We start from the raw sequence: 144,179 nt of genomic DNA on the forward strand, positions 1-144,179 counted from the left end.
AATGGTGCCAGACTAATTTGAAACTTAAGGTCATTACGGACCAAAATAGGACTAGTCAGATAGGCAGGGGGGAGAGGAGAGAGCGGATTTAAAAGGGAGGAGTTGTTAGAAGGAGAGACAAGTTGAGACAGATGAAGAGGGAGCTAGGGTGTGCTGGGGAAAATGATGAAGGGTCAGTAATATGTGAAGTTAGTGGCTCGAGGCACATCTTGATTTCAGATCAGCAGAGTAGCAGTGCTTTACAAAGTGGCGCAGGACATACTCTGTTTAAGAGACGTCACAGGAACTATCTGCTGAGAACCCTACACTGCTTCAGAAAGCAGGGATAGTAGACATGGCAACACTACTTTATGCAAGAAAGAAATGAGTTATATTACTATGGCACAAAACCTGCAAGAAATAAAACGTACTACATGTTGCTTGCACATTTGATTTGATTTAGAAAAACATGGAAAAGCTTGTAAATGGCACACGAAGTGAGTGAATAAAGCCCGCCACTATGACGACAGGGCCAGTCACACATGAATACAGGGAAATAAGAAGATCATGGGCAGGAGGCACAGATGTGGGAACTGTGGGGATACACTGAGAACTACTGGGCTCATAGAAGATTACAAACTAGACCAGCAGTGAGAGTCACAACGTTTCGCACATTCAGAATGAAAAATTGGCTACCACCAGTCTTCCTACTGAAGTGGAATACTATTTGAGCGGATGTCGATGTGTGAGGAACTCAGAATGAAATTATCCAATGGCATATGTTTTCTGAACCATTAAATCCATACTGTAGTGGGTGGAGGAAAAATGCAAATGGCACAACAGTAGACCAATAGGGATGTCTGAAAGCCCCTATGTTTAACTATTCTACATATATGATTTTTAGTAAACGCAAGAGGTCCTGGTGAATGCCAGCCTAAAATGATAAAACAGGAAAAGGTTGTGAGCATGTGGGCCACAAAATCTCTGAAGATGTATGATGGCACCTGCCCTTCAGTTGCACTAGAGTCACACTAAGGAAATTGCAGAACAGAATGCCTCCGTCCACAGCTACTTAATATATCAGAAAAATGATCGTTTTCTGGGTGATTCCCACTACAAAAATATGCACATTTGTGAAAAAGGCCATCTGCCACATGCCCACAGGTATTTGTCTTAATACCCTGATAAGCAATGTACAGCATGGACTTCTTAAATAGACAGTGTCAACAGTGAAATATTGGTATTGACATTGTAGATAGACTCCCTATACACAAGTAAAACGCTTGGGGGCATATTTCCAAGAAAGTGGCGGAGCATGGGCGTTAGCCTCCATGGCTTAACGCCGTGCTCTGCCACTTCTGAAATGCAAGGCTGCACCGTATTTACAAGAATACAATGCATATTTGCTTTTCCCACTGCGCTGGAGCTAATTTAGCTGCCTAGCGCCAATGCAGGCACATATGCACCATAGTGCAAGGGTGCCGGTGTTGTGAGGAATGATTGTTTATGTGCAGGACGGTGTCCCTTCCTGCACATGACCAATCTGAAATAGTGTTTTGAAACGTCTATGTGTGCTGCCTAATGCAGTTCCCTGCAAACAAGAGATCTGTAAGACGTTGGCCTGGTATATGCTGTCCACTAATTAAAGTGGGCACTTTGCACCAGTCCAAACGACCCTTACTGTGATAAGGTCAAAGATAACCTTTATAAAAGCTATCCTAGTGATAGCTATGGAGAGCAGCCTTCACGCTAAGTCTTGAAGGAATGTAAAGCAGCTTGTTTTACCAGATCAGAACCTCCTGAGTAATCAAATGAAAAGAGAACCACACAAGTGTTATATAAAATATATGTATTTAGTGCTAAACACTATCTACTAATCTCTATACGAGATTAGAGCACAAAACACACAATACCTGATCAATAGAACGACATTAAATAACACAATACACAGCGGGCTCCAGGGGGAGACCAAACCATATACTAAATAAATGGTATAACAATAACGACTTCACTAGACATAATGTCTAGACTCGTGTCTGTGGCTGGCAGCATCCATTTTGTGATGCCCAGGTCCAGAAAGCTGGTACCGGGTAAATCCAGTATTTATAAAGCACACAGCTACCCATAGGCATCCCGGAGCTGGAGGCCGTCGGGAAGATTAAGCGAGCTATTGCCCAGAGTCACATGGTGCTGGGCTGACCGGCCACCTGTGCCGGGGCTCGAACAGTGTCCGGCGTCAGTCACCCTGGCCGGTGCACCACTCCTCTTTCCTGTGTACCGGTGTACCTGTGTTTCACATAAGTCCCTCTAGCAGGGTGGAATCATACCTCCCCCACCAGTTACTGGCAGGGAGGTATGATTCAAAGGTGTATGACACCAAACACAATGTGTTTCTAAGCAGCCATTTTAAAGTTAGCATTTACCACAAGGTTATAATGCACTTAAATATATATGGTTGACTGCATCACAGGCAGCCCTGGAAAATAGGTTCCGAAGGCTGCGGAGGGGCCCTACTCATGCAGGGGCACGCTCTCACATAAAACCCAGCACCCTGCCTTCAGGATTGTTAAGGCCTGCCATAGGGGTGACTGATAGGTTTATATGTGTAGTGATTTAGAATAGATATGGGGAACCTATTTCTAAGTAAGGGGTGCATGCACCACCTTACACAGGCTGCAGTAGCAGACCTGTGGAGTAATTTAGAATGGCCTCTCAGGGCCAAACAAGGGGCCCCCTGAGGGTACTGATAAAGGGAAGACAAGCAGGGGTCAAGGAGAAACTAAAGAACACAGAAAAAGGCTGCCCCCTATATAATATATAACGGCTCAATAGGAGTCCATAGTTCAAAAAATGCACAGAAGAGCTCACTGACAGCAGAGACAAAAGCGCATGGTTAGAAAAGTATAAACATATTTATGTTTATACTTTTCTAAACATGCGCTTTTGACTCTGCTGTCAGTGAGCTCTTCTGTGCATTTTTTGAACTATGGACTCTTATTGAGCCGTTATATATTATATAGGGGGCAGCCTTTTTCTGTGTTCTTTAGTCTCTCAGGGGTGACACAATACATGCTTCAGCCCCTGGGAGGCACTCTGGGATACCTAAGTCCTGGGTACATGGTGTACCATAAACTAGGGACTGATAAGGGTTCCCCAGAACCCAATCTGGAGTGTACCAAAAGTACATGCAATCAATTTAGAGGAAAAAGCAGATAGACTGGGGTCCTGAATTGCAGGATCCCAGTGAGTCTAAATCAAAAACAGTGATACATCAGCAAAATGTGGGGGTAACCATAAGAAGCAGATCCTACTCTCCTACAAGATCTAAACATAAAAGACTGAGAGACTGTGGCTTGAATTGTAAGGATACTCATTCTGTAAGAGATGTAATGTTAATAGCATTTATTCATTCTGGTCAAAATCATACAAACACACTTATGAGTTGCCTGATAGAGTGGTCATTTAGTGAAGTTGCACTTCTCACTACCTATGACGTATGACGTATTATTCTCACTAAATTCTACAAATATTTGTGGGGCATGATAGAAACCAGAAATAAGACATTAAAGGTGATGGAGCATTTAACTAGAACCTGTAAACTGTATCAATAAACCCTGAACTCAGTCATGTTGGTGTGTATAATATTACGTTTCGGTGTGACAGTAAAGTACTCCGCTTTCCAGTAGGACAGGCCCTGAACTTGAATACTCCCCCTCACTACCCTGAACGTCAAGTGCAGAAGAGATGTAAATGGCCTAGTTTGTTGAGTATCAGCAGAATGGACTCCAGGGGCAGCTTCTCCACTCAGGCGGAGGAGTGTTGCCCAACACGAAAAATTTAAATATAATAATGGTATTATCATTTCATTTTTCACTATTCTCTGGCACTGTAAAGGTGTGAGCGGGATGGGGCTGTGCTGGCTGCAGAGCAGGAAGAGGAGTCGTTTGCACACTCTAAAGTGGACATGACTGCTTGGCCGGCTGGTCCATGCCCAGGCTCCCTTCCCCATCTCAGTGCCGAACCACGGTGCTCAAACCAATCACAATGCTGCTGTAAGGAAGCATTGCGATTGGCAAGGGGATCCTGGGTGCTTCCTCTTCCTGCGTGACTCATGGATGAAGTGGACAGAGGAGAACCGGAGACCAGGAAGGTAAGTGCGTTTTTCTTTTTCTTTATTATTTCCCACCTTTTCTTTTTTTTTTAACAAACTACCCCCACCCCTGTACACCACTACTCCCTGGTAGCAGCCGCTACTGACCACCACATATCTCATCCTGAGGCGACCCCTGTACCATTTTGAGATACACACATTTTCCATTGACAACTCTCAGAGCCCTTGCATTTTCCTCCTTTTCTAAACTGCTTCCAGCGCAGTCACTGTCCTCATTTGGTTTGTCTCTAGCACAAAACAAGGGTGAGTGTGCTTTCTCCTATTCAGAGACTTAATGCCCTTTAATATATATAGTCTTTTAATTTTTTCTGCAATGCAGTACACTTATAGTAATGACCTTTTCAGACTTACATGATTACCCTAACGGTTTCCCGTCTACCAAGTATAGCATCATGTCTGATATGACTCCAACATAAATTGAGTAATTGGGATTTTTCCATGACTTTTTTCCCTTTTTTGTGGCACAAACTAATCACTTTACTGCTTCAACCTTAATCCTAAAATGTACTGTTTCTTAAGTACTCTAAGATAAGAATTGCATGGGAATCATTCTATGGAATATTGTGAGATCAGTGCTGGAATGTGTGTGTTGGCTGATTTGTCAGTTAAGCTGGTTCTCTTGCGCTTAGAGGCTCATCTTGGGCAGCTCTTCTCACAACCAACTTAAACTGGAAATCTACTAAAAGCTTAGGGCCAGATGTAGGTAGCCCAACACCGGTCGGTAACGGTCGAATTTACCAAATTTCGGCTGTTACCGACCGGTATTGGGCATTCAGGATGTAGGGGCCCCAAAAAAATCCGAATCGGTAAATTTAACGAATCGGTAAAGTTTCCAAATCGGAAACCTTACCGAATAGGAAAATATACCGAATCGGTAAATTTACCGAATCGGTAAAGGTTACGAATCGGTAAATTTACCGAATCTGAAAAATTACCGATTCGGTATATTTTCCGATTCGGAAAGTTTACCGCTTCGGTATATTTACCGAATCGGTAAATAAGAAATGGTAACATTGAATTTTGAGATGTAGGTAGCCATTTAAATACCGAATTTCCATGAAATTCGGTATTTCAGAGTCGGTATTTACCATGGATTGAAATCAGGTGGTAACCTGGTGCAGGCTATAAAAAAGGCCTCAAAATGCAACAATTTCACCAGAATGGCGGCATTCTATGTCATGGCGAGGCAGCTACGGCTACAGGCAGAAGGAGAGAGGGTCTGGAGGAGGGAGGAGCAGGTGTACAGGCAGAGGATCACTCTATTCCAGCTAACTGAGCCAGAGATTCTACAAAGGTACAGATTGGCTCCCCAAACTACCCTGGACCTTTTTCAGGGACCTCGACCCACTGTAGGACCATCCAACCCCAAGGGCGCACGCCATCCCACCCCATGTGCAGGTGCTGTGCACCCTACACCTGTTTGCATCTGGGAGTTACCAGAGTGTTGTTGCTGCGGTAGGTGGGGTGTCCCAGAGCTGTCTGTCCCGTTTCTTCAAACAATTCCTTGATGCCATGTTGCAGAGAATGCATCACTACATCAGCTTCCCTGCAACGCATGCTGACTGCTCAGGACAAAGACAGACTTTTATCAGATGGCGCATTTCCCAAACATCATTGGCTGTATTGATGATACCCACATACCAATATGCCCACCTGCTGCCACAGAGTACATATATCGGAACAGGAAGTCCACCCACACCATAAATGTACAGGTGATCTCTGATTCCAAGTACATGATCACTGACATAGAAGCCAAATTTCCCGGGAGTACCCACGACTCCTACATCTTCCAAAACAGTGGGATCTACGCACGCCTGACAGCGGGGGAATTCGGCGAAGGATACTTGCTAGGTAACACACTGTGTGAAACTCCCTAGATACGTATTGCAGATGGATGTGTGTTTGTGCATGTGAGTAATGTTTTTTCTTCTTACAATTAGGGGACAGTGCATATGCCCTCTGGTCCTTCATCCTCACACCCTACCTCAACCCTGCAACACAAAGCCAGAGGCGATACAACAGGGCACACAAAACAACCCGAAGCATTGTGGAGCGCACCTTTGGTATGTGGAAGAGCAGGTTTCGCTGCCTCCATAAGAGTGGAGGGGCTCGCCAGTACACACCAATCACCTGCTGCAAGATAATTGCAGCCTGTGCAATGCTGCACAACGTTGCGGTCAAGAAGGGCACCGAAGTGGACATCTCTGATTTCGAGGACCATGATGACGAGCAAGCACTGCCTGAACCACACACATCTGGAGTTGCAACACCAACTGATGGCAGACACAGACGGGAAGAGGTCACACGCAACTTCTTTTAAGTAAGTAAAGAGACACAGACAGGTGGAGTATGCACCCAATGTATTTTAATTGTGTCATGTAATAGGTTTTTAAAGCACAAATGTGGAACAACAAGTAGTTAACTTCAATGATGTCAGTCCTGGTTCACTTCACCATGAACTGTAATAGTCATTTACGGCCTCGCTTCCCAGTGCCACTTGTCTGGTGCTCACTCTGCTTACTCTCTTGCTGGCCTGTGGCCTCAGTGTGGCGCCTGATGCTCCTCCTTGTCACTGGGACATGGGAGCTTGCCATGCTGCTTCTGTTTGTGCTCTCCTCACTCACTGGCACATCCAGAGCAGCTGTCTGTGCAGTTTGGGCATTTAACAGCACCTCAGGAGCACTGGTCATCCTTCCCATGCCCCTAGTGACCTCATTGGTGTTTTGGGACATAGCCTCCTGCATGTTACTGCTCCTCCTGCATAGCAGGGATGTGGCTGTGGCCAGGCGGTTGATAGCTTTATTTTGGCCATCAGCGCGCTGCCTTTCCTTGAGCATTGCCGCTGATTCAGTGTCCAGTTTAGTGCATAGCAGCTGTACCGATTGGCTCATTTCGCGCATCCCTGCTGCCATCTCTTTGTTCACTTCTACAAGCTCCCTGATGCCCTTTCCTATGTCTCCTTTGTTACTGTTCAGGGACCTCATTTGGCGTTGGCATGCCTGGATGGCTCTTCCCTACATCCTCTGGATTCTCACCATGCTCCCCTCCAGGCCACGGAACACACTTGGACCCTCCACAGGTGCATCTGCGGGCCTTTCTAGGACTCTGCGGCGTCTTGCACCACTATGGCCCACTCCTGCACTGGAGTGCATTGTGCCAGAGCTGACATCCACAGGCAAATTGTGCCTTTCTTCACCCTCCGTGTCAGCTGCTGCTGACTCCATTTCTAGAAGTGGGGCCACAACATGCCTCCTGCTTGGTTGTGATGCAGGTGTTGTGTCATGCGGTGATGCTGGCATTTCTGGTGATGACAGCAACAGAGGGGATTGAGATCTGTGAGGGGACGCCTGCAACTCTGGAGCCATTTCTGAGTCTTGTGCTGGAGGCTGGCTACTTGGTGCACCTGTGTCCTGTTGTACGTCTTGGGTAGATGGACCTGGCTCCTGACTCTCCTCCCTCTCTGGTGGTGTGCCTTCAGTCTCCTGCGAACGCCTGCGAGATGTTTCACCTGTGGACATATGAGCGTACATTAGCTAAGCGCTACTGTCTCACAGTCACTACAATTAAATATTTCTCACTTTAGCTTTATTCTCTCTGCAATTATTTCCCTAACATGGTGGTTGCTGTGCTGTATGACATGTTCTTACATTTCCTGACTACATGTACCATGATGCATTGCTCCTGTATAGTGCTAGCAGTACTGGACTGGGGTTCACTGGGCCACAAAGGCTACAGGTAAGGATGATGGTATGGGGGGGAATGCTGTCCATGTCTCTTACCTTTTTTTCTCCCAGCTCTGGCTGAGCTGTCTACTTCTCCCAGTTCGCAGACGCTGTCTGGTTCAATGGTTGAGGCCACCATCTCCTCCAGGTCAGTAAGGGGGGGTGCTGGGTTCTTGCCTCCGCCAGTTTTTGTTGCCTGCTTGTGGTGTTTAGCCAATTTATTCTTGGTTTAGCTCCTGAGGTCGTAGAATCGCTTTTTAAGGTCCTCTGTGTCTCTGGTAGTCACCCCCACTGCATTAACTTTGTCCAGTATGTCCAGCCAGATTTTCCTTTTGGCAGATTCTGCCACAGTGAGGGACTGCCTGCCAAACAGTTTTGGGTGCACCTTCACCACCTCCCCAACAAGGACCTGCAGCTCCATGCTGCTGAATTTGAGTTTCCTTTTCCTCTCTGCCTGCTCTTTTTCTTTGCTGCTTGCCATTTTGCAGTTTTAAAAGTGCTCAAACCCCTTTCTGCTGCTCAGGGCCTCAGCTCGGCTCCAACTGCCTTTCCAGATGCTTCTAATTAGTTGCAGCTGCCTCTGTAGCCACTTCCTGGTAGGGAGGGGGAGGGTGGTAGCACCTGATTGGCTGCCTACGTAAGTTTCACTTTTGTTTGCTTTCCAATTCTGATTTTACCGAATCGGTATTTACCGAATCGGTATTTACCGATTCGGTATTCCCCATTCATTACCGATTCGGTAATTACCGATTCGGTAAAATCTGATTGTCCGATTCCGAATTTTACCGAATCAGTATTTTTTACCGATTTTTTATCTACATACCATTTTCCGATTCTAAAATACCGATTCGGTAAAATTCGGTATTTTAGAATCGGTAAAATCGGATTATCTACATCTGGCCCTTAGTGTCTAATTAAAGGATGATTGTCACACAGTCTTCTTTGTTAAAGCTCATAGGGCAAATGCACACCACTTCATCTGGTTGGGCACTGTGTTTTTACCACTGAGGAGTATCTTGACATAATAGATAAACGCGGTCAGTTGTTGCTCGAAAAGGTGGTGTTCTCTGCAAAAACACTCTTGCACCTGCTGTAGAGTTATGAGCAGTAGGACCCTCGCGGTTCTGAGAGAACTCCAAACAAGAATTATGTAAGATGCTGGGAGGTGTAAAGCTGTGGTTATTAAAATCATAACGTAATGCATACCGTAAGAGTGTTGTGTGAGCATATGCCGAAGAATAAAGACATCTGTTACAGAGTTTTGTGTGTGGCATGTTTCATTTACTTGCTCCCGGGCTGGGAAGGACACAACACCTGCTGAGAGTTTTTAATAAAGTACTCTTCATTTGAGCTCTGCCAGTCCAGGATTCTGCATTGCACCCTTTGCTGAGTGTTGAGATTCTGCCTCCTCTTTATAACCTACATTGAAAATGAAGGGTGATTTTTTGGTAGAGACCAAGAGCTTACTGTCTTTAGAGAGTCTATGGGGCATATTCATAAGAACATGTGCTAAACATCACCAGAAAATCCTAATGCACCTTTACACATCGCAGCCCATCGCGGGAAAATAACGAAACCGCGGCTAATGTCCGCGATACAACTACCTCAACCAACTACCTTTTTGAGAGAGCATAAGAAAGAGCTTCGTCGGGCGGAAAGACTTTGGAGGAAGACAAAAGAAGGAACGGATCGAGACCTCTACAAAAGCAAATTAAACGCCTATAAGAAACTGATTTTGACAGTCAAAGCAGAATACTTTGACACTCGTATAAAGCAGGCCCAAAACGTTCAGAAGGAAACGTTCACTATCTTGAGAGAACTAACAAAAACACCGGTAAAAGCTGATACAAAGATTGATTGTAATATCTTTCAGCAGTATTTCTTAGAGAAAGTGCAAACGATTCTCTCAGAGATTAAAAATAATACAACAAGTGGTTTTATTCCACTGCAGAATACTGAATTCCCTCAAGATTGCATCATTTCAAGCTTTTCTGAAATTAATTCTACAAAGCTGGAGCAATTGATGAACAATATTAAATCAGGTTCACCAGCAGACCCTTGTCCCCCCAGGGTTTTACGGGCGGCGAGGACCATCCTGGAAAATCATATTGTTTCCTTTCTTAACTTGTCTTTGTCTGAGGGATATCTTCCTCCTAGTCTGAAGGAGGCTCGGGTAAGACCGCTGCTAAAGAAACCCGGAGCGGACTCAGCCATCTTGAAAAATTATCGACCAATTTCCCAACTACCTTTTATATCTAAAATTTTAGAACAACATGTGCTGCAAGAGCTTTCTTCTTTTTTAGAATCTCACAATCTCCTTCATGGCCGTCAGGCGGGCTTTCGTGCACACCACAGCACCGAGTTAGTGATGCTCTCGGTGCTTGATGAACTTAGAGGCATGGCTGACAGTAGGAAATCGAGTGCCCTGATACTTTTAGATCTGTCAGCGGCATTTGATACTGTCAGCCATGACCTGCTCCTGGAAAGAGTGGCCAGAGCAGGAATAAAGGGTACCGCCTATAAATGGCTAGAATCTTTTCTAACATGGAGGCAACAGAGGATTCAACAGGGAAATGATCTTTCTGATGTGGGGAAGGTGGAGTGTGGAGTCCCGCAGGGCTCAGCATTATCGCCACTACTCTTCAATCTCTACCTACAACCCCTGATTGAGTCTTTAATGCACATGGGTTGTCGAGTGTTTAATTACGCCGACGACACTCAATTGCTTTTTAGCATTGAGAACTCCACTACAGCCCAGGCACATGTGCTAGAAGTCCTCAGATATACAGTCAGTTGGATGACCATCAACCTTCTGAAAATTAATCCGGAAAAGACGGAAGTTTTGGTGGTTCCCACTGGTATGTCACCCTGGGGTGATCTTTATTGGCCGCAAGAACTCGGTCCTACTCCACTACCAGCAGCAAATGTAAAAAGCTTGGGCATAAAAATTGACCGTGACCTATCCATGTCTGCCCAGGTCTCTATGGTAGTTGGTAAATGCATTGGCTTAATCAGGCAACTGTGTAAACTAGCCCCTCTTCTATCCCAATCGATGCTCCGCACGGTAGTTTCAGCCACAATTATTTCACGACTAGACTATGGCAATGCCCTTTATTTAGGCTTGCCAAACGGTCTGCTCAAGAGATTGCAGGCTGTCATGAACGATGCGGCTCGGTTAATTTTCAATCTCCCCAGAAGAGCTCATGTATCCCCTTTACTGCTTAGGCTCCACTGGCTGCCTGTGAAACAGAGGGTGGAGTTTAAGAGCTTGTGTGTAGCACATAAGGCAATATATGGACAAGCACCGGTCTATATAAAAGACCGCTTGATGCCTTATATCCCTAAACGATCACTTAGATCCTCGAACGCTCAGCTGATGGTTTGCCCTCGGTTCAATCTGGCAACAAAGGGTGGAAGATCTTTTTCCACACTAATACCACAGTTATGGAACAAATTGCCGGATACACTTCGCAAAGAGACCAATCTCCTACATTTCAGAAAGGAATTGAAAACAAATCTATTTAGAGAAGCCTTAGGTCCCTTTTAACTTCCTGATCCTTTTACCTCTTTCTAGCTGGGAATTGTTGTGTCTTTTTGGTCTGAAAGCGTCTTGAGACCTGTAGGTGAGTTGGCGCTATACAAACTAAAGTAACAATAACAATAACAATAACAACCGAGATAAAAACACAAACCTCAACGCAAATAAACATGTGATGGGCCAAATCACGATGAGGAAATCAGCGATAAGCAGCGCCAGGCCTGCAATACACACTGGCAGGTGGGGAAAAACACTATAAAAGTAGAAAAAACACACAAACACAAACAGACCAACACCCAAGCACCATGGAGGCAGATGGAGCTGGCGCAGAGGACGAGCGCAACCCCACAAGCACCCCGTATGACCAGTCTGGGAACCTCGAAGGGCAAGGACAAGAAGAAGAAGAAGATGAAGTTCAGTCCACAGGAAAACAGGATCGTGATCACGGAGGTGATGGAACACCATCAACAACTGTTCATCACCTCCAACGTGTCATTGGCCACCAAAAATGGGATATGGCGGGTCATGGTGGACAAGGTGAATGCCGTCGGGGAGCACAGGAGGTCAATGGACAAAGTCAAAAGGCGATTGATTGACATCAAGCGAAATACCAAGGAGAAACTCGTAGCCAACCAGAAGGCAGCAATGCAGACTGGAGGTGGGAACCCAGTGCCACAGCTCGCGCTGGATGACATGGAGGAGCTGGTGTCGACAGTCGACCGGAGTCGGGGAACGGACACTGCTCGACAGGACACAACACAACCACAACAGGGCGACTGGCCACCAGGTAATGGGGGTACGGCTGGAGAGGCCCACAATGGCACACATGCAGAATCAAGCAGAGCACAGTGCACACCCACAATGACTCTGGGACACAGCCCTGATCTACACTACATTGCCATGCGTGTAAACATGTTCCTTGCGGCCACATACATATGGACACATTGTAATACACCATCCCCCCATCACATTGCAGGGGCACTGTCAACACCCCCTGCACAGCAGTCCTAGCCACTTTTCACTGATGACGAGGAGGACATCCCCAGCATTGAGAACAAAGCCCTCCAAAACATCATGGACATGATCCGCAACTCATCTCCAGGATCAGGGCAGCCCAGCTGCATCAAGGAGAGCCCGCCCACTACCCAAACCACGCAGCAGGAGGCACCCACAGCCCTCGCAGTCTCCCAAGATCCCCATGAACAAACCATGGACTTCCAACGCCGTGCGATGGAGTTCCAGAGGGAGACGGCTGAGCAGATGCAGGTGGGGTTCGACCTCATGGCTACCAAACTGGACACCATCCATGGGTGCCTAGGTCCCATGAGGGACCAGATCCAGTCCCTAACGCACACCCACGGCCCACTGCATGGTCTCCAATGAGCCCTGACTGACATTGCTGGGGTCATGATGCAGAAAGAAGAACGGTAAACAACCTTTACAACGAAACTTTTACAACGCACTACCATTACAACGCGGTCATTACAACGCAAACCATTACAACGCATTGCGCTGGGGGGCGCTCTAGGATAGGGAATAGGTTAATTTACTATCCAATAACCTTCCCTAGTGTCCCCGGGGACTGGAGTTGGAATAGTAAATTAAACTATTCACTATCCAACACCCAAAAGCACTATGCGTTGTAATGGATTGCGATGTAAAAACCGCGTTGTAAAGGCAGGCATTGTAATAGCCTGCGTTGTAACGTCATACATCCAAGAAGAACATCTGTCCACTGAGACTGGCTCCAGCAATTCTAGGCGGGAGCTGGCACACATTAGGAGGCTCATGGAGGACATGGTGCGAATGGAGGCGGAAAGGAAGCCAGCCACCGCTGCACATCAGTGAGAACTTGCTGTTATCTACCATGCCCTGCAGATCCTCATCATGGCATTGCTGCCACAAGGCATGGCGTTGATGAATGCTGCTGCCCCCACACCGTCCAAATCTCCGCCTTCTAGTGAGTCAGTGCCTCACAGTGCGGCAGGTGTATCCTCACCCGCACCTGATGTGTTACTGCTACACAGTGCGGCCGACATTCCTCCTCGGACCCCTGGTGTGTCAGTGGCACACAGTGCCGCAGCCGGTACTGCAACACCCACAGGTGGGTCAGAGCACACATCCGAGGACAAGGACGTGGCTGGGATTGTTGTCAGAAGGAGGCACTGGCATTAATTTCCGCCATCTGGCCTGTTTCTGCTTGGTGCCCCACATGGCCCCATGACCTTCCACTGGCCCTGATACACTCCGTTGCACTCACCTTGGACCACGACATAAACGGCCATATCCTGTTTGATGACCAATGACACGACAACCAGACTGCGGACTGTACCCTTCCTCTTCCGCAGTGCTTGGCATCCCCAGATGGACCCTGGCTGGCCCTCCACAGGTCCATATTGTGTAGTGTGCTTGGCATGGCCCTGCACCTCTCCTGCTGCAAAACGCCACTGGATGTGCAATAAACATCCAGTAACGGACTGCTGTGTCATGTCTTTCATCATCCATGTATGTATGTGTGGATGAATGTAGGGACAGTGATTCCCTTTACGTCAATGATGCCCATCTAGTGGCATATCCTCTAGTGTGATGCTCAAACTGAGCAAGGCTGAGGTGATTTAAACTTGAGCACTAGAGGCTACAATACACGTGGTACTGTGCAGAGGTTTTTAGTAGCTGTAAGCATGTGCAAGTTACAGTCTGGTCCTTTGACCAGAGAAGCATTGGGAACTAAATGCAGCCCTGGTAAATTCTTCAGAAGAGACCCCATACTGTATGTTGCAGGCAAGCACAGAGAGTAAGCCTGACTACTGCAAGGTGTCCTTGGGTTGTTCTCTCACTGAGAAAATTGGGAACAAACTTAAAACAATTATGTGTTTTGCAACATGTTTCATTATCGAATGAAGTCCAATTAATAAATGGGCGGATGAAGTTTGAAGACGTGGTTGTGTATCTCAATGAACAAATGAAAAGCGGGATGTGTGAAGAGCTGGTGGATGAATTAATAAAAAAATGGATGGCAATTAATAAACATATGTAACTGCTCTATCTGGATCAAATGGAATCTATTCTCTGACCAAGGGTGGGTGCTCGGGTATTAGTTTTGGCTTATGCATTAAAATATCGCCCTCCCTCAACACTACCACCACTAATCCTTGTGAAACATGCATAGCCCCTATTATTTATCGAAAACTCTTTCTGTGCTCTTTTACTCCCTTTTCACATTCCGGATAGTCCATATGTTAGAACAAGTTTACCCAGTTAGTCCACAAGCACAAAATACCATACTGTCAGCAGATTTGCATTAGGCATGATGGAGCAGAGATTTCGCCTTTGCATTTCTTCATTTGTAGGGGTGCATCATAATCATGCATAGAACACACCTGCATGTAATCTTGCTTTGTGTAAAAGTGAGTGTTAGAATTTTGAACTGTGTTAAAATAACTACGTGACATATTTTAGTTACTGACAAGTAGAAGGAGGAACTAATTAGGACATGAATGTAACTAGTAGAAAACGTTAGCACGAAGAAACTGTGTTATGAAATTTTGACACTACTCATGTAATGGATTTAATAATAGGGTGTTTTATAATTAGCAAATGTGCTAGTAGAAATGTAATGTAGTTATGAAACTCGTAATGCTCAAATGATGTACTGTTATATTAATTGAAGCTGTAGGCCTGCAATGTAATCCCTCACAAATTCTCGCTTTAGGATTAATATTCTGAAATTCATGTGCACTGTGGAATCTGTTCTTTCTCACGTTTTCCATTGTAGTCGGAGAAGCATTCTTTTAGGCAAAGTAATGTCTTTGTTTTAGCAGCTAAGCAAGAAAAGAAGAAGTTACAATTACATGGTTTTGAGGAACTAAAGGAAAGAGTTGGCTTTGCATGGGAGAAAGCATGCGACTCAATGATGAATTGTTGCATAGGATGTGCATTGAGTACACCATGGAAACGTGCACTCATGACTGTACCCATTGTAAGGTATCTGTGAGAAGTGCCCCCTGGGATTTATACCTGTGGATAATTGGCTGTTGGAATTAGGGATAATGCCCACAACTTTCTTGCCTTTGGAGAGGGAGCATCTCGGAGCAAGCTCTTTCTTTCGTGATAGTGGCTTTATGCTGCTTGACCCATCTCAACTGTGGAGAGACTTCTTAGGAAGAATCCACAACTGACGCCTTTCCTCCTTATTCGAAATGCTTACTAACTAAGGTAAGGATGTCATCTTAGTAATAGAGCAGGGACAGATTTAAAGGTTCTTTGTCTACCAAACCTCAATGTAGGGAAATTTGAACTTTTGCTTCTCGATCTCCTGTATCTTACTTCTTGAGCTTATAGTTTTGCTTGTGCTGCACCTTCTTAATTGGATGCATAGATTTGGCTTCATGCTGTTCTTTTGTATTTCTTGTTGAGGTGTGTCTATGTTCAGTTATTTTTGGCTTTGTAATAAATTCAACTAACCTTTCTTATTTGTTCTTTGGTTATTATGTATCAAGTAGAGTAATTCCTAAATTTATTGTGCATTAATGATTTTTCTCCCCTTCACACTTTCGCTCTGCTAAGAAGAACCATTGGTGTGTGTCTCTAGAAAAGTTCCAGAACGAATGGGCCTGGCCCTTTCAGGCACATACCTGTAAGATAACACTGCATCATTAGCTTACCTTCCTAAACAGGACTTTTCCATTTCTCCTTGTGTAACTTTCTCATCTCCTGCACCTGTACAATGCTGCAGGCTTCTGAAGGAAAACGCCTTAACTAATTAAGTGGTCATGTGATGGAAACAAATGTCTCAGGACTTACTAAACCTCCCCAATAAGATGCCTGCATGGCACTGTAGCAAATAGAATAATTAAGAAGAACCCTGGCCCCTTACCCCTATTTGCTGCAGCTAACAAGTCTACCTGGTAGGTGGGGGACATGTTTGCAATTTGTAGCACCTTCCTAAGTTAGGCTGCTTCATGCACAGCAACTAGAGCATGGTTCAAGCCGATTGCCTGCTCTGGCTAAGCTCATGGTCCTCTTTGAAACTAAAGCCAATAAGAAGCAGAGCCATCATGAAGCCTCGTTTCCAAAGGCTTCCACCCACCCGGCCCTACAGCAGATGTGCTGCCCACGTTGTGATCTTTTTACTTTTACATCACTATGACACTCTGAGTCAGCTGCCCCTGTCCATGAAGGTAATAAAAACAGCCTGCATGGTATGAGCGCTGCATCAGGTTGTCAACAGCTGAACGCTGCACTTCACTTGTGTAGATGCGAAGACATGCATCTCTGTTGCACTGGCCAAAACATTTGGTTTGCTAGACGCATTTGCAGTCACTGGGGTTTTGAGTCTGTATTAAGATTGTTGCCATATGTTTAAGTTGAGGGGGAGTAGGATATCAACATTAAAATAGCATACTCGGATCCCCTTAACTTTGCATTCTTTTTCAGCAAGACTTGTTGCTTCAATCTGATTTAATATTTAATATGTGGATGTATTTAACACAAGCACTGATTTGATGTCTCAACAAATTAAACCAAAAACATTAACATTGGTCTACCTTCAAACTTTACGATCCCAGTGATATTACAAAAACTTTAGGGACTATCTAACCTAATAGTCACTTCAAAGACCCTCTCCCCTCAAATTGCCTACCTCTCATCTACCATATCATCTCCCCTCTCTAGACCAAAATCATCAATGCTTCGCTCTCGCAAGGTCACATCCTGGATTGCCCAAAAATTGGTTGTCACGTCTATCCTAAAAAAAATGACAGAAAACCCCTCCAACCCTATTAACTTCTGACCAATAACCAACATTCTCATGCTAGCCAAGGTTTCTGAAAAATGTGTTCATTAACAATTAAACCAACACATCACAGATTTCAAGTTAATGGACGACTGCCGATCGGGTTTCAGACCCGGGCATAGCACAGAAACAGCAATTCTTCATATAATCGACGACGCCCTACTCGCTATCGACGTAATGAAACCTGTCTACTAGTCTTGCTTGAACCTTCGGCTGCTTACGACACTGTTAATCAAGACAACATTCTAAAAAGACTGGAATAAAAGATGGGAATATCTAATGAGTAACTTCCTCAAGTTAAACTCCCAAATAACAGAATTTCTTCTAATTTCCCCTCCAACAAACTCTTCGGTGATAAAGGAGTGGACCAAGATGATCACTGCTCTAAATTGTACGCCGATTCTTGTGGACTCCACCAAATCCCTTGGAATCACACTGGGTAGTATGCAAACACACATCAACCTGTTGGCTAAAAATGCCCGCTTTCTCCTCAGCTATATCAGAAAAATGACACCATTCATTGAGTACACTGACCTCAAAACTGCAGTTCAGGGTTTAGTCATCTTGATGTTGGAGTTCGCATGTACTACCCTAACGGGGCTTGCAAAATCTCAACAGCCCCTTTAAAAGCCTGTCTAGATGCAGCAGCAAGACTCCTCACAGGATCTAGAAAATGTGACCATATCTCGCCACACTTGAAGGCGCTCTACTGGCTACCCTACAAAGCTAGAATTCACCTAATGATGGCCTGCATCACTCATAAAGCGTTACACCACAAAACCTATCCCAAAAACTTACTATATCTGGAGGAAACAGACACTTTAGGTGCTCCAACAATCTACTCCTAAATCCTTCATGCTTCAGCAGAAAAAAACTTTTGACAGAGCATTCTCCAAAGCTGCACCAAGAATATAGAACTCTCTCCCTCCGAGCATCAGAAAAGTCTCCTCAGCGCAATTATTCAAAAGGGAAGCTAAATCCTTCCTGATGAGCAAATTCCTCCCTTAACTTCTTAACAATACCCACCCTCCTGGGCCCTATCAATTGCAACCGATAACTCTCTGACTTACCCCTCTCCGACTCCGACGGAAGCTCTACTCTTGTTATCACTCCTCCCTGCATTGAATCAATCAACTACTATAAACTTGTATCTATACTGCCCATAATGACACCCTCGCTTATATGATTTGTTGGTACTTGAACTTGTTCCTACTGCACCAAACAAATCCTCTCTACTATCGTTTTGTTCTCTGCTGAACCTCATATTTGCCACATATCTATACCTCGGACTCTAATAAAATGTTTCTGTACTTGTTTTGCTCTGTATTGTAAAGCGCTCTGATACCCTACTCAGGGTCTTGTTCGCAATATACAAAACACTAAAAATAAATAAATAAATAAAATGGGAGTGAGGAAGAGAGAACCATGTAATGGCTGAATTACAAAGCGTGAACCCAGGAAACTTTGCATCAATCCCTGCTTCTACCAGATCAAATTGAGTGATCATAAGCAATTCATTGTTTTCTTTTTTCACAGTGCCTCCTTTTCTTTCATCATCACATGAGAACACCTTAAAATACATCAGTCCCGGATGTGCGCAGTACAAACCCTTCTCTTGTACAACGGGAAAAACGATGATGTTACCCTATTTATGATATCACCCTAGGACGTGCATGGAGGGCACACGGCACAACAGTGAGTGAAAGGGGAAGAAGGTGTCTAAATTCATGTTTAGAAATATAAGCCATCACCTCTAATATTTAGTGCTCAATGCCGTTGTATAATATAATCTGCTAAAATGAAATTCCTCACATTGTATAGAAATGCCTCATTTTGCATTTTGAAAAGTCTATATCAAAATATGTACAGGACGTGTGTTGCACAGTTTAAATTCTTAGGAGCAGATTTACAAGAAAGTGATTCAGTGCGGAACACAAGCCATTTGGCAGCACCGCACTGAGTCACTTTCAAAGCACAGGGATGCAATATATTTACAACAATTCATTCATAACCGTATATTGGAAGAGAACAACAGCCTACTTTACTTCAAGAGATAAAAAGAAAACATAACTGTGTACCTATACTCTAAACGTGTGCCCGGGACTCTGTTTCAGCTTTGCTGTATTAACACCAGGGGCCTCATTTATGAGAAATGGCGCATCGCTGCGTGAAAGCAGCGATGCGTCACTTCTCAGTGCGCACTCCTTGCGACATGATTGATGCGTCATATTTACAGTATGACGCATCATGTCGCAAGGAGTTACAGATACGTCAGTATTTCTGACGTATCTGTAAGCGCAAAAGTCACGCATTAATGGGGTGTGTCACAAAAGTGACGCAACTCCAGCAATGTGGTCCTTTCACATGGGGAAAGCCCCATGTGAAAGGGCTTGCGTCAGTCTTACGCCTGCTGCACCCTGAAGCACACTTAAAAGCTGAAACGAGGTAAGCATAGTTCCATTCTCATTACAAAAATTCCCAGCCTGCTCAAGCCCAGGCTGGGTAGAGAAATCACTCCACTCTCTGACAGGACATACCTCCTGTGAGACCTGTCAGCCTTTTGGGTGGTCCCTCCTAATTTTTATCCCCTTTCTGCCTTCTCATTTTTTTTTTGTTTTGTTCACTTCAATATATTTTTTTTTATGGTGTTGGCTTTAAAACTCTGGGCGCACCATCAATACTAATTAATGGTGAGGCGCAGGTGCTCCTCTAAAAGGGAGGATTGGTGCTCTGTCCTAAAATGGTGGCCTGTCAGAAATTACCTCAGAGCCTTGGGCCATAGGGTGACATGAGAGGTTCTGGAATCTTCTGGTCCACTCTAGTCACTTAGGCCCAGGCTATATATAGGGGGAGTGCGGGGCGGCCATTTTAGAAGAAGAGAATGGTCATCTAGGAGCTGGCTGGAGTTCGGGCTGCGGAGTGTGTAGGCTGGTGCACTGCAGGGTTTGACCGCCTCTTGGGGCTGCTGCCCTTCACAGTTGAAGCTACCACATCCTGCTGATCTGATCCTGCCGGTAACCAGTTCCTGGACCTGCTGTTCCTCCGTGACCTCACAGGAGTGGGGGTTCCAGATTGACCCCGGGGTTCTCTTAGGTCAGATTCTGAGGGAGACAGGAGTTCCCTAGAAGGTGGTGAGTGCTGATGCCCACAGCTGGAGGAGAAGCCTGAGTGAAGTAACCTCCACCCCCCCTGAGAGTCTGGAGCGTTAGTCTGACGGGACTGCCCTCACGTAATCTCCGTGAGCCCAGGGCCCTCCTAGCTGAAGGGGCGTATTGACTGATATCGTCGTCAACTGTGATTTTCCTTTTGGTGCTGCTAGACGCTCGTTAATTCATTTCTCTTGTGTGTGAGGCTGTAAGAGATGGGTGCTGGCCTCCGCTCCTGAAGTGAAGCGTTACTGGTTGAAGCTGGTCAGCGTGGCGGCCCAGGTTGGGGTAGCGAAGCCGATCCGCGTTGTGAGGAAACTGACTGAAGTACGGGAGAGACGCTGGGCGGGGTCGCCTAGCAACCGAGGCCTCAGCCCCGCGCGTCCCTCTCCCGCGTCCGTGCCCCGCCTCCGGCTTCTGCCGAGCAACGCTGTAAGCCCGTCCCCGCCATTGAGAGCCTCTGGGGGATTCCGATCAAGGCGAGGTTGTGGTGGTGGCATTCCCTCCCCCCCTTTTTTCTCTCCTCTTTGTGCAGGCGGTGGTCACCTTTTCACCAGCAACCAACCTCAGGTGAGAAGGGGTGGGAACATACCCGCTGGGACCGAGTTGAGGAGAGAAGTGAAGCGGTCTCAGTTTGCATTCTTCTAGAAGGTCTATCGAGGTGGCGTTAGACTTCACGAACAGAAGCATAGAAAGCTTCCGACACTCTGGGAGGGCATTGGACGGGTAGAGCCAGCTAACTAGGGGTGGATAATAATAATTACGATCTGTCCATTCTCGTGGTGATTCTTCAAGGGCCAGAACCTGTGATTAAACCTGTCCAATTACTGCTGGTTTCTGGATTTTTAATCCTTTTCTGTATTGCTTCGTGTGTGTGTGTTTTTTTCCTCTGGCTCTTTCCCTGATTCACTCCCCCTTCCTATTTCTCTCTTTTTTGCCATTCTTAAGGTGAACCAGAGTCGCCATTTTTAATATAGAGAAGTGCAGTGGAGGGGCTACAACCCAATATATGTGTTTAGTCGCTACTCCCGACAAAAACTCGAGAATTGAAACATTCTAATCGGTACGTTCATGAACAGTTCCATTGGAGGTTTTTAATTGTCACACATTTGGATAGTTTCACTTGGGTCACTTGGTCTATGGAGATTTGTTTGGTAGCACTATTGAGATATTGGTTTCTACACAATGGTGGTGTGTAGGATAAGTGCACCTTGGGACACGTGTGTTGGAGCCTTACTTGCCGTTACTTCAGGATACAATGTATGTTGTGGTTTCGAACAAACAGGGTTACGCATGAGGTATATATGGGTCCTGCATGAATTACCTCATTTAGAGAATACCATATTTATTTATTTATTTATTCAATTTATATAGCGCATTTTCACCGATTGGTCTCTAAGCGCTTGTACTTGGAAAGACTGAACATTACAGAGAGCAGGCAACCAAATTATATCATACCCCACGCATCTCGGAAGAGTACCGTTTTTAACATTCGCCTAAAAGGCAGTAGATTCGGTTCCTTCCGTAGGCAGAGTGGTAGTTTGTTCCAAGCTGCCGGTAGGGTAGTCGAAAAAGCACGTCCACCTAAGGTAGACATGCGGTAGCGAGGGCTGAGTCTGAGTGTCTGAGTCTGAGTGTCTGAGTCTGAGTGTCCTCAGACGAGCGCAGAGTCCTTCTAGGAATGTACTGCACCAGCCTAGCTTTAATGTAACTAGGAGCATTGCCATAGACTGCCTTATGCGCGATGCACAGACCTTTGAATAAAATCCTCTGCCTAATGGGGAGCCAATGTAATTGGCATAGGAGAGGAGAGGCATGTGTACTTCTGGGTTTTCCAAAAATCAGTCTAGCTGCATCGTTCATCACTATTTTCAGTCTTGAGAGTTGTTGCTGAGGAAGCCCAACATAGAGGGCATTCCCGTAGTCCAAACATCCTAACATCATTGCGGACACCACAGTCCTTAAAGTAGAAAAGGATAGCAGTTGAGAAATTTTACGCAGTTGCCTAAGGAGGCCAACGCATGTGCCCACCACAGACGACACTTGATTCTTCATAGATAGATTACCATCAGTATGGATGCCAAAGCTTTTCACCACCCTAGCTGGTGCTGGAGTCCTACCCAGCTCCTTAGGCCAGAAGCGATCGTTCCACGGGTTGCCCGAGATGGTAATGGGCAACACTTCGGTCTTCTCTGGATTGATCTTCAAGGAGTTGGGGGATATCCAGTTACTCGTGAACTTTAAGATGTTATGTAGCCTGGCTTGGGCTCCAGATGAATCCTCAATTTGTATGATAATCTGTGTGTTGTCAGCATAGTTGTAAATCTGACACTCCATCTGATTAAGAGCAGAAATCAGTGGCTGTAAGTATATATTAAAAAGGAGCGGTGAAAGGGCAGACCCCTGCGGAACTCCACAGGTTATGGCTGCTGATGTGGATACCAGGTCTGACAACTGGACCCTCTGCGATCTTCACTGCAGGAATGAAGTTAGCCAGCCTAGAGTGGTCCCCCCGATGCCCAGATCTCTCAGACATTTCAACAGAAAATTATGACACACCGTGTCAAACGAGGCGGAGAGATCTAAGAGCACCAGGGCCCCGGGGATCTTCTTGTCAGCTCTACATCTTAATTCATCCAAAATGGATACCATCACCAGCCCCGTACTATGATGTTTTCGAAAACCAGCCTGATTTTGCTCTAACAGGTCGTTGGTCTCCAGATGTTTCGAAAGATGCGTCAGAACATGCTGCTCAATCACTTTAGCTAGAAAGGGTAATTGGGAGATGGGCCTATAGTTCTTTACATTTTTAACATCGGCCCCTGGCTTCTTAAGATGCGGGATCAACCGGGCCTCTTTGAAGGAAGTTGGAACCTATCCCATCTCCAAAGACCTATTTAAGAGGGTAAGAACATCCTCTTCAAACCCCGACATAGCGAGCTTAAAAACACTAGGAGGCCAAGGGTCCACCTAAGAGCCTGAATTCACTCTCTCCACCAAACTAGCAAACATCTCATTAGTAATCAAGGGTAATGTGTTTAGGGAGTGGTCTACCTCAGGGGTGTCTGGCATAATATGTAATGGACAGTCTAAAATTGGAGTCCGAGATATTTCACCCTGAAGATCTTCAATTTTACTTATAAAGAAATCCTGGAAGTTCTGACAGTCTTCCTGAGAAACTTCGGTTTCGGCTCTTTGATATTTCTCAGTTCCTTAAGTACTTTGAAGATTTATTTCTGCGGGACCCGAGCTGTCGCAATTCTGGTCTCAAAGAACTCTGCTTTGCGAGCCAGAATAGCCTTTTTATAAAGTGCAAGCTCCTACACATATAGGTTCTGGGCATTAGTGTTATAATCCATCCTCCAGGCTCTCTCCACCTTCCGGAGAGCCTGTTTCTTAGTTCTCAGGGTATCATCAAACCAGGGTGCCCCCATCCCTCTATCCTCCCATTTCACCTTTTTCGCCGGAGCAACAGCATCAATGGCTTTCTTCAGTTTATCAAATAGCTTTTGACTGCCAGCCTCGATGTTCTCATTAGCTATATTTAAAGTGGTGGAATTTAATAAATGGTTAACCAGCTCTTCCTTATTTATGTTAACCCATCTCCTTACCGTTTTCCACGCCGCTCTCTGTCTGTTTCCACCCCTGTGGATCTTCCTCTGGCCCGTAATTAAATAGTGGTCAGACCAAGCACACGGTGCGGTGATAACATGGCCTGGGATAGAATCTGTAGTCCATACCAAATCTAAGGTATGGCCTTTATCGTGGGTAGGGCCGGTCACTAGTTGGATCATACCTAAGGCCATTAAAGCCTCTTCTAGGTGAAATGCTTGCCCTTCCTTTGGGGAGAGCTCCCAATGGAAGTTAAAATCTCCCATTACCATCAGGTTCTCATAACGGGATCTGAGGTCATGAACGACCTCCACAAAGAGATCCAGAAAAGTTGGTTTAGCCCAGGGAGGACGGTACAGCAATAAGATGACCCAACAAGTAGTACCCATCTCAAATTTCACTCCCAGAACCTCTGCTCCACCAAAAATTTCCGCGCATACTCTTTCTGTCCTCCAGCGACTATTATAAAAAAACGCAACCCCCCCTCCTCTCTTAGTGCCCGTGCATATGGATATGTAGATTATAAATAGTACTTTCTTGATGTTGTAGGTGCAGCACACTTGTTGTGTTAATGCTAAAGCCCTAGTCCTGATGAGGCCCAGAAATGAAGGGGCTGGAACGCGTCGACAACCTTTGGAACGGACACCCTTTGAATTTAGATTCGGTGATAAATAATAATCAGCAGTACGAAGTAGAAGGATAAAATGACTGATCTCTTTAATACTGCATTAATAAGGTGTACCTGTATTTTTGATAAATGCTCTTTAGATAATATGATATAGAGCATCCATACAAATAAGAGGGGCTATTGTGAAACAATATGTGAATGCTTAACTTTTCATTTCTATTTGCTTTGTAGATGTTTCTGTAAATTGTTTGTGTGATATGTAAATAGTGCAATTTTATATGTATAGCACAAAAAAAGAGTAAGTATGTGAAGTAAATGAATATACAAACAAAATTGGGGGGGAATAAATAAAATAGAATTCAAAAAGAGAAATACATATCCGATGGATATAATTGATTTGTTGAGGTAATGGGCGGTAATTGACAAAATAAATTGTAAAGATTTAATTCAGAAGAAGTTCTCAGGTTGGATGGGTAATTCATAAACCTGTCCTGAATAATCATTGAAATTAATTGGTCCCATAGCGTCACTTTTTGTGTTGATGTGGTTTCTGGATAATGATCGCTGTTGACCATCTATTGTCCTGCCTAAGTGTGGTGCTAGCATTTGCCATTTGGTCTGCGCTCTTCAGCCCTTGTTTGGAACTGCAAATACTGAGGGTTTTCTCCCGGAGTGAACTTGTCTGAACTACCATCCCAGAATTGTACAAGAAGAGGCTCTACTAAAATAACTTCAACCTCTGTTATTGTGGGTTATTATATCGAGTAAGAGGTTGATACGTTGTGCCATTTCCCAGAACATGCACGTATGCTAGTGAATAATTGGCCAGAGAGACTTGAGGGTAAACATATGTAATTTACAACCTTGGGGCTATTCGTGTAATTATTTATGTATGAAATGGGGGATGCAAATAATCATCTAATGTTTAACCAAGACTATTAGTCTCTCGATTGGTAATGGTGTTTTACATGCGGTACATTGACCTGTTTAATGAATATTGCTTGGTAATGCTTTGAACCAGATGAAACAGAATTGACTTTTCCTTACTTAAAGATTATGCTGGGAAATTGCTTTGCTAGAGAAACCTGATTAATGTAATGTGCCGATAACTTCAAATATAAGGATCACAAGAAGATAAAGATGTGTTACTTTTCTAAAGATGGTGTAGTGTTATTTTTGAGTGGATGTACTCTGGGGTGCTGAGAGAGTGTGACGCAAGTACAGCACAAAAGCCTTGGAGTTAGGCCTTCCCACTTGTGCCAAGCTACCCTAGGTGGACCGGTGTTCCCGGGTCCAACACCTCCCAACACCCCCTTTTTGCAGTCAAAGTCACTTGCCCCTCCCCAACTGATCCGTCTTAGATTTTTGGAGCCAAATGCCCAAACAGTCCCCTTTCCAGAGCACTATAGTATCCAAACCACCCCCTCCCACTTCAACCTCATAAGTTCAGACACCCGAATGGCACCAAAAAACATCCATATCATGCAAGTCAAAACAGTGCAATTTAAAAATGGGCAACACAACAATCAGGCAGAACTCAAAGCAGGTCACGGATCAGCCCGAAAGTGATCGCCTGTCTCAACTGCCTACCATTTCCAGACTTCTCTGTGACCCAAACTTTCAGAACTTTACCCAGAATGTCCGTCTTCACAGGATCAAATCCCCAAACCAGCTGCCCATAAAAGTACAAACAAACCAGTTTTCCAGCTATGGTGGCAGGCGACAAACCTCTGTCAATTAGACCCAACAGACAACCCATCACCCTCCTTTCCTGCTCTGCCCGGTCTGTGGGTGACCACCTCTTGGAAGGGCCCTCAAAGGATACAAATTCACTCCAGGCCAGACAATAGCTTCATCTTGTTGCCACAGCTAAAGAGTTCTTTGCTAGCCCAATGCTCTCAAGCCCCCCACTCTCAGATATCCGCCGGGATTAACGTCTTGCATGTCTCCGCTCCAGGTGCCAAACTGTACAAATGCTGCTGCTGTGAATGAGACAAGGAAGCATCAATAGAATTCTTGACCCCAGGGACAAGCTTTGCCTTGAACATTATATTCAGTTGCATGCACAACATCATGAATCTGTGCAACAAATGTAACATCCTCAAATCCCTTGCCATCTGCTGGTTAACCCGCTCCACCACGGTCATATTGTCCAAATTGTTCACAAGCTCTTTGCCCCAGACGGACAAGGCCACAAAGAGAGGAAAAACTCCAAGAAGGCAATGCTCCACCCTTGTGCCAACCGGGTCTCTAGCCAGTCCTCCGCAGATCGGCAGCCATCCCAGAAGAGACCAAAACCATGAGCCCCATACGCATTGGAGAAAATTTGAACCTGCCATAAAGTTATTTCATCAAGAAAGTGCATGGATATCCTGTTGAAGCCCTGCAAGAAACACTTCCAAACCTGCAAGTCAGCCCGCACTCCCCTGGGAAATCCGTATTCTGTGATGAGCCAGGATTGCCCTGCCATAGCAAGGGCTAACTGTCTGCAAAAAGTCCGGCCTCCCCATACCACCCAACAAGCAAAGTTCCATTCAGGAAAACCAACAATTTCTGCACCATCCAGAGCTCCAATCTCTTCAAACACAACACCTTGTTGATGAAAGCCTAAATCCCCTGTACCTTTGCCCTAGGTAGCCTAGTTACCATGTGCAACATGTCCAACTCAATCCCCCGGAATGTCAGAACTGTTGCAGACCATCAGTCTTCTCAGGCACCAAAGGGACCCCGAACCCCATCCCCATGACCTCAAAATGCCTCAAAAGTCCCAAAATGCACAATTTGCGTGGTTGGTTTACATTTGATTAACAATTAAATAAATTCTCATTAGTATTGCCAATAGTTAATGAGACAGAAGCAGCAGCTCTGGAATTTCTTCCATGCCATCAGGAAAGTTGCGGCATCACTAGACTAAAACACGATTTGCACCATTTAAAGAAACAAGTTCATGGCAGTGCCACAGCTGTTGTGGATTGTATTTAATATCAGCACCTATGCCCTCATCCATCATTGTGTGAAAGAGCTCATGAAATGTAAACTTCAGTGGTGGCCGCCACAAACAAAGGGTGGCACAATGGGTGGAGGGAACGTGGAAGGGAGAGCAGTGGGAGCGCTGTGGTGGGGGTTAGTAATATTTTCTTTTTAATGGAACTTACCTTAAGCTGCTGGCCGCCTCCCACATTGCACCTCCACCATACACTGGGACAGACTCCCTGTTCAATCTTCGAGCTGCTCTCATTTTATGAGAGCAGCATGGGGATTGGCCTGAGGGGGCTGAAAAGATGCTCTGCTCAGGATAGGGAGTCTGTGCAGTTCCACCAGCCCGGCTGTACAATACAATCAGGTCGGAGAAACCTAAGCGCGCATGTTTGTTTGGCCAGCCTGACATATGCCCCGTTAAAAGTGCATATAGCACTCCTCATCATCCCTCTCATACTCCGTACACCCCTTCTTGCACATGCTGGCTCAGAACTGGCAAATGAAAAATAAAACAATGACAGAACATTGTTTTATTTTTCACCTGCTGGCTCATAGCCAGTGGGACGCCCTTCCTTCACCATTGCTGAGCACCCGCCCCTGGCAAACTTGTCTTCAAACAACTCCTGTTTTATTGTGGTTATTGCTATCTTATATTTTATATGTATTGTATTGCTCCCACTTGATACAGAGCATGACACAAACATCCAATGCTGAACAGATATGCCTGTGACCGGGATATCACATAATTCTCAATAGTACTAACCACTTAGGACCTGATAACAACTTTTGCTGGTGCGGGTGACATGCCACTGCCGCGCCCACACCGCCAACATTTTTTTCTGCCTACCCATCAGATTACAACTTAAAAGTGGTATGGCAGGCAGGCGGCATGGCTGTACCCGCTGCGGTGCCTCTTTCAAAGACGGCGGTGCCTTTGAAGAAGGCACCGCAATGGGAATACCACACAAGGTTCCTCCACGGCATAGATTGTAATGTCTATGGTGTGCAGGAACTGATGTGCATGCACACAGGGGGGTACATGTTGTGCCCCGCTGTGTGCATCCAGATGGTGTGAGGCACCAGGGGGACCTGAAAGGCCCCCTTAGTTTCCTCTCCACCATGGTTTTCATGGAGGTGGAACCACCATGAAAACTGTGGCAGAGAGGATACTTGCAATATGCTTGGTGGGACCACGGTGGTCCCGCCAAGCATATTGCGGCCTCAGGACTGCTAGGGCACGACCAGGGAATGCAGTTCCCTGGTGGTGGCATGGTCCCATGGCCGTCGAACCACTCAAGTCATAACGGGGTGGTGGGATCTCTGGTGTGGCAGTGGCTGGACTGCCACCACTGTGCCACCACGAGTCTAGTGGTCCGAGGACCGCCAGACTCATAATCAGGCCCTAAGAAGCATGAAATAAAAACTTCTATCAGAACACATTAGACAGAGAACCTTTCATTTAATTAACACAGTCTGGTAATGCCAAATGGTATCATGTGGCTAAAAACAGCATTTCCTCTCACAAACAAAACAGAAAAAAGAACACAGTAGACAGACCACGTCCCTTACATACAACACAACGCAACACAACACAACACAAATATTCTATCTAGTTAGCTTTCACTCTGCTCACATTACCACTTTCCACCATGAGACACCACATCCATCAGACCACAAACATAACTTCAAACATTCTTCTGACACAGCCCAGCTATGAAATATAGTTGGCAGCAATTGATCCCAACAGCACTCATTACCATTAAATACTAGACACATCTCCATCCATTGAGTGGTGCACATGTCTACTGACCTAGAAGATGCCTGAACAATCGGTAACCATTCAGCCTAAGCGCCTCATTATGAGTTTGGCAGTGCAGGAGCGGGACCACCCCACTCCCGCACTGCCAAATCAATGTACAAACCGCTTTGTGACCTGTAGTAATTGCTTTGTGGAGTTACAACTCAACCAATTGCTTGCTTTTGTTTTTCATTTGTCTATGTCAGTGTCCTTCAAAAATCCTTGTTTGCCAGTGGTCAGTCCTGCCTCTTTGTCCCTCCTTTTTCTCTTCCGTTCCTCCCATGCAGCAGGGACTAAGTACAGTCTCATCACACTACAGTTCTACATCTGTTCTTTGGGGGACTACTTTTTTATGGGTTTCCTGCTCTGTTTCTGTTTGCCTGTGTGTAGTTTCAGCACCAAAGCTGATTACATTTGAATACAGTTTTCCTCCTCTTAATTCCACAGTTGTATTGGGGGTTCATCTTGTGCCATGCCTCCCGTTTCATTGTTTAAATTGTTCAGGATTGTAGCAATTTTTGATGTAGATCATCATTTGGCCTATTTTTAGTAGGGTGTTAGTTTGTTTTTGGCCTTTGTTCTAAAGAGGGTTGGGCTTGTTTATTATAACCTGTCACAGTCAGCAATGCACAGGAGCATTAATTCTTTTTCCTGGCGTGTACTATGGCTCCCAGTGTCATACACGTTCAGTTATCTTTTTTGCAACTTGCATACACGATATGACAAGCTTCGGCAAGGAACGACATGAGATGAGTATAGTGCACTGCCCAGTAGCCGGGCACTGGGAGAGTGTGGCCTTTGTAGCATTGAGCTTCTGGTGTGGTCCAGGTTAGAGGCTCTGTTTGTAAATTTCTAATTGAAAGCGGAACGCAGTACAGAAGCCGGAGTGTGGGGCAAAAAACGGTAAGAAGAAAAGAGGTATGTGGCAAGCGTATGTGTTATGAATATTAACATATCCCTCTTTAGAAGCGAATTGTTAGTAAACTGCAGTTTTTGTGGTAAGGCTAACCTCCTCCTGGATAAAATGTTTTCCTACAACTAAGGCCGAGAAGCATTTGCATTGCAGGATAAATACTTTCTAACTGCTTTTAAGCAGGGGTGCTCCAAAATGGGCAACAGGGTCACATTGTATAACAGGCCTCTAGCATAGAGGAGGAAGGAGGAGCCCGTCGGTCCGGCCTCACTTGATGACGCGACACTCTTCCATGATATCCACCCTGATGAAGCATTTCCAAGTAAGTCCAGAGGCATAATATTGATATAGCCTAGATAAGCATTACTCTTTCTTGTTTATCATTTTCTGATCTCTTATACCTGAGGCTACATGTCCCAGAATTCAATAGGAGATGAGGTTTTAAATTGATTAGCCAGGCCTTTGCCTTCGGTCACCTGGTGTAATAGGAGAGGGCAATTAGCGGGACTGAATTAGGTGGTCAGGCTGTTTGTTACTTGATGCAAACGCTTCCTTGGCAGGTGACTATGATGTGGTGAAGCCAATCATCTGGCTTTTAAGTAAGTTTATCAAATTCCAAATGAAATTCATATGTGCTTTTTGTGCATGCTTCTAAAAAGCTGTGGGAGGCAACTCCTGTTTACATTAAATACGATTTTGATAAGGGAATTTAGAACCAGCCATCTGGAATTTAAAGCAGGGTACTTTTAGATGCAGGTGACTAGCTAACGAGTTGTAGTTTCTGTGATTTATCAAACAGTGTCCTTCTTGGGGTAGTTAGTATGGCCATCCCGCTATTCTCCTTTTTAATTCAGAGAATAGACACGTGTATGCTATTGATTTCAGCTGGCTCCTTCTCAACCGTGGACTAAACCATCAGTGTTCTGCCCACAAGAAGCAACGTGGTAACTGTAATTCGACCCAGAATGGCTTTGAGCTAGTGTTGTCCATACTTTTTGATTACAGTTCGATGCTGTACGGTGGCCCATTTTCAGCCTTGGCGTTTACTGGATAAAAGCCAGTATGGATTGAACGAATTGTACATGGGGTGGGTCCAACTGGCAGGCACACAGTATTGTAAGATTAGCGCATCATGACTTTCTTGCCATCGTAAATGTATAAAAATTGCCTAAAAGTTTTTTAAGTTAAAAAAAGAAATACGTTTATTGAGGGACTTTCAGGTAGCAGTACAAATGACAATATAGAAATAAAAAGTGATTAAATGCATAAATCAGTTTAGCATTACATAAATAGAAAATGAAAGAGACATGTAATTTGATTGGCGCAGATAACAGGTTACAGTTCATATAGAGGACTTAGTACGGAATAAGAAATGGTCAAATGATATAGTAATAACATGAGGAAAGTCATGGAGGTTTAGAGACTTCTTGTTGCACAGGAGTCTGGGAAAGGGAGCAACTAGCACTAGCATTAATGAACAATCTAATGGCTATCCATAAAATTGAACATTTCGTCGCAATATGAATAGGATATACAAAGGTTGTATCCAACCTATGGTTATAACAGACAGCATACCACCATGCTTGACAATTTGGTAAAATCCTTCCAGTTCTTTTTTATCTGTTGAAAAGCAATTGCTAACAGTAAGTCTATAATCTGAATGAATGAATGAATGAATGAATGTGAGATTTTTAAAGAGCGGACTTAGCCCAAGGGCATCAAGGCGCTAGCACCGATAGCATACAGGACAAAAGAACCGATCCTACTCAAACCCGACTTTCAGGGAACAACCATGTCTTCAGGGCTTTACGAAAGATAGAGTGTATTTGTTGCCCCGACATCGAGTCCGGGAGGGGATTCCAAACATTCGTGGCTGCAAATGAAAAGACCCTTCTGCCCCATCTCATCTTTTTGACCCTAGGAACAACAAGGAGATTCTTTTTTGCTGACCTCAGATTTCTAGAGGGTACATAGTGTTGAAAAATGGTCTTTATGCCAGAAGTGCCCAGGCCATAGTATGCATTGTGAGTGAGGCAGAGAGTTTTTATTATTTCAAAAAAGTTTTTTATTTAGAAGTGTTTCCAATAAAGAACAGTAGTAATGCAGGGGGGGGGGGAATGTTTACAGCGGGGGGGGGGGATTCTTGGTATTCACTGGTTACATGTTTGCCCTGAGTATACATAGTTGAGCGGCTGATTTCCCCCTGGAGAAGGTGAAAGAAAAAGAAAAAAGAGAAAGGCGGAGAGGGGGTAGGGGGGATGGGGGGGTTACCCTTAGTCTAGGCTGCGTGCTTGTGGTGTGCATTGGTGGGTTGTGCGCTTACGAGTTTACGGGGCTTTGTGTGACCCCAGGTGTGCATCTAGGGCCGCCCACATCTTATTCTTGGCGTTGTGGTTTGGTGAGAAGTTACCCATGATGTTATCTGCTCCTCTGAGGAAAGTGACCCAGTTTATCCAGCTCTTGAATGTTGCTTTGGATATGTCTTTCCAATTCACCAATACGGTTTTAACTGCTGCTGTAAGTAGGATGTCTACTAGGTCTCTCTCTTCCCTACTTTCTAAGTTTGGTGCCATGAATGCGGTGGCTAGCCCTACGAAGCCTGGTTGTATGCTTCTCCCTATGACAGTCTTGATCAGGTTGCTCACTCTTGTCCAGTACGTTCTGACCTTGGGGCATTCGAAAATGAGGTGTTCTAGGCTACCCTTTTCCCTTTGGCAGTTCCAGCATGTGTCACTGTCCCTTATGCCTGCTTTTTCAAGTTTGGCAGGAGTCCAGAAGGCTCTGTGTAGGAGCCAGTATTTTGTCTGTGCGAGTTGTGGCGTCACTTTGTTGGTTGTGGCTCATTCCATAGCCTACGCTTTCCTTCTTCACTGAGATGTCTTGTGTACAGTGTCTCCCAGGAGTTTGTTGTTTTTGCATTCAGTGTGGAGGGTTTGGGGCTCAGGAGTTTGTAGATCTGCGCTGTCTGGTGTCCAACCTTGTTGAGATTGCTCATGTACCGTATGATGGTGGGCGTTTCTTTGTTGAGGTTCGCCCTGGTGGTGGCTGTTTTTATTTTGAGGAACGTATATAGTTCTATGTCTGGTAAGTTGTACGTCCTTTTGAGGTTCTGGAATGTGATTGGGGAGTGTTTTTTTTCCAGTTGTGCTGGGGTTGTGATCCCCTTTTTGATCCAGGCCTTGTTGTACATCACCTTCTCTTGGTATTGGACTTTTGTATTAAACCAGATTGATTCCCAGTTGGTTCCTCTGATCCGTTGTCCCATTTGCTTGTCTACTCTTAGGGCTGTTTTGGTGGGCTTGATGATGGGGTCTTGTCTTGCGGGGTGTTTGTTCGCTGTGAGCATTGCTATTGGGTTTATCCCTCCCAGGATGTTCCTTTCGAGTGTTAGCCACTCCGGTATGTAGTCCTGCGTGTTGGTAATCCAGAACATTCCTTGTTTAGCTAGGCAGGCAGACTGGAAGTTCTTAAAGTTCATAATGTTCAGTCCCCCGAGTTCTCTGTTGAGCCTCAGTTTTTGTAGGCTGATTCTAGGCTTCTTGTCCTTCCATATGAACCTGTTTATCAGTTTGTCAAGTTTTTTGTGGAAGTCTTCTGTCATTGTTACGGGTAGCATGCTGAGCGTGTAGTTGATGACTGGTGTCACCATCATCTTAATTGTCTGCCCTCTGCCCCACCAGCTGATGTATTTGGGGGACCATAGGTCCAGTCTTCCTTTATTGTCTTTAGGGTCGCTTCTTCGTTGTGCTCAAGGGTTGTTTTGACGTCCTTACCGAAGAGTAGGCCCAGGTATTTAAGGGGTTTTGTTTGCCATGCTAGGCCTGAGTTGCCTAGTACCGCTCTTGTTGTGTGCACATTCATTGGTTTGCACTCGGATTTGTCTCTGTTTAGTTTGTAGCCTGATGCTCTTGCGTATTCTTCTATGCAATTCATCAGTGCCGCGATGGACGTGGTTGGGTCTTCCGTCGTGATTAGCACATCGTCTGCATACGCTGCCAGTTTCACCGTCTTGCTCTTGCTCCCACTATATCTGGGTTCTCCCTTATCATTGTTAGTAGCGGTTCTAGGGCTAGTAGGAAGAGGCCTGGAGATAGAGGGCAGCCCTGTCTTGTGCCACTTTCCAGAGTTAGTGGCTCTGATGCGCCGCCGTTCACAACAACTCTTGCTCTCGGTCTGTTGTACAGTGCCATAACCATGCCCCGGTATTTGTTTCCTAGCCCAAATTTTTCCATGCATAGGTTAAGGAATGGCCAGGAGACTCTGTCGAAGGCCTTCTCCACATCCAACGCTATCATTACTGCCTGGTCTTCACAGTGCGTTGTTTGGTTGATGAGGTGGCAGAGTAGTCTTGTGTTGTCTTGGGACAGTCTGTTTTTGAGGTATCCTACTTGTGAGTTGTGGATGAGGTGGGGCAGGACTGTGTTTAGTCTGTTTGCTAGGATTTTCGCATAGATTTTACAGTCCACATTGATGAGTGATATTGGCCGGTAGTTCTGTGGGTGCTGGGGGTCCTTCCCCTCTTTTGGGATCACGATGATGTTGGCTTCCGCCATGGAGTCCGTCATGCGACCTTCGCGGATGCAGTGGGTGAGCACTTCCGCCAGGGTGGGTTTCAGTTGTTCAAGGAATTTCTTGTAGAACGCCGCTGTGTACCCATCAAGTTGTCATATAGTTACTGCTTATCTATAAACTGTGTTAAGTTAGCATGAGCTTATTAAATGTTTAAACGCCATTTTTCCTTTTGCTGCTTGATTTAGCTTTCAGCCTAGAAGAGCGTTTTGATTTACATGAGAATAATATGTTATTGCTCTGATATCAGCTTTGCTTGGTAAACTATGTCTGTACAGTAAGTGCTGAAGCTTCAAGGATAACTCGACACAGAATTGTTGTGAGGTCTGATCTCCGCACCTTCATAGACATAACATAAGTGCAGCTCCTGCCAAATGCTGGCTTTAGGCGCGTTTTATATTGCTTTGCTAAGAGCACACATACACACTTGATGCGGTTCGCATGCAGAGAGCTGGTGGAAGCTGATGTGATCTCTTCATACTAGGATCTTGAGGTATGGGGCCGCCCTGCTAAAACCCAAAGAGACCTTCTTAGATATTAATATAATATGCTAGTTAGGGAGGGTGAGAATTAGGTGTTGTTAACCCTTATTCATTACAGTTTTTTAGCATGCTGTCACCTTTTGCTTTCTATGGACTAGTAACTATGTTGATAACTTTGCTTCTAATAATATGTTTCCTTGTATTATCTAAGATACTGCGTTTGAGAAGGCGGCATTAGTAAATAAATATTTCAAATGTGCACGTGTCCTCATTTACTCCACGTTCTGGTTTGAAATTATTGTATAACGAAAGAGTGCTCATGTGTTCCACGTGACCTGAGGTATTGTAAGTTCATGTTCTGGTTTGTCTAAGCATTAGGAGTTTGATATGACCAATGAGAAACTGTAGCTAGCTCGGTAAGGGGGTTTTGGGTACTGAGGTGAGTTTTGGGGCACCCTAATTCACTGAGGTTCCAAATCTCTATGCGCAGTTCTGTAGGAGAACGGAATCCCTGCTACATGGCGCCCGATCGTTGGTGGTCTTATATCATGACACTCGAGTAGTATATCATTCAAACCTTAACCCCTTCACTGTCGTTTCCGGAAATCGGTGGTGTTGGGAAAAACCTACCTATTTTTGAAATAGGTCTTTTCAAGTTTGAATCTTTCTAAAACGGTTTCCTTGAATTACTACCCAGTTGTGCTACAAAGTTTACTTTGTTTTTCTAAGTTCCTGTGCAGTCCTGGCCCAGCCTGTGGACATTCCGCAGCATAGTCGAATTGCGGAGCGCAATCATTTACAGACTTACAATGTACCCGTTGAAGGCTTGGCTGTGATTTTGGTGGTGAGTGCAGAAGCAGCTTACCCGTCCGAACTCTTTTATTCGCGGGTGACATTTCCGGCTGTGGACGCTATTTCTGGTGTGTTCCACACTTACACTCCCTCACCTGTACCGGCTGAATATACTCCGTACAGGGCACAGGAAGTACCTATTGATACTTGGCAGCATCGCGCTTGATTTGGTGGCGCCATACCCCATTCTTTAACTGCTCCGAGGTTAGGTCCTTTGTCGATTCCAGGCGCTAATTGGCCTGTTTTGGCGGGATTTACTCCTCACCCTCAGCACGGCAATTGTGCCCTTGCAGAAATTCGTAGACTACATGTAGTCTCTATTGCCATGATTCGTGCTTTGGTGCAATACATAGCCCGCAATCTTCCGGGTGGGCCCCCGGGAGGTGCGGTGCTTCCGGCCAGACAGGGCGGTTTGAAGCTCAGTCCCGTAATGGTCAATGCTGTGATGGGCAAGCGTCCCCAGGAAAAGGATGATTTTCCTTTCTGGCTTGCCGAGAAATTTGACCAGCTGGAAGCTGTATTTCCTAATACAACTCCTGGTGACAAACACAGGATTTTAACGATTAGTTTACCAAAGGATTTGGCTCCTGAAATCGGTGACTGTGAGACCTGGGGAAAAACATTTGCGGCGGTCTATGCGAGGTGTTATGGCACTCCGTCTATGGCTGTCCTGCCTACGATCATTAAACGTGTTCAAGATGATCACGGACCGGAGGCAGCGGTTGAATTGGGTATGCGCCTGTGTGGCTCTTTTGATATAGTTTGCGATCTCATACTTGCTAATGTCAAGGGGGATGCAGTGAACTTCCAGGTAGCTAATGCTTTGGAGGCGATTCCCGATGCCGATAAACCCAGGCAGTTAGCGAGGATTATTGTGGCGGCTTATAAAACAGTGGGTCGCAATAGAAAGGGTCTAAAGCCTTTTTCTGTCAAAGAGAAAAAGCAACCCCAAGGGCAGACTTCAGAAACGGAAGTTCAGCCCAAGTCCAAAAAACAAAATTGGCCTAAAAAACAGAAACAGGGAAAGCAACAGCAACAACAGCAGACACAAGAATCTCGTCCTGCGTCTCCGATGCCTGCGCAAACAGAACGTGTTTATGACTTGCGCGATCCCGTGACGATTAAATCACCTGATCGATTTCAGGTTTTTGATCAACGCTCTCCTCGTTCCTTTCAGGACTCATCGGCCCAGAAGACCGGTGGTGGAGGAGGCGGAAGGGGTCGGGGTGGTCAGCAAGGACGTGACCAGCCCCGCCAGACAGACGGTACAGGAAAGCAGGACGGCTCAACGCCGAAGAGACCGCAGTTTGCCAAAAAGAAAGTCGCGGCTTTAACGGCGCATCGATATGCCACAGATAGTGAGAACGCGGCTTCGGAATCTGACTTGGGCTCTGACTTTGCTGGACAGCGCGGCGGAGATTACCATAGTGAGAGAGGCCCTGCGTCCGCTACTGAAGGTGACAGCGACTGATATTTATGTTGTGATTGAAACAGCCGATACAAGAGTTGCTCCTCCTGATAGACTTTATGAAATTGTCCTGTTAATCGAAGGTGACATACAACGTACCATCAAAGGGGTATTTTGGGAAAATCTTTCATCTACGTATGACATTTTGCTTTCGGAGGCTGATTGGCCCCCACCTTTTATGCTCGCAGCACTGCGTGGGGAGGAGGTAATCCTCCCCAGTTTCACGAACACAGTCTCGAAAGAGGATGCGCTGCACTTTGCAGAAGAGTGGGCCAAGGCACTAGCACCAGCTCTGTACTGCAACCAATGTGGTTGGGATAAATTGTCCCCATGCCACGAGATTCCTTTACGGTCTCAGCCGCAGCCTCAACCTCAATATCCCATACGGCGTGAAGCCAAAGCTTCCGTCGCGGCAATCCTTGAACAATTGGAATATCAGGGAGTAATTGAAACATGTGTGTCACCGATGAATAACCCTCTTTTTACTGTGACCAAGCCTGACGGTTCATATCGTTTGGTATTGGATTACCGGCATTTAAACTCGCATTGCCGTAACTGTGCAGTACAGAATACTCACGGCTCTGCCCTAGTGGATAGTCTTGTGCGTAAGCGTTTTAAGACCACACTTGACATTTCCAACTGTTTTTATGCCCATCGATTGGATGGTCTTAGTTCCCAATGGACCTCCTTTACTTGCGGCGGTGTCCAAAAACAATTTCGGTGTTTGCCTATGGGCTATAAGAATAGTCCTGGGATATTTACCGCCCGCATAGTCTCTCTCTTAGAGAGGATCGACCCAGATCCATGCTCGTATGTGGATGACATATATCTCACAGACGACGAAATTTGGGAGCATCTGTGTCGAGTAAACAGCATAATTTGTAACTTTGCTGACATGGGTTACAAATTTAACTTTGCAAAGTCGCACATTGCGGAGTACACAGTGTTGTTCCTGGGCTATGAGCTCAACAATGAAGGTAGAGGTTTGGCTCCTCACTTCTTGGAGAAATGCGCACAGTTGCGCGCTCCTACAATACTGAAAAAATTACAGTCTTTACTGGCTTTTTTAAATTTCGGGAGAACTTACATTCCGGAATATGCCCAGCGTATCAAGCCTTTGTATGCTTTGATACAACCAACTTTTTCCTAATCATGCTCGCTGCCTGAGCACTCAGCCATCTTGCAATCCTTGCAGGCTGATCTGCTCGCTTCTAAATTCTTACTGACTCGTGATAACCACACTAACCTGGTGATAAGAATCATTCCTGGGACGGTGGGTTTCACGCACCTTACTTTTAATGAAGGCGACACGGTTCCTATTGCTTACAAGTCACACTTGTATACTTCGGCTGAAATGCGGTTTTCCACTGTGGAGAAAGTGTTGACGGCTGTACAGATGGTGATTCTTAAGGAACGTGCTCTGTCACAGGGAAAACGCATGTTGGTTGTTACACCCTGTCCTCATTTGGAGGCAGTTACAAAAGTGAGTGTACCAAATTCTAAAGCTTTGCACCCTCGGTGGATTCAATGGGCTGCTTCCTTGACGTCCACGGATGTCACGTTTATTTTTGACGCCTCATTACGGTCGTAGTAGTACTTGCAGTATGAATTCGTTCATCCTGCTCCTCTAGCTATGCGACCTTTGGAGGACTTCCATTGCATCATTTACACTGATGGTTCGGCGCAGGTTACGCATGGCTCTAAACACGCCTACGTTTCCGCATGCGCCATTGTGGTTGGTGCTATGGTGAACGATGAGTTCAAGTTCAGAGTAGTGCACACGCAGACTCTAGGTGACTGCACCGCCCAATTGGCAGAGCTTCGTGCTCTTTTACTCGCGTTGGAGTACGCTGATCCTAATGTGACTACTCTTATTGTGAGTGATTCTTACTACTGTGTCCAGTCTTACAATGAAAGCTTGTTCTTTTGGATTCAGAATGATTTTCGTGATTCCAAGTGTAGCACAATAAAACACAAGATGATCTGGGTTCGAGTGGCTGAGCTTAAGGCTCAGTTGCCACTCGTGTTTGTGATTCATACTCTCGGCCATCAGCGTGTGGGAGTTCACGCTGTCGGTAACTCGCTTGCTGATGAAGCGGCGAAATCAGCGGTGTCTACGTATTTAGTTGCAGCAGTTACGCGGTCCAAAAGTAAGATTGATGATGACATCTTGGCGGCTGTTGCTGCAACTGAGAAGGGAGGTAAACATCCTGCGGGGTTCCCTTCGAAATACACATACCACTTAAGTCCCGATAAGGTTGCTTTTGTGAAAATTCCTGAAGTTGGGAAACGTTTGATTCCCAACTCGGATCGCAGGGCTACGTTGATTACAGCGGCGCATGAAGGTGTGGCGTCTGCGTATGCGGGCGTCTCGGCCACTGTAACTCAATTACAACAACGTTTCTGGTGGCGGGGACTGTACAAACAGACACGAGACTATGTCCTTCAATGTGACATTTGCCAGCAGATTAAACCTTCAACTGCTGCGCGTCCGCCACAGACACAGTTGTACATATCTAATAAACCGCTAGGTTGTGTTTATTTAGATCACTGCGGTCCTTTTTCCTCTGATACTGCGTATAAGTACATCTTAGTAGCAGTTGATTCATGCACACGCTTTGTGTGGGTATGGCCCCATCGCAGCGCTGATTCACGGACTGTCATAAGAGATTTGCGTGTCTTTGTAGGGATTTTTGCCTGTGGTACCTTCCATTTGGATCAGGGTCCGGCTTTCGCCTCTAAGGCGTACAAGGATGCCATGAATTCGATGGGGGGTCTAAGTCAAGTTTTCGTCTCCATACAGACCTGAGGGTAATAGTGTAGTGGAGCAAATGAACCGTGACTTAAAGCAATCATTGACAGCTCAAGTTATATGCACTGGCAGAAACTGGCTAGCCCACCTCAATGGCGTGCAGCGTGCACTTAATAATGTCCCTAGAAGGTCTCTGGGTGGGCGGACCCCATACAAAATGCTCTTTGGCATCAAGATGTACGTCCCTAAACCTTGATGGTCTGGACTGCGTGGCTCGTGCCACAACCTTTGACGTAGATGAACATTGCAATGTTTTACAGGATCTACAAAAGACCAGAGACAGTCTTGAAAAGGAACATTTGCCCTCCACATCGGATGATGCGGTGCAGATCCTGGTAGTTGGCTGGCTACCCCAAGTTGGAGAACTGGTTCGAGAGAAGATCGATAACAAGAAAGAATTTGGACCTTCCTATCGAGCTCCGGTTCCAGTTCTTGGAGTGAAGGGCACAGGAAAAGTCATTTTACCTCCGCTTCCAGGTCGTAAGGAAAACAGGTTTATCTCAATTGACAATGTCAAGATACACAGAGTGGCCGATTCTTCTTAGTATGATGCCGGCAGTCTCCTGTCCTTCCATTGTGAGAAATTCAGTTTTGGCCACTGCTTCTAATCCTGAGCCTGAAGTGGCCATCTAGTTGCCTGCAATTTCCAGTCGTTTATTAAGTACTTTGCCTGGTACAGACCATGATGACATTGATTACACTTACCCCACTGACTTATCTCTGCCTGACCTGCAAACACGGTTGGCCACAGAATCCAGATTTTCTTTTGACACTGTTTCCAATGCCTCAAAGAAGCCCTCACGGTTTGCAGTTTATGCCAGCTTATTTAAAAAACAATGTTTGATTCCCCCTTGGACATATATTTCACTGGTGCTTTTTTCAATTTACCTTTTTATGTCAATTGGGTTTGTGTTTTATTTTTTTCGAATTGTCAATGGACACTATGTCGAGGAAAGAACATGCATTCGACATCTCAATGGAACTTTGGCCCCACTTTCCTCATCGCATTCTGCACACAGACTGAAAAGAGACTTGACATTTGTTAACATCACTGCTTGGCCTGTTCTTGATGGCATAGTGTGGGATGCCGTTAGATTTCAAATTCATGGCCCTACAGAGGTTGTTAATGTCCCTAATGTGCTAAGAGTTAACATGGGGGATGTAGTGAAACAAAACATACGTTCTGATGATTGGGATGTTCAGGCCGTAGAGACTTTGTTTTCTGATTTGAAATAGTATGCTGCCTTTGATGCTGAAGATTTGTACTTAGAATCTGCTAATTATGGTGATTTGTTTTGCTTTCAACATTTTGGCAATCACTTCTTACATAAAACTACTTCCAGAAGGAATACTGTAAATTATACGCAATGGGAGCATTGCCCAGCTCCTATACAAGGCAGTTCAAGTACTTTTTTGAAAAAGTACACTTATTTTACCGACTTCAATCAGTCCAGTCCCGAGTCCTTTTATTTTAAAATGACACAAAAGCCTATGTCCAAGGTTAGACTGACCGATACCAAATTATGTTATTCGAAGTCCTTTCTTGATCAGCTGGCTGTTGGTGGCTATGAATTATGGAAGGAAACTATTGACCTTAAATCAGTTTGGGGTTCTAAAAGCTGGCAGGTACAAGGCACAGAGGCTTTGCACCGAGCATGCCTCATCCCAAATCATATGTTGTTTCTGAATTCTACTATATCACAAACAACATGCTTTGGATTGGCTACTTATTAAATACTCCTACCATCCCTGAGTTAGAAGAGTATTCTGGCTGGAATAATTTTACTAAGATTTCCATTAGGGACTTGCAGACCCTATTGCTAAATTCATCCTTTAACATATCCAGTATGGATCCAAAAGGTTGGCTGATATGGCACAGAAGTACTGATTCATGCCAGCATCGTTTTTTGGGTTTGTCTGATGGCTTTAAACAGGTCAGACCTGATCCACGTTTTGACTCTGACCATTCTGTCACAACTTATTCAGTAGGCAAATTATGTCAAAATTGGCTGAAACATTCTACTTTGGCTGCGGTTAAGCTGCATCTATCTAAGCTGAATGAAGATGTAGATTTAAATGATTTCATAAAAGGCCCGGCTAGTGGTAGATCAAAAAGATGGATATCTGCTATTTACAATGAAATCTGGAAGACATCACAGATTGAGGCCGCGACTCGCCTTAGAGCTATTGATCAAGCTAACCTAGAAAAATTGCTTGCAGTGGTAGATAATAGCATAAACATGCTTTCTTCCCGCATTTACACGTTAGATAATATTGTGTCCTGTGTAGTGGATATTGTGCAGGATGAAGTGTCTGTATTGTACCATTGTCAAAATCAATTGCGTTCTATTATGCAATTTGCGTGGACCCTGCAGACGTTGAAATCTGGCAAGGTGCCATGGACCTACATGAACGTGTCCTCCCTCTTTGCCCCTTTTAATTTAACTGACAAGCAGCGCTTGCTTTCCATGCGAGATGCGTCTTTTTCAATGTTACATATTGAAAGGTTGGAATCCTTGCCTTTCTCTGTGGCAGAGGCCACTGCTGCAACGTGGCTTATCCACGGTTTGATAACGTTACCATTTGCTTTATATAAATTTACAAATTGTATGCGATATGTTGCTATAGGTCGATATGAACCATTAAGTAATGCTTTTCTTCATGAAGTCTGGTCCCTCCCATTTACTTATAGATGTTTAAAAGATGGACAAGAAGTTTATCTGAATGGGGAGGAGTGTACAGAGACACCAGATCACTCCTTAACCCCTTCGATGCTCATGACGAGCTCAGCTCGTCATGAGGTACAGTGGAGCTGTGCTCATGACGAGCTGAGCTCGTCATGAACAATGGGAATAAATCGGACTCAGCACAGGAGGGGAAAACCATCAGCAGTGATGGTGTTAATGTGTAGACACATTCAATTGCACGGTTCTTGCAACCAGGACAGGCCAAATTTAGCCTGTGTTTTGAAAGGAACACCAGTTCCCGCAATCATTCCCACTTTTACTTTACTGGCAAACGGCAGTTATTTACTGTTAAATAATGAAGATTGTTGTGGGTTAATTAAAGGTGTTGCTTACGTGGTGACCGTATCGGAGCGTGTGGTTTGCTGCAAAAATTTACTTTACTCACCCCCGCATGGGAAAAGGAATGTTTCCATCTGGCCGCGCATCCCAACCTTGACAGCGGAGTTCAATGGCATGAGTAGAATAAGAGCTCTTTTGTCCCAAAAAGAAGTGGCCTTGAGTTTGGCTCGAGAAACATTTGTGCTTCACATAGCTAACACCCGCACAGAGGTTCAGGCCCTTTTAAATACTGATTTGCCGTTGCATTTCAGCGAACTGGCTCATTCAATCTTTAACGCATCCTCCACGACTGGGCTCGCGCACTTTTTTAAGATAGTTAGCAGCGGTCTCGTGACTTCATTTGAGAAAATATTTGGGGTCATTCCTGCTTTCCTCCATTCTATTTTTTCCAAGTTTATTTGGTGGATTCCCGGTTTTGCTGGCACTGGCGGCAGGCGTTCTGGTGATATTTTGCTTTATTAAACATGGATGCCCTTCCTGTGCAAGAAGCCGCACAGCCTGTCCTGGCACTGTTTCGCAACCGGATGCTTGAATATTATGGCACTCTGCCACTTGCGACTTTAAGCACGGCATATGGATTATCGTTTCGATTTTCCTATTTTACATGTGTCCAGCCTGTGTTTCATTGTCTCAGCTGCGATTTTGACTGGGCCCTTGATTTGTGTCTCTGCAAGACGGTGTCTCCTGACGTAGATTTTAATCAGCTGATGAGTCCCGTTGTTACTCACAAGTTGGTTTGTTCTGGCGAAAGGATTATGGCCTTGGCAGCGATGCATGGACTAATGGGTCATTGGAATATACTCGCAGCAGCACAAGATTTCTTGGCACATAGCTTTCTTGAGAACCCACCGAGTTGTCCTCTGATGGTGATAGAGGCTCCGGTACTAGAAGAGCACTTATGTTCTTTCCCACTATTAAATTGGATGGCTGAACTGTTTTCGGATGAAGACGGTGATTTCATGTTGGAGGTTGTTGCTGCATATTTTGCATATTCGGTCTTGCCCTAAAAGCTTTCCAAGTTTCAGATCACGGCCCCTTGTTTTCTACTGACATAACTTTTTGCAAATTTTGCTTGAATTTTTCACCTCCCAGACCTATTGGCTTGAGTATAAGTAAACACTGTATTGACATTTTGGATTTTTTTTAATTGATTCATGAACATTTTTTCCATTATTTTTTAAATTATCATATTGCTCATCGTTCTTGAACTCTGCTTTCATGAGGAGGCCCTTATCTTATCTTATCTTATCCGTGCTCGTATCATGGGGGGGGTGTCATATAGTTACTGCTTATCTATAAACTGTGTTAAGTTAGCATGAGCTTATTAAATGTTTAAACAACATTTTTCCTTTTGCTGCTTCTGCACACGACACATAATTGTTGATTTAGCTTTCAGCCTAGAAGAGCGTTGTGATTTATATGAGAATAATATGTTATTGCTCTGATATCAGCTTTGCTTGGTAAACTATGTCTGTACAGTGAGTGCTGAAGCTTCAAGGATAACTCGACACAGAATTGTTGTGAGGTCTGATCTCCGCACCTTCATAGACATAACATAAGTGCAGCTCCTGCCAAATTCTGGCTTTAGTCGCGTTTTATATTGCTTTGCTAAGAGCACACATACACACTTGATGTCGTTCGCATGCAGAGAGCTGGCGGAAGCTGATGTGATCTCTTCATACTAGGATCTTGAGGTATGGGGCCGCCCTGCTAAAACCCAAAGAGACCTTCTTAGATATTAATATAATATGCTAGTTAGGGAGGGTGAGAATTAGGTGTTATTAACCCTTATTCATTACAGTTTTTTAGCATGCTGTCACATTTTGCTTTCTATGGACTAGTAACTACGCTGATAATTTTGCTTCTGATAATATGTTTCCTTGTATTATCTAAGATACAGGCGTTTGAGAAGACGGCATTAGTAAATAAATATTTCAAATGTGCACGTGTCCTCATTTACTCCACGTTCTGGTTTGAAATGATTGTATAACGAAAGAGTGCTCATGTTTTCCACGTGACCTGAGGTATTGTAAGTTCATGTTCTGGTTTGTCTAAGCATTGGGAGTTTGATATGACCAATGAGACACTGTAGCTAGCTCGGTAAGGGGGTTTTGGGTACTGAGGTGAGTTTTGGGGCACCCTAATTCACTGAGGTTCCAAATCTCTATGCACAGTTCTGTAGGAGAACGGAATCCCTGCTACAGGGTCCTGGTGCCTTATTCGCTTTCAGCGTTGTTATTGCTGTGTTTATCTCTGCGTCTGTGATGTCTCCATCTAGTGCTTCTTTCTGGGTCTCTGTTCATGTTGGTAGTGTGATTCTGCTCAGTAGCTCCGCTCCGTCGTCAGTTGCTAGGTTCCTGTCGGGCACTGTATAGCTCCTGGTAGAATTGTTTGAAGACTTCTAGGATGCCTTTGTTTGTTGTTTGCGATTTGTTTTTCTTGTCCGTTATTGCTGAAATTGAGTGCTGCTTCTGTTTTGCCTTCAGGTATGACGCTAGCTGTTTCCCTGCTTTGTTGGCAGAGCAGAGGTTTATGGCTTTGAATTTGTTGATCCATGTGCCAGCTGTTTGATCGATCAGGTGTGTGTGTGTGGCTGACATCAGGATGTAGTCAATTCTGCTATATGAGTTGTGTGGGTGTGAGAATGTGTATTCTCTCGCCTCTGGGTGTTGTAGCCTCCATGGGTCTCTAAGTTGGAGTTTGGTGCACATGTCTTGGAGGATGTGTTGGTTTTGGGAGTCGTGGCTTGGTCTGTATGGATGCCTGTCAGTAGATTGGTCTAGGACCTGGTTCATGTCCCCAGCTAGTAGGAGGAGGTCCTCTTGCGGTAGTTCCTCTAGTTTGGTCCCTAAGCTGTGCCAAAAATCTTTTTCATCTGCGTTGGATCCATATACGTTTGCTACATGTATGGTTTCCTCCCCTTTCTTTAGGCTTGTTAGTAGTAGTCTGCCGTCATCGTCTGTGTGGGAGCTTTCTAGGGTCATGTTGGCTTTCTTGCTTACTATGGTGATAACCCCTCGTTTCTTGTGTTTAGCTGGTGAGCAGAAGACCTCACTAATCCATTTAGCTTTGAGGCGCCCAGCATCCTCTTCCGAGAGTCTTGTTTCCTGAAGTACATACACATCTCCTTTTAGTTTCGCTAGGTAGTCTAGAGTTTTCCTACGCTTGATGGGATGATTGAGGCCCTTCACGTTGAGGGATACTCTCTTAAGGTTTGTGCTTATGTTGGTCTGTAATTGTGTAGTCATGGTGGTTTCTCGTTTTCGCTTCCCTTTGTGAATTTTGGTAGGTGTGCTTCTGTCTCCTTCAGTGGCTGAGTCGGGATGTTGCTAGATCTCGCTGTGCTGTGCTGGCTAAGAGATGCTGACCTGTGTATGCTGGTCGTTATGTTCCCCCCTCGGCGGTTGATGGGTGTGGATAAGGACATAGATAAAGTAAGGACATAGAGAAAAAGAAATGCATACTTCTGTACTGGAAATTGTGACTGCTCCCTCGCCTCCTCTCCCCCCTCCCTCCCCTCCCCCTTCCCCCCGCATCCAGAATTATGAGCGTGCGACAGCAAGGGCCCTCCCACCCAGAGTTAGTGTCTATTAGCCCTTTGTTGCCATAGTGTCTTGTTGCTTATTATCACTTTCGCCGCATTAGTCCTATATATAAAAAGGATCAGGGTAAAGGATATAGGTGTAGCCATCACGCGTCTTGCGTCTTGTTCGCCATCGCCGGTCTGTCTGAGGTAGCTCGTTGATAGGTAATTTCCAAGATAAGTTCTCCATCTCCTCTTCCCACCTGAGGAGGGCTTTGTGTGCAATTAGGCCTGAGGTAGGTCTGGTTGTAGTCCCTGCATATTGTCCACCTATTTAGTTTGTTTGAAGTCAATCATCGAACTCTTCTCCGTGTGGAGGATCGTATGAGCTTAGGCCTGGGGTCGGTAAGGTTTCAGCATTTCTCTGCTCCCCCTTCAGCCGCATCCGATGAGGCTCTCCTTTTGGCTCCTGGGTTCTGTGCTTCCATTGCCTCTGGTTCTAGGCCTCTCAGATATCTCCTTAGTTCGTTGGGTTCATCAAAGATTAGGGTGCCTCGGCTGTCCGTTATCTTCATCCTCGCCGGCCCAGCGAAGCTGAAGGTGATGTTGTCTTTCCGCAATTTGTCCCTCATGGCTAAGAAGCCCTTCCTGGTTTCAACTGTGTACTTGGAGAAGTCTTGTGTGATGATGATCTTACTCCCATTCACTTTAAGAGTTTGTCCTTTTCTGGCAAAAGCGAAAATTGCTTCAGTGTGGTTAGCGCGCAGCGGCTTGCATATTATTGGTCTTGGGCCTCCGCCGTTTGCCAGTTTTGTTGCTGGGATCCTGTACGCTTTGTACACTTTGAAAGGCCTATCGAACGTCTGACCTGTCAGCTTGGGCAGGAGATTCTCAAGTAGGGCTGCGCATGAGCCTTGTGGGTCTTCTTCTCCCTCTGGTACACCTAGGAGCCTTATGTTCCCCTTCCTGCTCCTGTCATCCTGTTCTGCTAGCATTTTTTGTAAGTTGTTTGTTGTCCTTAATACTAGGCCCAGGTCCTCGTGTGCTATACTAGTTACGTCCTCTAGGTCGCTGATTCTTTTCTCTGCCGTGTCGATTCTGCCATTTGCTTTGCTTTGGTCTGCCCTTATGGCTGTCAGCCCCATCTGCATATTGTCTATTACAATTTTTGTTGCCTTGGCTACTTCGTTGCCCTCCGTGATTTTCTTCTGGAGTGTGTCTAGTGTTATTTCGTGATGTTGGCCGTTTTTTTGTTTGCATGGCGATTCCGGGAGGTCTTTCCTGACTTTTTTTTATGTCGTTGGCGTTTTTTTCCTCGCGCCCCGTCATTGTATCGAAACCTCTTCTGACTAGATACGTGTGGAGTCTGCCTTCTTTTTGTTGTTTGGTAGGGTCCCCTTTCGCACCTTTCGTTGTGGTCTTCCTCTGCACGGGTGCGGGTTCTTCGCGGAATCTGCTTGGCCACTTGACTGTCCTGGTTCTTGTCTTCGCTCCCGCCAGCTCAGAGGGTCTGCCTTGCTTAGCCTATATGGCTTGAAGTTCGTTCAGCTTGTCGTGGTGTTCCGTGCCTTGCCGCTGATGCTTGCTTGGGGTCGTTGCTCTGTTTGTGATCTTCCTCCCCTCGCTGCTTCTTGGCGATTGAGTGCCTGGGTACTCCCTTGCCCGCTTGCTTTTGTTCTCTGCACTCTGTTGTGACAGTACTTCTTCTTCTGTGCGTCACGGCCAGCGGTGCGCGGCGTGTGTTATTGTGATCGGCTGGGTGGTACCTCTGTTGCTTTTCTTGCCTTTCCTTTTTGCGGTTTACTGTGTGGTATGCAGTATTGCTCGCTCCCTGCTGCCGTTCTCGTCTCTCCTTTATGCGGTTTACTGTGTGGCTCACAGTGACTCACAGTGATGCTCGGACCGTGGTTGGTCTATGTTTACCTCCGGGTCGCTCCCCCTGTCGTGGTGGCAGCCCCTTGATAAGACCGATGGAGCCCCTCCGTGGGATTTGTTGTGGGTTCTTGGTGCCTGCAGGGATTGGGGGGTCTTGGGTCTTCGCTCTACACCGCTGCTGGTTGTTGCCCCACCCCAAGATGGCCGCTCTCTTGTCGATTTTGCGGGGGTGTGTGGGGGTCGGCAAATTCCGAATGGTACTCTTTCCTGGAGCTGCCTGGGTTTGGCTGCGGGTGCGCCTGGTCGGTTGGTTATGTTTGTGGTTTGGGTCTTGAGTCACGCTCTATGTCATTCCCCGTGCACCGGTGACCCACACCAAGATGGCCGCCCCTTCTGGCGCACTTCTCTCATTTCGTTTGCAGGGTTTTGTGGGATTTGACAAAGATCAGCTGATGTACCTCCCTGGGTATGGTTGCAGGCTTGCCTGGTTGCTTTGTGGGGTCTTGGGTCTAGGGGTCCCGCACCGTGTTCCACTCGGTGTCTGCCGCGTACCTGCTCGCCCCGCCTGTGTGGTCCTCCACCAAGATGGCCGCCCTCCCGGTGCGTTCCAGTGCTATTGCTGAGTGCGGATGGGTTTGAGCTCGGTGAGAACCCAGGGGCCCGCTGACTTGTTGCGGGTTCGCTTGGTGATTTGCGGGTTCCTGGGCATCTACGCTACACCGCGTTTGGCATGTACCTGCTTCCTTCGTCTTCTGCCGGTTCCGTTGTGTTTCTGTTCGCCTGCAGCTCCTATTCACTCCAGATCTGTCCGCTGCGGCTGCACTTCCATCGGTGCACTGCTCTGGGCTCGTCTGGCTTGTGTTTTTGCCACTCTACCTCGTCCTGCTGGAGTTGCTCCCTTCACGGCCGCTTCCCTCTTTGCTTAAGATGGCCGCGCTTTCAGTTTTGCTTGCCGGATTCTTCCCCCGGCTGCGGCGTCGGGACGACCTCGTACTGACCGCTCTCCTCCGCTTCACCGGGCGAACTGCTTGGCTTGGTCCTCGGCTCATACGCCACTGCTCCGTACTTGCTGTGTTCCTAGTGTTTGCTACTTCCATTCTACACGCCGCCATCTTGTGCTCCTCCTCGCCTTCCCTCTCTGGTTCAAATTCTTCCGTTTCTTTAGTTTCTTGTTGTTCCTCTTATATAATCGGCTGCTTCTTGTGTGCCTCGCTGCTTCAGATGCCTTCTCCTTTATTTGTTTCTTCGTTTTGGGCTATTTTGCCGCTGCATTCGCTGTTGTTTCACTCGGGGTGGTGGAGGCTCCGGACTTAGGCGTCTGTCCTCCTCGCCATCCAAGCCACGCCCCTCGAGGCAGAGAGTTTTAAACACTATTCTCTGGTTCACTGGGGGCCAGTACAACGACCCAAGGGAGGATGAGACCGAATGATGTTTGGGAATGTCCATCACCAGCCTGGCAGCGGCATTTTGCACCATCTGCAAATGACTTAGCTGGCCTTTGTTGATACCTAAATAAAGGGCGTTGCAATAGTCTAATCTGGACAATATCAATGCAATCACCACTTTTTTGCGTGCCTCAAGTGAGAGGAACTGAGAGATTTTTCTTATGATTCGGATAAGCCCGAAGCAGGTAGCCACTGTCCTAGAGACCTGCAGATTCATGGCTAAGGAGACATCCACCACCACTCCTAGATTCTTCCCATGAGATACCGGGGTTGGACAGGCGCCTAGGGTGTCAGGCCACCATTCACTAGACCAGATGTTAGACCTGTCTCCAAAAATAAGGACTTCCGTCTTCTCGCCCTTCAATCTAAGATAGTTTTGAACCATTTACGACGAGACTGCTAATATGCAGTTCTAAAAGTTCTGGGCGGAGTCCCTAGCATTTTGCGTGATTGACAACATGATTTGGGTGTCATCTGCATAAGACAACACTTCCAACCCAAAAGACTTCACCACCCCTGCCAGCGGGGCCACATAGATATTAAATAAGGTGGGGCTCAGGGAGGAGCCCTGAGGCACACCGTAGACAAGGGGGATAGACTTCGAGTAGAAGCTTCCCAATTTGACTATTTGGGAACGCTCTACGAGGAAGGAAGTCAGAAGATCCAAGGCCAGGCCACTGACCCCTATCTCCCTGAGGTGTTCCACCAGTCTCTGGGGAGACAGGGTATTGAATGCTGCAGTAAGATCAAGTAAGATCAGAAGAGTGGTGTGACCTGCATCCACCTGCACTCGAATATTATCCAAAACTGCAGTGAGGGCAGTCTCCGTGCTATGGGACCTTCTAAAGCCATGTTGCGAGCTATCCAAAATCTGATGTTCCCTCAAATAGGCACTCAAATGAGAGTTCAGATGTATCTCTAGGATTTTCGCTGGGACCGGCAGAAGGGAGATGGGACGAAAAATGTTCAAGTTTGACGGGTCTAGCGAGGGCTTTTTTAAAAGAGGCCTAACCACTGCCGCTTTCCAATTTAGGGGATACTGGCCCTGTGAAATGGCTAGGTTCAAAACCGTGGTGAAGTGTGGGATCAGCACCGCCTTAGCTGTTTTCAGGACCTTAAGGGGAATAGGATCCAGGGGCGACCCCGAATTGACTCCATCAATTCGATTCCTGACCATTTCCGGCGTAAGCATTGGAAAGGCAGAGAAACGTACAAATGTCATATTTCTAAGGCTATCACAGGGATAGTTTTCCAGTAAGCCACCGGATACCTGACTTTTAGCATTTAGGATAAAAAAACTAACAAATGGGGATTACAGAGGATAAGAAGTAGAATCTACCTCCTGTATAGTAATAAATAAACAATATGATTCTACTCTATCTGAAAGTGATGTTGTTATTTGTTTGGTTTTTAAAAAAAGTTTTTACTGTGATTATGAAAAAAAATTCCTATATATATATAGTGAGTGTTGCTGCTCCTTGAGGTGTCAAAGGGAGCACTTAGTGTTTTTTAAAATACCCCTCACACACTATGAGTCCCATAGTGTCATGCTTCATCATAGGGGTCTTCCCGTCCCTCTTCGGGGCGGGGCGTGCTACTACCTATGACAATGCAGGAGCACTTGGTTTTTTGATAATAGGTCTATGTGAGGTGAGTGTGAGTGGTAGGGTCAGTGAAGAAATGCTGGGTTGAGGGTACTTAAAAAAGCAATAGAGGTACGGCTCAGAAGCTATGAATCGCCAGCCGCCATGAAAAAACATCTAGAAGAACTGAACAAAACACTGAACGAATTCGAAGCAACTTTGAAACAGAGTAAATATAATAAACTGAGAAAAGACACCAGCAGGTTCAGTCATGAAAGAGTATACCCTTATATTAAGGATGACTACAGACCAAACCAGGTAGAGACAACAGATGATGAGTATTCAGATACAGGATCTAACAGCTCAGGCTCAAGCCCAGGCAGAAGCCCAAGGTATCAGCAAAGATCTAATATACAGAGACGCCCATACCAACATGATCCAAGCGGTTGGGGCAATTTCCAGGGACCACCAATGTATCCGCCACAATATTTTGGACCACCACCGTTCCCACATCCGCAGGGGGCATATCCCCACTGGGCCTATCCTCCACAAGAATATCCATACTATGACCAGACTAATTTTTCAGGATCACGCCAAGGACGGAACAAAGGGAGGAACCGGAGAGGAATCAAAGTCCACTGGTGTTAAAGAGCTCCCTAGATGACGTCAGGCTCTCTGATAACATTGATTAGTAGCTTCCCTTTTCTTCAGTGATAGCTACTCTATAAGCCTTCAATTTTGCTTGTGTAGTTCTCTACCCCGGAGCGACAGATCCCTCCGCCAGAGCCTTTCCTGCACTCTTGTCTTATCCTACCCAACTGGTCGGAGAACCAGGGTGCAGAAGGCTTCTTTCTGGCCGAGTAGTGTGTTATTATGGGGGGAGAGTATCCATTACAGCTAAAATCTTCTTAGAGAGGATAGCAGCAGCAAAGTTAGCACTTAAATGTTCCTGATGTTCAAAATCAGCAAAAGCAGCGGTGACCCCTTCATTAGTGACCAGGTTAAGATTTCGCTTATCGCTCACCTTCCTGTTAGCAGAGTTAGATATTCCTGATAAAGTACCCCTTAGTTGAAAAGGAATAGCACAAAGATCAAACCACGCTAGCGGGAGGGGCACCCCCACCTCCACCCGACGATCATTGGAAAAGATTCCGTCCAGGGTGTGGCCCTCCATGTGTGTGGGGGATTCAATCAGTTGTGCAAAGCCACAGCCATTCATGCATTCAATAAATGTTTGCGTGTCATGATTCATTACATTTTTTAAATTAATATTGAAATCCCCAAGAAGAGTGAAATTTAGTCTCTCAAGATAGGGTTCTAGCTTATTACACAGGTCCTGACTGAACGAGGCCCTGAAACCCGGAGGTCTATAAGAGAGGACCCCTGAAAAACTCTCTGTGGGGGTAGAGTTTATTGAAAAGTATAAAGCCTGGTAGGATCGAGCGTCGAAGTGAGCAGTTCTGATCTAAAGGTGAAGGCATCCCTAACCAGGATCCCTAGACCCCCCCCTCGTCCTCCCTCCCTATCCAGTCTAAAGAGACGAAATCCTGTTGGGATGGCTTCTACGAGCTCCGGACCGGAAAACTCATTAGCCCAGGTCTCACTCAAAAATACCCAGTCAGGAGAGTACTGAAGAACGAAATCTTTAAAAGCCACATTGTTTATAATCAGGGACTTAACGTTGATAAGAAAGCCCTGTAATATCTTCCTCCTCCCCATAGGGATTTCTCTAGCTGTTTTGTTCAAGTGGTTGCAAAGCAGCGGGCCCCTTTCTGAACAGCCTATCAGTATTTAAAATGAGGTCACAGCACGGCGGATTCCTCCTCAGATCTAAAAGTGCCCCCCTCGAGTACCTTAGCTTAAGGCAGGAGACTGGTGGCGAAGAGGAAGCATCCCTGGCCCCTGGCGCGTTCTTCGCCCGGACGGGCGCGGACGGGCGCAGATGGGAGCAGACGGGCTTGCTTTTGGCGTGCCAGCAGCGCATCCGCTACGGGCGTCCGCTGCACGTAGGACAGGGCATACTGTGTCTATCGGGGGGCAAGCTTAGCGCACTAAAGCGCCAACCCCCCTGTCTCCGCCCCTTCACCAGCCGGCCCAAGGAGCCGTTTTCACCCTCCACGCGAACAGTATAGACCACGGTGGAACGGGGTGTGCGGCAGGCAGGAGGCGCCTAATCAGGTAAGTTCTAACAAACAAGCAGTCAATCTGTGCGCAGGGCATAGACTAAAACACTATTTTAAAAACATATAAAGCCCCGTGGGACCAGGAAAAGCAGGGTCAGTGTACCTGCAATCATCAGATGCTGTGTGATCGAGTTGCAGTCTGCCCATACAGGGGATAAGCTTCCTAAAAGCACATTAGAGGTAGAAAAAGGGCATCTGGAATCAAAACTTACATCAATTTGAGACCATACAGTTTTCCAAAAATTATGAAGAAGTAGGCATGTGAAAAGTAGGTGATATAAATCTGCATGTGGCGAAGAACATGTCCAGCAAGTATCGGTGAGGTGGGCCTGTCTTGCAGTTGAAGTAACCAAGGATAACAAAAGTCTATTATATAGTTAAAGTAACTAGGGAAAACAAAAGTCTATTATATATAAAGAAGTCTGTGTGGTATTCGCTGCTCTGGAAGATTTCCTAATTTTGGTCCAAATGTTATCCCATACCACCGCAGACCAACAAACCTCTAAATCCTTTTCCCAAGAGAGCTCCGCCTTAGTTTGTTCTCGTGAAGTAGGTGAGGTATGCAAATAATTAGAAATGGGGGAGGCTTTGGGATTGGTGCGTAGAAAAATGTGCAATTTGTCGACAGGAGAATATGTAGGATCAATTGAAGGGATTGGTAGCATGTTTTGGGATTGAGCATTTAGAATGGCTTGTTTCAAAAAGAGATATTTAGGTTGGCAAGATGCAGGTAGGCCAAAAAGTGTACTAACTTGCGAGAAAAACATAATCTCATCTGTACATACATTTGATATAACCAAATTAAACCTTTATACCTCCAAGATTTCCAATATACAGGGTTGCCACGTTTGAGTATCATATTGTTATGCCATATAGTGAGGCTAGAGAAGGTATTCCGATCCATAGGATCTGATGGAGAATTAGGCTTAAAAAATGTTGATGTATGTTTAATTACGGGATTAGATAAAGATTGTGGTTAGTGATAAAAGGAGACGTATTCCTGGAATGAGAAAGGCGATATAAAAGAACGTTCAAGATCAGACCAGAGAGGACAGTCCAAAAGGGATTCAGAGAGCCATGTGGATGCCTGGAGAAGTAAAAAAGATTTTTGGTATATATGGAAGTCAGGAAAGTTAAGTCCACCTTCTGATTTTGGGTGAGTTAATTTTGAAAACATTACTACAGAGCAATTATAAGGAAGAAATGAAAATATTTTTGATGGAACTAATGGAGTTCACCTTGATGCACAGTTATTTTACATACGATGACAACTGGTACTTACAAAAGAGTGGAATGTCAATGGGAAATTGTGCCGCCCCCACATATGCTAATATATTTATGAGTGATTTCGAGGAAACGAACATTTTGCAAAATGAAATTTGGGCAAAACAGATTCAATTATATGTCCGCTTCATCGATGACATATTCATCGTTTGGGAAGGTTCTAAGGAAACACTAGTGAACCAAATAAAACAACTCAACACCATCGAAGAAAGAATCCAATTCACATGGGAAATACAGGATGAATCAATTCACTTTCTAGATGTAGAAATCACAAAAAAAAACACAGGATTCGCCACCAACTTGTTCAGAAAACCTACAGACCGGAACAACATATTGCGATATGAAAGTTATCACCCTCCAGCCTTAATTAAACATTTACCCTTTTCTCAACTTCTGAGGGTTAAAAGAGTAGTCTCGGAACCAGAACAATTCAAAGCACAAACTCAGCAAATGATGACACGATTTAAAAACAGAGGATATCCAGAAGAAATATTACAACAGGCAGCAAAAAGAACAGAGACAAAAACCAGAGAGGACCTATTCAAACCAAGATCACAAACCACAGAAACACGAATAACATGTGTAAGTAAATACTCCAACAAGAGTTATCAATTCAAGAAAATAAGAAGAAAACATTGGGCTCTACTAAAAGCGGAACCGGATTTCAAAGATACATTCCAAAATGAACCTCTATTCGCACATACAAGATCAAAGAATATAGGAGAAATACTGAAACCATCTAAAATAGACCACACACCCCAGATGTACAGGGGCACACACCCGTGTCAAAATTGCAGTAACTGCAAAAACATAATCAAGGGAAACAATATCACTCACCCCAGACGGGGCAACACAATTAACTTAAAAGTTAATGGAACATGTGATACAGCGAACATCATATATCTATTAAAATGCCCATGTGGCAAAGGGTATGTGGGTCAAACAGAAAGGAAATTCAAAGTAAGGCTAAATGAACATAAAAGCAATATTCGTACAAAAATGATGAAATCCACCATCACAACCCATTTTTTGGAAGCACAGCATCAAATCAACCAATTGAGGGCCTGTATATTTGAGCAAGTGATAAGAAAAGAAGGCACGGACAATAAAAAACCATTATTGAAAAGAGAGAACTTTTGGATATACCATTTAGGTACCTTGACGCCTCAAGGTCTCAATGACACAGTCGAATTTGCTTGTTATTTATAAATGTTATTCACAAATGTATTTTTATAAACACATTTATGTTAACATGGTAAATGTACTAATACACTGATCATGATGCTACCGTAGGACGCAATTGTATCCAAGAATGGAATAACGCAGCTCCCTAATCCCCCACATACACACAAGTAAGCGCTACAATTTACCAACATATAGGATAGATATTATCCTCACATCATTTTTCAGTACATAACATTAGTGGGCAAATAGCATAGAGCCATCATTAGGTTGACAGTGAGAACTTTATTAACAACATTGTAACACACAGGCGAGTATCACTTTAAAAGTGACGAGCACGTCACTACACGCACACGCAACAGCGTAGGAGAAAGCACGGCGAACACGCACGAAGGAGGAAAGAGACACGTATCTGCTTTAATACTTGTTTTAACTGTTTTATATGTATAAATGTATTTTATGTCTTTTATGATGAACTAATCGAATAAAGACTTCTTGAGACACGTACCAGTCGCCATACAGGTAAGAGCCCACACTACAACAAAATATCATAACATTACTTACGTAGAAGTTTAAGAAACCACAGAGATTTGAAACTAGATAAGAAAGAGCAGTGAGCGACCAATCAAAATAAGATATTAATTTTGATAAAGACATCCGTGATTTTTTTATTGCTCCAAAGAAAAGAAGACAATATAGAGTTAATTTTCTTAAAGAATTTTCCGGGACTAGAAACTGGGATATTGGAGATTGTATAGGGACTGATATTGGATAACATAATGATAATAATAATAATAGTAATAATAATAATGATAATAATAATAATAGTAATAATATTAATATTATAATAATAATAACCTTGAATTTGTAAGGCACACAGCTACCTGTGGTTTCCCGGCGCTGGGGGCCTTGGGGAGATTAAGCGAGCTATTGTCCTGAGTCACATGGTGCTGGACTGACCTGCTGCCGGGGATCGAACCGTGAACTCCGTGGTCCGGAGTCAGGCACCCTGGCCGCTGCGCCACACCTCTTCCACATCATCTGTATGTTGTCTAAACGGCCCCACCAAGAAAGGTATAGAGGGTGCTACTTAGTGGTTAGAGAGGATAATCTCTGTATACAACTTTCCATACAACATGAGATTGTACCTGGGATAGAGGGAGTCAATTGTAAGCCTAAGTACCTAATATGTTATGGGCTCCATGTGAAACTTGAGATAGTGAAGTCAGCTTTGAAAGTATATTTAGTTAAAGGTAACATTTCACACTTATCTTTTTTCAATTTATATCGGAGACAGCTAAAAAGGAATCGACTTCTTGTAGGAATGTGGGTACAGAGGACTGAGGTTGTGAAATAAATAATAACACATCATCGGCATAAGCTGCCAATTTGATTTGGGTATCTTTAAAGTGAAAACCATGGATATCCTTATTTTGATGAATTCTTAACTCTAAAGCTAAGTTAAAAAGAAATGGGGATAATGGACATATCTGTCGGACACCTCTACCTAATTTAAAATAAGAGAATGTACCACCATTTGCACATTCTGCTGCTCGTAGGTTAGAGTATAGAATTGAAATTAAAGAAATGATTTTTGGTCCAAAGCCAAACCACTTAAGTGTGTGAAAAAGATAGAGCCATTCCACTCGGTGAAAGACTTTCTCTGCGTCTCAGGCTATTGCTGCTCGGGAATGTGAGACATGGGAGGATTTGGATAAAATATAAAAAAATAAACAAGTATTTTCTGTAATGAGGCGACCTTTAACAAATCCAGATTGTTCTCTTCCTAATAGGTCAGGAAGATGGGATTCTAAGCGTAAGGCCAGGGCTTTTGAGAATATTTTGTAATCAATATTGACAAAGGAAATGGGCCGATAATTTTTGCAATACTTCAAGTCTTTACCTTCCTTAGGAATAATGCAGATTAGGGCATCCAAAAAGGAGCCACTGGATTCACCCATTTGTAAAAAATTATTTAGGAGATAATGTAATTTGAGAAGTAGCGAAATTGCAAAGTGTCTAAAAAACTCAACAGTGAAGCTGGGGCTTTGTCTTTTTTGAGAGTTTGTAATGCAGTAAGGAGCTATTTTTGTGATAAATCTGATTCCAAAGGTGCAAAACATGTTTGAATGCCGGAAGGTTTGGGAATTTCAGATACAAATTTAGAGATATGATGTTCTGAGGAAGGAATTGCTGATGTGTAAAGTCTTATGAAATTGAAGAAATTTGTTTAAAATATCATTATCCTTAAATTTCAACGTTTGATGTTCATCTATAATGGACTCTATATTGAGCTTGTTATGTTTAACTTTCAAATAGTAAGCTAATACTTTCCCGGCTTTATTCTGGCCTCTGTAAAACTAGATTTGAATTACTATGTTGAAGCAATATTTGTTGATTTCTTATTAAATTGAAATTTAACATCTATAAGTTCTGACAAGCAAACCTTTGATTTACAATAATAATAAGAATGCTCCAATCTCTTTATCTTGGTCAGGAGTGTTTTGGTGAGCTCCTACGATTTTTTACGTTTTTTAGAAACATATCCAATAATAAAATCCCTAGCTGCTGTTTTGAAAGCATCCCATACCACATGAAAGGGTAAAGTATCAGATTGATTAAAGAAAAAATATTCATTGAAAAAAGAAATAAAGGAGGAGGTAAATGTTGAATCTAAAAGTAGAGCATTATTAAAATGCCATTTACGAGGTATGCTGGGTTTCTGTAAAATGTTAAGCTGAATGGTAGTAGGGGCATGATCGGATATAAGAATAGATCCAATGTCCGCCACCATCAACCACTGAGCTACATTATGTGATATGAAAAAGTAATCTATGTGTGATTGGATATGATGTATCCCCATAAGGAAGGTTTACAGAGTCTCCAAGCATCTATAAGCTTGTAAAGTTTATGAGCTTTATGAGGGATGAAGGAAAGCGATGTTATGTTATGATTTTATTTATATAGCGCACGGCTACTCAACAAGAGTGTCCCGACGCTTTCAGAGGGCGGCTCAGCAGCTAAAAAAACATAACAGAGAACAGACAAAAAAATAAATAAAAATGAGGTGAAAAGAAAAATAGCCTAAAGATTAAAAAGCCAGGTCTTCAGGTTTTTCCTGAACAGGAGCAGGCTCGGAATGCTGCGTAGAGCAAGGGGCAAAGAGTTCCACAACTGGGGGGGTCTTAAAGCTGAAAGAACGACCCCCGATGCGAGCCTTCCTCACACGGGGCACCACGGCAAGGAACAAAGATTCCGACCGCAATGAGCGGGCCGGACAATAGAAGGCCAGTCTGCGCTGCAGATACTTAGCACCGGAGCCGGATCGCGATTAATTGCGATCTAAAAAAGGATCAAAAACTTGGTTGCAATGACCTGTAAGGATAAAGTTGACATCAATACAATGTGTAATTTGTTGAGCCAAGGATGTGCAAAAAGTGGAGTCCTCAGCAGTGGGTGCATAACTACTAAGTAAAGAGATCGGAGCACTCCCCAACATCAATTTTGTAAACAACCACTAGCATCTTTTCCGAGCATTGTGATTCAATTTAACAGGAACCGATTTACGTCAAGGAGTTAACACTCAAATTGTGTTTGCCATCACCTGTTGAGTAAAAGACCTCCCCTACCCAACCTCTCTTTAATTTTATGGATTCTTCTGCCGTTAACTGAGACTCCGATCACAAGGCTGTATCTTTTTTTTTTCTTTCTTTTATTTTTTTTTATTTTTAGCGTGTTAACAGGTTTTTGCGTTTGGGAGCTGTTAACAATATTTGTAATGTTTGCAGTTGTGGGGGGTTCGTCCGTGAATGTGGTGTATAAGGACCGGACTGCCGTACGTAGTCGTATATATGTGAATTTCTTCTGTCGGAGTTGATGAGCATAGAGTGAGGGGTCCGTCCATGCAATGAAGGTATTATGAGGGTATAGTTGTCCCATAGAGGTCAGTCCCATTTCTGTCAGTTTTACGTGCATTTTCTTTTCTTGTGTTACAGTGAGCTTAGGGTGTCTCGCAATGGGCAGCGCCCGAGCATACACCGGCAGCTTGCGTGCCCTGTGTGCCAGCTCATGCCATGCCATTGAGGTTCATTTGGCTGTGTGAATCTCATCCCTTGGTGTGTGTCTTATCGGGTCAGCTATGAGTGCTGACAGTGGCAGAGGAGACACGCCTTCTGTTTCCACCGCAATGTGTGGTATGTATGCATGTGGTTTTGCCCAGTAGTGAGCATGTTGTGCTTGTGTGCAAAGATAATATAAGTGGAAATCTGGCATCCCAAAACCTCCTAGGTGGTAGGGTTGGGTTAAGACCTTCCAAATAGTTCTAGCCGGTTTGCCTGCCCATGTTAGTGTCTGCAAAATAGAGCGTAGTCTGACAAAAAATGCTGCGTTCAGCCATAGCGGTATCTTCCAGAATAGGTACAGAAACCTTGGCAATATGATCATTTTCTGTAATGCTATTATGTCCGCCATTGAGAGAGGCATTTTTATCCATTTATCTACCTGTTCCTCTAATCTCACCAGCGCCTTTCCATAGTTCTCCCTAATGACCAGTTCTGCCTCACTGTGTATCCAGACCCCTAATTATTTAACTGGATCTGTCTGCCATTGTAAAGGGTATTCTAGTTTATTTATTTATTTATTTATTTAATTGCTTATATCGCGCTAGAATCGACCCATGAGGTATCTCCGCGCTTTGCTCGCAAAAGTTCTAAAGTATATTGTCTCTGCGGAAGCCACAGGGAGGGTTATGCTATCTGAAACAGAAGAGTTTTTAAGGCCTTCCTAAAGCATAAATGGTTGTCATTGTGTCTTAGGTCAGATGGAAGTTTATTCCACATGGTTGGGCCTATAAATGATAGGGCACGTCCACCTTGTCTGACTTTTTTTACAGAGGGGATTTCCAGTAGACATTGGTTGCTAGAACGTAATAAACGTTCAGGTTTGTATATCTGAAATTTTTGTGCCAGATATCTGGGGCCTTGCCCATAGAGACATTTGTGCACTAGGCAACAGATTTTAAATGTGACACGCTGTCGTATGGGCAACCAATGAAGGTGACTTAACAGAGGTTTGGAGTGGAGTTGAGGCTCCACTGTCTCCGCAGTTAAGGTTACTACAACTGATTTGTCCCAGTTTATTCGGAGGCCGGCATATTGCTCATATCTAACATATTCCCTAATAAGCCGGTTTAGATTCCTATCTGGATGCGTGGTATAGAGGACCATGCTATTCCGATGGGGCGGAGGCCGAACTGCAAGGCCGAGTCAGAGTGTTTCTGGCGAATCTTACTGGCCATTGGCTCTAGGATTAGTGTGAAAAGCATTGGTGATAGTGGGCAGCCCTGCCTGGTACTGCGCGTTACCTCTATAGGGTTGGATGTGTAACCATTTCTTCTAACCCGTGCCCCAGGTGCAGCATATAGTAGCGCTATCCATTTCAGGAATGGCTCTAGGAACTCCGTTTTGCGAATAGTGACGAACATAAAATCCCACTCCACCGAGTCGAATGCCTTGGCAGCATCCAAAAGAGCTGCAGCCTCCGGTATGTCCGGGTCCAATTGGTGGTTGAGCGCAAAAATTGTAGGAATATTGTGGTTGGTGGACCGTGTCGGCTTGAAGCCTGCCTGGTCTGGCTGCACCAGGTTGTATAGGAGCAGTTGTATTCTGTTCTCTATTATTTTAGCTAACATTTTAGCATCTATGATTATCAGGGATATGTGTCTGTATGACTCAAACTCAGTGGGATCCTTTCCCAGTTTCGGAAGTGCTATCAGGAGTGCCTCACTTAGTGAAGTCAGGAGTGAGCCTTCTTCGTAAGCTTCTTCAAGCATTTCGGCGAAATGTGGAATCAGCAGATCGGGGTATACTTTATAGAACTCGCCTGGAAGGCAATTTAGCCCGGGTGCTTTATTGTTAGGAAGGGATTTAATGGCCTCTATTATTTCATCTCTGGTAATATGGTGGCAGAAATATTCTCGGTAGGTGTCTGATAACCATGCCAGTGCCATGTCCTCTAGATAATCTCGTATTTCTGATGTGGAAGACTGTGCCTGGGCAGTGTACAGATTGGTGTAGTATTTAGTGAAGCATTCCAATATAGCTGGAGTGTCGTATACCGTTTTGTGCTGCTCATCCTGGATCTTTGTGATGTATGTCAAAGTGTGAGTGGGCCTACTTTTGTGTGACCTCGCTCTGTCAGGTCTCCCTCCCCATAGTTTCTCGCAGTGTATTTACGCGAGATGTACTTTATTTCGTCGTCTGCATATTCCTTATATTTATCAATCTGTGTTCTGATGTCAGCCAATAGCGTGTCCTCATGTGTGTCTTCGAATTCGCGTTCCAGTCTGGTGATTTCAGTTTCTATTCTTCCCAATTGTCCCTGTATGTCCTTTAGTATACCCGCTTCTTTACTGATACAATGTCCTCTTATTGTGACTTTGAAAGCCTCCCATAGTGTTATGCTCTGCACTGATCCGAAGGTATTTAAAAAAAAATCTATTATAGCTTGGCGGAGCTCTTCCCGCAACACCTGGTCCTGTAATGTTGTTTGCCTCAATATCCACGTGAATTGCCTTGGGGTGTGTGTCGGGACTTGTAGTGTGATACGAACCGGGGCATGGTCCGAGAGTGTTTTGGGTAAGTGTTCAATGTCAGTCGCCCACGTGCATGCATCCAGAGATACCAGCCAATAGTCAAGTCTGGGCCATGTGAGGTGTGTTAAGGAGAAGCACGTACCCTCTATCCGGTCCGGGTATCTATGTGTCAAAATCCCAAGTTCCTCGGGAGCAGTACCCTCAAATGGCCCACCTTCTGGCAGCCCGACTCTGAGTTTGTATTTACAGAGGTTCAGGATGGCCAGATGAGGGGAAGGGAATAAGGGAGGGTACTGCGGGGAGGGAGATCTGTAACCACACACCACAGAGAGGTGAGTTCACAACCTCTTGCTTGACAAATTGACATATAGTAAAAACATGTATCTGACACACTTGTATTTGATGACACTTATAATTGAAAGTATTCTAGTCCTTAAGTAACACGTCTCTTACAGTGTCTCAGATCCAGTGTAAACATCCGAAATACCATTCAAAAGAAATGACTATGAATTCTGCTCCGAAATACAGCTGTCTCAAAGAGCTTCTTTAAGTCTGAATTAGGCGTCCAAATGCGCTTCTGCAAAGAAGAACTAACGTTGACTTCACACTCCTGATTGCAGTTCGTATGTTTTTGCAAGAATAACCAAGCTTTGACTTCGCGCTCCTAATTACAGTTCGAGCGCTGTAGAGCGTGAGTTCTCAAAACCAAACCTTTGTTCCAAGCCTTAACAATGCAGGCAATCTTACCTGCATGCTTCAGATACGTTCTCCGCTGGACATAAGCCGCCAAAAGAAAGTCTCCGACGCCGAGAAATCCAGAGAGCGCAAGACGGAACTGGAACAAAATGAGTATTCCTTTGATTTCAAGAATCTATTGTGGGGATCAGAGATTCATACAACACTACATTTGTACATAGGTAATTGCAGCATTATTCTGAATTGGATAACAAATAGGCATCAGTAATCAGAATATGATGAAGGCATTACTCTGAATAACAGTGACTAAGAATAACAGTGACTAAGGGATGCTAAGGTATTGTGTAATCACTGAAGCATTGTAACTCAAAACATGGCCTATCAACAATCAAGTTAGTTAACAGAACATAGAGTTAGGCAAAGCTGTGCATGCTCAAACAATAGAGTCCTGACACTATGTCACCATATATCCACTATGTTCCAGTCCTCCATCCCATCCCTCAAAACTTTGGCCGACTGTTTACTGTATCTAGCAATCCCAGTTGATCTATCCAGTGGGGTCTAAGCAGGTGTTGAAGTCACTGCCCCAGCGGAGAGTGCCGGGTTGGAATCCATGTAATTGCATCCAGATTTGTCCAAAGAAGGAGGGGTCGTCATCATTCAGGCCATACACATTGACAATCGTTATCACTGTGCCCCCAAAGCAACCTTGTACTATAACATAGCGCCATTGATCATCTTTCACTGATTTAATGAGTGTGAAAGGTGTATTTCATTTCACCCAGAGCAGAACCCCCGCGCAAGGAGGAATAGGACGATGTCATCCTGTATGCAGCCCATCTGGCCCATATTTGTTCTCTCTCAGTTCGGTCAGGTGTGTCTTTTGTAGTCAGGCTACGTCTATTTTGTGCCTGTCCAGATATGCTAGAATCTTGCGTATTTTCCATGAGTTATGTAGCCCCCTAACATTCCACATTAGAAGTGACAGCAGTCTGCATTGGCCCACGGCATTAGCCGTCTGCCAATTCTCCGCCATCTATCCCATGCATATGTCTACAATATTTGAAAGTGTCTCCCATTGTTTGTTTGCTACTTTGCAGCTGGTCAGAGTTTTCTGGTTATCTCCCTTCCTCACCCCCTCCCACTCCACTATCCCCATCCTAGTGGAGGCATTCCCAACATTAACAAATAACATTACCCCACAAAATGAAACAAAAAGAAACAATATAACAATTTGTTTGGTACACACGTAGGGATCAGAGCTGCCCACCCGTTGCTTGTGGCATAAGCCACATGGGTAAACACCCCAAGTATGCATTGTATGATTCCAACAATACAAAACATTACTAAAAAAGCTATGAAAGAGCCCTCTACAGCGGAGGCCAATGTCCCTGTCCTGAATTGGATCACTAAAGGGCAGGACATCACAAATAGAGCATTAATTATAACAGTTGAGCGTCAACTTATCTGGACCAGCAGATTGTTGGCTTCTTGCGTCACAGCATCATCTGACCGGCTTCTGGTGAGGAGTCCTACATAGCATGCAGGTGGTTCATTGTCTTAACAAACATGTGTCCAAGAAATATTGTTCACTCCACATCAGAAGTGGTTGACTGTTCCCTATGTGTGCTCCTCGGCGATTGTCTCCGCGCTCCAGTCTGTCCGTTCTGTTGCACAAACTTCAGTACTTCTGAAGGTTCAGCGAATATTTGCGTCTTGCCATCAACGGTGATTTTGAGTCTGGCCGGGTACAGCATGGAATATGGGACATTCAAGTCTTTCAGTCTTTGTTTTGCTGCTGAATTTCTTCCACGCTTCCTGTACTGATGATGTGAAATCTGGATATAGAGATATGTCCATACCTTCATGGGATAGCTTGTCTAGTTCTCTGGCCACACGGAGCGCCGCATCTCTGTCCCTGTAATTTAGGATTTTGGCAATGATCGGCCTCGGCCTGGATTCAGCAGATGGTTTTGGTGCCAGCGACCTGTGGGCTCTCTCCACAATAAAGACCTCCGAGAACGTATCGCGTCTCAGCATGGAGATGAGCAGTTGCTCCACGTAGCATTCCATTGGACCTGTGTTTGTCGTCTCTAAAACTCCCATTAAGCGAATGTTGCTTCTACGGGACCAAGCTTCTAATTCTTCAGTCTTCGCCGTCATGGCCGCCAATTGCTTCACCATCCTTGACTATTTTGTGTCTATCTGCACTTGGCCGTCTTCGGCTTTGGATATTCTTCGCTCCGCCATGTCCAGTCTTTCCGTGTGTTTATCAATCTGGTCCGACATCCTATCCACTCTATATGTCAAGGAGTCAATTTTCCCTTCAATGTTCGATAGTGCAGTTTTAATTGTGGTAAACATGGACTGTATGTTGTCGTTCGTCACCCCGCCTGTGGCTCCTGTCGCTGTTTGCGCCATCGATTATTCGTCAGTGCTTAGATCTTGTTGTTTCTTAGTTTGTTCAAAGGTGATTTTGGGTTGGGCGCGGTCTGTTTTACCCATGATGTAGGTTAGAAACTATCCAGTCCACTGATGCGGTGATTACAGCGCCTCCAGAAATCGCCTTACAGTTAGGACCTACGGTCCATTCCGCAGCACAAAGGTTGACTATGCCACGCGTCTCGCCCAGAGCTCAGCAGCGTCTGCCGATCCTGGTGTTATTCTGACTGTACCTGTGGGCTCTGGTGCAGTTACGGTACTCGTATCCTTCAGGGGAATGTTAACGGGGAGACACTGTTCCCAGTTCCTCTTTATATGAACTCGCCGCCCAGGGATCGCGACCAGGGTGGCAAGAGATCTGGACCCGCCTCCTATCCCCGCATCCCACGTTCTCTGCAAGGATATGTCGTAATACGCCCAGTTGTTGGTTCTTCGCAAGCGCTACCTGCACAGACCTGGCTTCCTCATATGTGCTACACCACACAGCCAAGTACTCAACGCATGGGCTCCGGGGGGGGGTCCCACATGTACTGTGGCACTGGTGCTTAGGATGTGGTATATTCAAGCTGGCCCACCAATTAGCACAGCACTACTTCTTGTGCGCGTGTGACTGTGGTGTGGCTCCGCGTCCCTTTAATGGCCCGTGATCACTCCTGTGTTCCCAGTGTCTTTGGTATCACAGCTGCACTGTATTATCAGTGCCTTTAAGCAATGTCTGCAATCAGGCTGACTCTACACACCACTCCACAGCCTGCTGCGTGTCCCCTGCAGGGTGCCACTCCCGTGGCCCCAACTACGTCCGGTGATGATCAAAGGTGCGTACACTGGAGGGCTGCCCCGGGGTCTCAAGGAGGCTCTTCTCCCTCTCCAAAACTCGTGAGGAGAACATAGGGTCAATGGGCCAGGCCCTGAAGCACAAGCCCAAGCCAAGCGGGCGCTACGTTACTCACGGGTTTCCAGCACACGACGGAGCCCCCGCAGGCATCTTGTCGCACTTCGCATTCAGTGCGGGTGGTGCAAGGCCTCAATGTACGTGTCCGCCAGCGTTACCACCGCTCCCGGTCATGATGCCCCAGTCGCAGTGGACCCTGTCTCCTCCCCTGGCCGTGCTGCATAACGTGCGTCTCGGCATGTCTGCTTGCTGAGGCCCGCGGCTTTACTTTCACTTTCTCGGCGAGGGCTGCAGACCACACGTTCACCGATTTGATGTCTGCTGATGTCTTCTGGAGTCGGATTCTGAACAATGTTCGTCTCGCTATCTTCCCTTCTCGACCTCCAGCGGTTGCAGGTACTTTGCGGTTGCAGGTACTTTGGTCTGTGTTGGAAGGATATTTCTGCAGGATTGTCGAGCGTTTGTGAGGAGCTCCCTTAACAAGCGGCCATCTCGCTTCAAGGCTAGCTCCGCCCCCATACAGGCTATATCTGCCCCCCAATTTAGCTAGATGTGTTAACACTCTTTTCCTTATAATAGGTAAATGTTATCCCCTGACATTCCAAAAGATAAGTTTTAGAGACATAAAGCAATTAAATGATAATAAAGACACCAATCAAAGCAGACCGTTAAACAACAGAGAGGATACCAAAGAATATACCAACTATATGCAGAGTGAAACATACAAATTAGGAAAAAAGAGAAAGAGAGATAGAGATAAGAGTATACATGCAATGTTTGAGATAGACGTAAACAACAGAAGATAATGAGTATACAAACGAGAAAAGAATGAGATAAAGATATGGAAAAAGAAAATGGAGAGATAAGTGAAGAAGGAATGTAAAAGTATGGAAGAAAAAGCATACCTAAAAAACTTACAAGTAATCCAAGACAAATGAAAGGTGAGAGGGGATGAGCCACATGGAACAATGACATGTCCAGACTCTATACAGGAAGGCGCGAAGGAAGGCAAAACCGACGAGCAGTAAAACCTAAGGGAAATACAACACGGAGACATGACCCATAAGGAAAAAGAGAAGGTCAATATCAATCAAAAATGTAGAAAAAGCAGTAACATCAAATGTTTGTAAACGAAGAAAGTTGTTAACATTTGAAACAAATGCCAAAAACAGGGGCATATTGAAGAAAGAACAACCAAGGCAATTACTTGTTATGCGGTAAGGAACTGTCCATAGGAGCTGCATGATAAGAGTTAAGAAAGCTTTTAAGTTTTGCAGGGTCCTCATATGTGGTAGTCTTGTTGTTGATGTCACCTTGAACAAGCATGGGTCAAAGAGGCCGTAACGTGCCCCCATCGAGTGAAGATGCGGCCTCATTGCCAGGAACTCTCTGCGTCTGTTCGCGGTGGGTTTTGAGTGATCTTGAGAGAAAAACAGAGGATTACCTGACCAAGTGATATGATTAATTGCTCTGGCAGCTGATAAAATCTTGATTAGGTCAGTGTATTCCAAAAAATACAAGATTATCCCTCTTGGTTTCCTCACACTAAATGAAGACATTGCAGATGGAGGGCCCAGTTGATGAGCCCTTTGGATGTTAAAATAAGTATCTTCTGGCAATTTAAGAACTTTTGGAATGAAGGACTTGAAGAAAGTAATTGGGTCTGAGACCTCTGATCCTTCCTATAATCTATATATGCGAAGATTGTTTCTTCTATTTCTGTTTGTGTGATTTTCAACCTGTTTTTTAGCGCTGATACTTGAGAATGCAGAGCCTCCACTTTGATGTTAGAAGAACTCAGAGACCCAATATTTTGTTCCATTGTATTAACTCTGTCCTCTAGACTTGACCATCTGTCTGCTAAAGCTTGCAGCTTAGAGTTAGTTTCTTCAACAAATGGGCGTGGAGCTCTGATTTCCTCTAGTAATAGGTCTAACGAGACTGAAGAGAGTTGTTTGGGAGGAGGAGGATCTTTCTTCAGACGGTTACTCGACGCCTTATTAGTGCCAGAGGTGAAAGTAAAAGAAGATGACGATGCGCCTTTAGGGGATACATTTGTTGAGTCTTCCATTGAAAGACAATGAGAGTGAGAATTGGAACAAGTGGAAAATTTGCATGATAAGGGTGTTGGGTGCGACAAAACCTTAATTAATTTGCCCATGCACCTGAGCAAGATTGTAGCAAGTGTAACTATTTCAGTAAATGAAAGTTTTGTTCTTGCCACACCTTTCACCAATGCTGAAACAACACCTCAATATTCTGGAGATGAGTACGCATTTGAAATAAAAACGCAGATTAGCATATCTTTTGTGAGGTATTGGAGACAGATAAGAAATTTACCATCCTGTTAGAAAGCTCCTTATAAGTAAAAGTACTTATATATTTTCCTTATGTTTTTTTGCATGACATAGATAAAAATGAATGAAACAGGGAAAAGGAATATATTCCTCATGCAGGCAGAAGAGAAGAGCTGGTGTGAGCTTACAAGACATGCCCTATCATTTGAGGAAAAAAGAGGTACCAATAGAGCTTTTATAACAATCTTTTCCTCATGAGGGTTAAAATGGTGATTAATTTGAAAAAATGCAGGCACTAACCATATTATTTCTGGGCACAGGATCAATCTGGTTGTTGTCTAGCACCAATACTGAAGTCCATTCAAAGCAATAACAAGGTTGCTGTATTAGGTTGATGTATTTACCGGCAAATTTGCATTGCGCACCAAATCGCGTCAGGAGCAAACCCAAATAAAGGCCGGTCAGTGGTGGAGCCGCATCGCTGGTGAGGAAAGGAGGTTTCTGTGGGGCACTGTGAGGAACAAAAGTCACCTCATTTGGTTCTGTGCTGCCTCCGATATTCAGACCATCATTTTGACAGCCTCACACGTGGTAGGTGCTGCGCCAGGTCCGCCTCCTTCTCCGCCGTCCCGGGAGAGGCAGGCCGCCATCTTCTTTGGGCTGTAGCTGCGCCCCCGCCTAAAAAAGTTTTTATTTTGAAATATCTTCATTTGTTGGCAATTTATAACTCATTAGTTATTTCTTTCTACAGGTGGAATCAACTCTTCATGAATCCACACAGAAGAAATCAACAATTTTTACACTGTGTTTTGTTTGACTAATTTGAATGTAAAAATACTAGTGAAGGCTGGACTTGTGGTATGGCTAGAACCGAGCTGTTTATAGGCACGGGCATTGCCTAAACCATGGGTCCCCGCTAAAATGTTCCCAGGGGCCAGTACGTTTGGTCTAATCATGTGATCGAGGGCCACATTAATGACCATGGGTGGTGGTCGGACAGGGGAGCTGGCGGTAGGTGGGTGTAGGGGAAGCAAAGCATTAGGGGCCAGATGTAGGAGGCCATTTACCGACCGGTAACGGCCGATTTCGGCCGTTACCGACCGGTAAATGGGTATTTGTGATGTAGGGGGCCAATTTTACCGATTCGGTAAATTTACCGAATCGGTAAATTTACAGAATCGGTAAAATACAGAATCGGTATTTTTACCGATTCTGTAACTGCCAGATGTAGGTGGGACTCTTCTGAGTCCCAAAGGCCTTACAGATTCGGTATTTTACCACCCAATCCAATTGAGTGGTAAAATACCGAATCCAGGTGTGCATGCACATGTGTGCATGCACACCTATGCCATGTGACAGACAGACGTGCCCTTAGGGCATGTCTGTGTGCCACATGGCACACATGCCTGTATTTGGGGTGCTAGAGGGTGTCAAAGTGACCCCCCTGCACCCTTGCAGGCTTCGGTATTTACCGATTCTGTAATTACAGAATCGGTATTTCCCATTGATTCCTATGGGCTTCAAAGTCCATAGGAATCAATGGGAAATACCGATTCTGTAATGACAGAATCGGTAAATACCGATTTTTACAGAATCGGTATTTCAAATACCGATTTCACCTACATCTCCCACCTTCTATTTTACAGATTCATAAATACAGAATCGGTAAAATTCGGTATTTATGAGTCGGTAAAATCGAATTACCTACATCTGGCCGATAGTTCTAGTGGCAGAAATGCAGAATGTGAAACTAGAAAAACTGGGATTAATCCCGGCTTCCTCACTTTATCAAATTGTGGGATCCTTGGCAATTGATTTATTTTACTTTCCCTCCTTTTTCTTTAGTATCACAAACAAAAGAAACTCTAAATAAATGACTTAAGTATGTGCACTGTGCAAAACCTTCTAATGTATTTGATTTAATAAACTATAATGTTGTTCATTTATATTAGGAACCCATGTCACCCAAAGAGTGCACATAACTGACTTGGCTCTTTAGTTCACCATTGGCATCATTGTCAGGGTAGAGGGAAGAATTAATGTTTTTAAAATCATGTTTAAAAACGATTACTTTTAAAATACTTCTCAATGCAGTGATATATATAATCTGATGTAGTAATGTGAAAAGGGTCTGCATGTTAATTAAATGCACTTTTTAAATTTCGAAGAGAGACTCATATTTTTTTCCCTTTTGCTGCAAGAGGTCTTCATAAATGAAGATGTTTCTACAATTGAGCAATACAGCGCTTCCTAGTAATCTTGTTTCTTTAACACAAATTAAAATGAATGCTTGACTGTTTATTTAACATCTCTTTTTAGACAAAAAAATGTTTTTGTTAATGTTGAGACGAGTAAAGAGCAGCCCAGAGCTGCTGTTGAGCAGGGAGGGGGCCGCATGAAGCCCTGGGGCTGCACTTTGAGAATCAGTGGACTAAACCACCCAAGAAGCCCCCACTAAAATGATCTGTACTTTCAGAAGTTCCATAGTACCAGCATGCAGGAAAAAAATCTTTTTTTGAAAGCTGGGCCTGCACATTTCACAGAAGCTTAGTCTGCATGTCTGCACTGACCAACCTTCACTGTCATGCTGTTGTCTCTCACCATTCCTCTTGTCTCACTTTAAATCTCAATACCTTTCTGTGTATCAAGTCTCTCTGTCTCTGCTCTCTACCATATCTGTCTAACTGACCTCTCGCAATACAACTTATCCCCATCCCTGTCATAACTGCCTTTCCCTGACAATAAAGTGTCGGTGCTGAGCACCGGAAAGCACCGGCACAAATTAAGCACTGTCTTGAACCTATCCACCAAACCATTCCTGTCCAGACGATATGTACTCCCTTTGAGCATCCATGCTGTCCCAGACTGCCTTACCTTCAAAAGCATGAAAGGAGTTTCTTTGGTGACAGAATGGGGCGTAGAACGATAGCTCCACAACATTTTCTTCACAGCCTCTTACCAGTCGCCCCTGCTACTTTCACTCAACTGAACACACTCCTTCAACACTCGGTTGAATCTCTCAACAAGACCATTTTCCCAGGGGTTATAAACTGCTGTGGTATGATGGATAATACCCATTTTGGACAAACATGTTTTAAACGACACCGCCATGAACTGAGGCCCATTGTCCATAACTAGGGTACCTTGACAACCTTCTCCGTGAAACATTTGGTCACAAACTCTATAACATAAGATGCTTTTACTTCACCAGAAAACGCAACTGCAGGCCATTTAGAATGATAATCAATCATTACAAGGGCAAATTTGTTCAATATACCTAAAAGGCCCACAAATATCCATAGCTACTCTCTCCCACGGTTTGTTGGGAAACTTGGTAGGAGTAATGGGGGATTCTTCAACCCGATGTGACTTATCACTACACATACTCTCCAAACAATCATTTACACAGTCTTCTACATCCTTGTCCATTCCTGGCCACCAAAATGTCATTCTCGTTCTTCTCTTCATCCCGACATCCCACTATGTCCCTCATGCAACAATTTAAGTAATCTGGAGCGTAACCCACTTGGCACCACTAACCTGCCATCTCTGCGCAGCACGCTATCCTCAACAGATAATTCTGGCCACACTGTCCAGCATTCACCAAATTTTTTTTATTCCACATTAGACCGGGTGGGACTAACTAATTGTTCCATGACCTCCACCATAGTGGCCTCCTCTCCCACTGCAAACTTCTACTAATCCCCCGTAATGGCTCTGCTGCACGACTCAGACACACTGGCCACTACACATTCATTGTCGGCTTCTTCCTCATCATCTACACACTCTAACGGTAACATTGACAGACAGCATTTATATTGCGAATGCCAGGCACATAATTTAGGGTGAAATCATATCCCTGTAATCTGTACAACCATTTGGCAATCCTGGGTGTTGCCTCCCCTGCTCCTTTGGTCGTGAAGATATCAATGAGAGGCCTATGGTCTGATCTGACCTCGAAATGAGTGCCCCATACTTAGTCTTGAAATGGTTAACACCCCACCAACATGCTAGGGCATCCTTCTCGATGACAGAATAACTAGGTTCAGCACTTTTTAATGTTCGGGATGTTAATGCCACCACTCGTTGTTGACCCAGGTGTTTCTGAACGAGTACCGCCCCCAATCCATATGCGCTCGCATCCACTACAACCATACTTTGGTCCATGGGGTTAAAGGGTTTTAAAGCCACATCCTTCACAATGTGTTCCTTGATAGCCTCAAATGCTGCTTGCCACTCATCTATCCATACAAAGTTATTTCCTTTTTTCATTAAAACTCTCAAAACATGTACTTTGACAGCAAAATGTTGAATGAACATAGAATAAAATTCCGCCAAACCAAGGAATGAACATAATTGTTTATTGTCTTGAGGTGACGGGGCATCAGCAATAGCATCCAACAGTTTTTTATGGTTTAACACCTATTTTTGACAACGTGTGTCCCAGGTATTCTATTTGTTCAACACCAAGGGGTCGATTCCAATGCGGAAAAAAAACGTCTGTACGATTTGTATCCAGAGCCCTCTCCGTACAAATCGTACCCGTCCGTCCGAGTCGCGTAGTACGATCCGTATTCTGTGAATCCGTCCGAATCGTCGCAATCCATACGTATTGCAAGGCTGAAACCGTGAACCCTACGACTCGTACACATGCCGTACGACTCGTACACTTGCTGTATGACCCGACGAGTACGATCCGGACCAGGGTATGAGGACGCGATTCATACACACCGTGCGGTCCGTACCCCCCATGATCGCAGGGGTATGGTGCGTACCCCTGCGATCATGGGGTGTACGCACCGTACCCCATGTACGATGGGTGTACGCACCGTACCCCATGTACGATGGGTGTACGCACCGTTCCCCATGTACGATGGGTGTACGCACCATACCCCATGTACGATGGGTGTACGCACCATACCCCATGTACGATGGGTGTACACACTGTACCCCATGTATGATGGGGTTCGCATCGTACATGGGGTACGGTGCGTACACTCCATTATCGCAGGGGTACGCACTGTACCCCTGCGATCATGGGGGGTACGCACCATACCCGGGGGGCCGTTCCGTACCTGTTTCGGCGCGAACTCTGCTTTTACAGCTCTTTTCAGCTCCCGTATAAAAAGGGTCATACGGTGCGTCCCCGACACGTATCGTACTTGCTTGGTGGTAAAAACCAGCCGGGAACCATACAGATGTTGCGTACAGCGGGTTCCGAGGAAGAATCATACAGAGATTAGAGTCGTACGGTCACTGTACGACTCGTACGGAGTACGGCTCCTGGTATGAATCGTACTTCGTCGTACATACGGGGGACGTTGCAGGGTACGATTCGTACAGGAAAAACGCTCCGAACGGCTATTCGGAGCGGTTTTTCCCGAATCGGAATCGGCCCCCAAATTTGCATTTATCAACTTCTACTGTTAAGCCCACATTCTGCAACTTGCTTAAGGTATCATCTAATATAATATTGTGTTCTTCCTAGTTTTCTCCCCATACTAAAACATCGTCTTGAAATACCAAGACCTTAAGCGAATTTCACTAAATTTGCACATCAGCCTCAGGAATACGGCAGAAGCGGACGCTAATCCAAATGGCATCCGTACAAATTGGAACACTCCCTCTAGAGTTATGAACAAAGTGAGGTGCTTTGATGCTGGGTGTAACCTCACTTGGTGATATGCACTCAAGAGATCAATTAAGGAAAAATATGCTGCATTATGAACAGACGACACCATCTCATTGATATGTGGCAGGGGATAATGTCAACTAAAATATTACGATTGAGATCTCTCAGGTCAATACACATATGCAAATTTCCATCAGATTTCCATGCCAAAACGATGGGACTAAGCCACTCCGATGATTCAATCGGTTCGATGACCTGTGCCTCGTATAACCTTTGCTGCTCCTTCTTTAATTTCTCTCTAAGTGCAAATGGAACATTCCTCACCTTATGTACACACTGAGCATAATTGGATTTTAGAACAATGCGATGTTCAAATTTAGTTAAACATCCAAGCTCACTTCTAAACAACTTTGGATATTTTGTGCTCCATTAGCTTTACTCAGAATCTTCCGTTGCAAGTACTTGATCAGGGTGATTTGTATCTAACTTGATACCTAACATTTTTTTTCACACCATCCCAATAAGGTTCTTCCCTTTTCTACAACATGCACCTTCTTAATATTTCCTTATCTTTATGTGAAAGTTTACAGTTAAAGAATCCTAATAAAGGAAGCTTAACCCCACAATAACCTACGGGCTCAATGTCAGGAGAATTTAATTTACATTTGCCAATTTTCTCCTATGCATCTTTGTCTATAATGGTGTACGGAGAGCAAAAATCTACCCATACTAGAACTTTAGTACCATTGATACCTAGCATGCATTTAGGAGAATTGTACCCTTCACAAATTTCCTTGACAGTATTTTCATATACAACACAGACTTCAACTGCATCTCTTTCATCAGAGGCCTCCTCTTCACTATACTCCTGTATGGCGTGTACTGTACGTTTCCACTTATTAGATTCACTGGTTTTGCACAGGCGTGCAAAATGCCCTATTCTTTTGCATTTGTAACATTTTTCTTTAGTTGCTATGCACTTATCAGAATCAGCGGTGTGTCTTGTGCTGCCACATCTATAACATGTAAGATTATGACTGGGTTGAACATTTTTAATAATCTTGACACTTTTCTTGACACTGTTTTTTTCAACAGCACATACTTTAGTATACTCCCCTTTATCTTTAACCTGGTCCGAATATGCCGCTATATGTATCAACAAACCATTTTGCATTTCCTAAATAGCGAATTTTAAGGAATCGCTATTTAGGAAATGCAAAACGGTATGTATGTACAAAATCGCTTTCCAATAGCGATTCCTTAGCATTCCTAATTTGAGATTAGCAAATTGTTAATCGCAAATTACCCCTTCATTTCCATGGGCCAGGAGGCCCATAGGAATGAAAGTGCAATTTGCAATTAGCAATTTGCTGATCGCAAATTAGGGATTATTCCAAGGGTGCAGGGGTGTCTCAAGAACACCCTGCTGCACCCCTGAAAAAGACATTTGGGGGCATATGGCGCACATACATGCCCTAAGGGCATGTATGGGCGTCATATGGCACCTTTGGTTTTTTTCAAAAAAGCTTTTTGATAAGAATTCGCAAATTACCACCAACTAGAAGTTGGTGGTAATTTGCTAATCCTTAATGGCATTTTTTGCATATTATTTGTTTGATACATTGCATTTAAGGAATCGCAAAATTTGCAATTCCTTAAGTGCAATCGCAAAATAAGGATTAGCAAATTTTGCTATTCCTTATTTTGCATCATACTTGTTTGATACATACCATTTGTCTAATTAGCATTCGCAAAGGCCGAAATTCGCAGAATTTCGGCCTTTGCGAATGCTAAATAGCTTGATACATATAGCGGTAAGTCCTTTGACATACTTAGAAGTATTCTCTGTGCTTCTGGCTATTTCTATTGACTTCTTTAATGTAATATCTTTTAATTCTAGTCATTTTTCCTGCATTTTCATATTATTCGTCCAATTGATAAATTGGTCTCTTATTATTTCGTCTCTTAGCTCTTTAAATCTACATGTTGATGCAAATGTTCTGAGTACTGTAATATACTGCTCAACTGATTCCCCTGACTGTTACACTCTCGAAATAAATGTCGGCCTTTTAACCACAATACAGATTTTTTTACCAACATTTTCTTCTAAGGCTTTTACCACTTCTGCATTTTAATCAACTTTTTCATTCTGTGTTTCCTCACTCTCGACAGCTTCTTCACACTCGTGATTGATAGAATTCACTCTAGCATGAATAGGCAAGGTTTTTAACACGTTTCTGCCCTCAATCCCTAAATTATGTTTTAATAAGGCTACCTTGCGGGAAGCTACAAAATTCTCTCTACCAATCATCTCTAAATAAGTCTCAAATGACTCATTCTAATCCTCCCAGGGCATTATAGGTTCCCCAGGATTTTGCAAGAATTTTGGTGGAGCGACTACAGATGATATATCCATTCTGAATTAAACAAAATACCTATTAGTATCAACACTTCTATCTGATTTGTAGACTGTGAATGGAACTACATTAAATACAGTGCCTATATAGTATTAACATTCTTATTTGTTTTGTTCACAATAATATATCACAATCTGTCATCAATTAATGTTTCCACACAGTGTTACATAGGTTACACAGACATAAAAAAATAGGTTAAAATAACCAAAGTAGTCACCGCTGTCATAAGATGATCATAAATCACTGTCCCAACTTCTTGTCCACAGCGTGATCCTTCCGGTGAAGAGTTCACATCCGATGCTGTTGTGTGACTTCAAACCGGCACCAATGTATTTCCTGTGCACGCGACGCGATTGCGCCAACACTATTCACATACACATGTAAAACGCCCTGTTTTTACATGAAATCACGCTGACGCTGCTCACAATGGTGCATGCGCGCGTCTGTCAACGCATTGTTTGCTGATGCGTTACGTCTTCCTGCAACTTCACACGTCACAACCTATCCGCGCTGATGCTGCTTCCAGTGACATACACAAGCGGAGGAACAATGGCGGTTTGAATCTCGTGCAGGTCAACAGATTGCCGGTGAGTACTTTTAAATAAAAACAACTCAAGTATGGCCCCCGCTGCATAGAAGCCCGCAGGATAACAATCCTCTGATAAATGGCTTCCAGTCAGCCCCACCAGTACCAATCTTGACCGCACACTGCCGCTGGTGCCATCATAGCACTTCTATCATGCAAACACTGTGCACAGCACCCGCCGCTGGTGCAATCAAAGCACAATCATTCCAACACACTTTGCCACTAACCTTTTTGGTGCGCTTCACTTTAAGAACAGGTCCCAATGTTGTCCCAGACACTGGCATTGGCTTCCAAGCACTCTGAACGTGAAGTGCTACATGACTTGGTTTTCCAATTTGACTTGGTTTCCTTCACAGCCAGGGGTTGTCCAATCTTGGTCCAACAGATTGATGGTATCCACTTAATCTTCTTTCACCATCCCATCCTCGTCGCCACTTTTACAAAGTGCACTGCACAGATTAGGTTGTAAAGTATTTATTAAGTTACATGGAGCAACCCCTGGGCATGTCTGCATCTGCACCAACCGCCCACCAAGTGACTCCAATCTTTAGAAGTCCAAAATAGCAACCACTACTAGGCTACATACACAATAACAAGTTGCTGGGATACAACAGTTTTAGTGATGCTTTTTAGGATTTTTTGTTTTGAATTGCTGAGATGCAGTGCAGGGAATGACAATACAATAGTGTGAATGTCAGAAAGGTAGCGATTTGTGGTATGGCTGATGTAGGCTATGTTGAAGGTGGTTGAGGAGGAATGCCAAGGGCAGCTAACAGGTTGAGATGTCACCCCAGTGAGGGGAGCCTGTTTTATTGCTTCAACTAGAGCCCATGGCAACCTACTGAGCAGACTAAAAATATTTAGTCTGCTTACCAAGAGTTAGGAAATCCAAAAGGCTTCAGAATCAAAATTGTGCTGAAACCCAGATTCTTCAGACAACTTTCTATTTACACCTACTCTAATTAAACAATTATGATCCAAGTCAGTGAAAAACTACATTTGTAGCAACCTCCAGAAACAAAAGAAAGGCCATACAAACCACTAGCATGTTCAAAAGGCGTTTCCATCTGTGCCTCAAATCAATCATGCAACTCCCAAAATACAACTATGTATCTCTTCCTCCACACCTTCACCTTTAACGCTAATGGCTGACAACATGGAAGGTACCTAAGCCAATTACTTTTAACAGCATCAAATCAACTTCTGGACGCATTTTAAGTTAAACCAAACTACCCACACCACCAAAATAGTGGCTCCCCCACTATACTAAAAGTGATTGGGTCTGGCTGGAGAGCTTTAGATGGTGTTCCCGCATTATAGGGGGGGGGTTACGGCAATTGTGCTGTCAACCACACAAGACGCAAATAAAACATGTTTCTTAATACCCATGAATCAAAATCTTCCCAGGATATAATCCTAGATGGACATCGCCTGACAGAAATACCTAAGTCATTCAATAATGCCTTGACAGTGGTTTATGTGTTTCCGATTAAAGTCCTATCAGACCAACTGTTTACCTTTTCAATAATGCAGCAGCAGACACGTGATCATCTACCCCTAACCAACACTCTATCCTTCCAAACATTTAGCAGTCATAAAATAAACATTTTGGGCTCCACATCAGGGGAAGAAGCACACAATTTACTGAGAAGACTGAAGTGGTGCAAAATAAGCACAACGTGGCTAGTGGCTTGAAAAACCAAATGGAAACAAGAGAACGATAACAACTCTAGAGGCTACACGTTTTCACACTGGGCAGTTATAGAGACAGCCCTGCATCTACTACTGCTAAGAAAAACTCCTGAGAACCATCAAGACACCTACAAAATGGCCATTGTCAAATAGGGTTTAGTAAGAAAGTGAAACAAAGCAAGAGGATCCTGAAGAAAGCCTCAGAAAATTCAAAGTAAATGGGGGCGAGAAACATCATAAAAAACTAGCTTTAGCTAGAAAGACCCATAACTTGCTCACTTGTTAGCACATAAGACAACACCAGGAAACAGAATAGCTTCATGTCGATAATTTCCTGAAACATTGCCATCAGGAAGCATTCTGAAGGTACATTAACAACCTACACAACCATGTACACAATAACCGAAATAGAGAAATGGAGTAACTGCAGTCAAATCGGTTAAGCATGTGCAAACGCTATACTGAGAGAATCCCAAAGGAGATCGCAGTCCCACCCAAAACGAACCTGAGACAAACAAGCGACTGACTGAATGGATCTCAGATATGAAGGACCGCAAGAGAAGAGACCTAGTCCCAGCCCCACAACAGAGGACAGCACCATGGTCACTAAAATCTTGAAGAAGACCAGGTAAGATGGGGCCCCTGGCCTAAACGGGAATGCGGGAACCATATTTAAGGAGAATTACACAAATTCACTATCTCCATTTTACCAACATTGCTTCACAACAGTCTCAGTCTCTGATTCTTGGTGAGGATCAATCCTACAACAAATACATAAAAGGAGTGATGATACAGACCCAAACAACTACAGATTGATTGTGCTGGTAGACATCGAAGCAAAGGCTTTCACTAGCGCAATATTTATTGACCTGGAGAGGTGGGTCAGAGAAGAGTGTGTCCTACAATTCTATTAATCTGGGTTTAGGTAGGGGGCATCCACAATCGACAATATTGTGGCATTTGCACACCTGATGGAGCAGGCAAATCAGCCCAAAACTCTTCTGCTCGCTCTTTGCTTGATTTGTCGATTACTCCGCCTCTTTTGACCTGTACTGAGATATGCTCTGGAGCAAATCATATAAATGGGGAATACCACAAGACTGCTTTATTCAGTGATCACACTTTACTCCCAAACATGGGTGAACATCAAGCCCACGTACAACACGGCCACCAGAAAAGTTACCACTGACCAAGGCTCAAAACTAGGCTGCGTTCTGGCACCTATGCTTTTTATCTCGTATACCAACGATCTTGGTAAATTTTTAAAAGCAGCGAACCTGATAATTCCTAAAATCTGTCAGACAGGTCTTTTTTTTAATGCAGGAAGCAGATGATATTATCCTAATGGACCACACTAAGGTGGGGATGCAGACATCCTTTGATGCATTCAATTTATACAATATTAAGAACAAACTTGTTGTGAACTGTTCCCAAAAAAGTTGGTCATAATCAAATGATATAACAATAAAAATAAACATCATTGGAGTCTAGGATATTTTACCAGAGTGTCCTTAAGAATAACTACCTGGATGTAATGGTGTGCAGCTAAAGCAAAGCCAAAATTACACATACCTTTACACAAACGTGTATAGTCCCTCCTTTGAGGCAATATAGAGGGTAATGAGAGATAAACTGTAATGAGCAATGCTGCGCTTTCAAGCACATTTTTCAACTACCTTCATATATCCGTAACTCGCTTATGGAGTTTGGCCTGATAAAACAAAACCTGGGAAATATGGCTGCCTTCGTTAAGCACTATCACAGAACACTCACATTGGCCCCTAACACACTGAAAGAGACACTGAAGGGCATATTGACATCTGGAACAAACCCGTGGACATGTACAAAACTGAACTTAGCCTGGTAAAACTGGGAGCACATTCCAGTTCAGCCTGCGACACTCTAGGCCAAGGGTACTCACAAACTTTCTATCTGGGGCAAAATTTACAGTGTGGTTTGTGGCCGAGGGCCGCACCGGTGGGGGCAGGGTCAGTGGGGGAGGGGGGCCGGCTAGAGCATAAACAACCTGTGACCATGAGGTGGAACACTGGCCCCTGTAGCAGATGCCTTAGTCCACTGAGCCACCAGAACCGGCATACACAAATCTCTCTCTCTCTCTCTGTCTCCTCCCTCTCTATCTGTCTCTCTCCCTCCCTCTCTATATCTCTGCCTTCCTCTATCTGTCTCTCCCTCCCACTCTCTCTTTCTCTGTCTCCCTCCCCCTCTCTATCGCTCTCTTGCGCTCTCTCTCTCTCTCCCTTCCTATCTCCTTCTGTCTCCCTCTGTTTCCTCCCCTCTATCTCCCTCTGTCTGTCTCCCTCTGTATGTCTCCCTCTATCTGTCTCCCTCTGTCTGTCTCCCTCTATCTGTCTCCCTCCCACTGGCACCCTTCTTTCTCTGTCTGTCTCCCTCTGTCTGTCTCCCTCTGTCTGTCGCCCTGTCTCCCTCTGTCTGTCTCCCTCTGTCTCCCTCCCTCCCTCTCTGTCTCTCTCTCTCTCTCTCTCTCTCTCTGTATTCCTCTCTCTCTCTCTGTCTCCCTCTGTCTGTCTCCCGCTCTCTCTCCATCTCCCTCTGTCTGTCTCTCTCTGTCTCCCTCTCTCTCTGTCTCCCTCTCTCTGTCTCCATCTCTCTGTCTCCCTCCCTCTTTCTCGCTCTGTCTGTCTATGTCTGTCTCCCTCTGTCAGTCTCCCTCCCTCTGTCTCCCTCCCGCTGTCTTCCTCTCTCTGTCTCCCTCCCTCTCTCTCCTTCTGTCTGTCTCTGTCTGTCTCCCTCTGTCTGTCTCCCTCTGTCTGTCACCCTCCTCCCTCTCTCTGTCTCCCTCCCTCTCCCTCTGTCTCCTTCTGTCTGTCTCCCTCTGTCCGTCTCCCTCTGTCTGTCTCCCTCTATCTGTCTCCCTCTATCAGTCTCCCTCCATCTGTCGCCCTCCTCCCTCTGTCTGGCTCCCTCCCTCTGTCTGTCTCCCTCTGTCTGTCGCCCTCTGTCTCCCCTGTCTGTCTCTCTCCATCTCCCGCTCCATCTCTCAGTCTCTCTGTCTCCGTCCGTCTCTATCTGTCTGTCCCTATCTGTCTCTGTCTGTCCCTGTCTCTGTCTGTCCCTGTTTCTGTCTGTCCCTGTCTCCCTGTCTGTCCCTGTCTCTGTCTGTCCTTGTCTCTCTCTCTGTCTGTCCCTGTCTCTATCTCTGTCTGCCTTGGTCTCTATCTCAGTCTATCTCTGCCTCTATCTGTCTCTGCCTCTATCTGTCCCTGCCTTTACCAGCCCCTGCCTCTATCTCTGTCTCTCTCTCTCTCTCTGTCTCTCTCTGTCGCTGTCTGTCTCTGTCACCTCACCCCGAGTGTGTGGCAGCCCGGGCTGAGACAGCTTCCCGGGCACACACACACAGCCGCACCTGAGTACTTAACAGATCTTTAAAAGACCATTTATTTGTTAATGAGGCTTTGTTGTATTCCACCTGGAATCATCGGGCCCCCATAAAGCAGAGTCTCTCGGCAACCGGCGGTGTTTGCTGACACTTTAAAAACGAGCATTGGGACCTCATAAGTATTTAGTTATGCAGCACAATATCCTTGGTGAAATAACACCAACTGTTGCATGGCTAAACACTTATAAGGTCCCAAAGGCGAGACCTATTGGCTATCCCAATGCTTGTTTTATTCATGGGATCTTATGTATCCCTGTTTTGCTGTTTAACAAGCTTACGGATCAATTAAACCTCATTTTGACTGATGGACTTGGGTGAGAGGAATGTTGGTGGAGATGTAGGTGGAGATGGAAAAGCAACAAGACTTGGCAAAGGAAGCACAAACCTGAAGTGATAACACTAACATGAAGGGACAGGTGTAATAGAACAGGCTGACACTGCTGCAATGAAACAAAGAGAAAGGTACAGGAGCAGAGGGGGAAAGGGGATGATGTGCCTTACGTGATTGGGTGGCAAGCAAGGGTCTTGTGGGGGATGGCTGTGGGAGCAAAGGAGGGTTGAGCAAGCCCACGATCTGCTCTAAAATCAGCATAGTTTGTTGATAAACACTGCCTTTCAGTGGTCTTCGGTGTGGGTGCTGGGCATGACGAATGCTGCTTAATTGAATGGACCAAGGTTTACAGATCCTACTGAACTAGATAAACAACTCTGTCAGGGACTCACCCTACAAAAAGCAGCAATTTAAACAAGGCAGGTGAAAGAGCGCCCTGGGAGTGCCAACAGATTCAGGTGCCTATCTGCACAAACTGTTGTGGAGATTAATTTCTGCGCACATTTAGCAGAGAACCTAAAAACCAATAGTCGAAGGTAAAACGTTCCAAGCAAAAAATATTGCAAACAAAAAGTAAGATGGCGCAGGCAGAAACAAGCTAACCACTTTACAACCATACTCCTCACCTCAGACGACCTAAATAACATGGTGAAAAGCTGGTGTTGAAAATTCTTCCACTTTGACTGAAAGTCATTCACTTTGTATTTGTGCTAAATGATTGCTTTATTTACATTTACAAGAGGCTAATAAATTAGCTGCTGTAAGCCTCAAACGGAAAACGGCTCTGTCATGTTTTTAGGCAGGGGTGGCACAGGTGAGACTGAGGTATTCTGCTGTATAAACAGCACATTTGTGGCTGTTATGCGCACAGTGATGCAATTAGCACTGCTTGTTGGTCGCTAGCACAGCTCGCTGGGGAATAACCTGAGCGGTGCTTAGACTTTGTCCAGGTCTGAAGGAATGCACAGAAAGAGGGTGTGATGATGTACTGAGATCTGAACAGCCTTGAAAACAAAACAAGTCACTGGACCTGGCTTTTGTCTGGTGATCACGAGATGTCTTTAGAGTAAAAATGTTCTAAGACTGTTGTTGCGAAGAGTAGAACAGCATTATATTTTGTGGAGCGATTTATGTAGTTGTTACGTGCAGTGCTTTAAGTGAAAATATGAGTTCAGGTACTCACTGTTTAGAGTACCTGGTGCTCATAAGAAGTTGTCCAGCTGCCTCTGTTTTCCTGTTTATTTACTATTGTAGCAATGCTAGCACGCTGCACTTTAGCTTTAGATGTATAAAGCTAAAGCTGTCTGTGCCGCCATTGCCACGAAAGTCAATGCAGTGTTGTTTGGGGTAATGGCATGCTGCAGGAAGAACAGCAGCAATGACGGGAGGGAGGGGGTACGACGATGAGGCAACAGATGGCCAACCAAAACAAGTGGAACGGGTGGGGGGAGTGCGGCAGGGACACGCAGCATTTCCCTTGCAAGAGCGAGCGCGATGATTGCTAACACATGGCACCACTCGCTCCCACAAGGGAATCACCAAACGTGCACGCGTTGCCATTCAAAGCAATGCAATGCTTGCGCATTTTTTCCCTCAAAACCGAATCGATCACAAGAGGTCTCCTCCTACGCACTGCATAGGCTAGACCTAAAAACAACAACAAAAACACAGGTACGATGTGTCCAAGGTCTGCGGGCCGCCATGGAAGGCTTGCTGGGCCGCTGGCGACCCTTGGGCTGTACTATGAGTACCCGTACTCTAGGCAGACTTGAAAAAACAAATACTGCTTCTCTCCAGGACATTAACCCCTTCAGCACTCATGACGAGTTCAGCTCGTCATGAGCTATGGCGCTCCGGTGCTCATGACGAGCTGAGCTCGTCATGACCGCGCCCGTTCCGTGGAACGCTCGCATGCTGGGCTAATTCCCCTGCAGTGCTGAGCCTTCCATTGGAATGGGTGTGGCCATGACGAGCTCTGCTCGTCATGAGCACCGGAGCGAGGTAGCTCATGACGAGCTGACCTCCTCATGAGCATGTGGGCGCTGTGCGCGTCCCCCAGCACAGCGGGGGAAACAGCCCCGCATGGAAGGGGTTAAATCAATAGAAGCTAACAGAACAAAATCATACAGGAAAGCTCCCATCCAACCATATTTGGACAGGGATCTAGGGAAGACACTGCTCAAGCAAATCCTCCACGCCAGACTCATGATGCTTCCAATGAATGAACTCCAGGGAAGATGAAAGTTGTTGTTAGCCAGCGTCGGGCTTTGAAGACTATGGGGTAGATGTATCAAGATACCCTTTTGCAATTCTCAAATAGCGATTTTTAAGGAATCGCTATTTGAGAATTGCAAAATGGTATGTATGTAAAAATTCGCTATTTTTTAGCAATTTCTTAAAATTCCTTAATTGCGATTAGCAAATTGCTAATCGCAATTAAGGAATAATTTCCCATTCATTTCTATGGGCCAGGAGGCCCATAGGAATGAATGTGAAAATATTCTCAATTTGCGATTCGCATTTTGCTAATTGCAAATTGAGAATAATTTGAAGGGTGCAGGGGTGTCTCAAGGACACCCTGCTGCACCCCTGAAATTGACATGTGTGCGCATATGGCGCACATACATGCCCTAAGGGCATGTATGAGCATCACATGGCACCGTTACAAATTGCAAAAAGTGCATTTGGGGCACACCAGTAGGTGGGGGGGGAAGCACTGACACAGACACCTAATTAGTGTGATAAAGGCCGCTTTATTGGAATCAGGTGCACCCGAACAACACCCACCTGGCCTGTGCCGAACAAAACTAATGCTCACTAAATAACAACTGCCTGACAGCCCCCCACCCCCACCCCTAAAAGTATCCCCAACATTGCAACTGAAATATCAACATCCGCTCAGCAACCTACCCCCTACCCACCGACTGCAATGACCTCAGTGACCTCACTGACCTCAGCCCCCCACCTACCAATACAGCCCCAGGCCTCCTGCGAATACCCCCCTTTCTTCTTAGGGAAACACCACCAAATACCAGCACCTGTTCCAGCGACACCACAACTCCTGACGCCCTAACATCCCAGTGCATCATCATCCAACAATGCCCCTCTCGAAACCCAAGACCCCACCGGAAATAAACCTGGGGACAAACCCCCCACCCCACAGGGGTAAAAACAGGGAGGGAGGGCGGGACAAAATTCCTCTACTGGCCAACACCCGGCTGCCGTGTCACTGCACCACAAATGGTGGGCAGTAACACAAAATGTCCGGTTATAAACCCGACAAGCCCAAAAGGAGCCCAAAGAGAGCCCAACCAGCCCAACCAGCCCAACTACGGGGGCCTATAGTGCTCTCCTATCCCCCCCCCTGCTGCCCCAAACTTTCCCGGGGTGTCAAGCCTCCCGCTGGTCGGCTGCCCCCCCCAAATCCCCATTGGGGCACACCAGTAGGTGCGGGGGGGGGGAGCACTGACACAGACACCAAATTAGTGTGATAAAGGCAGCTTTATTAGAATCAGGTGCACCTGAACAACACCCACCTGGCCTGTGGCGAACAAAACTAATGCTCACTAAATAACAACTGCCTGACAGCCCCCCACCCCTACCCCTAAAAGTATCCCCAACATTGCAACTGAAATATCAACATCCGCTCAGCAACCTACCCACCTATCCCCCGACTGCAATGACCTCAGTGACCTCACTGACCTCAGCCCCCCACCTACCAATACAGCCCCAGGCCTCCTGCGAATACCCCCCTTTCTTCTTAGGAAAACGCCACTCGGAAGTCGCTTACGACTTTCGACCCCCCCTTAGGACTACTGCCTCCTGGGATACCTGTAATGAACAAAAGAGATGCACGTGCCGCTATTTACTTTGCCTGAACTATTTTCTCAAAACATCTGAACTAAAACACCATGTTTCGTGTGTATTATCACTTCTTTTATTTGTTTTATATTTTATTTTTATTTTCACCAATTTGGTATATCAATTTGCCAAATTCGCATTTTTTAAAGACCTTATGTACACAGAGAAAAACAACATTCATATTTACATTAGCAAAAAACTGTTTAAATATACAATTCAAAAAGTCGAACATTCATGCCACCATTCATTCGTCTAACATACCACAACAAACAACAAAAACAATATGCTTTTTAAATGAGTACTGGAATAAAATTATTCACAGTTAAGCCATCTACAGTTAGTATTCTCAAAGGGGATCTATTTTTATAATTCTTGAAACCCTTTCTCTATTTTTTGGCTTATTGAAAGGTCTACGCGTTTCAAACTCGTATTATTTTGGAGTTCTCATCAGGACCGTTGTCTGTGAAGAAAGAAAGAAAACTTTCTTTAGGTCAAGCAAAATTGCTGGGAGGTGCTGCCTATTCCATCATTCTAAACCCTCCTTATCTTACCGCTTGTATTTCGAAATGTGGACGGAATCAAAAATCCCCCGACGTGTACAGAATATCTGGGGAAAGAATCATACAATGACATAACCTGCCACACTTCATGTGAAAAGCCACTTTCAGAAATCACATGTGCTCATCACTTACTTTATTTTATGTGTTCATGTTGTGTTGATTTACACCGTACCCTGCCTCTCCGCTCACTAAAAAAAGGTGGGGGGAGAATTCCATGAATACCGATATTGTGGGATTATGTTTCAAAGGAAGGCTCTCAAGGCACGAAAGCGTCTTACCTGGCGGGAGGTCACAGGCGTCTATGTCCGGGTTTCAAATTGGTGAAAATAAAAATTAAATATAAAACAAATAAAAGAAGTGATAATACACACGAAACATGGTGTTTTAGTTCAGATGTTTTGAGAAAATAGTTCAGGCAAAGTAAATAGCGGCACGTGCATCTCTTTTGTTCATTATAGCTTGCGGCAAGCTGTGCCGTTGGGAGCCCAGACCGAGTGGTGGTTTTTCTGTTATATTTGCAGGCTGTTGCCTGTGTGGTCCTTTTTCCCAGTCAAACAGCTGAGTAATGTCTTTTTCTTATACCTTTTATTGTATCAGTAATTAAGGTTCTGCGCCCGTGACTTCATAGCGTGTATGGTGACCTTATGGTAAGATTGAAGTGAAGTTTGTAAGAGCATGTCTGATAACGAAACATTTGCATATAGCGAGGAACACATAAAAAACCTGCTTGCTGCCCCTCCATTATTCACCTCTGCATCTTTGAGCACCTCTGCTCAAAATCAGAATGAAATTGACAAATTAACAAGGCTAAAGAAAAAACAAATTTGCACTGATCTACATGGGCATTTTCTGCTTCAGCACCTGAGAGGTGGAACAATTCCAAGTGGATTACAGATTAAAAATGTCCCAGTGATTTTTACGGAAGACCCGCTATATAAGAAAGGATATAGTTATATAGAGACAAAATGCAGCCGTGATCTAATGGTATTAACAATTGAAACAGCTCAGAGACTTTCCAAATTACAGTTGGAAGAAATTGAGGCTTTGTAAAAGGCAATTTCTACAAATCAATTGATTACTGACGCTAAGGGTTTATTGGAAAAAGTCCAAAAGGAGATCGGAGAGTTTAATGATTATACAATAAATCAAAAAACAGCTCAATTTGACAAGGTTAAAAAGAATTTCAATCTAGATAAAGTATACCCTTTTCTCCAATCAGATTTTTATACTAGACCAGAGGCAAGAAAGCATTTACAGGATTATCAGGGGAGATCAACGCACAATTTCATCACTTTTTCGGACACGTCATCATCTGGAAGCAGTAGCGAAGGAGATAATCCAACCCCTCTGAGAAATAACAACAGACGAGGCGGGTTCCAACAGCAACACCAAGGATTCCAACAACAACATCAAGGATCTTTTTTAGGCAGAGGCCAAACGAAACCCCGTGGAAAAACAAGATTCAACCAGCAACCATGGGAGATGTCGACGAGACGACAGAATTACAAGAACTGACTCCCTCTCCAATTTTTAATTTGTCTAATAAAATTCTAACAACTGAAGAAGAAAAAATCTTGAGAAAAGGACTTACATTTGTTCCTACTAAACAGACAGATTTTGTCAAACTAAAGACAGAAGTGATCGAATTTTGCCGCAAAGTGAGGTTAAAATCCTTTTTCTCAGCAAATTTTTATCTTTCACCAAATGAAACAACGGGACTACGGAATAAATCAACCTTTTGTCCTCCTACCAGTAAAGTGCCAAAAGAGGTAATAACATTTGAAAGAACTATACTATCTGCGGTGACCAATATGGAAACTAAAAAGAAATGGATCAAACATAATATATCCATAGCAGAATTAGAGGCATTAAGCAATTTGAAAAAGGTTACTTAGGTCATTATCAAACAGGCCGACAAAGGCGGCTCCATTGTAGTCTGGGACAAGGAACTCTACATCAATGAGGTAAGAAGACAACTTAATGATGGGACTTGCTATCGGAAAATAAATAAGGATCCAACATCTGACCTAAAAAATGAATTACACAAAATCATTGATGATGGTTTTGAGCAGGGTTTCTTAGGCAAAAAGGAGACGGAATACCTACAAATCAAACATCCCAGAACGCCCATATTTTATGTGTTACCCAAAGTACACAAAAATGAAAAAACTCCACCAGGGCGTCCAATAATAGTTTCCGGCTGTGAATCTTTATTGGAACCAATTTCCACTTTTGTTGATTTTTTCCTAAAACCTTTCTTACCATATGTTAAATCATTTGTACAAGACACGGCTGATTTCATCAATAAACTGACTATGATTGATTTTGAAAAAAATAAACATCTGATGGTGACAATGGACATCACGTCACTTTATACCAAAATTCCACAGGACGAGGCCATGTATGTATTGGAGGCATTTTTGGAAGAAAGAGAGAGACCCCACAAAATACCATCAGTCTTCATCTTGAAACTTGCGGAGTTCGCTTTAAAAAGGAATTATTTCAATTTCAACGGAGAATTATTTTACCAAATAGGCGGTGTGGTGATGGGTTGCCCATTCGCCCCGGAGTTGGCCGTTCTGTTTATGGCGAAATATGAGGAGGTTTTTGTCTATCAGAATAATCCCTTTTCACAATGGATTAAACACTGGTATTGTTATATTGACGATATTTTCTTCGTTTGGACTGGCACAGAGGAAGATCTGAATACATTTCATGATTGGATTAACAACAGAGTGCCATCAATCAAATTCAGCTTGGACCATTCAAAATAAAAAATGCCATTTTTGGATGTTGAGGTTTACCCCTCGGAAGGGGGGTTAGTAACAACACTCTATAAGAAACCGACGGACAGAAATAGGTCGCTTCACTTTAAAAGCAACCACCCTCGGAGCCTCAAAGACAATCTCCCGTACGGGCAATATCTAAGAATTAGGCGCAATTGTCAATATAAAGAAGAATATCTCAGACAAGCAGACAATTTAACAACCAACCTATTACAACGTGGTTACCCAAAAAAACTCCTAAGAAAATCTTTAAGGAGAGCTTGGTGGACACCACGCGAAAGTTTGTTAGAAAGAAGAAAGAAAAAAGAAACTGACAGGATGGTCTTAGTTTCCACATTCTGCCCCAATTCAAATGCACTAAAAAAGGTGGTAAAACAGAACTGGCAGCTACTAAAAAATGTGGATAAAGCTTTTACAAATGAACCACTATTCACATTTGAAAAGAACAGCAGTATTGCGACTCAATTAGTGAGAGCCGCACTACCAAAAGAAAAAATCCGGATCTCCGTACAATGCTAGGACTACCACCGATTCAAGGTCACCACAGATGCGGTACATGCTCATGTTGTGACACAACAAAAGAAGGAACCTTATTTACACATAAAGAGACAAGTTGGAAACATGAGACCTTCTCAAACTGTAAATCTCGGTATGTTATATATGGAATTACATGCCCATGTAACCTCTTGTACATCGGAAAAACAAGCCAAGAAGTGAGGGTACGGATACAACAACATAAATCCAGGATAAAAAACAACATAGAGACAGCCCCTCTCGTGAATCATTGGCGAGAACAAAATCATAAAGATACTGACCTCATTTGGACAGTGGTCTCGAAAGTTGAGAATGACGATAGAGGTGGTGACTTGGAATCAAAGCTTTCGAAACGTGAAGCTATGTTAATAGTAAAATTTAACACAGCTCTGGATGGGTTGAACGAACTTTCAGAAATGTTTAAACTGTAAAGCAAACTGCATCCTCAGAATTTCATTCTACCACAAGGTGTCCTACACCGGAGATACATGACACTTAATCTTCGATCCCTCAGCCTTAGGGAATCAACCACACGAGCAATATAGCACTCAAACCCCCTTTCGAACTAATTATAGCATGTCTATAAGATGGTCAAATGCCAGCATGGCCCTACGAAAACAGCCGTTCAGCGGACCACACTACGATTCATATTTTGCCGGAAGTCTTTTTCCAAAAAATTATATTTCCTAAAAATATCTAACATGATTGTGCTTCAAACGTGATGTATATAAAGCAAGAAAATCACACAATTAATCCATCTAATCGGATCTTTCGACTTCAGTCTCATAATAGTTAAATAGAATTAACAAGCCAAATGAGACCGCAAACATTTATATTTCAGGAAGAACCACAAACTACAACTTCCTTGATCCTTTGCGGACCCGGAAGTCAATGCGATAGTAACGCGGCATCTTCGATTTTGAAGGAGACCAACTGTAAGCTCCATGCCCCGTCCTTCTAAGGTACGCAATGTTCGACATCTGTAACTTGAGAGTCAAACTGGCAGACAGGTTTTCAATCTACAGGAACCTTAAAATCTTTTAAATCCCGTCTTTGTATTGATTAGTTTTAGGTGGAGGCACACGAAACCCGGACATAGACGCCTGTGCTCTCCCGCCAGGTAAGACGCTTACGTGCCTTGTGAGCCTTCCTTTTAAACATAATGCCACAATATCAGTATTCATGGAATTCTCCCCCCCTTTTTTTAGTGAGCGGAGAGGCAGGGTACGGTGTAAATCAACACAACACGGACACATAAAATAAAGTAAGTGATGAGCACATGTGATTTCTGAAAGTGGCTTTTCACATGAAGTGTGGCATGTTATGTCATTGTATGATTCTTTCCCCAGATATTCTGTACACGTCGGGGGCTTTTTGATTCCGTCCACATTTCGAAATACAAGAGGTAAGATAAGGAGGATTTAGAATAATGGAATAGGCAGCACCTCCCAGCAATTTTGCTTGACCTAAAGAAAGTTTTCTTTCTTTCTTCACAGACAACGGTCCTGATGAGAACTCCAAAATAATACGAGTTTGAAACGCGTAGACCTTTCAATAAGCCAAAAAATAGAGAAAGGGTTTCAAGAATTGTAAAAATAGATCCCCTTTGAGAATACTAACTGTAGATGGCTTAACTGTGAATAATTTTATTCCAGTACTCATTTAAAAAGCATATTGTTTTTGTTGTTTGTTGTGGTATGTTAGACGAATGAATGGTGGTTTGAATGTTCAACTTTTTTGAATTGTATATTTAAACAGTTTTTTGCTAATGTAAATATGAATGTTGTTTTTCTCTGTGTACATAAGGTCTTTAAAAAAATGTGAATTTGGCAAATTGATATACCAAATTGGTGAAAATAAAAATAAAATATAAAACAAATAAAAGAAGTTATAATACACACGAAACATGGTGTTTTAGTTCAGATGTTTTGAGAAAATAGTTCAGGCAAAGTAAATAGCGGCACGTGCATCTCTTTTGTTCATTATAGCTCGTGGCATGCTGTGCCGTTGGGAGCCCAGACCCAGTGGTGGTTTTTCTCCTGGGATACCTGAGCACCCCCAAAGCTCCATCCAGCGCCTCCTTCAACTGCACTATGTACAATTCCATTCCATACCTAGAGAGGTGGACCCCATCTTCCCTGAAAAAAGACACCGCTCCGTAGCACAATTCCGGATGCTCCATTCTCCCTACCCCTTCTTTGGCACAGAAATCCCTCATCTCCCAGATAATCTTCCTCCGAGCCCTGTCTATAGCTCCTGGGCGCTCAGCTCCCCTCCACACCCGCCTGGGAATAAACTCGGACCAGATCACATGACAGCCCGCCCATTGCTGTTTGATTTCCCTCAGGTCCCTCTTCATTTGTTTGACCAATGCCAGCCCCTTACACTGTACCAAGTCGTTTTCACCCAGATGAATCACCACCACATCCGGGCACCCCCCCCCTGACCACCGTATTCAACAAAGGCAACAACTCATGCCAACGCCTACCCCCTTTTCCCCTCCAGTGACAACGATACAGTCCTGCATCCAATCCCAAATTGAGTGTACAATGTCTTTCCCACTCCGCCTGGTCTGCCTGCCTGACAAATGAGTGTCCCACAATATACACATTCAAAACAGCCACATCCGGCCCCGCCACAGCACCTTTAAAGAGACACATATCAATAGTCGGAAAACAAAGTAACGACACCCCCTCCGCCTCCCGCAGCCTCACGTACATCCGGTAACAATCCGACTTCCACCTTCCCAGCCTCTGTATCTCCTCCTTCCCCCAACCTCTACGTGCCGCCTCCGTCGCCGCCCCGATCCGGAAGGAATGTGTCCCAAAAGCTAGTGGGTCCTCACCCATGTACCGCAGGGCGTACCGCAGAACTCACAAAGCCTGAGCCGCGGTCACTCCGTCACCCCCACCTCGACCAAACACCTCCCCCTCCTTCTCGCACCGGCTCGCCATCAGCCTCCTTCCCCACGCCGCGGGACACCCCCCCTCCCGACCGCCTGAGGCCAGCACCACCCAAGTTCCGACCCCTGTTGGTCCGTTTTTGAGCGACGCAGATGCACCGCCACCTCCCGCACTCGCAACTCCACATCCTCCCACAACACCCCCTAGCCCCCCTCGTGCCCAGCAACTCCGACACTCGAAATGCTCCAAAAAACAGCCAGGACATCAGGGTGGAAAACCGCACCGCCTCGCCCCAATCCCTGCACACCGCCGGCAGCGCGCCAATGATCCCTTCCAGCAACACCACAGTGATGGGACGTCGCAACCGCACCTTTGCACCCCTCTTCCTCGCCCACCCCTCCAGCAGCCGGGTCCCCAGTTCCCCCGCCGACGGGGAGTAACCCCACCACAACTTCCCCATGAACGCCACCGCCGACAACTTGCCCGCAATCGTCACCCGCGACAGCCCTTTATCCATGAGCGCCAACATGAACCGCACCACCTGCTCTTCGCGCTGCCACCGGTCCCCTCGCCTTATCGTGCCAGACAGCAGGAATTCCTCCCAAGATTGCTCGTACGCCTTCCACGTAGACACCGTGACGGACGTCTTCACCAGGTGAAAGACCCGGGCTCGCCCACCGACCACATCTCTCTCGGAACCGGCGTCCTAACCTCCTCCGCTGCCGTGGCTAGCCCATGGAACCTCTCCCACTGTGAACGAGACAAAGCATCCGCAATGTCATTGTCCACTCCTGGGACGTGGCGCGCCTGAAACAGGATGTCTTTCTCCAAGCAGCGCAACACAAACACCCTCATCAACTTCAGCACCTGCGGGTCCCGGGCCGACTGCCTATTCACCACCTGAACGACCGCCATGTTGTCCACCCGAAACAACACACGCTTGTGCTCCAGCTCCCCCGACCAAACTGTGACCGCCACCACCAACGGGAACAACTCCAAAAATGCAATGCTCCGCCCTCCTGCTTGCCATTGCGCCGGCCACTGCACCGCGCACCATTTGCCATTCCAGTACAGACCGAAACTGCCGACGGCCGCCGCATCAGAGTACATGGTGACGTCCCACTCCCAGTCCTCCGCGGGCGCCATAGGCACTCCATTGAACCGTTCCAGGAACGCCCGCCACATGCACAGATCCTCCTTCTTCCCCACCGACAAGCGCACATGGTGATGAGGCAATGTCAAACCGGACAATGCCAAACCCAAACGCCGGCAGAACGTTCGACCCGCCCGCACCACGCGACAAGCAAAATTCAAATGCCCCAACAGCACCTGCACGTCCCGCACCATCACCTTCCTTTTTGCCAGCATTCCGTCCACCAAAACCAGCATCGCCGACTTCTTGTCGTCCGGTAGGCGTGCTTCCATGGCGACCGAGTCGACCTCAATACCGAGAAAGGACAACACCGTACTGGGACCGTACGTCTTCTCTGGCGCCAGGGGAACACCAAAATCCCCCATCAACCCGGCCAAACCGTCCAGCTGCCGCTGGCAGTCTGCTGCTCCGGGCCGCCCCACCAGGAAAAAGTCATCCAGGTAGTGCGTCACTGACTCCGAGCCTGTGCGCCTGGAAAAAACCAGCTGCAGGAATTAACTGAAACGCTCAAATAGTGAGCACGAAATGGAACACCCCATCGTCAGCGCCTTGTCCACAAAAATGAGTCCCTCAAACTGAATCCCCAGCAACTGGTGATCCGCCAGGTGGACCGGAAGGAGTCGGAAAGCCGACTTGACATCGCATTTTGCCATGAGTGCGCCCCTCCCTGCCGCCGTAACGAGCCTCCGCGCCACGTCCACCGATGAGTAGGTTACCGACGCCAAGTCCGCCGAGATGTAGGCATTGACCGACTCCCCCTCCGGCCACAACAGATGTTGTATCAGCCGGAATTGCCCCTCCTCCTTCTTGGGCACCACCCCAATGGGGGAGATGATCAAGCCAGGTATCGGCGGCTCCGTGAACGGGCCCGCCATCCTCCCTTCTCTGACCTCTTTGAACAACTTCTCCTGCACAATACCCTTGTGCGCATTCACCGACTTCAGATTGTCCGCCCAGCGAGCAATCCTGGGGCCCTCATAGCCCAGCCGAAACCCCTCCCGAAAACCTCGACGCAGCACCGCAGCATCCTCCGCCTGCGGATATGCCGCCAACCAGGGCTCCATCCGCTCTATCCTAACCGGCGTACGAGCCTTTGCCCAAAGCTCCGGCTCCCCCCTCTGCCTCCCCCCCTCCCGCCACCCTGCCCCCCCCGGGTTGGGCACCTCCTTGTGCGGGCTGCTGCCCCGGTGGGCCCCCGAGCCCCCAGCAACGCAGCACTGGGTGACGCCTCCCGCATTTCGAGCACTCATGCTGAAAATGGCATGCCGCCCGCCCGCACGCTCCTCTATTGAAGTCCCAGCAGGCCCCGACCGTGGCCTGGCTGGTAGACTCCCCCTGCCCCACCCCCCCATGGGTGGGACGGGCTGCAAAGGGGGGCGGTACCAGCAGCAAACCGCTAGCCGTGTAAATGGTGCGGCCGAACTTGGCCCCGCCCATCGTCTGCTGGTACAAGTCCGAATCCAGCTCCCCCCATAGCGCCTCCGGGTCAGCCGCCATGCATGCCCGGAACTCCTCGTCATAGTGTGACCAGGTAAACCCGCCGTATGTCACCTGCGCTCTCCGCACCACATCCATGTATTTGAAAAGCGAGACGGACCGGTCCGGGAACTTCTCACAATACACACTCGCGTATATGAGGAAAGTCGCTGACCAATTATCCAGCGTCAGCGGCACCTTCGGGCGCCTAGCTAACTCCTGCTCTTCCTCCTTTGACCCCTCCTTGGACGTCAACTCCCTGTGGAGAAGCTTCAAGATGTCAATGTACTCCCCCTTCCATATCTTTCCCTTCGTCGCCAACAAAAGGTGCGCCCCCAGCGGCTTCGTCAGCCCCATGTATGGTTACTTACGCACCGGCACCACACAACTCTCCTCCCCCCCACCGGCCGTGTCTTTTTCGCCGACCGCTGCCGACCCGCCACGCGCGCCTGCCCCACCCTCTGCCACGCCATCCGTGCCCACTCCCACGTCCTGCACGTACCGTCCCCACACCAGCCGCCATCCATCTTCCCCCTCGCCCCCAGTCCCTACTGAGACCTGCACACAGCGCCGCTTGCCACTCCCCGCTCCGTCTCCTGCCTTACCTGGCGTCAAGGTCGGTGTCCTTGCCGGATCCCGCCGCCTAACCAGTGGAGCTCAGGGGGCCGTCACTCTGGGCACTTCTCGCCTTGCTGGTAATATACTGCCAACAACATTACTCGCCCCCCCTTCCTCTGCAGACTCTCCATCAGCCGCCTCCACACACTCCCGGCCCCCCCTTGGGGAGTCCAGCCGGCTCAAACCCGCCCTCTCCCGACACACCCGCATCAAGTCAACCAAATCCACACTCCCACGCCTTTCCGCCACACTCGCATCAAAACCAGAAGTATGTGCATCCATCCTCACTCCCCTGCCCCCGGCGGCCGTGACAACCCTTCGGGGAGGGGCCACGGAGATGACTCTTGCCTCCATTCTCTGCGCTCATTAGCCAAGTCCCTCACTGGAGCTCGGCTGCCCGCACCAGACAAAGCCGGCCCATCCTCTCAGTGGTGTGGAGCCGCATGCTGCTCACCCGAGCGCCTCGCGAACAGCTCCTGCCAGGGAAAAAAGGTGGAGTTCAGCATACCGGGGTGAAAAAACCTGCCTTCCCCCCCACGCGCCCCCCCACCCCCCACACCACCACTCCCCCATCCCAGCGTCGCCCCTCGCCCCCACCCTGCCGAGTGGCCGCAGCGCCGCAACAGGATCCCCCGCCCCCCCATGCTCCAACCACCTTCCCAGTCTTAGCCTACCGGCCCTCCCCACCCCCCAAACTCCCAACTGGACCCCGCCCCCCGTGCCCTCCCAGGCCCCCTCCGCCACACACCCGCCTCCTCCCCCATCACCGCCACTCCCCCTGCTCCACTGCTCCCCCCTGCCCCGCCCCCACAACCCCACCCATATCCCCCACTCCACCCTGGCTCACCCTTCCCCCCGCTGCTCCCCCGCTTCCCCCCCTCCTCCGCCACTCCCTCCCGGCTCACCACCCCCCCTCGCCATGCCCCCCCCACCAGCCCTCCCCCGCAGCACCCGCCCTGGCGAAGAAAGCCTGCTCGGGCCCACCATGCCCCCTCCCTTCTCCGACGACGAAGAGCCCCAATCCAGCTCCGTGTCCGCCCCCCCCCCCATCACAGCCACTCCCCCCTTGCCTGCCACTCACCCCCACCCCACCGCTCCCCCCGCCCCACCCCCACAACCCCACCCGTCTCCCCCACTCCACCCCGGCCCACCCTTCCCCCCGCTGCTCCCCGCTTCCCCCCTCCTCCGCCACTCCCTCCCGGCTTGCCACCCCCCCTCGCCATGCCCCCCCACCACCCCTCCCCCGCAGCACCCGCCCCGGCGAAGAAAGCCTGCTCGGGTCCACCATGCCCCCTCCCTCCTCCGACGACGAAGAGCCCCAATCCAGCTCCGTGTCCGCCCCCTCCCCCCATCTCCTCCACCTCCGTCTCCTCAATCAACAAAGGGGAGCCTGCCCCCCCCGCGTCCCCACCCCTCCCTGCCTGTAGCCCCCCTGCTCCACTCGCAGTACCCTGGCCTTCCCCCTCGGGTCTCGCCGCCCCAGCTCCACCCTCCGCCCCCCGGCCCCCTGCCCTACTCCCCGCATCTACTTCTATCGTCAACACTTGCTCCCCAGGGTCCGCCCCCACCCCTCCCTGTCCTCCCATATCCATGTCATTCTCGCGTGCCGCCCTCTCACCCCCCACCCCTCCAAGCACCTCACCCCTCCCTCCCACTCCCTCCACGAAAGCCAGCGCCTTCTTTCTCCCTCCCCGCCCGGCCCTCGCAGCTCCTCTCCGCGCCTTCCTCCGTGGCGCCACATCCTCGCGCTGCCCCCGCCCCTCGCTCCTCCGCCCCCCCTCCCGCCTCTTGGAGCCGGCTGCGGACGCGACCGCGGCGGCTCACATGCCCACACAGCTGCCGCGGGGCCATTGGCAGCGCCCGGCGGCGGCCTTACCTGCAGGTCGGGCCGCACTATGTCCATGCGGCCCGCCTCCCCTAACATCCGCAATGCTTCGGTCACCCTGGGGTCCTGGAAAGCCGCCATACCGCCCGATACCGCCGCACTGCACTCTGTAACAACGCCGACACCGCCGCCTGACACCAGCTGTTCACGCCCCACCGCGCACGCCTCAGGCCTAACGAACAAAATTCCTCTACTGGCCAACACCCGGCTGCCGTGTCACTGCACCAGAAATGGTGGGCAGTAACACAAAATGTCCGGTTATAAACCCGAAAAACCCAAAAGGAGCCCAAAGAGAGCCCAACCAGCCCAACCAGCCCAACCAGCCCAACTACGGGGGCCCACAGTGCTCTCCTCCCCCCCCTGTGGAAAAGTAAATTTTGCCATGTTCTGTGTCCCTACGTGTCCTCCATCCTATGTTGTATGTGCATGATTAATATGCATATGTATTCCCCATGATCGATTAAAGACGCAATTACAGTTGTGTCCATCTCCAGTATGCCAGTTTCCAGTTCTCGTGAAAGCTACGAGTATTAGGCCTATGTAAAGCTACGTTGCCACGTTTCTCAGTGTGCACGTTATTTCATTGTAAAGTCCCCGTTTCTAGGCCTCAAAAGGGCCCGGACTCAGATTCAGCTCCTGTTTCCTGAACCCTCGCTGAGGAGCGATACAGCCCCCACCTGTATCCCTGACCCTTCACTTACTTCCTGCCTCACAGTGCCCGGCTCGGCCTGGCTCTGCCGCCAGTCTGCCAAGAGTATGTTATGATTCTAGTTATCAGTCCAGCTCTCCTTCTCTGCATTCCTAAGCTACTGAATCGCATCAATAGTTCCAGTCATCGTCTAGCCTTTACGTCTCCATGTAAGAGAAATACTGTATTAATGGTCATTTAATATTCCTCAACACGCACTACATGTAGAATAATGCATGCACCAGTCTTAGTGTCTGTTAGCCTTTGCCCTGATAACTTTTGGATTCTATCAACATGTTCTCTAAACATCAGATACTAGATAGTGTTTAGGTACATGTCGCTCTGACTCTCCAGACTTTCGTCTCTCCTTCTAGCGCAGAAGTCATAGCCCCCAGCTTCTCCCTGGTAACACGTCATTGTCAGTTTGCGCGCACCACTGGGTTAGAGGTCCCGGCTCCTTAGGTAGCCCCCTCCATGTTTCCGCCCCATTTATGACATATTCCGTTACGTTTACATCACATGTCTATGTTCACGCCTCTTGTTACACCTACTTTCTGCCTTATCTTTCGCGACTGCTACAGGCCCTGCCCACTGTTACGCCTACTGTATGTATTGTAATGCAATTGTTTTAAATATATATATACTTGTGTACTGTTATTAAAAGCCAGCGCGCTCATTCCAGCTCCTGCCCGACAGCTGTCGGGGCCCCCCTGTTGGCTAGCCATCCCAGATCTTGCCCGTGCAGGTTGTCCTGTTCCTGTCCTTTATGCTGTATTAAACCTGCAAACTCCTACTACCTCGAATCTTGACTCTTATTTATTGAGCTATCTGTTATTGTTATATCCAGTCAAAAATAGAGGTATTATTTATTTATTTACCACATAATGGCGCCCGAATAGGGACTTGCCCTTTCCCCACGCGCCGGTGAAGCCACGCAAGCCCCCTGATCCTCTGCAGCCGTGACGGAACCATACCGTGCACGTGCAGATATTTCTGCTTCAAGTATCCCTCAGGCCCACGGAGGAGACGGAGGTTGCGGTCCAGCATCCAGACGAGGCGGTGGAGGAACGCGGCGAGTCCCGACCAGAGCCCAAGCCGAGAGTCCAAGGTCCGAGGTATCCGGAGGCCCACCCGTAACAGAAGTCCGAAGTTCGTCCGTCCGGCGTCGTAGCAGTCCAGTCCATTCCGAGGCCTTCCGTTCTTGCTGCCCGGTGAGTACCGTTGCTGGGGTAGTATCTAGACAGGGTCAATTGCATTGTCTCTGGTCCGTGGGTTTGGGTACACAGATCCAACACGTAGTGTCCACTTAGGTGGATGCGGGTCCTGACGTGTCTCTTTATGAGACCGGTAAGTTTCGTACTGTTTTAGCAGTGCATCTAGTTTCTGTTCTAGTCCGTTTTGTTCTCGAGAAATTCATGTATTCTGTTTTCATTATTCCAGGTAGTATTTTGTCCGAACTGTTATTTTAAATGTCATTCATGTATTTCAATGTCGTGGTATGAAAGTGGTGTAATTATCGTGTTCATTGTGTATTGTATTGTGTCTAGACTACAGTTCAGTCATGCCTTTGTTTTCCAAATTACGTCAGTTAAAAACTAGAAAAGGTCTGTTAGAAGAAGCAGTTCCTGTCCCGCCTAGGGACAGTCCAGGTCATTTTATGTATCATAAGCATGGCATAAGTGCCATATTATATCTAGATTTATGGGTGGAGTACACCAAACAGTTAGAAGAAAAGTATAGATGGCCCGTATCGGGTACATGGGATGCCGAGTGCATCATGCGAGTAGAAGAAGCATTATGGAAAAAGAAAGCCAGACAGTCACAGAAAGATGCCATCGAGTTATGGCGCAAAGAATCTCATAAAAGAACCGAAAAAGAAATCAGAAAGTCAGAATTAAGTAGAGAATCCTCAGAAAGAGCCCAAGAAAGGGAATTAATCGAAATAGGTGAACGAGTTAAAACCGAACAGTCAGACAGACAGAGGAATGCCCTCATTAAGGGTATGTATCCTCTTCTTGCCGAGAGCTTGCCAAAAGCAACCCCGGAGGCATCCAGTAATTTCCCGCCACCCTTAGTTCTGACCAAGCTACGTCACAAACCGACCGCAGCTGATATTTTTCTCTCGTCCTATTTGGACGACACAGTCCCAGAATATGCAAATCCTGTTCCACCAGCTCCTGTAAATAATGTAATTCATGGTCCTCCAGCCACCGGGGCACCTGTTACAACACCTGTTACGGTACCCCCGGTCCAGCCCGTAGTACAAATTCCCGCCACATCAGTCACTCTGCCAGCACGAAGAGTATCAGTCGACGATTCCAGTATAGGGGCCGCGGGAGGAGGTCCTCCTGGTACCCCGCCGCCAAGTAGACGTTTAGGAGCAGTCGAGTTACATGAACGTGCGTTACAGCGTACGCCCAAATACAAGTCTATTGCAGAAATCAGACGACTTCTTACTGAATGCTGTTATGATCCAGTCCCAGGCGAGGATAGTATGGTTATATATTCCGTACGTATAAGGCAGGTGTCCGAGTATTTGGTCACCCTACCGAATATGAAAGAAGATCTAGACAGAATGTATCGTTTCATTCGTACAGGACAAGATCCAGAAAGTATTGCTGAAGTCATGTCTCTCAGGAAATCTGAGATCCAGTTTATGCTATTAAAGTTTCTGATCAATTGTTTAATTAGGGAACAAGATTCCCCGACTAAAGATCCGACCGAAATGAAAATTCTGACAAAGTGGAGTGATAATATAGCCGAGGGTAAGCACAAGACACTCAATAGTATAGAGAGTATGTACAAGAAAATACGTAAAGAAATAATAAGGTTACACGAACAACGCAAAGAAGCTCTAGGAAGCGAGAAGGAAAATGACTCTTCTACTGAAGAGGTAGACGACGAGAATCCCGCCAGAATAGCGTATGTGGGTAAATCTAGAATTCCAGACCGACATTTACGCCTAGAACACAAGAAAGTCTTTCATCTTCCAGCACCGGAACAAGGTTCTCTAGAACAAGTATTTCAAGCTACCGATCAAATTCTGAAATCACGAATCGGTTATAGTGAATTAGGTACTATGCATGAACAAGAACTAGCCCGATCAGCAGTCCGATGGATTACTGATTCTACCACTTTTCCAGACGAAATAGTGGCACAAATGTTTCTGAAACTGCCCCCAGCCGAGCAACGACTGGTGGGTATGTATATGATCCAACACCTCATTACACTGTATGAGGGTCAACATTCTGATCCAGGTCCGTTACATGATATCCTGAACGAGCTACTCCAGTATAGATGGAAAGGTTTAGGTACCGATTTAATTAGTGTCATTCTAGAACAGCGCCACAAATATAGAACGTTTCTGAATCCGCATTTTGTTCATGTCTCATCTCCAGAAAGTAAACCGTTTTACATAGACAGACAGCATCCGTTACGAGAAGTACACCCAGTTAGGACAACGGGTGGTGAAATGCAACGAGTATTTGTTTACACCCCAGTTACCAAGATGGAACTCTTAGAGATGAAGAAATTAATTCCCTGTCACGACAAAGATCCAGCAGGGTTCCACCGAGAATTAAAAGACATGCTCCGTATGGGAGAATACACGTATCCAGATATTATTAAAATGTTAAAAGTCCTGTTGCCTGCGGGCATATACGAAAAACTCAAGGAAAAGGATTGGGAGGTCGGAGAGAAAAAGATCGATTGGACAGCTCTAGAAGCTGAAGATAAGATACGAGTACCAGGTACCGGTCTTGGAGACAAATGTAAAGAATTACCAGAATTATTAATACAAGTTTTGCCTAGATTATTAGCCACTAAAAAGGAAGACTGGGATGCAATCTCAGCCTGTAAACAGAAACAAGACGAAGACACTAGTGATTTTTATTCCAGATTTGAGAAATGCTTTATAATAAACAGTGGTTTGAAGACGAGTAGCGAGTCATACCCTCATCTTTTTGTTACTAAATTAGTCGAGAATTCAAGTCCACAAGTTAAGAATAGAGTTTTGAAAGTCGAAAGTACATGGCAAGCTAGTACCCCGTCCCAAATGTTACAGATGCTCCAGTATCACCAGAATAGAATCAGAGAAGAGCAAGAACACGAGAGAAGACGTATGAAAGACACGAAAATGAAAGTACTAGTTGCACAATCTGTTCCACAAGACAGTCAGAAGAGGGGTCCGAATCAAGCCAGTCATCCTGCAGCTCCCGTTAAAGGGACATGCAATTATTGTAAACAGCCAGGTCATTTTATAAACGAGTGTGCAGTTCTGAAACACAATATAGCCACTGGTAAAACTAAAGAAAGGCCACGTCCGCCTAGACAAGAACAAGTTTCACAGACTTCTCAGTCACCCCAGAATGCACAACAGACAGTTCCAGCACCGCAGCCTATTGCTGCAACACAGCATGTTACACAGCAGATGTACCAGTATGCTCAGTCAGAGTATCCAGAGTATCAAGCGTATTCATGAAACAGCCTAGAGAGGGAGGTAGGCTTGCCTCTCATCGAGATTCCTGTAGATCAAGAAGGTCCCTATGTTCATAGTCAAGTACTAGGGAAAGACAGAAAGTTTCTGATTGATACAGGGGCAAGTAGGACTACTATAAGTCACGACGAGGTTCCAGGGGCTCCGCTCTCAGGCTCTAGAAATGTTTCCCTTGGATTTTCAGGAAAGCCAATTGTTAACGAGATTTCCAAACCAGTTACTCTAGAAGTAGGTCCATTGTCCCGAACTACTGATCTATTACTTACGAAATCATGTCCAGAAAATTTGTTAGGCATTAAGACACTGAAAGAATTAGGTGCAGTTATTTGTTGTTCCCCAGAGGGAATACGTTTGTTTTTACGTGACTTCAAGGGTCACTATGTTTTGCGTGATTTTGATCCAAGATTGTCTAATGTTCCGCAGCATCTATGGGCGCAAGGTCCAACTGATGTTGGTTTCATGCAAATCACACCCCATCGTGTGACTCTCAAGCAAGGTATAGTCCTGCCACGAATCAGACAGTACAGATTGCCACCTGAGGCTGTAGCAGCCTTATCCAAAATTATTGACGAGCTCATTGCTCAAGGAGTAGTTGTAGAAACTGACTCCAATGTATGTAATTCTCCTATCATTCCAGTCATGAAACGTACTGATCCAAATGCACCCCCAGTATATCGATTAGTGATTGATCTTCGAGAACTCAATAAATGCATCATCCCCCAGTATCCAGTAGTCCCAGATATCTCATCTTTATTGACAGCCATTGATTCTGAGGCTACATTTTTCACAGTCATAGACCTCAAAAACGCATTCTTCAGTGTTCCAATTCATCCAGATAGCCAGTACCTTTTCGGTTTTTGTTTAAATGGAAGGAGCTATAAATTCACACGAGCTCCTCAAGGTTTCACAGAAAGTCCTAGCATCTACAGTCAAGCACTTAAGAGACAACTAGACAACATTCACATGCCAACTGACACTGCCCTGCTCCAGTATGTCGATGATCTACTGATCACAGCCCGTTCTGAACGTGCTTGCGAGCGAGCATCACTTACAGTCCTGTATTTTCTAGCCGAGATGGGGCACAAGGTGTCCCCTTCGAAGCTTCAATTCTGTGTCCAGCAAGTGATCTACTTAGGCCACTTACTGTCCAAGTGGGGTAGGCAGTTGACACCCGATCGTATCCAGTTAATAGCGAGTCTTCCTCAGCCCAAGACCCAGAAGGAGGTACGTGCTTTTATCGGCCTCACTTCTTATTGTCGACAATGGATTCCTCAGTATGCATTTCTAGCCAAACCACTGATACAGTTAACGACACAGGAGACAGCCGTATCGACTGTCCTCCCTTGGACATCTGAACATACACTTAGTTTCAATGAATTAAAGAAAGCTTTATGCCAAGCTCCCATTCTAGCTACACCGAACTACAGTAAGCCTTTTACACTTTTTGTCACAGAACGTAATGGTACAGCATTATCTGTTCTCACACAAGATCAAGCCGGACAGTACAAGCCCTGTGCTTATTTTTCGAGCACACTAGATCCAGTAGCCCAGGCTCTGCCTGCGTGCCTCAAGTCAGTTGCAGCCACAGCACTAGCTATCAGACAAAGTGATTCCATAGTATTAGGACACTCCCTGACAGTACAAGTTCCACACTCCGTGGAAGTTCTTTTAAACCGAACACAGACTCAGCACTTGACAATTGCACGTTTGACAGGTTATGAACTGACACTGTTCCAGCCACACATAGAAATCAGACGCTGCAACGTTCTAAATCCTGCTACACTGTTACCGTCAGTTACTTCAAATCCTGCCACACATGACTGTGTGGAAGTTGTTAACACTATGACTAAGCCAAGACAAGATCTGACAGATATTCCATTATCAGATCCTGACCTGACACTTTATGTGGATGGTTCATGTATGAGAACGAGTACAGGAGAACTAGTAGCCGCGTATGCAGTGACTACTGACACTGAAGTTATTGAAACACACCGTATTGACACCCTGTCTGCTCAAGCAGCAGAGCTAGTTGCTCTGACTCAAGCCTGCATACATGCCAAGAACCTGAAAGTTAATATTTACACAGATTCACGCTACGCATTCGGAGTTGTACACGACTTCGGAGTGCTCTGGCAGGAGAGAGGTTTCATGACTTCTCATGGAACCAAGATTCAGCATGGTTTCCTTATTCAAGCTCTGTTAGATGCAATACATTTACCGACAGCTATCGCTATCATGAAGTGCAAAGCACATACGAAAGTTACTGACATTATTTCTCAAGGTAATGATCTAGCAGATCGAACAGCCAAGCTTACAGCACAGACACCAGACATACCAGTTAACAAGACACCGACATCCACTCTAGAACAGACTACTTGTATGACAGTTAAGGACCCTACTCAAGATGTCATAGATATCCAGTTACATGCTACTCCCGAAGAAATCAAGAAATGGTCCGAACAAGGAGGGGTCCAGACAGATCAGGGATGGGTGACGAAGGGTAGAGCCACATGGTTTCTCCCCGACTCAATGGTTCAAGTCATTATCAATACCGCACATAGTCCAGCACACTTAGGAGAAAAAGCCATGTTAGACAGTATCCAGAACCTTTGGTTTAACAAGCATTTACGAACTGCAGCCAAGCATAAAGTCCGTACCTGTATGATATGTTGCCAGTTCAATCCAGGTAAAAGTGTCCCGGTGGAACAAGGTGGATTCCAGCCTCCTGACCACCCTTTTTGAAGTCCTCCAGATGGATTATATTCAGATGGAGCGATGTCGAGGTTTCAAGTATGTCCTTGTAGTTGTATGCACTTTGTCCAGGTGGACAGAAGCATATCCAGTCCCAGATTACACAGCCGCGACCACTGCCAAGCAGTTGGTTCGTGAGTTCTTCCCCCGCTATGGACTCCCAAGGGTCGTATATTCTGATAACGGCCAGCCATTCTCATCTGAACTCATGAAGCACGTTTCCCTGTTGTTAGGGTACCAGTGGAAGTTCCATTGTGTACGCCATCCAGAAGCAGCCGGTCTCGTAGAGAGACATAATCAAACCTTGAAAATCCGCATTGCCAAAGTCTGTCAAGAGAAAGGTGTAGACTGGTTAGTTGCCTTGCCAGTCGCTCTGTTCTATATGCGCATGGTCGCACATTCCAGATCAGGTCTGTCCCCTTATGAGGTCGTATTCGGCCGCCCCCCGAACGTCTGGGGTACACCCAGACCCCGAAGTATTACAGATGTTTCCAGTAATATGCTGACAGATTACCTAGCTTCCTTGATGTCTGCCCTACACTCTTGTCGTTCACAGGTTGCCGCCGCATTTCCAGACAATACCGAGGTGAAACCGCATGAAATTGTCCCAGGAAGCTTGGTTCTCGTCCGGAATTTTGATCGTTCGAGTCCGCTGGAGCCTCGCTGGAAGGAGCCGAAGTTAGTCCTCCTGACCACCCGTACTGCCGTCAAGTTGGAAGGCAGGAAGGGGTGGGTGCATCTGTCACACGTCAAGAAATTTCACGGACTAAAAACTGTTTCCAAGAACATTTCCAAGGATTGTCAAGATTTTAAAGACTGCCAAGAAACTATTCTTAAGGACTGTCCCGCAAATGACATTGATACCAAGCCTCCCCTGTTAGAGAAAACTCCACAGCAGGAGTATAAGAGAAAGCTCCGGTCTAGTAAAATAAGTCAGCCAGTTTAATTGTCTAAGTCCTCCCCTAGGTGAAACGGTTAGACAGGTATCTGACATGTATGAAATAGACCCCCATAGTGAGAGAGTTAGTCAAAACTCTATCCGATGTATCGTTTTTCTAAGTTTTATATTGTTTTTGAGTTTAATGCTTACCTGCACGAGTTATGCATTTCATTTATGTTTTCCAATTTCTCATGTTAATAAGTTTTCTAATGCTACAGTAGAGCACACGTTTAGTGATCTGCCTCCTCACGAACTATCCTATCGTCTTGCTATGCGCAACAATTCATTCATCCGTATGTTACATTATTCACACCAGACCAGCAATGCCACTAATTGTTGGGTGTGTGGTCGACTCCCCCCTTTCCAGACACCGAAGGGAGTTCTGCCACTCTTTCCTTATCCATTTTCACATAATGGCTCATGTGGAGCCTGGTCCATGTTAACGTCATCCACAACAGATATGTCCTTTTTGAATAGTACATGTTTTCCAGACAAGCAAGGTCTTCCCCACAGAACAGGGTTAGATCTAGCAAATGAAGTTTATAATTTAGGTAATTATTCTTCGAAATTCATGGTCCTGAATGTTCAGTCTGATCCTACTCCAGACTTACCCGCTATTTCAGTATTACCAGTCAGAGGCGAATTATGTGTCAGAAATAATGGTTCCGTACATGTAGGACATAGTGATTGTACTACTATTGTCAAGTATAGTGACAGTGGGAAATCTATTTTCAAAGCTTCACGTCATTCTTATTTTGTTTGTGGTCAGACCGCATATGTTCGTCTGCCCCTCGATTGGGAGGGAACCTGTTACATTGCCTTCCTACTGCCACCAGTTTTCCTAGCCCCGTCCGATTATCACAGAAACACACATCTAGTACACATTAGACATAGAAGGGAGATCGAGTCCCCTATTGTCGATCAAACTGAAACTGCTCTAGAACAGTATACAGATTTCAATAGAGGTTTCTTCTTCTTTATAGGACCTATCCAGAATAGTAAGTTAATACTTTTATTTATTTATTTATTTATTTATTGGCTCTTTAACCAGTAAGACGTCAGTGGAACCCCTGCAATCTGCAAACTCCAGCGCCGAGACACCGAAAGGTATTTGCGCGCTTTAGAAATTTAAAAAATAAATAAATTAAATAAATAAATAAATAGAGTCATCGGATCTAGTTGCTGCATTTTCATTCCTAATAACGCGCCGTCTGTTTATTCAGCTATAACCAGACTTCATAAAATTGCCCATCAGTTACACCAGAATCCAGGCACCTGGACATGGTCCGGTTGGTTTTGGAGTATAATTTCTGCCTGGGGATGGAAAGTATTGTCATTTCTAGGTATTGCAGTAGCGATCATATTCAGTTGCTGCCTCTGTATACAATGTGGCCCTGCGATTTGCGGCATTTGTGCTACCTCTTGTATTCCTAGTCCCAAGTCCCGTCCTAGATCCCGTTCCAAGAAAATTCGAGACGAGCAAATGACACTGTATGAAATGATAGATGGTATCATGAATATTGATGTTTCCTGATGGAAACGTAGTGACAAGGAGGGAATGTGGAAAAGTAAATTTTGCCATGTTCTGTGTCCCTACGTGTCCTCCATCCTATGTTGTATGTGCATGATTAATATGCATATGTATTCCCCATGATCGATTAAAGACGCAATTACAGTTGTGTCCATCTCCAGTATGCCAGTTTCCAGTTCTCGTGAAAGCTACGAGTATTAGGCCTATGTAAAGCTACGTTGCCACGTTTCTCAGTGTGCACGTTATTTCATTGTAAAGTCCCCGTTTCTAGGCCTCAAAAGGGCCCGGACTCAGATTCAGCTCCTGTTTCCTGAACCCTCGCTGAGGAGCGATACAGCCCCCACCTGTATCCCTGACCCTTCACTTACTTCCTGCCTCACAGTGCCCGGCTCGGCCTGGCTCTGCCGCCAGTCTGCCAAGAGTATGTTATGATTCTAGTTATCAGTCCAGCTCTCCTTCTCTGCATTCCTAAGCTACTGAATCGCATCAATAGTTCCAGTCATCGTCTAGCCTTTACGTCTCCATGTAAGAGAAATACTGTATTAATGGTCATTTAATATTCCTCAACACGCACTACATGTAGAATAATGCATGCACCAGTCTTAGTGTCTGTTAGCCTTTGCCCTGATAACTTTTGGATTCTATCAACATGTTCTCTAAACATCAGATACTAGATAGTGTTTAGGTACATGTCGCTCTGACTCTCCAGACTTTTGTCTCTCCTTCTAGCGCAGAAGTCATAGCCCCCAGCTTCTCCCTGGTAACACGTCATTGTCAGTTTGCGCGCACCACTAGGTTAGAGGTCCCGGCTCCTTAGGTAGCCCCCTCCATGTTTCCGCCCCATTTATGACATATTCCGTTACGTTTACATCACATGTCTATGTTCACGCCTCTTGTTACACCTACTTTCTGCCTTATCTTTCGCGACTGCTACAGGCCCTGCCCACTGTTACGCCTACTGTATGTATTGTAATGCAATTGTTTTAAATATATATATACTTGTGTACTGTTATTAAAAGCCAGCGCGCTCATTCCAGCTCCTGCCCGACAGCTGTCGGGGCCCCCCTGTTGGCTAGCCATCCCAGATCTTGCCCGTGCAGGTTGTCCTGTTCCTGTCCTTTATGCTGTATTAAACCTGCAAACTCCTACTACCTCGAATCTTGACTCTTATTTATTGAGCTATCTGTTATTGTTATATCCAGTCAAAAATAGAGGTATTATTTATTTATTTACCACACCCCCCCTGCTGCCCCAAACTTCCCCTGGGTGTCAAGCCTCCCGCTGGTCGGCTGCCCCCCTAAATTCCCATTGTAAAAGAATTTGCAAATTACCACCAACTAGTTGGTGGTAATTTGCGATTTCTTAGCCTAAATTCGCAAAACTGAAATGCTTAATACATAGCATTTAAGAAATTGCAATTTGCGATTTCTTAAATGCTTACGTAATATTAGGGAATCACAAAATGTGCGATTCCTTAATATTGCGAGGCTCTTTGCATGATACATGCCAATTTCCGTTTTTTTTTGTCGCAAACGCTGCTATTTTGCGATTCGCAGCGTTTGCGACAAAAAAAAACCTTGATACATCTGACCCTATATCACATAAAAGAGGAAACCCTGTAGCATCTATAAGCCATCTGCCTTGTTGTTTTAAATGTACAACATACTTTAATAACATCAGTATTTCTTTCTAATGGGGTGTGCACATGCAGAAGCAGAATAGCTAATCTTCTTCGCGGGAACTCCAGCAGAGTTGGCAAGATTTGGGAAAAAATGTGTTGTCACCCGAAAAACTCCTAACGGGTCAAACTTTATACAATCATCGAATATCGCACAATCATCTGATCCGTTTAAATACACACCGCAGCCTGTTCTCTTGGCAAATAACAAGGCCGGAGTAATACTATGGAAGAAATACTGAGCATTAACGTTGCCCAGTCCCTGCATAAGCACGAAACACTTTACATATTAATGAACGATGCACTTCACTTGTAAGTAGACCTTACATGACCATTCCCAAGGCTCAAAGGTGCAGGAAGCGGCCCATCTTATGGTACTGAACCTGATTATCCAGAATATCCACCAGTAAGGCACGCCCACAAGAATGAAATGAAAAGGGAAAACGAGTAGCGGATTCAAGACATGTTTCTAATATATATCTGTCTTGTTGTGCATATCTTTTTTTTTTTTAAATGACATTTCATTACCTTCTTTGATACACAGCACAAACATCTCAATATGGACAGAGTGCACGTGAAAGTAATTTTATTTGAGTTTTTTAAGGAATTCTTTTACCTTCCTTTCGTAACAATTTCAATTAATTGAATCAAATAAATCATTTACATTACGTAACAATTTTAATTAATTGAATCAAATAAATAATTTACATTACAGCTGGCTCTGCCGACAGAAACCTGTGATCTGCAGCCCATCCACTGTTTGAATGCCAGTGAAATTATGTCAGAGTGCCTGGCCGATTTATAACGAGACCTCCAATGCACCTATTTCATGTTCAGACAGCCAATGCAAGGCTCCAGGCTAAGCACGATACAACACAATTGACTCCCACACTCTGGGAAAACCTTCAAGTGCGATAGGACCATCATTGTTTTATGCTACAAACATATTTTTGCATATTAACAAAGCAGTAAATTAATAAAGTCACATTTTCAATACACATTAATGAGGCCTTCGGTTAACCCTCTCGGTGCTTAGGACGTCGGGGAGCTGTATACATGCACAACAAAATGCTACCATTCGTGATGGTACAACATAAGGTGATTACGCTATGAATACTTATCAAAATAGTACGTCTGAAGACATCTGCCACACTAAATTTTAGTTACAGCAACGATAACGATGAGGTTGGGTGAGTGCTCCACGATTTTAATGTAGTAATTCTCAATTTTCTTGAAATACCTCTCGATCACTAAGATGGGCCGAGAGTTTAGTGGGTTCAATTGATTGAAATATGTTCCTCTTTTTCGTCTGTTTAAGTTTTACAGATTCACAAGAGGCACCAGTAGAGTAGCAAAACTTACTTGATTGCATGTTTATTACAGTACCATGACGAAGACCTCAGCCCTCTATAGATGTAAATGTAAATGTAAATGAATTTATATAGCGCAAATCACCAAGCGGTTTCTAAGCGCTTGCTTAGGGAACCCGTCCTGGTATTCCCCAGTGAGATAACCCCAGCAGGGTATCCGCAAGGTGAAAGCCAGGCATCCCGCCACGGGGGGCCATTGTGGAGATTAAGCAAGCTATTGCCCAGAGTTGCCCAGAGTCGCAGAGTGTGAACCCGTGAATCGAGTAGGCACCGGAGCGAGAATTGTCGAGTCCATGGACATTTTAGGACTCAAGACCCCGCCGAACCTGGAATTGAACCCTGGTCCCGGGCTGACCTCTGCTTCCAGGTCTGCCTCCTCTAACCAGTGAGCCACACTTCTCCACTTATATAGGCTCATAGAATGGTCAAAACATATAGGTAATTAGGATTTTCAGGTCTAATGATCCACTGTATATCACTACGAGACCGACCTTTTTTAAGTGTTTTTAAACATACCAGTGGTACTCACTGAATAAAGGATTCTTGAGTATACCAATAGATATATTTTATATTTGATTCTGTCCCCCCAAAAAACAGGACCAAAAGCAGTTGTCCTAAACACAGATTTATAAGAACTCCCAGTTCTCCTTGTTTGCGTCCGCCTGGGTAGGTCGTCAAATGATGAAGCATGCCTCGATAAGTTGAGGGTGAAACGACTTCTCAAAAAACATTTGATAACCCACTACTAGAATAAGTCAATAAAAAGGTTAGGTTTGACTTTAATACCCTCAAGTATCTTTTTGTGTGTGGTATATTTGTATGCCTAAGTATTTAAATGTGTTGTAACACCGTTGCAATCGGGGATCAGGGTGTGCCACCCAGTCTTCTGACGGCACATATACCAAGGAGAGCACACAAGATTTAGGCTAGTTGGCCTGGAGGTCAGAGAGTGTGCCTAAATTATCTAGGATCTGCATAAGAGCCACGGAAGGGAGAAACCCACATCCCGCAAGAAGATCAAGGCATCATCTGTGTGTAGCGCAATTATGTGGTCAATGCCTCGCTTGCATAGGCCCTTCTCGTCCAATTGCTGGCGGAGCTGGCAAGCCAGTGGTTCCATGGCAAGGTCAGAGTGAGGGTGGTGAGGGGGCAACCCTGTCTTTTGTTTCTGCAAATAGAGAACTTGTCAGAGATCACTTGGCACATTTTGACCCATGCTTCAGGACCAGCGTAAAGAGTGCGCAGCCAGCTGAGAAATACCGGGCCCATGTTAGGGAGGGTTGAGAACAAATAATCCGAGCCTAGGTTATCAAAGGCTTTCTCTATGTATAGTAATATTACAGTCCAATTTGAGCAGTGATAGGGGCCGATAAGAGCAGACGGCCAGAGAGGCCCTACCGGGTTAGGGTAAGACCACAGAAGGTCTTCATGGAGCGTATCTGGCCTGCGGCCGCGTTCCCTGGCTTCATTAAAAATATCAAGAAGACATTGGGTAGTCTGATTAGGAAAGGTGACATAATATTCAATAGGTTTCACCATGGGCGATTTGGGATATAGCAGTGCCAAGTTCTTCTAGCTGCAAGGGTGCGTCCTTTAGGGCTTGCTGCAAGGTGCTCAGGTGTTTCAAATGCAAGGTGGCAAAAAATGTGTGTGTGGTATGAGTCAAAGCTACAGGCGGAGCTGAGTTAAACACACAGTAATGGACCCGGAAGGCTACATTAATATCTAGTTGTGTGGTCAGCAACATGCCATCAACTGAGTATATTGCGCCCATGGGGGTATGCTGCTGATCTTCACGTACCAGCCATGCCATCAGTTTCCCCACGCAGTCCCATTCAGTGTACTGCAGGGCCAAGCACTGCATATAGTCATGCTTGCTCAGGGTGCACTCCACCTCCAAAGGCTGCTTGTGTAGCTTTTGAAATAGTGCAGTGGTGGTTGGCTGTTCGGGCGCCCATATTTTCAAGGAGCGAAGGTCACATTCAATATTCCAAAGGTCCTCCAATAACCTTTTGCGCACCCCCCAGGAGGTTGCTAAACAGTGCCCACGCACCACCACCTTATGACACTCCCATTCTACAACTTGGGATGATGTGGAACCTGTGTTAAGCGCAAAGCATTGAGCAAGTTCTGCCCAAAAGGTGGAGGTCAGGCAGTGTCTCCACTTTGAAGTGCCACGTAGGTATGAGGGGACATGCACGCCCCAATCATGTAGTGAGCAATATTAGGAGTATGTGCCAGGTATTCCACCCGGTGACCTGATCGCTAAGAGAAAGTGTGCAAAAGAGCAAATCAGTTCTGGTGTCAATGTCATGTACAGGGGAGTGATACGAGTGTTCCCAGTCTGTTGGATGTATGAGCCGAACACTCATATCACTCCCCTGTACATGACATTGACACCAGAACTGATTTGCTCTTTTGCACACTTTCTCTTAGCGATCAGGTCACCGGGTGGAATACCTGGCACATACTCCTAATATTGCTCACTACATGATTGAGCATGTGAGTCAGTGGTCGAAGTGGGAAATAAAAAGTAGGGGAACTGTGGGTGGAGAATCAGTGGACAGGAATAACCAAAGATTGAATCAGTGGGCGGAGTCAGGGGTGTGGCTAGAAATAGCAAAACATACCAATTTTTAGTACGTTTAGCATTTCACTGACCAGTTACAGCTTATAACGTTATTTAATTAAAACAATGGATAAACATGTTTATTTGAGGTTTAATTCAGGAAAAAACAAACACTTATAGGGAATACAGGTTTATGTAAAGCGTGTGAAATATAAGCAGGAACAACATGTTACCTTAACCCTTTCGTTGCTGCCGTCGGCACACAAGGTGCTCCATGCATAGCCCAGTTCAAACCAGTTGCTGGGGCACTCCAGCCCCAGTTCTGGCGCGAAACTGGACAAACGGAAAGTTGTGTAACCACCCCCTTCCCAGGTTCCACCCATAGGAGTGACCTAGCAGGTAATCCAGCCCCTTAGTTTAGTATAAAGTTAGGAGTGGTGTCTAGAGACTTTAGATTTATTCTGGAAAGAAACTCTGAAACAAAGCTCTTGGACCTTCCACGTTCTATATCGACTGGAAGACTGAAGACATCTCCCTTGTGGTCAAGGAGTAACCACCCTGTGCAAACAGGCACCAACAGTAACTTGCCGGTTTTCTTTGTCGACGCTCCCGCTAGAACCCGAAGACTTAGCGACGCAGGAACTGGACTTCCAGACTCTCTGACTCCGACACACATCCAAGGCAAAACTGAGACCCGTGGCGGACACGAGAGACGTGGGACCGGATATTCTGGACTACCTGCTTTTTACTACCTGTGCATCTTCTGAGGTACCCTTGAAGTTGTGCATTAGGGTTTGAGAAACCCCAGACCAGAGCAGCATTTGCACCGAAGCTTAGCCCTCCACACTCCACGAGTGCCGCGTGGGGCCTGTATTTCAGTTCAATACGTCTTCGCGGTTGCTAGCCCATTGGCTAGTAGGCCTCTGAAGACATCTTTGTAAAACTACACTGCTTGCCTGGTTGCTCCGGGCTTGCTCCAGCTTCTCTGTGAAGGAGAAGCTCCCCAGACTTGCTGGTCTGAACTGAAGCCAATCTTCCCATCTTGCGTGGATTGCATTTGCCAAGGTTTGTTGGGTCCAATCTGGATACCGACACCGCCAACAGCTAGATCCGTCATGGGACAGCTCGACTCCATCTCCTGGTCATCGTCGACGCCTCCTGGTCCTCGTGGCTGCAGAGACAAGCTTCACCTCTTCACCTGATTGCATCTCGACATCGCCTTGTTCCTTCCTGGTCCCTTCCTGGTCACTGGCTAGTGACCCAGACTCTGTCCCCTCTGCTTTCAGGTTCTTTTCGACTCCAATCTACCCTTGGATCCACCCGGACACTTTTCTCCTGGTCGCCTGCAGCACTTTCTTGCAGCTCTCCATAGGAAACAGCGACGAAACCCAACACGAAAGCACACCTATGCACCCGGCTTCCCTGGGTGAGGTAACTCGAGTACTCCGGTGCTCCCGTGGGTATTAACTATCCAAGTGTCCTAGTTTAACAGAGTTTTTACGTAGTCCATCCGGAACTGTCCAAAATCTACTACTTCGTAACTTTTACGTTCCCATTAAAACTCTATGGTAACCTGCGTGTGTGTTTAGACACTGCACACGCTTCTCGTGGGCCTCCTACTTCCAATCCCTTGGTTGCTCAGCGTAGCCCCAGCGATTTCCTAGGCCCTAGGCCTACTCACCTTTCCTGAAGTGGTTCTTATACCACTTATTCAGTATATGGTTAGTGAGGCCCTAGGGCAGAATTGTATTTGTGCAACTTATAGTATGCTTATTCAGTAACTTGTGCTGTATCTCGAACTCTGACCTCATAAAGAGTGCAGAGGGGTTGTGTTAGTAATAAATACATATATATTTGATATATACCGTGTGTGGTGTCCTTTCATTTGGTATTCAAGGGATTATATATGGTAAAACAGCTGGCTTCACATGCTCTCTGAAGTTTTAGCCTAAAACTGCTTTGTCCATGCTACCACTAGGATAGCTGGTCTATAAGGTTGACTTTACAACCATCACCATAAGGGTTGTTTGGACTGGTGCAAGGTGCCCACTAGAATAGTGGACATCATATATCAGGCCAACTTCTCACACTGCCCCGTTCACTGCTCCTGCCCCGTTCACTGCTCCTGCCCCGTTCACCGCTCCTGCCCCGTTCACCGCTCCTGCCCCGTTCACCGCTCCTGCCCAGTTCACCGCTCCTGCCCCGCTCACTGCTCCCCGCTCCTGCCCCGCTCACTGCTCCTGCCACGCTCACCGCTCCTGCCCCGTTCACCGCTCCTGCCCCGTTCACTGCTCCTGCCCCGCTCACCGCTCCTGCCCCGCTCACCGCTCCTGCCCCGCTCACCGCTCCTGCCTTGTTTACCGCTCTTGCTCATGCCTAATCACTGCTCCTGCCCCGTCACCTCTCCTGCCCCGTCACCTCTCCTGCCCCGTTACTCCTCCTGCCCGGTCACCTCTCCTCTCCTGCCCTGTCATGTCACCTGCCCGTCATGTCACCTGCCCGTCATGTCACCTGCCCGTCACGTCACCTGCCCGTCACTTCTTCTGCCCGGTCACTTCTTCTGCCCGTCACTACTCCAGTCCGTCACTTCTCCAGCCGTCACTTCTCCAGTCCGTCACTTCTCCAGCCGTCACTTCTCCAGCTGTCCCTTCTCCTGCCCGGTTAATTCTCCTGCCCGGTCACCTCTCCTTCCCTGTTGCCTCTCCTTCCCTGTCACTTCTCATTCCCCGTCACTTTTCATTCCCAGACACTTCTCCTGTCCCGTCCCTTCGCCTGCCCCGTCACTGCTCCTGCCCCGTTCACTGCTCCTGTCCTTTCACCAAAGCCTTTTCAACAAAGCCATAGTTGTATGAATGTAGTATATTTATCTTTTCCAACCAACAACCTTTGACAAAGCCAATAGTCCTGGCTTGTTGTAGGTGTAATGTTACTTGTTGTATTATATATTTGGAGGCAATAACAAAAGCAGCAAAATACAAATCGGGCAGCACATTACGCTGGGCACATATTTTTAGCATAAATCTTTTAAGCCACATCCTTAATTATATCGGCCACGTCCCTTTGAGAGCCCCCCAGTTTTTTCATCCCACTTAAAGCCCTGCCCCAATTGTGCTGTGAGTGATGGAAGGTCATGAAAAGTTGGTCGTAGGGTGTCAAGGGGGGTCATATTGTCAGAGCCACTGTAGCGTCAAAACGAGAGATTCCCCAGCACACAGGCCCTTTACGAGGAGATTGAGACAAATCATTTTTCTCAGTCTCTTTAGATTGCACTGGGTTGCCTTCCTGAGGAACAGAGCAAAGAATGTCAGTGCATCAGTGAAAAAAAATTAGATTAACCCTATGCACAGAAAAGGCTTTTTTTTCAGGCCTTCTCACATAACATGACACAATCATTGTATTGTAATTGCATTTATATAGTGCTTACTACCCCCAACGAGGCGTCGAAGCGCTCTTTCAGGGAAAGCTCCTCTGTAATCACTAACTCCAATCTCAGTGGCACATGACATGCTAAAGGCAGACGGCGGGCGCATTGTCATTCTAAAGAGGGTAATCAGCCTCAATCGGAATGACAATGGGCCTGCCACCAGCCTGTGAGAGCTCAGGGAGGGGCTGCCCTCGGTCTGAGAGCTCAGGGAGGGGCTGCTGCAGCCTCTGGAGTTTAACAGAGAAGTGCGAGCAGCCCCAAGCTGGAAAAAAAAAGTTCTCGTTTTTATTAGGTAGAACTATTCTTGCCCTCCCGGGATGCTTTTTTGAAAGCAAGAAGTAGGGGAACGGACTGGAATAATTTCTAGAAGTAGGGGCACGCCGTGCCCTTCCGTCCCCGCCCACTTCTTCCACTGATGTGAGTTACCCATTGGAGGAAATGTTCAACAATGTCACCAGATGGCCCTGCTTGGAGAGGAGGCATGGAGTGAGCTAGTGCCACGTCAAGGAGACAATCGAAATCCCCACCACAAAAAGCAGGTGTGGACGGGTCACTGAGGAATTTTAGGGTGAGGGTGTCAAGAAATTCACACTGCTAGGCATCAGGAGCATAAACCACCTCCAGTGCGAAAGGCAAACCATCCAACAGTCCCTCCAGTACCATGTATCTGCCCCCAGCATCTATGTTCTGAGCGGACACAACGTACTGGACCCCTGACCCAATCCATATAAGGACTACATGGGAAAAGGAGGGGGACACGGTGCTGTGTACCTGGCCCACTCACATGGCCTGCAATTTGTTTATTTCAGGGACAGTAAGATGCGTTTCTTGGAGCATTGCTATGTGGCTATGTTGACTTTTGAGATAGTCGTGGATGTGGTAGCGCATTAGTGGTGTAGCCGTACCAGCACATTCCATGGCATAATGTGATATTGCTTAATATGAGTATCGACCTGTGTATTAGCCATTCAATTATGCGAGGCAACACAGCTGAACGGGTCATGCACACACGCACTGCACCGCGACGCAAAGCCCAGTCAGTCCCTGCTGGGACATCGGCTCTTGAATATGTGCAGCGGTCCAACGCCTACTGGAGCGCACAGCTGATGCAAGACCCAAGCAGGCCGAGGCGGGACACTGGGGCTCGCGCTCAGGCAATTATGAAGCGAACATCAGGGACTTGATTTCATGGAGCCTGCAGGCAACCATTCGGACACCGGAAACTCACCTAACAAGCCTGGTTAGCTCGCGTGCAAATAATTAAGCAATTACCACAACCTATTTCATGTTATGAACTCGTAAACCTCCTTTGGGAGGGAGAGGCGAGGGGGGGGGTGAGCAGACCAACTGAACAAGAATATGTGTGTGAAAAAGGCCGCTTTATTGAAACAGGTGCACATTAACAAATTTTAAAACCTCGGCCAATGCCTTACAAAACTAAACCTCACTAAATAATACTAACTTCCTTAATTTCCCCCATCCCACCCCCACCCCTAAAACGTCATTGACCCCGCCCCCACCCAAGCATTACATCATTACAAATCCAACAATGCAAAACCCCGCATAAACATTTCAACTTATCAAACCCTCCAAACCATAAAACAAACTCCACAGTTTGCCCTCAACCCCTCTTGGTCCCCCAACGTATGCAACCATCCCAAACCGTCAACATGCCACAATCCCCCAGCCGAATGTGCCAACCAAGTAAAAACCAACCCCAAAACTTACCAAGCCTGACAAAAACAACTAAACCCCGCACAGCACCTGCTCCAAGCGACAAATATGTTACAAAAACAGAGCCCATGTCCACCTGTTCCAAATATAAACGCCTAAAAACAGAATACAAAAAGTAGAAAAAACCCAGAAAAGAAACATACCGAAAAAGAGAGGGAGGGAGGGAGGGGGAAAAATCCACACAGCTAACTCCCGGCCACCAGGTCACCAAACCTAAAATGGTGGCCGGGAGGAGGAGCCAACAGCATTTATGCTTGGGCTCCCCTAGTAGGAAAAGAAAGCCCAAAATGTGGAAAAAAACGCCCAGGGCCTGAACACCCTCCCCCCCCCGCCTGCCCCTCCCAAACTGCCCGGGGGGGGGACCTCCCAGGGGTCGGCTGCCCCCCCCCAAGCCCCCCTTGGGAGGGAGAGGCGAGGGGGGGGGTGAGCAGACCAACTGAACAAGAATATGTGTGTGAAAAAGGCCGCTTTATTGAAACAGGTGCACATTAACAAATTTTAAAACCTCGGCCAATGCCTTACAAAACTAAACCTCACTAAATAATACTAACTTCCTTAATTACCCCCATCCCACCCCCACCCCAAAACGTCATTGACCCCGCCCCCACCCAAGCATTACATCATTACAAATCCAACAATGCAAAACCCTGCATAAACATTTCAACTTATCAAACCCTCCAAACCATAAAACAAACTCCACAGTTTGCCCTCAACCCCTCTTGGTCCCCCAACGTATGCAACCATCCCAAACCATCAACATGCCCCAATCCCCCAGCCGTATGTGCCAACCAAGTAAAAACCAACCCCAAAACTTACCAAGCCTGACAAAAACAACTAAACCCAGCCACCCAGAAAGTGGGGGGGGGGAAATACACCCCCCCTTTCTGCCCCCCAAAACCATGAATACACTAAAGGAATAAAAGAAGAGGAAAATTAACCAGAAAACTCCTGAACCTTCAAACAACGAGACAAAACTTCGCGTAATTCCAAGAGGTACAAATCCATACCAAAACGAGAGAGGTGAACACCATCATCACGAAAAAACTCCACCGTATCGTAACGAATGTCACCATGCGACACACGGTCAAAACCCAACTCCCTACAAAACTTGGAAACCTCTGAGTTAATCTTCTTTTGAGCTTTATCAATTGCTTTGGGCTTATTCGCTCCTCGCCAAGATCTTCTCGGGACCAATTCAGTCCAAAAAACGTGACAACCCGCCCACTGCTGCTTCAATAAAGAAAGATCCTTCTTTATAGCACGTAGAAGAACAACTCCCTTTACCTGGCACAGATCAGTTTCCCCAAGGTGTATAACTAAAACATCAGGACAATGACCCATACCCAACCAGGAATTCAAAGCGGGAATCAGTTCCTTCCAACACATTCCCCCCCTTCCCCGCCAAATAACATTGAAGAGACGTTCATTAAAACCAAGCAATGGACCAAAATAACTATTCCGTGCTTGAATCTGTGCCCACTTCACGAATGAGTGCCCGACAATCCAAATGGTCAGAGCCGTCGACCGAGGACCAGCCACCGAACCTGGAATGAGAAAAGCAGCATCAAATTTTAAGACAAAGAGAATGACGCAAGCGCCTTGCCCGCTTCAGGACGAACATAGCGCAGAAAACATTTGGATGACCAACGCCCTAAGCACATTATATCTTGCCCAGACCAACCCCGATTATGTGCCTCAGTGGCCGCCCCAATTCGGAAGGAATGAGTGCCATATTTCTTTTCATCCAGACCAATGCTCTTTAACGCTTTGCGTAGCACCATGCACAATTGATAATCAGTAACCCTAGCGCCATCAGCGTGCAGGAAAACACCAGCTGCCATAACTCCCCCAGAACCAGCACACCATCTTCTGGCCACCGCAGGGGGCACGTCAATGGAGGGGAGGATGCTTCCAACCAGACCCCTTTTCCTTTACCTCTTTGATCCATTTTGGAACGATGAAGCCATACATGAACACCTCTCTCTGACAAATGAACATCCCCCCACCCAACACCCACATGAAATTTAGACCCCAACAATTCAGAACCCCGAAATGCTCCAAAGAACATCCACACCATAAGTGTAGAGAACAGACAAACCTCAAAATCATCAGTACAAACAGAAGGAAGTGCCTCCACCACCCGGGCCAGGGACTGCCAAGACAAAGGGTTCCGGACTGACTGCTGTGCACTGTGTTCACGGGCCCACCCTTCCAACAATCTTCTCCCGACCTCACCTGCTGAAGGAGAGTAACCCCAAAGGAGTTTACCCATAAAAGAAATGCCGGCTAACTTCCCCGCGATAGTAACCTTGGATAACCCTTTCCCAATTAAGTCCAGAATAAATCGAACCACATCATCCAAACGCCTCCATCCAGGTTCACGCCTGAGAGCTCAAGATGCCAAAAATTCCTTCCAAGCCAGCTCATATGCGGCTCGAGTAGATGAAGACAAAGAACCTACCACCAACTGTAGGACCCTGTGTTGCCGACCTCCCATAGGTGCTCCGGCATGCGTGTCGGTGTTCTGTCCGCCTCCAAGGCAAGCCCATGGAACCTCTCCCACTGCGAACGAGACAAAGCATCCGCAATGTCATTGTCCACACCAGGAATGTGTAGAGCCCTAAAGCTGATGTCATACCTAAGGCACCCTAACACAAAGACTCGCAGCAATTTCAGAATCTGGGGATCCCTGGCAGACTGCTTGTTAATGATGTCCACCACAGCCTGATTGTCGATTCGAAAGAGAACCTTCTTGTGAGCAAAATCCTGCCCCCACAGCGTCAAAGCAACAACCACTGGAAACAGTTCCAAAAAGGCAATGCTTCTGCCACCATTCATCCACAGTTGCGGCCACTTCTCCGCACACCACCTGCCTTGCCAATATACACCAAAACCAACACTGCCTGCCGCGTCTGAAAAAATGTGAACCTCCCACAACCAGTCTTCCTCACGAGCCAAAGGCACCCCGTTAAAGGAATGCAAAAAGTTAGACCAGATCCGCAAATCCTCTTTCACTCCAGCAGTCAATCGCACACGGTGCTGGGGTAAATGATGTCCCGACAGAGCCCTGCCTAGCCGCCTACAGAAAGTTCTGCCAGCTCTCACCACCCTGCAGGCAAAATTCAAATGACCCAACAACACCTGTACCTCTTTCACAGTAACCTTTGGTTTCGCCAACATTGCCTGTAGAAGATCCAACATTTTCACCTTCTTATCCTGTGGCAGACGAGCCTGCATGGCTCCTGAATCAAGCTCGATTCCCAAAAAAGACATGGTCGCGCATGGACCCATAGTCTTGTCCGGAGCCAAAGGCACTCTTAAATGATCCATCAGTTGTCGAAATGTGTCCAATGCTACCTGACACTCAGATGATCCCTGAGGCCCCACAAAAAAGAAGTCGTCTAGATAGTGTGTGACAAGCTCATGACCAGACTGGTGGGTGAAAAACCACTGCAGGAAGGTGCTAAAAGTTTCAAAATGGGCACAGGAGATCGAACAACCCATTGGCAGCGCTTTGTCCACGTACCATTTACCATGAAAATGGATACCCAAAAGACACCAGTCTTCAGGATGGACTGGAAGCAGTCTAAATGCAGACTTGATGTCGCATTTTGCCATTACGGCCAAGGGACCCGCTGCTACCACCAGAGACATGGCCACATCAACAGAAGAATAGGACACTGAAGCTGACTCCTCATCAATAAAATCATTCACTGATGCTCCTTCTGGCCACGATAAGTGTTGAATCAACCTATATTGACCAGGCTCCTTTTTAGGAACATCACCTATAGGTGAAATTATCAAATTTTCCAAAGGCCAATCGTCAAAAGGGCCAGCCATTCTACCTTCAGAAACCTCTTTATTCAGTTGGTCCTGTACCACTGTTGGAAGCTCATCAGCCGATTTTAAATTCCTTGACCAACGCCTCAGATGAGGGCCTGTATATCCTAATTTGAAACCTTCACTAAAACCAGTTAACAAAATTTCCCGAGCTCGCACATCACTATACTCCGACAGGCTGGCAGCCAGCTGGACCAATCTAACCGGAGTACGAGCCTTTGGGCCCAACCCCAGAAGCACTTTTTCCCCCTCTGTTTGCCTGGGATTGTTGAGAGGGGCCGGACGTGCCACCACCCTGCTGCGCCCATTGTTGCCCCCCTGTCGGTCTAGGCCCCCAGCATTTGACTGAAGGGTGTTTTCTGCCACATTGGGAGCATTCATGTCGAAATCTGCAGAATTCCCTTGAACAGAACCCCTTGTTAAAATCCCAGCAAGCGCCTCCTCCTGATTGTGTGCCTGCTGAGCTTCCCACCCCTCTCCTGGTGGGTTTTCCTTGAAAGGGCCGGTAAACTATCGGTAATCCACTAGCTGTGAAAATGGTCTTACCACCCGCTGAAACACCCATTGTGTGTTGCCGAAGATCAATCAGTGTCCAATTCACCCCACTTAGCATCAGGGTCCCACGCCATACGGGCCCTGAACTCCTCATCATATTGTGCCCAAGCAAAACCACTACCAGTGATCTGAGCCTTCCTAACGACATCCATGTATTGAAATAATGCAACGCAGCGCTCTGGAAACTTTTTGCAGTACACACTAGCATATATTAGGAAGGCTGACGTCCAGTTCTCAATGGTCAGCGGTACCTTAGGGCGCTTAGCTAGCTCATACTCCTCCTCCTTTGAGCCTTCCTTAGAACGCACCTCCCTATGTAACAGCTTCAAAAGCTCTACATACTCACCTTTCCAAATCCTTTCTTTAGTGGAAAGCATCAAATGAGCTCCTAAAGGCTTAGTGACACCCATGTAGGGTAACTTCTTAATTTTCAGTTCCTTACTATGCAAAGGATCCTTCCCTTCCCCTACGGGCTCAGTGCACGTGCCACTGTCAACCTTAGCGGCCGCCTTCTCAACATCACCTGTACTTACCCCTTGATCTTTAACATAACGGCCCTTAAACAATTTACATCCTGACTCACTTTCTAAAGGCTCACCCCCGATCCCCACTGACACCATTTTTGGTTTGGCCTGTGGTTCACGAAGCTCACCTGGATTCAACACGGGGGCTTGCCCTGGCCCCGACCTCCATGTCCTTCGGTCCACGTTGTCCACCATCTGAGGAACCCTTCCTGCGGGGCCGCGCTCTCGAACTGGTTCAGACACCACCACTTTCTTTGCTTGCACCGCCACTGGTGCCTGTAAAACACTAGGAGAAACATGAGAATGCCCCCCCCAGACACAGTATCACGTATTTCCCCTTCTTCAGGGCTGTCCTCATCATAATCCAATAGTAAAGATTCATCCATCCGGGGAGGGCTTGGCGCCAGCAATCTTTTATGAGCTTTACCAGGCTCTACCAAACTGAAATGGGCCTTACCAACCCTCTGTTGAACACTCAAAGGGGGAGCCGACTGTATGCGCCGGTACTCCTCCGACTTTCTACTACTCCTATAAATATTAGCAGCAGAAAAATCCATCTGTCGTGAGTGAAGATATGTAGGGGCCAGCGAGGTCGCGCTGGACCTGCATTTGCTGACCGCGCCGGGATCCCCCGACGGTACGGAATGTGCCGCGCCGGGCTCCACCCTCCCTTCTCCTCGGCGAAAATGGGCTGGACTCCGCCCTACTGAGTCTGCTGTCCCACGCCGATCCCTAACCTGAAAAGAAAAAGGCTGGGCTGATGTGCCGGGATCCTGACAACGAACTACACCATGACCAACTGACCCCTTTAAAACATCTCCCTGCACGAACCTTTCATCCTGCAACACCACATCACCGGACTGAAAACAAACCCTACGATGAGGAGGTGAAGGCTCCACCACCTCCTCCCCACTGCTCCAATCCAGCATAGCCTGTAATACAGCAGACGCAGGACCTTGAACTTGAGCACCAGACGTCACCTGTTTCTGAATTAAAACATCACTAGCCTCTAACATCTGACTCCCCAAACTAGGCTTATGCAAGCTCAAAACCTGCCCAGACTCTCCCTGAAAACCACACCCCACTCCGCTCCTGCCCCTGACAGAATCACGAATACCCTCAGACCAAGAAGGAAAGACATCCAGACCTTCCCAAGACCGTTCCCCCACACTAAACCCTTTTTTCACAACCCCTGACGAAGAGAAAGAGCCAGCCTGCAACAAATTAATAGGCACCACCCTGCTAGACCCCAAGGAACAAACTGGAGAAGTCCCCTTACCTGTTTCCTGACCAAGCGCTCCAACAGACATATCTACCCCACTCACCTTCCCCCACCGACCCACTATGAACAGAAAAAACTTCATCCCTCGTGGAAACTGCCGGGGAAAACAACAAAGGGCTGAATTGCCCTGACGCCACTTGGTCAAAAACATCTCCTGTAGTGTGCACTTGTAGCCGGTGTTGCTGCCCCATGGCCTCCTGCCCACTCAAAATGGGACGATTATGCTGAAAAGGGGCCACCTCCTTTGACAACACCCTCGAATCAGGCACCGAGTCCGACCCCGAGGCCTCCTTAACAGCCTGACCCCTTCCTTCCCTCGGCAAAAAGGTGTGCTGAGTGAGAGACGGGGAGCGCGCGCACCTCTCCTCCTACGCTGCGCCACCACAGAGCCCGACCGCATCAAAGCCGCCGGAGCAAGAGACGGCTCATGCGGCACCCCCGCTGACAAAGCCCCCACCAACGCGGGTCTTACCGGCTCAACGGACCGCTGGGCTTCAACGCTCACCACGTCCTTCGTCCGCTGCTGGGCCGATTTCCTGCCACGAGAGCGGCCACGGTCGCTCAGCGCCCCCGAGCGGGAGCGCTTCGGTGTGACACAGGCCGCCACCACAAGCTTGACGGTCAGGGCGCGAAGGGCCCTCCACATTACTGATAACCAAATCCAATCTGCCCGCCTCACTGAGGAGCCGAATGGCCTCCAACACCCTGTAATCTTCACCCGCCATAACTACCAATTACGACAAAAAAGACTATAGAAATACAATGCTAAATCACCTCACGAAAAAATCCACACAGCTAACTCCCGGCCACCAGGTCACCAAACCTAAAATGGTGGCCGGGAGGAGGAGCCAACAGCATTTATGCTTGGGCTCCCCTAGTAGGAAAAGAAAGCCCAAAATGTGGAAAAAAACGCCCAGGGCCTGAACACCCTCCCCCCCCCCGCCTGCCCCTCCCAAACTGCCCGGGGGGGGACCTACCAGGGGTTGGCTGGCCCCCCCAAGCCCCCCTTCTAAATCGGGTAAGACGGACAAGCACACCTAGGCCGAAGGAAAGATGCACCTTGAGCCAGTAAGAGTATAGATGGTGTTGTGAATGAGACCCTTTGTGCAGTCAAAGCGACTTCCAAAGGGAAAGATGTAACGTACATACAGATGTTAATATCTGATTTGCTTTTAATAAACAAAGTTCAGCAGAAACCAACTAATGGTAATAATTTGCTCGCGAAATGGGACCACATATCCCAGCATGCATGAGGACTGTTGAACTCACTGGGCGGGACCCAATGGGGGTCAATAACCAATAAAACATGCGGAAATACAAATAAAAGGAGCTTTTTCTGCCACATTTGTTTTACAAGCTAGCCTATGAGTAAGAGGAGTATTAGCCTTGAAACGCTTCAGACATCACAGATTAACATCAGTGTGCCAAAGAGAGCCAGCAGGAGAGGCCAGATGGTCGGGGCGTTGAGTGTGCCTTTTCAAGCTTTCGGGCAATTGATGATATATCTTAAAACATGGCGGCCCTGCCCTGGAAAGGAGCACCACTTCTGTGATGAAAGAATCGGCTGCGGTAGGAACTGAGTCTGCACCGGTCAGCACGACCAGCCTAGCTTTAATTGGACTCAATGCGACACATCGTAAGCAACTAAGGACTGTAAATTTGCGTTTAATATACAAAGTTCAGCAGAAACCAACTAATGGTAATAATTTGCTCTAGAAAATGGACCACAAGTCCCAGCATGCATGAGGACTGTTGAACGCACTGGGGGCCATTAACCAATAAAGCATGCGGAAATACAAATAGAAAGGAGCTTTTTCTTCCACATTTGTTTTACAAGCTCGCTAATGAGTAAGAGGCTTATTAGCCTTGAAAAGCGTCAAGCTTCAGAGATTAACAGCTGTGTGCCAAAGGGAGCCAGCTGGAGAGGCCAGATGGTTGGAGCCTTGAGTGTGCCTTTTTAAGCTTTCGGGCAATTGCTGATAAATTACCTACTGGCGGTCATCAGAAAGTAGTTATAGTTAGGACCTATTTTCCATAGGAAATCCGCAACATTCTATTTGGAATAACTTTGGCGCCAGTTGTCGAATCTTTGTGACATTTTCAAAACTGGTGGGATGCTCCGGTCTGCTCCTATCCTGAAAGTCTTGGGGTGATTCATGAAGCGGAGACTGAGAAAAAAGGGGGGTCCCTAAACGTATTTTCCCCATGCAATTTTCCACAGGTACCGTTCATCGCAGCTACAGGCTGAACAGAATTACACCAAATTTGGCAACGTTGTAGTCCTTGGTTCAGAATTGTGCCTTTTGCTTATATGGTGTAAATCTGTTCAGTAGTTCCTGAGAAAATAATAATTAAAAATACATATATATCTATGGCCTTGGTGGAACCGCGCATCTTGCGCGGATTATAAGCGCACCGTTCCGATCACGTGCAGAATGCTGATTGGCTGTGAAGTGGTTGTCAACATTCGAAACCAGGAAGTGTTGGCAGCCATTTTGTGCCTCGGTAGAAGTGAGGATCTAGAAATTAGTGGAACAAGTGTTTAAAACGTATAAAGGGGGCAGGTAAGAAATATTTTGACCCTCTAGACCTGCTTAGGGGATCCCAAAAGGACCCCGAGGGCCCAAAATAGAATTTTTTGTTGTTGTTGAAAAAACTGAGAAATGTGTGCTGGGTGCATGAATCCGCCGTAAAAAAATAAAACTGAAGCGCGGGCTCCTGTGCATGTTTAAATATTAGCTACGTAGGAAGTAGAAATCCCGGGGTCTAAAATATTGCATTTGAAGCGGGGGCCGAGAAAAAAGGGGGGTCCCATAACGTGTTTTCCCCATGCAATTTTCCATAGGAACCATTCATCATGGCTACAGCCCGAACGGCACCAAATTTGGCAAAGTGGTAATCCTTGGTTCAGACTCGTGACTTTTGCTTAAATGGTGTAAAGCCGTTCAGTAGTTACTGAGACAATTACAATTAAAAAGTAAATATCTATCTATGACCTCGGTGGATCCGCGCATTGTTAGCAGCCGGTTTGCTAAAGGCTCGCCTCGTATCTCCAATGAGTTGCAATGTAGGTGTTGTCAGTGGAAAGGTAGGTGTTTCTATGAGAATATAAAAAGGAAGAGGGAGGTATGACAACAGCATTGTATTTACAAGGCGGCCCTGGATTTGAGGACCAATAGCAAAACTCTCGCTAATTGCGGTTTATGTCAGTTCCTAACATCTGTTCTGAAGTAGACTTAAGCATGTTTAATATGCAAGGTGGATTGATATGTTGAGTCCACAGTCTTATATTAACAAGCTTTTCCCTTGCGAACATAAATTATTGCTGTATTTCTCGCGATATTGGGGGCATATTTACAATGACAGTTTTAAAATTATCGTCGCTTTAGCGTTAGGAAAGTGTCATTAAAGAGGCCATAATGGCTTGGGGGCATGGCTAAGCATACAATGGCGACGGACGTGCTGGGGTAGAGCTCCGGTTCGAGCTCCCCTTTCTCAGGCCATATACCCGTTCCACTTATCCACAGCCAGCCTAAACTAGCAGCGGAGCAGCAGTGACCGGCCAACAACCGCCCTGGAAAATTTGGGACCGGTTGCGCTTTGTTGACCGCGCCGAGGACAGCGCGGCAGACACCGCCGCTCTTGTTGAGACCTACCCGGCGGACTCGACTACGTGAAGCCGAGACTTGGCTCCGCCCACAAGGCCCTGAGATCGCGGCCTGCAGGATGGAACGGCGGCAAGGGCGCGAAGTGCGCTATACCCGGTGGAGAGGACTAGCGCTGCTGAGCGAGGGAAGGATCGACCTCATACCACCAACCTGGCAGACGCCTGCTCTGTATAACCCCCCGACTTGAGGTACAAGGTCACTGATGGTGGCGCATGGACAACACGGTGCACTGCTGCTGATGCGGTGCCATACTCGGGGCTGATGCGGCCTGCGGTGACGCACAGCTGAAGTGCTACTTGCGCTTTGCAGGTAGGGCCCGCATACCACCGCCTGCGCCCCCGCGCGCTGCACCTGTTCTAGGACGCTGGCCTCTGCCACCCCAGGACGCTTGCGAAGAGCCACTGGGACACACACGCAGGACCCTGAGAGGGGCATTGACCGAGCTGGGAGGAGGCGCTGGCAATTCCTTCTCCGGCTACACCCTACTCTCCTTGCGGACTGCGGAAAAGCGGCCTACCTGTCCCACCTACTGGCATCGCTGTTATACTACAACTTACTTCTTGGCACCCGCCCTCCCTTGTGACCCCTGGCGTCGGCTACACTCTTGCGGACTACTGGACACTAACACACAAGGCGCCGCTCGCCGATTGCTGCGCCACTCATGTCTGGAGGAACTAGGGCGAGGACAGGCGTTGGTGGCACGCAGATGAAGGGAAAGATGGATAAACGAAGACGGCTGACCAGGACCAGACAGCGTCTAAACTGGACACGATGCTGGCTGCCATGGAAGGCCTAGAGGAATCGGTCCAGCTGACCCGCACCTCTCTGGAGACCAAGATAGACGGAGTCGCCATTGACTTCACGCACCTGCGGGCTGATCATGAGAAACTAGCAGAACGCACCACCACCTTAGAAGGTACTGTCGCGGACCTAACGTCTCGGGCTGCTCAGGCGGACAAGCATATACGGGATCTTCTTACTAGAGTGGAATTTCTGGAACACCATGCTGAGGATGCAGAAGGGAGGGCGCGAAGAAATAACGTGCGTGTGGTAGGTGTGCTGGAGCGATGGGAAGGGAGAGAGCCTGCGACGCATATGGAAGACTGGCTGAGAAACCTGCTACTGGCAGGCGCACTGTCGCCACACTTTGTTGTAGAACGGGAACACCGTGTACCGACTCGACCGCTACCGACTGGGTCTAACCCCCGGCCCATGATCCTCAGGATTCTGAACTACCGTGATCATGACTCCATCCTACGGGAAACCAGAAAGCTGCAGGACATCCGCATTGATAACACCAAAATCATGTTCTTCCCAGATTACACGATTCAAGTTCAGCGCCAGCGACATTCCTTTCTGGCAGTCAAGCAGCGGCTGCGTCAGCTGAATTTGCAGTACTCTCTTCTTTTTCCTGCACGGTTACGGGTGGTGGCGCAGGACAAGACCCATTTCTTTGCCACTCCAGAAGAGGTTGAGACCTGGTTGGACACTGGATCGGTTGCAGACTCCCGGACGGCATCGGAGACAACGCCCATGCCGCGCTTCACGGGACCCCGCATGCGATGGAGAAAAGTCCTCCGGCGGAGCTTGTCCACAGTGAGCAACAGGATGCCCTCCGGATGGTGGCGGAGCTCAGTGGCTCCACGCACACGGAAGCGGCACAGGACGCCAGCCGCGTGAACTGCCTAGTGATGATGAAAACATATATGGATTGCCAGACTCTCAGGTGTCCATGGAACAACTGGATGTTATGCCGCAAACGGCTGACCTGATCCACTGATTGGACAATCATGCTGTCTGAAACTACTTATTGCCCGCTAGGCGGTATTGCTACATTACCCAGCCTTGTGCCGGCTTGGCCTATGACCAAGGTTGCGATTGAAGCACAGACAAGTGCGGAGATTTTCAATTGCCATGTGATGCGCAGTGAGTACTGACCCTGTGGGGGTTGGCCTCTGGGGGGGCGAAGCCCTTGCGGTGCTGTCTGGTGAATGGTCGAGCCCAACAGCGATGGTTCTTCACTTGGTGAGCAAGGAAGTATGGGAATAGCCTGGCTCCTCAGTAGCGCACTGGCACCGTGGTGTGTGCAGTGCAGGATGTGGGCTTTCTGGCCGGTTCGTTCTGTAAACATTCTGGCTGACACGAGCTGCCTGAGAGAGGGGATGCCCCTCTACTTAAGGGACGAAAAAACCTGCACGGCCGTGCCGGGTGCACAGCAACCCCCCTGGACTTAGCTGTTTGTTGCATCATTAGAGGGTTTGGACGACGGCATGTTTAGCTGTCGACCTTTTGGCATTGCTTACTTGTTTCTTTTGATCCATGTTATGTTTGATTTGCATTCTTCCCCTTTTTATTTTGTGCAATTATTGCAAGTATTCTTTATTTTCTCATTGGTGAATACGTTTAGGTGGACGGTGGGGGTGCTGGACCGGTTACCTGCTGTGGGTGTGTGGCGGGGCAGGAGTGGAGGGATCGCCTGAGATTAACATGTCAGTAGTCAAAATGTGCACGTGGAATGTGCGTGGCATGCATACACCATTGCGAATGTACCAAATATACTCTTACCTTTAACGTCACCACATCAATATAGCTCTATTACAAGAGACACACTTGGCCGGTGTGGAAATACAGAAACTACACCGCAGATGGCGAGGGCAACTGTATGCTACTGGGTACTCAGCTAATGCCCGTGGGACACTAATATGGGTAAGGCCTGGGACCCCATTTGCAGTCTTACACTCCCAGGTGGATTCTGAGGGCAGGTTTGTGGTTGTTCAGGGTAGGTTGGATGGTCAGCTAGTTGTCCTGGCTTCCTTGTATGCTCCTAATACAGATCAGTGGGGTTTCTTTACGAAGCTGTCAACGGTCCTGGCGCCTTGGCATGGTGTTCCCCTGATGCTAAGGGGCGACTATAATTGCATATTGGACAAAGCCCTGGACTGTTCCTTTCCACCCCTATCTGGCGCGCCAACACATGGGGCCATGAAAGCACTGCAGGCCTGGGCCTTGCAATGGGACCTGCACGATGCCTGGCGAAAATGCAACCCACAAACTAAGACATATTCTTATTATTCGGGTGCACACACACTACATGTCAGGCTGGATAGGGACATGCTATCAAGTGAATTGCTTCACCATGTCACCAACACCTGCTATATGAGACGCACCCACTCTGACCATAATCCTCATATCCTGGAGCTAGCGTGGGAACGTCCGAACCTGCCAATACCCACGTGAAGGCTTCAGCCCGATTTACTACTAGATGTACCTTTTCGGAAATTAATGTCTACACATCTGGTACAATATTTTGAGGAAAAACGTCATACTGCATCTACCCCCCAAATAGAATGGGACGCATTCAAAGTTGTGACTAGGGGCCATTGTTTAGGCGTGCAAGCAGGAATACAGAAGCACTTGGACAGAGAGCTGAAGCGCATTGAACCAGACCTGCTCCGGATGGAGCAGGAGGCGGAGGGGGGAGACGATGGGTCGCTATCGGAGGCTCACGAAGAGCATGCGCGGCTCCTTGAGAGGCTGCGTCATCTCAATACGCGGCCACTCGGCGCACATTCACCATCTTGGAGACAAGCCAGGCAAATTGCTGGCCTGGCTGATTAAGCAGGAAGCCATTGCGGCGCCAGCGACAGTAATTCACACCACTCAGGGAGAAATAGTATACACGCAGACCCCCATTCACGCGGCTTTTGTGGACCAATATAGGGAACTATACCGCTCTCGATTACAAACCTCTACTGTTAACATAACTGAATACCTCTCTGATATAACACTCCCCAGGTTAGCAGAGGCACAACGAGACGAGTTGGAAGCCCCACTCTCACCTGATGAACTGCGTATGGTAATTTCTTCCCTCTCTAACGGCAAGTCCCCGGGCCCTGATGGGCTGCCAGCTGAATTCTATAAAACTTACTCCGACATCTTGATTCCAGAACTCTTCAGAGTTTATTCAGCAGCCGTCTCTGACTCTTCTCTCCCGCCTACATTAAACAAAGCCAATCTAATCTCTCTCCCAAAGCCAGACAGGGACTGTGCGAGACTAGACTCTTATCGCCCGCTGGCACTTCTGAATACCAATTACAAAATCCTAGCATCTACGCTGGCTCAGCGACTAGCCCCCCTGGTGCCTACCCTCATGCACAGTGACCAAAACGGCTTTGTGCCCACTCGCAGCCCTTCCCTTAATATCAGGCGCCTGTTCAGAGTGCAGGGCTTTGCTACGAACGATGGACCCGATCTGGGTGTTTGGTGCTGCATCTAGAAAAGGCTTTGACTCTGTGGAGTGGCCTTACCTTGTAGCTGTGTTGCGGAAATATGACCTTGGGGATGACTATATTGAGATGGTGGGCTTGTTGTACCAGAAACCCACGGTGCGGGTTCGCATTGGTAAGTTGTTGTCAGATGCTATTCGTTTTAGAAGGGGCACCAGACAGAGATGCCCTCTGTCCCCAGTACTTTTCTCATTAGTAATGGAAACCCTGGCGGAGCGTTTGAGAATGCATGGCGTAGATTGGGGGATCCCCTTAGCGGATGGCCTTCATACGGTGTCTTTATACGCTGATGACCTACTTTTATATATCAGAGACTTGACCTGACTGCCACTGGCCCTATTTGGCATCTTCCGCACCTTTGAGGCTATGTCGGGGCTTAAGGTTAACTGGGACAAATCTGGGGTCTATTCTTTCAGCGCAGACACGCAGGAATGCGAGATCACTATTAATGGGGACGACTCACTTGGTACCCTACCACGTTCCGTTATCTCGGAATACGCATTTATAGGACCCTGCCAGATGTACTGAAAGGCAGTCTGGTGTGGGCTATCTCCTCCCTACGAGCACAGATGGCCTTTTGGACGACCCTCGCCTTCAATGTGCCTAGCCATGTTACACTAACAAAAATGATAGTCTTGCCCAGACTCTTGTATTACTATGCCAATCTCCCGGTGTATGTCCCAACACGTATACTTTGTGAGTTGGTTAGGAATCTCATATGGAACACAGGACGACCCCGCGAAGCGTTGAAGAAACTCTATGCATACCCGGAAGCTGGGGCCTGGCGGTCCCTAATCAAGAACTTTATTACCTAGCAGCACAGCTGCAGTGGGTGGCCGGCTGGTTGAGTGGGAGGCACTTGGGCGACACCGCTATGGAATCCACAGACTTGACACAAACACAAGTCAATACACTGTTTCGCCCATTGACCAAGTCTCCCTGCCCATCGCAGTTACACGTAGCGGTTGCACGCAAGTGCTTTATAAGGAGCTTGAAACTCACTACCACTACGATACCATATGCCCCGACACTCCCGTTGCTGGGAATGCCCAGAGACTGAGATGTTGTCACGGGGGCGGCACTGGAACGTTGGGCTCAAGCAGGGGTGGACACAGTGGGAGACCTGAATGCTGAAGGAGTCTTGAATCCTTTTGAGACACTGGTCGCAGATGCAGGCCTTCCGGCGGGACAGTTTCCCCTACACGCAGCAATCATGCGCAAGCTCGTGCGGGCCTGGTGCGACCTTTCCGGAGAACCACCGACACACTTATTAATGCAATATTTACATGTGATGGGAAATGGCTCCCATGTGATTCATTGGCTCGCACAGGCACTTCTTGCCCACAAGCAGTACTCTTCTCAGGACCTACGAGATAGGTGGGCAGCGGATAGGGGACGGGCATGGTCGGACAAGGAGATGGCGGTAGTGCTGGCTGGCGCTACATATATCCCCGTAACTTTCGCTTCAAACTCATACAGCTTTACATCATACACCATGCATATCTATCGCCTGATTAAATTAACCGGTACTTTAATGTCACAACGTCCGCATGTCTGAGATGTGCACTTGTAGGAGCGGATCTTCTACACCTGCTATGGTCATGCCCCCTATTACAGGCATATTGGCATTCTGTGACGGCTACCCTGGCGGAGGGTGTTGACGGGGAAATGCAATGCACAAAGGAAACATGCATATTGGGCCTCTACAAGAGAACGAAGCACACCAGAGTCCCCGGTTAAATAGAACAAGAGAAAACCCTGCCAGGGTAGCTTATAAGGTCCCACAAGGAGATCCTAACACTCAAACAGAAGGTGACAGGGGGTTACACGTCAGAGCTGGCAATTCATCACATAGAGTCCATACATTAGTAGAAAAATATATATGTTTTATTTTTCATTAGTCAAACTAACATTTTAATAGAGGGTTCAGCATAAATAATCAGAAACACATACAACATTACGTGATAATAAATCTATTATACAATGTGCAAAAAACTAATGGTAACATACATTAGTTCAGATTCCGCTCACTCCCACAGTCCTCCACTAATGATACTCTCATTCACATCCACTCAGAACACTATCAATCACAACCACACTCAAAATAATATTTATATGCTCATATATAGGCAATAACGGTGGTACAATGCAGCATGCACTGACGATATCTGATGGCCACTTGTGCTAAAGCTGTAATATGGAGGCAAAACAATGTGCATGAGATGGTAAAGCAAACACTACACAGTAGCCATCCAGGGGAGTCACGCCAACGCGCGTTTCGATGCTGAGCCTAGTTAGGCTGCATCTTCATCAGGGCAAGGAGGACCGGGGGGCGGGGACATGATCACCAAATTTCACACTGAGGGACAGTGGAGATGTTTTAAGGAGCTTTTGGTATCCAATGGCCCGTGGGCTCCGAGGTTCTAAGGTAACACAGAGGGGGTGCGTATCAAGGATCAAAGCACAGGGCCACTCACTGAATGAAGTGAGGGGAACCGATGTTCAGCGACGAACGGTTCTTGGAGGAGACTCCTATTCATTCAGTTACCTCACTCGGGGTCGCGGTAAAAGTCCCAGTGTATCAGAGTCCGGATCTGGGGTCCCGAGGGTTAGGAAAGAGTCTTCTCACAGGGCGCCACCGGGTTAGTTCCCAATCAAAGGTGGGCAGTACGAGGGGTTTTCTTAGATATGCAATGATGAAAGCGCAGCAGTGGTATCAATTGAGTTCTTTACAGGAGGCACGAATAGGCTTACAAGGCGTCCTGGGTCACAGGGCGGTGACACGGACCGCGGGGCGGCGTCCTCTGGGCAGGGTCGGCGAGCAGAGGACCTGATGGCACGAATAGGCTTGCAAAACGTCCTGGGTCACAGGGCGGTGACACGGACCGCGGAGCGCCGTCCTCTGGGCAGGGTCGGCGAACACCAGAGTCCCCTCCAGATTTTGGGACCTTGGGCTTATCACCGCGAAGAGACTAATCAATAAGCGCTGGAAATGTAGTGAACCCCCATTAGCGGCACATTGGCGCAGCTCTTTTGATAACTGGGCAAAAGCGGAAAGCGGAATCCTTCACAGGGAAGAAATGGCGGGAATACGGAAATACCCCATATCGCAATCCTGGGATGACACGTTGAAGACTTTTCATCAAGCATGCCTTCGGAAGGGAGTTAGTTAGACATGCCCCACTTGGCGCTGACTGAAGTGGCATAGAAATCCGGGGCACTGTACATGCATAGTCACGTGGTGCCCGGCACCCACGCACTGTACACACCCGTTGTATCACATTGACACACTACTGTCTTAGACACTGACAGCCGTGCTCCCGCTGCGCCCTAGGCCCGGCGTTGGCACTGCACTACACACTAGCTCTTCCCTACTGGATGGCCCCCGATCACGGCAGCGACATGTTTCCTGGCTCCCTTATAAGACGCACCCCACAACCAATGCCTTACACTACCAGAAATACACCAATGATCTCGTTCTTTGTTCACTATTTTCTTATTTTTCCTTTTCGTTTACCATCATATTGTGTTTCATTATTATTGTTTTCTAGTTTCCCCACCTTTTTCTTTGATGGTTGTTCTATAGTTATGAATATCGAAATGTGCATATGATACCCTCTATCTATTTGTGTTTGCCAGTAGAAATGTTTTGGATGCTCCGTTTAATGATAGTTTAGCAATGCAAACCAATGGGGGTGTATAGGCAAGCAATGTTGCATTATCAGACATCATGGCAAATAGATGTTAAAACCGCAAGGCTATATGCTCTCTACAGCTCATTCAGATCTATGAACTTTTAGATTACCCTACGCCTTGGGCTTTGTAGTGGTTCGTTGTTCCCCGATACATCATCCTTATCCAGCCTGAACAATATTTAGATGCGTGATTCCTCATAACTCATGCCCTTGCGTTCATGTACGAATGGTAAGAGATGAAGAGTATGTAGTATGTTGTGGCAAACTGTTGTTTATATTGCTCATTTCTGTACAACTGTGGAATGTTATGTTACATTTTCTCTTGCTATTACCCTGGTATGTAATACTTGTGATAAATGAAATGCAATAAAAGATATTAAAAAAAGAGGCCATAAAGGCTTAATAATAGGCTTTTGAGAATTTGTGAGAATTCCAATAGAAGCCCAGGTTTACACCAGAACATGTTAACGCTGTTCTTGATAATATGCCCTCAAGTTTGCTATGGTAGGGCAAGAGCCTCAGCTCTTACTCTTGCATAGCAAACAGCAAAGTTGAAAAAATCTTCCAGTAAGATAACAAAGGATTTTGAAGTCCATTATCACCATTGTAGTTGTAGTTTGCTACCGTTAAAGCGGTGACAATTTTAACGCCGTCCTTGTAAATATGCCCCTAACTTTTGTAATGTTGACAATCCCGTTTCCCATTTAAATAGGCACAAAGTATTTAGTGAAGTGCATTATGAATCGTGAAGCAACACTGTCTAATTATGATCAATAAAGAATTCGAAGAGTTTTGTACTTCTTTTGCTCGTAATGTACATAGGGGCAGATTTACAAGTCCCTAGCGCCACTATTGCATCACTTTTAACATGGGAAAAGTGACGCGAAAGTGAAGCAAGGGGCTTTTAAATCTGCTACACAGTGTTCTGTCTTAGTTTGCTTTCCTGTCTGTCATGTAGAGGATCCTGGGTAAATATAACGGTTTCAACCGTACCCCCCAAATGCTTACTGCCTGTTACCATAGTAACAGTTCATGGAACACTTAAGTGAGCACACAGGTTACAAGTTCACCACACAATGTTGCAAATCCAAACAGTTACTGTGCTGGTGTTTTTAAAATATTCCATAGGAACCGTTAATCGAAGCTACAGACGCTGGTAAAGAGCTGGTAAAGAGTTAGCCTCAGTATTATACTTCTAGTTATAAACATCATTTCTATTTTTACTTCTTTAATGTTTTCTAAGCATATGATTACAACACTAAATAATAGTGAAATGTTGTCAGAAAAAGAAGACGTATATACTTTTTAAAATTAACTTTTATTAAAACAACAATAAATACCTAGAAACGTAACTTTAAGATAACAACATATTAAATAACTTGAAACATAACTTTAACATAACAATATAATAAATAATATGTGAAATGGACTCCATTAGAAGGAGGGTAGGTAACCTGCAAAACAAAAATGAAAATAAGTGACTGAATGAGGTCAAAGATCACAAACTAAGGTAATACTTGGCAATATTTGGGTATTTCCACATCTGCAGTGTGCCTGATACATTCCACCTCTTTTATAAGCCCGTGTTGAAGAGGTGTCTGTACGGAAGTGCCTACTGCGTCAGATTTACAGTATGGACCAATGATTCAGAGATGAGACAGAATTAGGTGAAAGATCACATCATTATGCAGGACAATATTGTTTATTTCAAACGCATTTAATCAGAGACATTGTGTATCTAGGACGCTCTGCTTGCCTTGTGTAAACACTGTTGCGAACAGAGTTCACAACATGATTTTTGCTTTGGTTCTACACTGCAGACTGTATTAAATTCAGCCTTGATTTTTATATCGGCAGAGTGGACAGCAGCGTCCATAACTTTAAAAGAGAAAAATAAACAATGTGAGAGAGAGTAAGAGAGAGAAAGAGAGAAAAAACCACATTAAAAGTGTGAGAGAGAGAAAGTAATAGATGGAGCAGGAGAGGTAGTGTTAATACTGGAGAAAATCTTCATAGCTCACCTTTTTGCCTCCATTGTGTGTCCAAGCACATGCCGGTTCATAGTGCACCCTCAAGTTTAGTGATCTAAAAGATAGTATAGAGTTAGAAATAGCAGAGTACATACAAATGCACAAGTATATTAATGCTTTATGTCTTTGCATACTCAGGATACTGTATTACATCAACTTCCACTGCAAGGAGATATCTATGCACTCTTTTTCTCCCAAAGTACTATACCCCATGCACCCCCACTGAATAGCAGTGAGTTCTCATTACTGCGTACCCACTCTCTCCGCCCACAGGTGACTTGTCGTTGCTTCGGAAGGAAGCTTCTTTGCTCACTTTGTGCCATTGGGGTGATTCAAAGAGGGTGCACCACGTGTCGAAGCAGCCTTCTCAGACGTTGTTACGATTGCCATGCATCATCGCAGAATCCTCGAACATTGAGTTTTGGAGGTGTTGGTTGGGGACGCCAATTTGTGAAACACAGCCTGTAAGATAAAAAGGAAGTTCACATTGTGCGTCATTTCTTTCCCAAAGGAGAGAGGAAGTGAAAGAGTGACTGAAAAGAATATTCGTCGCTCACCTTTCTGTCACCAGTGTTTCTTTCACCACGTGCCGGGACATAATGTACCCTGAAGCTTTACATCTAAAAGATAGTAATAGAAAGGTGTTATGATTGGCAATTGTTACTATCTTAATGTGGAGTAGAATTACATTGCCCTTTTTACATACCTTCCCTCCCACATTTAAAAAACAACTATTTGTACAGTTCCTTTTTTTAAATATTTATTTATTATACCACAGTAACACACATATGAGACAACAATAAAATGATAAAATAAGGAGACGCCAATCTGAATATAATACATTTACAAATTCATATGATCACGAAGAGCACCCCAAATAGCTAGCCCAATCTTACGTTTCTTAACCCCTTTAACAGAATACAAACTAAATTCTAATTGACATAAATTATACATTTTTGCCTGCCAACATTCAAAAGAGGGAGGTTCAAGTTGTAGCCATTCAGTAGCAATACATAGGCGAGCGACCGTTATTGCAATAAAAATCAAGTGCCGATGTTTATATAAAAGGGTACCTTTTTCTAATTCAGACCCAATTCCCAGAAGCATTATAACAGAGGAAATACATATTGGGGTCCCTATAATCTTAGTCAAAAATTCCTAGAACAAAATTTGACAGTTTACAACAACAACAAAAAATATGCAGGCTATCCGCCATGTCATCCCCACACCGAAAACATTTACCATCATGCCCCCCCTACTTAAACATATGTGCTGGCGTATAATACAGCTTAAAAATAGTTTTAAAGCATTGCACTTTCAAATTGGCGGACAGCAAAGCTTCCCTAGATCCTATAATAACAGTCTCTATACATAAATTATCATCCCCCAAAATCGTAGAACACTTAGAATTGTGTTTTGCTAAATCATCCGATCTATAAGATAGTAATATCTTGTAAAGCACCCCTATCTTTCCCTGCCGCCTAATAGCCTCGACGACTAAATTGGATGCCCCTGAGACATTTCTCCGATTTATAAAGTCTCGAATTTGAAGAAATTAAAAAAATTGAAGATTTGATAAGTTATACTGTATCCCTAGATCTTCATAAGACATAAGGGATCCACCAACCGCAAAGAAATCTCCTAGTTGAAGAATACCCGTATCCCTCCATCCCAAAGCTACACTGTCCGAAAAAAATAGGGGAAAGAATTTTCACCGCATTTGTAGGGGTATACCGCGACAGTTTCTCCATTAAACAAACTTTACAAATTCTCTTCCACACTTGGAAGGCAGATTCCAAAACCTTAAATCTAGTTCGCTTAAAATAGCTGCCATCAATTTCTTTAAAAAAAACATTGTTGTACCTCAGAGCCTAACAAAACCTGAAAGATCGAGGGAGCCTCTGCTCTAATAGCTGGGTCTTCCCCTGTTAATAGCACCCTCATTTTTAACAGAAAACAAGCATAACAGTAAAGAGCAAAATCTGGGATTGCTAGACCCCCCATTCAATTGGTAATGTTATAAACCTACCAGCATGTCTAGGTTTACCGGGTGCCCAAAGGAATGTAGCACACATGGATTGCAAGTGCTGCAATTGAGGCACAGATATAGCCAAAGGCAGTGACCTAAAAAGGTACAAAACCTTTGGTAAGACATTCATTTTAAGAATGTTGCTTCTACCTATTAGAGTGAAATTAAGTCTTGCCCACTTATCTAAAGATTCCTTAATATTGCGTAGCAACGTAGTCCAGTTGGCATCGACCACTTCAAGCAATGAGATTCTTATTTTTATACCCAAATAGGTCACTTCTTTTAAAATTCTGACATCATCCGTAACAAAATTGTCAGTACATAACATTTGAGTTTTGCTAACGTTTAATTTGCATCCAGATACCTGACCAAAAATGAATGCTAAACGCTCAATTTCTATAATAGCAACGTGAGGGTCTGCCGACATAACCACAATATCATCAGCGTAAGCGAACACTGAGCATGAGATATTTTGAACAACAAAAAATGTAATCAAGGGTGAATTACCTAACTGCGCAATGAAAGGATTTATATAAAGAGCAAAAAGCAATGGAGAACAAGGACACCCTTGACTAGTGCCTCTTGTGATATTAACCGCATCCGATAGTAAACCCATTTATGCAATTTTGGCAACAGGCGAAGTGTACAATACCTGTAGGGCCGTCATAAACCTTTTCCCAAAACCCAGTTGGCGCATCAGCTCCCACAGGTATTCCCACTCCACACGGTCGAATGCCTTCTCCGCTTCTAGTCAAATTAGCCCCATGTCTTGTTTCTTCATCTGGACAACATCTATAAGTGCCACCACTTTGTTCACGTGGGTAACTGTCCCTCCTGACGGTAAGGAACCGTGCTGGCTTGGAGAAACTAACAAACTAATAATCTTAGATAATCGGGAGGCTAAGATCTTCGAGTAAATTTTGCTATCGCAATTTAATAATGAGATCGGGTGGTATGAGCCTACCAACTCCGGATCTTTGCCCTTTTTACTAAAAACTACAATGATAGCTTCTGCCCAAGATTTAGGGGCGTCTCCCTCCTGTGCAGTCCTATATGTCCTCAACATATCCTCTTCAATTTGATCAAAAAAGAGTTTATAAATCTCTGCCGGGAGCTTATCTGGTCCAGCAGCCTTTCCTAAGTCTAAACTGTTAACAGCTAGCTCTAATTCTTCCTTAGTGATTTGGGAGTCAAGTTGGGCTGCCACTGTCGAATCAAGATATGCTGAGGCCCCTTCATACAACTATGAATATCAATACCCTTCTCTACCTGACACCTGTATATTTCCGTATACAATTGATGAAAGATTGAAAGGATCACTGAAGGATCCTGACAAACCGTCCCTGATTTATCCTTCAGTGCCTTAATACAGCGAGCGGATTCTTTCATACGTAGCCGTAATGCTAGAGGCCTACCAATTGCTTCCCCAAACTCATGATTCTCTTTTTTAAAAGCCAGGTATTTTCTAGCATTCTCCACATTCCATACTCCCTGTATTCTAACCCGGGCTCTAGCAACAGCGTCGTCTAATACGCTGATATTACTAACATGAGAAGTTATACCTCAAGTTAATTCCAGCTCTACTTCGCTCAGAACATTGTATAATGCCTGCATCTCAGATTCTCTCTGTTTTAACTGATAACAGCTGAAACTTAAGACCTCGCCTCTAAAACATGCTTAGAATGTATCCCATAC

Source organism: Lissotriton helveticus, chromosome 3_1, assembly GCF_964261635.1.
Source record: "Lissotriton helveticus chromosome 3_1, aLisHel1.1, whole genome shotgun sequence".
Taxonomy (NCBI): Eukaryota; Metazoa; Chordata; class Amphibia; order Caudata; family Salamandridae; genus Lissotriton; species Lissotriton helveticus.